The sequence below is a fragment of the Cupressus sempervirens genome, chromosome 10 (genome assembly GCF_028749045.1).
Source record: "Cupressus sempervirens isolate cs-2001-9-10 chromosome 10, ASM2874904v1, whole genome shotgun sequence".
In the NCBI taxonomy this organism is placed as follows: Eukaryota; Viridiplantae; Streptophyta; class Pinopsida; order Cupressales; family Cupressaceae; genus Cupressus; species Cupressus sempervirens.
This window is the reverse complement of record NC_143127.1, coordinates 209,045,548-209,189,726: the sequence shown is the minus strand read 5'-3', so window position 1 is coordinate 209,189,726 and position 144,179 is coordinate 209,045,548. Positions and strand designations below refer to the sequence as shown.

Sequence of the window (144,179 nt, the reverse complement as noted above, 5' to 3'; positions counted from 1 at the left end):
CTTGGATCAATAAGTGATTATGAACAAACTTCAATTGGAATAGAACATGTAGATCCAGCTGGGCCTCTTGCTATAGATGATTTGAGCAAAAGGAAGGAGCACAATCAGGTAATGTTGGAGATTGCCTCTGCACTCAGTTATGCCGAATTTGATGACATCAAAGGATGTGACACTACATTCAAAATATGGAAAGTACTAATAGATATCTATGGAGGAGATCAAAATGTTTAGAGAACAAAGAGAGAAAGCCTCAGAGGAAAGTTTGATGACATGAAAATGGAGGAAGGTGAAAATGTTGCTAAATATGTTGTTAGAATGAAAGAAGTGGTAAGTGCAATAAGAAGTCTAGGTGGTCAATTGGAAGAAGAGACTATCAATAGAAAATACCTGAGAACCCTACTCCCCATCTATGCTATTAGAGTTTCAGCCATCCAAAAGCTAAGGTGTGTACAAGGAAACACACTAACCTTTGAAGTAATTGTGGGAAGACTTACTATACTTGAACTATCAAATTTTGATAACTATAGACCTGAGAACCTTGAATCTACTTTCAACCCAAGCTGACATTGAAAGAAACTGAGGAGGTGACATCAAGGAAGAAGAGTAGAAAAGAAAAACATGCATCTAGTGATAGTTGCACAGGTGAGGAAGATGTGGAACTGTTGGAAGCACTACTAGCTAGAAGATTACATAATGACAAAGGTAAATTCAAAGGTAAGCCACCTATCATTTGTTTTAATTGCAATGAGGTAGGTCATATTGCTACAAGGTGTATACAGAAGAAGAACTTCAAGGAAGGAAATAAGTAAGAGAACAAGAGAGAAGATGATAGTAGAGATGACAAGGACAAAGGAAAAAGATGCTACATTGTTGAAAAAGATTCTAATGAGAATGATGATGAAGTAGTCTATGTGGCCATGAAGGAAGAATTAGATGAAGATGAAGCAACAACATTGGTAACCTGTTTGAACAAGAATGACAAGTGGATCATAGACAATGGGTGCTCACATCACATGACAGGATATAAAAGTAAGTTCATTACCTTTACTCAATATGATGGAAATAGTGTTAAATTTGGTAATGATGCTCCATGTCAAATCAAAGGAAAAGGCTCTATTAAACTTATAGAGAAAATTTCATGTGATAATGCATACTATGTTGAAGGACTAAACTACAACTTGTTGAGTGTATCACAATTAGGCAATGTAGGTTGCAAAGTGGAATTTGGAAACAAATCTACCAAGATCTATGACACTGATGGGAATCTAATAGGAAAAGGTGAACAAACTAGGAGCAACTTGCTTTACCTAGATATGGAAGATGCAACTTATCTTTTTATTAGACTTGATGATGTGTGGTTATGGCATAAAAGGTTGTGTCATGTTAACTTTGACAATCTAATTAGCATTAGTAAGAAGAAGAAAGTCAGAGTTTTGCCCAAACTGAAGAAGCCTAAAAATACAATGTGCAAACAATGTCAATTAGGAAAGGTGACTAAATCTAGTTTCAAAAGCAAAACATATACTTTCAAAGAAGTACTAGAACTAGTTCACACAGACGTATGTGGTCCAATGGAAGCATAAAGCTACCTAGGAGACAAATAGATAATGTTATTTGTAGATGAATATTCTAGGATGATGACTGCTATGTTTTTGAAGCAAAAATCTGATGCATTTCAAATGTTCAAGTGGTATTTGGCTAGAGTTGACAAAGAAATAGGAAAGAGTTTAAAATGCCTAAGGTCAGATAGAGGAGGAGATTTTACATCAAAAGAATTTGAGATATTCTGCAATGAAAAAGGTATCAAAAGGAAAACATCAGCACCTAGAACTTCACCACAAAATGGCATTGTTGAAAGAAGGAATAGATCAGTAATAGACTATGCAAGAACATTGATGATGGAGAAAAATTATGCTCTAAAGTACTAGAGAGAAGCTGTAAGTACTATTGTTTACACCTTGAATAGAGTCCAAGTCAAGAAAGGTACAAATGCAACACCTTTTGAATTGTGGTATGGTCACTCACCTAATGTAAAACATTTCAAAGCATCTGGTTGTAAATGCTATATTCTTAAAGATACTAGAAATGGCAAGTTTTATGCAAAGAGTGATGAAGGCATATTCCTTGGATACTCCACTAGAAGTAAAGCATATAAATGTTTGAATACTAACACTAACAAGATAGTGGAAAATGAAAATGTGAATTTTGATGAGCATGCAGAAGTCCAAGCAACCAGAGGATTATAGATCTTTTGTATACTTATATGAAGGAATGATTGTTGAAGACAATTCTACCAATCAAGTTGGGAATCAGCAACAAATTTTAGTATCAGCCGAGTCACAACTAGTGAATGTCGAGTTGCATTCAGAAGTCAAGTCGTAGAATGAGGAAAATGTATGTTCTAACTCCAAAAATAGTTCACATGAAAGAAATGATGAAGTACTAGATGGAGAAGAGAAAAATTATTCTGAAGTTGAAGGATCAAACAATGAAAGAAGGATAGAACCAAGGTTAGCCAAGTATGTAAGAAGACATCACCTTTTAGATCAAATCATTGGTGACAAGGATGCAAGACCAATGACAAGGAATAGACTAAGAAATGAATCATGCTTACTGAGCAAGGTTGAGCCCAAAATAGTAAAAGATGCACTACAAGATGATGACTGGTATAAAACTATGGAAGAAGAGATAGAACAAATTGAGAAGAACAAAACTTGGACCCTAGTTCCTAGACCAGTGGATAAGAATGTAATAGGTACCAAATGGGTTTTTAGGAACAAACTTGATGAAAATGGTGAGATAACTAGAAAAAAATCCATATTAGTTTGCAAAGGCTATGCACAAGAAGAAGGACCAGATTATGGAGAAACATTTGCCCCTGTTGCAAGAATAGAAGGAGTAAGAATATTACTTGCATATGTTGCTTACAAAGGTTTCAAAGTCTACCAAATGGATGTAAAGTCTACTTTTCTGAATGGTATACTAGTAGAGGAAGTCTATATAGAACAACCTGAGGGAATTGTTGATGACAACAAAGATATGGTTTGCAAACTACATAAGACACTTTATGGTTTGAAGCAAGCACCTAGAGCATGGTATGAGAGATTGCACAAATATCTTGTGAAGATAGGATTTGAGAGAATAGTTGACAACAGCAACCTGTATATCAAGGCAGAAAAAGGTAAAGACATTTTGATATCAGAAATCTTTGTTGATGATATAATATTTGGAGGAAAAGATGTTCTATGCAAAGACTTTGCTGATCAAATGAAACATGAGTTTGAAATGTAAATTTTTGGAGGAATCAAATTCTTTGTTGGATTGCAAGTACATCAATTGAAGCATGGCATATTTGTGACCCAATTAAAATACATCAAGGAGATACTCAAGACATTTGGATTAGAAGACTCAAAACTAGTCAGCACACCAATGGTAACAAGACATAAGTTATCCAAGAATGTGTAAGGAAACTCAGGTGCGGAAACAGCTTCCTACACTAATCTCTTAAGAGAAGTAAGGTGCAAATCCTATTAAAAATCTTTTGCACTTACAGATTCAATATCATGTAAACAACAATATTTCAGCCAAGCAAGCATAAAGAAAATAGACAAAGAAAGAAACACATAACACAATGATTTGTCAGTGGGGAAAAACCTTTTGGTAAAACAACCCCACCCTTCCAGAACCTGCACAATGTATTATCTTCAACACAAGTTTACAATACACTTGCAATGCAAGCTCAACAGCGACAATAGAAGACTCCAATAGCAACTTACAGTACCAACAATACACTCTCACGCATCACCTCTCTTCACAACCCTAAAAATGCTTATAACATGTGCTTCACTTTGGGGTAGTGTACAATACTCAAATATCTTAGTTGCCACATGTCTTCACCTGTCATTGAATCTTCCTAACATAGCTCCTACGTGTCATAGGAATCTATCATAACTGTTTTAGCCATGATTCTCCTTACACACAATTCAAGATGTCGACACATCAACATTATTTGCAAGAAATACATTTTACAAAACAAATAATAAGAATAGGAATTATACAAGGTTGAGACACCTTACTCAACCTTGTATAGATCAATGATTGGAAAGTTGTAGTATGTTTTACATAGTAGACCATACATTGCATTAGCTATTGGAATAGTAGCAAGATTCTCTGCAAATCCAAGAGAAAATCATTTGATGGTAGTGAAAATAATAATGAGGTATCTAAAAGGAACTAATGACTTTGGTCTGTACTATAAGAGAAGTGAAAAGTTTGAGCTAAGAGCCTACACTAATATAGATTGGGGAGCTAATATTGATAATAGAAAAAGCACTAGTGGAGGAGCACTCTTCTTGGGAAAAGGATTGGTTACTTGGACTAGTGAAAAGAAAAGTTGTACCTCATAGTCTACTGTAGAAGTTGAATGTGTTGCAGCAGCTATCAATTGCACCAATATTGTATGGATCAAACATTTTTTGCAAGGTATGAAGAAAGAGGTAAATGAGCCTATGATACTTTATTGTGATAATACAAGTGCTATCAACATATCAAAGAACATTGTAATGTATGCCAAAACCAAGCATATTGCAATCAAGTATCACTATGTAAGAGAGTTGGTGGAAGACAAACAAGTGGAGATGGAATATGTTAGCTCAAAGGAATAGATTCCTGAGATCTTCACAAAAGCACTAACTAAAGATGCTTTTGAGTATCTTAAAGGTAAGTTAGGGGTGATACCCCTAACCCAGGCTACTTAAGAAAAAGGCAAGACTACCCTACATCAAAGGAATTGATTGTTGAAATATTACACATTGATATAGAGGATACTTACTTTAGGATTACTCCTAAAGTAATTATAGTGCTAAAGTTCCAAATCAGTCACAAGCAAGGTGATAGAGGGATAAAGTGAGAGAAATTGCAAATGCTACACTTGCATGATAAGATGCTGAAATAATATGTCTTTGGCATTATTGTCAAAGAGGGAGAAATGTCAAGAAATTGATCAACAGCATTTGATCAACAACATTTGATCAATAGCCAAGGGAGAAGATGAAGAAGCTGATCAAAATAAAGAAATAGTAGAAGATGAGCAATGCATACAAAGGGAGAGAATGTAAGAAAAAGAATACAGTAGCGAAGAGGGAGAAGCAGAAATGAAGCAATCAGGATAGTAAATCAAAAGAGGGAGATGTGTAAAACTGATGGTAACACAATTATTATTTTTTGGCATTTGACTTTCTATTCTAACCTAGTTAGCATTTGGTTAAATAGTTTAGTCTAATAGTTGATTAGTTTGGTTTTCCATCAATGCCAACGAGGGAGATTGTTGGAAATCTGATTGAAAAAGATCATTGATGAAGAAGATTGATCAAAGAGGGATATTTTTGTTAAAAGAATGTTTTCAATCATTGTTTTGTCATTGATGTCAAACCTGTTATTTGTAGGAATGACATTTTCTTATGAGATCCAAGTACTATCTCTTAGTTGATTGATGAAGAGGATTTGATCAACAAGATGTAACAAGAGCACCTAAGGGAAAGTTTGAGTTATAGTTTTGTAATAAAGTGCAAGGATCAGTTAAGACAATGGTTAAATGATGTATTGATAACATATTCAAAGATACAAAGGTTGGTCACACTTAGAAACATTAGAAGTATAAGTTGTAACAAGGTTGACTGCAAAGCTTAAACTAAGTTCATCAATGGGTGCCGAGCAAGCTAGTTGGAGCCAAGCAAATTCTCAGTTGGAGCCAAGAAAATGAAAAATCTAGTGTATGCTGAGTGAACTTCAGGTGCCAAGTGAAGTTCAAGTTTCGAGAAAAGTAATAGGTGCCCAACATCAAAACATCTTAATAGGTGCCGAGTGAACTTCAGGTGCCAAGCATCAAAAAATCGTAGTTGGTGTCGAGTAACATAATATGTGTCGAGCACCAAAATTTCAATAGTGTCGAGCTAGTATATTATTTTAAAAGTCAAACATTTGCCAAATTTGAGCTGACAAAGTTGTTACCTTGAATTTTTTGAACCAGTTGGAGGATAAGGATGATGAGCTGGTGGCACAAAATCCTATGTAAACTATTTTTGAGTGAATTCAAGAGGATTCTTCATGATGTTTCTAAAAGAAACATGATATGGGTTAGATTCAATGAATCCTACCTAATCCATATGAATTGAAATTAAAGGAGGGAAGAATTGAGCAAGAAAAGGAAGTTCTAGACTTCTATTTAAGAAGCCACAGACAAAAAAGCAAGAGCTATTGGAGTGCCAAATTGTGAAGTGGTTAGAAGGGTGTCAAGGAGAAGACATCTAGGAGAAGGAAGAATAGAGTATAGAAACTTTTCTTTGACAAGTGGTCAAAAAGAGATGATTGCATTCGTACATTGAGCATGGAGACTCAAGGAGACTAAGCTTGAGAGGAAGGCAAGTTGTCAAGAGTAGCATAGACTAAAAACTAGGCAATGTCATGAGCTAAGAAGTGATCTAAGATCTACAAGTTGAGTTGTATTTTGTAATCAAGTCAAAACCCTTTATTGTTACTCTCTAGCAATTGTATCAGTTAGGGTAGAAAAAAATCTTATGGACTTAGGTTGGTTTAATATCCATTTTTAAATCCTTTAATAGGGTGGCATTCCAAGTGAAAGTTCTAAAGTCCTCTAACTAGGCCAACTTCTAATAGCGTGGTTAAATCCTTTAACCAGATCACATTTAATAGTGTGTTGTAGCCTTTAATAGGGTAGGCCTTTCATAGGACATCACTTCAAAAGAGTGAGAATTGAGTAGCATGTTACTAGTGGTTTTTTCCAAATTTGATTTCTACATAAATCATTGTGTTATGTGTTGAATCTTTTTATGTGTTATGTTTGCATGTTGATTTACAGTAACTTGCTGAATAGGAATGTTTAAGCTTGGATGAATGAATGGTTGAATGAGCTCACTACACTTAGGTAAAAAGTTTGAATAGGACATTTGGACCTTGAATAACTGATTCACCCCCCCTCTCAGTTATTCTAAAGCATTTCTAATAGAAGACATTCTAGAAAAGAAAAGGGTAAAAATGGAAAAGTCCAAGTTGAAGGGAGCAACCCTAACTTGTTGGAACTTCATCCAGATTGAAAGAGTAAAGAAAGGGAGAATTATGATTTGGTCTTGGAACAAGATGGTGGCACTGGTCAGAAAAATTTATGTGTTTGAAGACTATGGGGTACAACTCCATAGAAGGAAGTAAAGCCTCAAACAAAAAGACTTGGATGTAAGATCCTATACAAAAGAGTTCCTGAAACTTTGCATGAAGACAAATATAGTAGAGATGAGGAAGAAAAACTTACTAGATACATGAAAGGTCTCAAGGTGCTCATTCAAGAGGAACTGAGCCTACATTCCCCTACTTCTATGAAAAAATGCTATCAGCTAGCAATAAAATTAGAGGAGAAGTGGAAGAGGAAACAAGAACAAGGAAAAGGTAAAGGTAAAGAAAACAACAAGAAATTTAAAGGAAATAGTAATTCCAAAAATAAGGGACAATATAGTGGAAACAAAATTTCTAATCAAAATCAAGGAGACAAAAGCAGGGTGAATCAACTTTTAGAGGAAACTATAGGGGAAGAAAACCCTTTAATAAAGGAAGAGGAAGAGGTAATGGCCCTATAAAATGTTATAATTGTAACTAGTTGAGTCACCATGTAGGTAGATGCCATGAGAAGAGGAACAACAAAAATCAAGGGGAGAGAAGAGCCCAACTCATTGAAGAAGACAGCATGATGATAGAGACCTAGAACCTAAAGAAGGGGCATGCTTGATGATGGGGCCAGCTTTCTTATAAGTGCCTCAAACTCAAGAACCACCTCAAAGGAAAAACCTCTTTAGGACTAAAATCAAATGCCAAGGCAAGGTATGTAACTTTTTAATTGATTCTGGTTCAACTAGGAATCTAGTGTCTTATGAAATGGTTCAAAAATTGAAGCTACCTAAGAAGTCTCACCCTTTTCCTTATCATGTCTCTTGGTTAACCAAACGTCAACAAACTCTAGTGACTGAATAGGCTTGGGTAGAATTTTCCATAGCAGACTTTAAAGATAAATTTCTTTGTGATGTTATTGAAATGGATGCTTCCCACATCCTCCTTGGTAGACCTTGGAAATATGATGTGGATTCCACACATCACTGTAGGAAGAATACCCACTTCATAACAAAAAATGGACTGACCTTCACCATCAAGTCATTGCCTAATGCGAAAGTAGAGAAACAACCTATTGTAATCATCATAGGGGAAAAGGAAGTTTTGTAGGCCTTGAAGGAACCTAAGACTAGAGGCTTCATATTGATTTCTAAACCAAAGAATAGCATAAGATCTTATGATATTGATCCCATACAAGTCAAGAAACTATTAAACAAATATAGTGATGATTTCACTGCTAGTGACTTGCCCACAACCCTCCCTCCCTTAAGTGAAATTAGTCATCAAATAGACCTAATACTTGGTTCATCCTTGCCTAATAAGGCCCCATATAGTATGACACATGCTCAGGATACAGATATTACAAAATAGGTCACTGAATTTTTAGAAAAAGGATTAATACAAAGAAGTCTTAGCCCATGTGTGATCTCATCTATTCTTTTTCCTAAAAAGGATGGTAAATGGAGATTATGTATAGATTGTAGAGCCATCAATAAAATTACCATAAGGTACAGGTTCCCTATGCCAAGAATGGAGAATTTGTGCTATCAATTGGGTAATGCATGTTATTTCACAAAAATTTATTTAAAATCAGGATACCACCAAATAAGGATAAAGTCAAGAGATGAATGGAAAAAAATTGAAGGCCTTTTTGAGAGGTTAGTGATTCCATTTGGGTTGAGAAATGCACCTAGTACATTAATGAGACTCATGAATGAAATATTCATTGATTTTATAGGCAAATTTGTTGTTATATGTCTTGATGATATCCTAATCTTTAGTCATAGCAGGGAAGAGCATCTTGACCATGTTGAACATGTTTTGAGGAGACTTAATCAGCACAAGTTAGTGATTGACTTGGAGAAATGTATGTTTATGAAGAAGGAAATTATGTTCCTAAAAGGTTGAAGAAATTGTCAACTGGCTTCCACCAAAGAACCAAGGTGATGTTAGAAATTTTCATGGTGATGCCACTTTTTATAGGAAATTTATTAAGAAATTTAGTCATGTGTGTGCTCCTATGTTAGACAATATCAAGGTGGTAAGAAGACTAGATTTGTATGGACTAAAGAGGTTGTAGATGAATTCCAATACCTAAAGAACATAGTGTCCCAATATCCAATCCTAGTGCTTCCTAACTTCAATAAGGTATTCACTATTGAAACTGATGCAAGTAACTTGGCAATAGGTGCAATCTTGAGCCAAGAAGGTAGGTTGTAGCATTCTATTCTAAAAAGTTTAATGATGTCAAGAAAAACTACTCTAAATATGATTTAGAACTATATGCAATGGTACAAGAACTAAAAAAATGGAGGCATTACTTACTCCCAAAAGAGTATATTATTTATATTGATAACCATGCATTGATATTCTTAAACACTCAGGAAAAACTTGGAGTCAAATACATCAAATGGATGGAACAACTATAGGCATATAAATTCAATATTAAGCACAAAAATGGGGTATCAAAAGGGCTGTTTTAGTTGAAGAAGTACAACTTCAAAGTGTGGGGATTGACTCACTAAAAAATTTGTATGCAAATGATCCAGATTTTGGGAAAATTTTTGAGGTATGCACCAAGATGATAGGCAAACATCATACTGATTTTTTCTTATTTTCTAATTTAGAATGGACTCTTGTTCAAAGAGGTTCAACTATGCATACCTAGGTGTTCCAGGAGAAAAAATATCATAATAGAAAAGCATTGTGGTGGCTTGCGTGGTCATTTTGGGATAGACAAGACAATAGACCTAATAAAAAGGAGTTACTTTTGGCCAAAAATGGGAAATGAAGTCAAAAGGTTCATAGAAATTTGTACCATCTATCAACAAGCCAAAATTGTATCTACTAACCAAGGAATATACTAGCCTTTATTATTTTCCAATAGTCCATGGGAATCAATTTCAATGGATTTTGTAATGGGTTTGCTAGAAACAAGCAAGGATTTGATAGTGTGTTTGTCATAGAGGATAGATTTAGCAAGATTGTCTACTTTGTTCTTTGTAAAAGAAAAAATGATGCATCTCACATAGCACATCTCTTCTTTAAGGTAGTAGTCATAATTCATGGCCTACCTCAAACAATAGTTTTAGACAGAGATGTTAAATTTCAAGGACACTTTTGGATGACTCTTTTCAAAAAGCTTGGAAAAACTCTGACCTATAGCTCTGCCTATCACCCACAAACTGATGGGAAGACTGAAGTGGTCAATAGGTCACTTGGAAACCTCCCAAGATGTCTTACTAAAAAACATTCCAAAAGTTTGGACATGATCTTTCCTCAAGCAGAGTTTACGTTCAATGAGTCAATGAACAAATCTATTGGAAAAACACCTTTTCAAATTATTTATGGACTTCATCCAAAAGGTCCATTAGATTTGGGGGAATTAACTTATGATTTCAAAGTTAGTGCACAAGGTGAAGAATTGGAAAAATTGGTCATCAAAGTGTAGGAAGAAGTGAAAGGAACATTACAAAAATCCACCATGAAATACAAGGAATGGGAAGATAAGAGAAGGAGAGAAGTTCATTTTTAGGTTGGACACAATCTATGGGCATACATGAGGAAGGAGAGACTACCTAAGCATAGATACACAAAGTTGTGAATAAGTTGGACCATGCTCCATCCATAACAAAATGGGTGAAAATGCCTATGAAATCTATCTTCCCCCTAGTTTAATGATTTCTCCTATATTTAATGTTGTAGAACTCACCCCTTAAAAAGGTTATACAAGGATAACAAATGCTAAAGAAAATGAAGACTATGTCACGAATCTAATTCCCCAAAGAAAACCTATTGAGTTGGAAGGAATTATTGAGACCAAGTTGCTTAAACAAATTAGATAGAGGAAATACATGCAGTACTTGGTGAAGTGGAAAGGACTCCCTAATATAGATGTTACTTGGATGATAGAGGATTAGATCAAACAACATGGCATCCATGTTGAACAATTATTCTCAAGTAGGAACTTGAGTTCAAAAACTCAAGGAGAGTATGGTGTAGGAGAATCCTCATAAAACTAAGTGTTTCTATACACTTTAAGAACCTCTTAAAGGTACTAGAAACTACTATGATAGGTAGGAATGAAGGTTATTTATTTGGACTCAATTCTACAACCTAGTTCCAAGATTGGCACATTATAAGCCCTTGGTCAACTATTGGTTAAAGGTGTCAAATAAAATTTGATCTTAGTATGTTTCCATATTTACATGTTTTTGACATGTTTGGATCCATGTTGAATCATTTATATAAGTCTTGACCATGATTTGGTCAATTATTGCAAAAGTTTCTAATTATTGCAAAGTTGCTAAAAAGTTATCAAGCAACTTTTAGCAAGAAGTTTAAAATTTTGTATTTTCACTTCCCAAAAAAAAATTTAGTTTTGAAAGGTTGTTATAACTATTTTTGATACCTAAATATCCCTTTTAGGCAAGTGGTAGAATCGTCATGTTGTAATTTTTTCTATGAATAACTATTTTCATGTAAATTTGATGTTGTAACTGGTTGTACAGACAAGTCGGGTTGATTAGGCCACATTTTGTGGATTCCTTGATGAACCATATTTCCAATACTTTTTATTTGAGGTTCTAAATTGATCTCTAACTCTAGATATCTAGGTTTTTGTAAATAATGTCACAGATTCTTGCCTAGACCTAGGGTTTCATACTATATTGGTTATAACATGGGATTACACCATGGGAATCTAATAATCTCTAGTGAAATCCAAGTATTGACCTTGTACATTAAGATGAATTTTTTCTTAAGTGCTAACTTGCAGGAGGTAGGAAGAAAACTGATGTCCTAGGCATGCAAGACCCATGTGCATGTTTACACCATTTAGTAGCAACTCCCATAACTCGCTACAGAGAGGTCATTGGGAATTTAAATCTCATTTATATGGTTCATTTATGTTCCCCTTCATGTTCCAATCACTAAGTTGGGGTTTTTTCAAGGATAAATTTCACTTCCTTTGTAAATGGAGGCCTAATTGGGCTAATTGCCTAGGAGAAAAGGTGAATAATACTTAGTCGGTTTCTACCTTCAAGTCTTGGAGCTCTAGTATTTTTTGTGAACCCCAAAAGGGTATCCAAATCCATGACTCATTGTAGCATTTGTGTGGATTTTGTTCACTTTAGTCTTGTTTTGTAATATTGAAGGGCTACAAGCCTAGGATTGGGATTGTAAAGCAACCTTTGGAATAAAATTTCATAGTAGGGATTTATCCATCGTCCATTTTTTTAGGACCTAAATAGACTAGGTTTTCACCATAGATTCATCCCTGGTCCTAAATTGTGTTTTGAGGAGTTTATGTCAAAAGTTGTCATTGTGCATATTAAGCAACTAGTGATTAGTTGTCTTGGGAACTTGGGTTGTCCTAGTGATTAGGATTTCCTTGTTTAGGTTGGGTTGTGAGAACCTTGAACCATCCCATTTTAACACTTGTGATGAGTGTTTGAGCACTTTGTCCTAAAATAGACACCTTTCTTGTTCAATACTTCAATGAAGAGGATCTTGAGGACTAATTTCAATCTTTAAAGACTTTTATGGTTGGCTCCATTGCATCAATAAGGGTCTAGATGTCTCAACCTCTAAAACTTTAGCTTGTTTACTAGTTCATTAGAAGCCAAATTGTGATGTAGGAACATCCTAGGTGTCAGAGAAATCTTGCGTCAACCAAAAATATTTCATTTTAGTTTTTTGAATAAGGGTTGTCTTAATGCAGAGTTGTTGTCTATAGAGGCTTGTTACTTAGCAAGTCAGCCATATCAGCTCATAATGTCCTCATTTTATAAGTGGATATTCATCTTGGATATATTAGTCTACTCATTTAGGCTCAATGCAATATCATGAGTATTCATGGATATATTGCAGATTATTGGTGTGCAATTTTGGTATAAAAACTTTAGGCTCACCATTACAAGCCTAAATGTGCCCAGTTGAGGCTGAAAAACTCACAAATGGTTACTTGTATGGATTCGAGCCTATAGATCATGAGCTAAGGATTCCAAAAAGTGGTTATAATATGCAATTAGAGAAAAAGTTCAAAATTTATGGCCTTCTAAAGTTGGGCCAACCAAAACTTCCAAAATAAATGTAAAAAATGTATTTGGATGAATCTATATGTATGGTTAGGATCTTTCATCCCTATGTATTAAATTTGAGTGTTTAGAACCTTCTTAGGTGGCATACAATTTCCTATTTAAGAAATTCTCGTACATTGTCTAGGAAAGCTTTGGGTTATAGTTCACAGCTTTGTCTTGTAGATTACTATAATGAAGGAACCCATGTGGGTTAGCATATTGTAATTCTAAATTTTGTAATTCCATATTTGCGGTGATAATAATAAACTCATATTTTGATCTTAAAAATTGTTGTTATTTCTTTCATTCTATTATGTGGTTAAGGTATTAAGGGGAGCACCCTTCATCAAGTGGTATCAGAGCTAGAGTTCCTAAGTGTGTTGACAGATTGTTGACTGTGAGGCAATTTGCACCAGGACTATGGTTTGGGTTGTGTATGTAGACAGATAGCCTATTGTGAGGCAGTTTACAATAGGGATTTAACAAAAGTGTGAAGATCCCTCCACGAAGAGAACATGGTGGGAGAGTCATAGGTGTTACACCTGAGGGTTTTAGAGCCCTCCAGAGGAGAATGCAAGCATTGTAGGAATAAATGTGCAAAGGAATGAATCTTGTTTTAGGAGATGATGAAAGTGAGGATGAAAGGGAAGAAAAAGGAAATGTTAATCCAGTGGTAGTAGATGAAGTTCTTAACCTAAAGGAGGAAAATATTTTTAAGGCTATTTCCAAGATTGGAAAAAGACCTAAATTTGATGTTCCCGCATTTTTGGGAAATCTTAACCCAAAGGAATTGATCTATTGGATTAATGAATTGGAAGAGTAATTCAAATATAAAGATATTGAAAATCCATATAGGGTCAAGTTTGTGAAGGCCATGCAAAGATCTGGTGGCAGGAAATCTAATTGAAGAAAAATAAAAGAGGAAAAGAAAAAATCACCAGATGGGATCGAATGATAGCTAAAATGAAGTGAATGTTCATTCCTATAAATTATCAGTTTGATCTACTGAAGAAGATGCAAGGGTTAAATTAGGAAGGAAGATATGTTCAGGAGTATACCAAGGAGTTCTACCAAGTTCTCATCAAAATCATTTGTGCTAAAGATGACAAGGAGAAAGTTGCATGTTGTCTTAATGTGTTAAGGCCAAGTATTCTAGATGAGCTGAGTTTAGTTTGAAAGATTAGTATTGAGGGTCTTACCATTTTTCCATAAGAGTTGAGGAGAAGCTAAAAAAAGTTTGATAACAAGAATAGTGGAAGAGGTCACGGTAGAAGATCTGGCAGACAGTCTTATGGAGGCTGAAATGATGATCAAAAGAACAAGGATGAAGCAAGAAATAGTAGTCAAAACTAGAGAGGAAAAAATTCAAATCCTTTCCATGATCAAAATAATAGAGATCAAAGAGGAAGAGGAAGAGGGTGAGAATTTGGAAGAGGAGGCTTCTGTGGGAAATTTTTTCACTATGGAGATGAAGGGCATAAAGCATTTGAATGTTCCTAGCACCAAGGAAGCATAGATCAGAGAACGAAGTCCAGGGAATAGTTGCACATGTTGATGAAGATTTCAAATCATACCACTCTAAAGATGTTGAAAGAGAAGTCCTAGCTAATAAGAGAGTCTTGTGGAGTAGAAAGAATGAACTTGATCAAAGGAGGAGTTTGTTTCACACCAAGTGCAAATGTGAAGATAAGTGTTGTGATGTGATCATTAATTGTGGAAGTACTGACAAACTAGTATTAGAAAAGATGGTCACAAAGACAAATCTCAAGAGGCAGAAACACCTAATCCATATTGTATTGCCTAGGTGCAGGATGACCATAAGGTCATGGTCATTGAGTAGTGCATAGTGAAGTTCAAGATTGGAAGCTACTAGGCTAAGGTTCTTTGTGATATCATACCTATGGACATATGTCATATGTTCTGGGTATGCCATGGTAATTTGATAGGCATGTCATACATGATGAGTGACCAAATACCTACACTCTGATAAAGGATGGAGTGAAACATAAGTTGAAACCATTGAAGGAGAAAGAAGAAAATGTATGTAGTACTACTAGAATATGTTTTTTTGATGGAAAGGAGTTTCTCAAAGGCATGAAGCATGAGCATATGTGTTTTGATGTAATCCCAAAAGATGGTAAAGAATAATTAGAGGAGGTACCTTAAAAAGTTACAAATTTTTTGGGAGAGTTTCCTAATATTTTGCTTGATAATGTACCTGATGGATTACCCCTAGTGAGGAAGATCAATCACTAGATGGATTTGATTCTAGGAGCCAATTTTTCAAACAAAGTAGTGCACAAAAAGACACCAATAGAAAGTGAATAGTTGAATAGACAAGTTCATGACTTGTTGCAAAAGGGGTTGATTCAAGAGAGTCTAATTTGATGTGTTGTACTAGTAGTATTGACACCAAAGAAGAATGAAGAATGGAGGATGTGGACAAATTCATGGGCTATCAACAAGATCACAATCAAATATAGGTTTCCATTGCCAAGGATGGATGATATTATGGATTGTTTGAGTGGAGCTGTGTATTTTACAAAGATGGATCTGAAGAGTGGGTGCCATCAGATTTGCATCAGAGAAGGAAAGAGTGGAAGATTGCCTTCAAGAGAAGGGAAGGATTATACGAGTGGTTAGTCATACCTTTTGGGATAAAAAAATGCACCAAGAACTTCTATGGGACTCATGAATGAGGTACTAAAGGAGTTTCTAGATAAGTTTGTCATTATTTACCTAGATGATATATTGATCTTTACTAAGACATTGGAGGAGCATTTTATGCATATTTGAAAGGTGTTTGATAAATTGAGGGAAGAAAAGTTGTCAATAAACCTAAAGAAATGTAGTTTTGTGAAGGAGTTGGAGTACCTGGGATTTGTAGTCTTAGTAGAAGGTCTAAAAATGGACCCAAAGAAAGTGAAGGCTATCCTTGAATCCTACTCTAAAGAGTGCTATAGAGATAAGATTTTTTCATGGACTGGCTAATTTTTATAGAAAATTCAAAAGAGATTTTTAGCAATTATTTGTGGACCCTTGGCTGAAACAATGGGAGGGGATAGGAGAGAATTCAAGTGGACTATAGGAGAAGATAAGTGTTTTAATTTGTTGAAACACAAAGTTATAGAGCAGCCTATTTTAGCACTTCCAAATTTTAACAAGGTCTTTCAAGTAGACTATAATGTTAGTGGTACTACAAATAGGAGTTGTTTTGAGTCAAGAAGGTAGACATGTTGCTTATTTTAGTGAGAATTTGAATGATGCCAAAAGAAAATTTTATGTTTATGATAAATAATTTTATGCTATAGTTCAAGCATTGAAGAAATGGAGATGTTATCTTCTTCTTAAGGAGTTTTTTTTGTATATCGATCATCAAGATTTACAATATTTGAATAGTCAAGGAAAATTAAACCAAAGGCATTTGAATTGGGTTGATATTTTGAACAGTTATACATTTTTTTTGAGACACGAGAGTTGGATGTCTAATAGAGTTATAGATGCTCTTAGTAGAAGACAAGTTTTGTTGACAGAAATGCATATTGAGATGGTTGGGTTCAAGGAACTCAGTAATTTGTATCTAGAGTATCTTGATTTTGGTGAAGCATGGAAGGCTTTTACAGAACCATTTACACTTAACAAGATGAAGTGGTTAGATATCATAATCCAAGATGGCATGTTGTTCAAAGGAAGTCAGTTGTGCATTCCAATAAGTTCAATGAGAGAGAATCTCAAGGAGAAGCATAGTGGATGATTGGATGGACACTTTGGTAGAGATAAATCATTGCTTTGGTTGTTGAGAATTATTACTAGCCACAGTTACAGCAAGATGTGAAAAATTTTGTGTAGAGTATGTTAGAGGGCAAAAGGAGTGAAGTGGAATATGGGGTTGTATCAACTATTACCTATACCAGAGAAGTTGTGGGAGGATGTTAGCATAGATTTTTTTTTTGGATTACCAAGAACTCAATGAGGGCATGATTCAATTTTTGTGGTAGTAGATAGGTTTTCAAAGATGGCACATTTCATTCCCTGCAAGAAGACTACTGATGTTGTTCATGTGGCACAGTTGTTTTTTAGAGAAGTGGTGAGACTACATGGTTTTCCAAAGAGTATAGTTTCAGATCGAGATACCAAATTTGTTGGGTATTTTTGGCATACATTGTGGAATAATTGAAGACAAATTTAAAGTTTATTTCATCACATCATCTATAGACTGATGGATAGATAGAAGTTATGAATTACAACTTGGGAAACTTGTTGAGATGTTTGGTTGGAGATAAACCAAAAGGACGGGATCTAATTTTACCACACATAGAATTTACATATAATAATTTTGTCAATAGGAGAACTAGTAAATCACCATTCCAAATTGTACATGGGAGTAGTCCCAAAAATGCTTCTAAATTGATGTAGTTGGATAAAGGAGAGATAAGTAGTGCTAAAGCAAAAGAATTTGCTAAACATTTGAAGAATATCCATGAGGAGGTGAGGAAGCATATTACAAAGATAAATACATAGTACAAAGCTAAAGGAAATATGAAAAGGAGGTATATGGACTTTTAGATTGGAGATGAAGTCATGGTTCATTTGAGAAAGGAGCATTTTCTAGTGGGTACATATAATAAGATGAAAAAGAAGAAGTTTGGACCATGCAAGATAGTGAAAAGGCATGATTCTAGAAATGTCTATGAAGTGAAGTTGCCTAATGAATTAAATATTTCACCAGTATTTAATATTTCATATTTGACAGAGTATTATGAAGGAGGTAATGGAGATGAAGTTGCAGAAGTGCAGTGGAGTATTCCAACAACTAGTTAGGCTACAAAGGAGATTAAGGAGATATTGGATAGTCATGTTAGAAAAAGTACAAGGAATAGAACTTATGAAGAATAACTATTCAAATGGAATGGGAGGCTAGTAGAAGATTCATCATGGCTAGCAAGGGAGGAGGTTGACCATCTTAGTTTTCCTCTAAATACTTGAGATGTGACGGGGTCACTTCTCAAATTACCTCGGGTGTCTAATGTAAGATCGTTCTAGGTGTAAGAGAAATCTTACATCAACCAAAAATATTTCATTTCAATTTTTTTAATAAGGGTTGTCTTAATGAAGAGTTGTTGTCTATGGAGGCTTTCTACTTAGTAAGTCAGTCATACGAGCTTGGAATGTCCTAATTTTAGAGGTGGATATTCATCTTTGATATATTAGTCTATCAGTTGAGGCTCAGTGCCATATCATGAGTATTCATGGATTTATTGTAGACTTTTGGTGTACAATTTTGGTATAAAAAATTTAGGCTCACCATTGGAGGCCTAAACATTCCTAGATGAGGCTTAAAAAATTGATGCATGGGCACTTGTGCGGATCCGAGTCTGTAGATTAGGAGCTGGGGATTATAAAAATTAGTTATAATAGCCAAATGGAGCAATGGTTTGAAAGTTATGGCCTTCCAAAGTTGGGCTGACCAAAACTTCCAAAATAAATGTCAAAAATGTATTTCATCAATTCTATATGTATGGTTAGGGTCTGTTAATGGTAGGTATTAAGTTTGAGTGTCTAGAACCTTCCTAGGCCGCGTAAAATTTCCTATTTAAGAAATTCCCATACATTGTCTATGACAGCTCTGGGTGATAGTTCATAGCTTTATCTTGCAAATTAGTGTAATGAAGGCACCCATGTGGGTTAGCATATTGTAGTTCATAATTCTATGATTTTGCATTTGCGGAGATAATAAGAATGAAATGTCCCTTTACTGATTTTTTTATGATATTTCCAGCCTCAAATCAGAACTTTAAAATCAAACAACCAATATTACAAAGATCTGCCAATTTTCCAATAAAACTCAAATCGGGTATGTCCAAATTAGTGCCAAAAACTTCACAACTTCACAAATTATTAATAAATCTGAAAATGGACATTTTTACAGAGATTTCAGCAGCATAACAGCCTAAAAAATGACATTTCCAGATTTGTATAGCCCTTACACAACAGATCACAAATGTAGGGCAAAACTATGCTCAATCGGGCTCCCGAAATTAACACAAAAATGCCCGGAAACACCACAAAACACTCATAAATTATCTCAGAAGTTTAATCACGACCCAATACATATATTCAGCTCTATTTTAACATCATAAAGTCTGAAATACAACAGCAAACCAAATTGATATGAAACACTCAACTGAAAACCCAAATTCAAACCAAAAACAACCCCAAAAACACCCAAATCGGCACTATTCAGCACAAGGGCAAACTCTGTATGAGCATGCACATGGAATGGCTTCAAAATCCCGTCCTTAGCCTTCCTAGAAACCTACAAACTCCCGTTCTTGGGTCTCCTTCTCCACAGGTTTGGCAGCCTCTGAAGAACAACAAGAAAATTATCAAGAATCAAGATGTAGAATGAGCCCAAAATGCCTCCAAACCCCTTTTAAAGAGGGCATAACCCTAACTCACGTCCAAGAGGGGTTAATAAAATATAATTTAATAATAATTTTTATTTATTAGTCCATTGGTTTTCAAAGATTAACCTTTTTTTCCGAAATTTCACCTTTTTGGAGCCTGCCTGCCTTAACAAAGTTTTATTTTTTTTAATTATTTGAATAGGGGACATGACAAGTCCTCCCCTTCCAAATATTGCTTGTCCTCAAGCAATGAAGGTTGGAATTCTCAAGAATATGTTCTCCTTCCCAAGTTGCATCCTCTAGTGGTAATCCTTTCCATTTGACCAAATGCTCTGTGATGCTCCTATTTCTCAACCTTTTCTCTCTTGTATCCAAAATCTCTTCTGGTATCAAAACTAATTTCCCTTCATCATCAAGAGGTGGTAATTCTGTAGATACTATGGTTTGCTGGCCTAGAACCTTCTTTAAGCAAGATACATGAAAAATATTATGTATTTTGCTGTTTGGTGGGAGCTCCAATTCATAAGCTACCTCTCCTACCTTCTTGATGATTTTATAAGGCCCATAGAACCTTGGCTTGAGTTTCTCTGCCCAACTTCTCTTCAAGGTGCTTTGCTTATATGGTTGCAACCTAACAAATACCAAATCTCCCACTTCAAAAGATCTTTCAATCCTTTTCCTGTCAGCATATATCTTTTGTTGGTTTTGTGCATGTTGTAGATTATCCTTGAGGGACCTTATTATGTCTTGGCTTTGCTTGATGAAATCACTTGCTGCGGGTACTCTGCTATCGGAAAGTATTAGATCAACAAAGGAAAGGGCATCATAACCATAAAGAGCATGAAAAGGAGGCATACCAATAGACATGTGATGAGATGTATTGTAACAATACTCCCCTAGGTGTAACCATTTCACCCAAGCATGTTGTTGATTTGAAACATAGTTCCTCAAATATCCTTCTATCCATTTATTAACTATCTCTGTTTGTCCATCTGTTTGAGGGTGATAGCTAGTACTGGGAGTGAGTTCAGTTCCTACCAAATGAAAGAGCTCCTTCCAAAAAGAGCTGAGGAATCTACTGTCCCGGTCACTAACAATGTTTCTAGGCAAACCATGTAATCTAAAAATTTCCTTGAAGAACAATTCGGCCACTTGTGATGCCTTGAAATCAGATGTGATAGGAAAGAAATGTGCATAATTAGTTAGTCTATCTACCACCACATATATGCAATCCTTACCTTGAACCTTGGGCAACCCAGTGATGAAATCCATGGAAATACTTTCCCATTTTTGTTCAGGAATAGGAAGTGGCTGCAACAACCCTGCAGGAAAATTTTGCTCACTCTTGCTTTGTTGGCATACCATACATTCCTTAATGTGTTTAAGGACATCCTCCTTCATACCCTTCCATGAAAACCGCTCTTGAATTTGCCTGTATGTCTTGAAGTATCCCTGGTGACCAGCCAAAGGTGTGTCATGAAAGGCCCTCAATATCCTCTCCTTAGTTTTTGACCCTGGCACTAAGAAGATCATGTTCTTGTAATAAATCAATTCATCAACAACCTTGTACCTATTATCATCCACTAAATTATCCAAAATCTTGGTGGCAAATGAATCTTTAGCATACTCTAAAATTAGGGAGACTTTCCAATCAGCAGAGATAGATGATGAGGAACACAAAGTGGGCTTTCTTGAGAGAGCATCAGCAACCACATTATTCTTTCCTTTCATGTATTCAATATCAAAATCATAAGCTTGCAATTTTCTTACCCATTTTTGTTGATGATCATTCAAATCCCTTTGGTTCAAGAAGAACCTGAGGCTATTATGGTCTGTCTTTACAATGAAACTCCCACATACCAAATATTGTCTAAACTTATGAAGTGCATGCATGATTGCCAACATTTCCTTATCATAGATGGAGTACCCTTTCTCTGATTGATTTAATTTTTGACTCTCAAATGCTATTGGATGTCCCCTTTGAGTTAGGACAGCCCCTATACCTTCTCCCGAAGCATCACATTCAACAACAAAAGGTAAAGAGAAATCTGGAATTGCAAGCACAGGGCATGAACTCATTACCTCCTTAAGCTTATCAAATGTTTTTTGTGCCTCTTCTATCCAAAAAAAAGCTCCTTTCTTTGTCAAATCAGTCAAGGGGGCAGCAAGCTGAGAAAATCCCTTGAAAAATCTCCTATAGTAGCTACACAACCCGAAGAAACCTCTCAACTGTGTAAGATTAGTGGGTGGAGGCCAATCCAAAATTGCCTGGATTTTTTGTTGATCAACCTGTACTCCTTTAGAGCTTATAATATGTCCCAAATATAGGATCTCTGTCAAACCAAACTCACATTTAGATAGCTTAGCATAGAAGGATTGCTGCTCCAAGATTCCCAAAACAGTGTCTATGTGCTTTAGATGCTCTTCCCATGTTTTACTGTATATCAAGATATCATCAAAAAATACCAAAACAAATTTTCGAAGATGCTGACTGAATACCTTATTCATACAAGATTGGAATGTTGCTAGTGCATTAGTGAGTCCAAATGGCATAACAAGAAATTCAAAGTGCCCATAGTGACATCTGAAAGCAGTCTTTTCCACATCTTCACTCCTCATTCGGATTTGATGGTAGCCTGATCTTAAGTCAATTTTTGAGAAGTATACAGCACCATGTAACTCATCAATGAGTTCATCTATGCGTGGTATGGGATACCTATTTTTTATGGTCTTCTTGTTTAGAGCCCTATAGTCTATACACATTCTCATTGTACCATCCTTTTTCTTGACAAGTACCACAGATGATGCAAATGGACTAGAGCTAGGCCTTATGAATCCCATGTCCAGGAGTTCTTTAATAGTTTTTTCAATTTCTTGCTTATAACCTCTTGGATGGCGGTATGGGGTTGTTATAACTGGTTTGGCACCCTGTTCTAACTCTATAACATGCTCAAAACCTCTATCTGGTGGTAATCCTGGAGGCAAGTCATTGAAAACTATACTATGCTTATCAAGAATATTTTGAATTTCAAAATGGAAATTACCTTGATTCTTGGGAGAGCTTGTTGGTTGGATTATGACTCCTGTTGCCCATGTTACTTGTCCTCTTCGAAAATTCCTCTCCATCCTCTTTGCAGAGACTGCCTTAGGTGCTCCATTCGATAACCCTCTCAATATGACTTCTTTCCCATTGGAATGAAATTTAAACTCCATAGTTTGATGGTTCATGTAATAGCCTCCGATAGAGTGCAACCATTGAACACCCAATACAAGATCTGTCTCCCCAATACTAACCACATAGAAGTCATCACATAACTCATAATCTCCTAAGGTCATCTTGAGTTGTTTCACCACCCGTGTGCAAGGCATAGTGAATCCATCAGCTACAGTAACATTGAATCCCTCAAAATCTTCTGCTTTAAGCCCTCTTTTCATGACAAATCCCTCATCAATAAAATTGTGAGTTACCCCACTATCAAGAAGAACAGTCAACCTTTGCCTTGCTAGTACCCCTCGAATTAGGAAGGGATGGTATCTTGGGACTCCTAATAATGCTGCTAAAGTGCCATCCTTGCTGATTTCTTTTACTTTCTCTTCTTCTACCTCCTCCTTAGTATCATGAAATTCCTCATGCTCATCTGAATCAGATTCTGAAGCAACTTCAATATAGTGCACTTGACCTTTCCCCAAACATCTGTTTCCTGGAACCCATGGTTCTCTACAAGTAAAACAAAGCTTTTTCCTTCGTAATTCACTCCTAGTCTCTTCATCTACCTTCTTTTTTGCCACATTTGTCACATCTTTTGGTGGTAGTGTTGGGAAAGTCTTTTTCTGAAAATTTCCCTTATGTTGCCAAAGATTTGGGGGTTTTTGATTAGTGATTGATTTCATAGGCACGCAAGTTTCAAGTTGCAAGCTTCTTTTGATAGCTTCCTGTAAGGTTGAGGGTGAGAAAGCCTTAACCAAACCCTTAACAGAATCTTCTAAACCATCAAGGAAAAGATAATCCTCTTTTCACTCATATCAGGTACCATAACAGCCACTTTTTGAAATTCTTCTATATACTCATTAACTGATTTGGTTTGCTTCAACTTTGACAATTCTTTAAAGTACTCTTCATCATCCTTGAGGTCAAATCTATCTATCACCCTTTGACTGAAATCTTCAAATGTAGTTACCTGATCGTGACCTTGAGTAGTCATTCCATGATACCACCAATCATAGGCTGCATCTTCCAAGTGTAGACTTGCAAATTGAATAGCATCACTCTCTTTCATGGGGTTAAGTGTGAAGAAAGTTTGTAATTTTTGTAGCCATGCTCTAGCTGAAATTTTATTTGTTCCATCAAAAGTAGGCGATGTAAACTTGCTTATTTTATTTTTAAGCTCTCTTCCACTTGTGTCATGCTCCCTCCTATTCTCTTTCTTGGGCATCAAAGCGTTCATCATATCCACATATTCTCTAAAAGGAACTGAACTACGAAAGTCATCATCTAAGCCATTGTAAGTAGCTCTTAATGTAATCAAATTACCTGTAACCTCTTCCACTGGATTAATGGCTGGATTTGGTTCTGGTGGCTCATCTGCAGGCAAGAAAATGGATTTGGTTGATTTAGATGGTGTGGATCTCCCATTTCTCGGCTCCTCTGAAGTGCTCCCTTTCTCATTAATAGATGCAATTCCTTGTAATTTTTCTGTCAATATCCGCAAAGCCTCTCTAGTTTCTGCCAAACCATCCACTGTTTGCTTCTGAGTATTTTGGATGTCTTGGAAGAATTTCTTTGCCATCTCATCTGGATCAGCCATACTTTTTTCTTCCTTGGATTTTGTACTTTTGCTTTCAACTGGGGGTTTAATCAAAATTTCTTTATTCTTTTCTCGCTGCAAATATTTTTTTTCTCTTTCACTTAGTTGCATGCAATCATAAAATATGACATGCAAGATCTGGGTAGTTATCAAAACTTGACATGCAAGATCTGGGTAGTTGTTAAAACTGACATGCAACTTCTACAAACCCTCAAGCTGGCAAGATCATGGCTCTGATACCACTGAAATGTCCCTTTACTGATTTTTTTATGATATTTCTAGCCTCAAATCAGAACTTTAAAATCAAACAACCAATATTACAAAGATCTGCCAATTTTCCAATAAAACCCAAATCGGGTATGTCCAAATTAGTGCCAAAAACTTCACAACTTCACAAATTATTAATAAATCTGAAAATGGACATTTTTACAGAGATTTCAGCAGCATAACAGCCTAAAAAATGACATTTCCAGATTTGTATAGCCCTTACACAACAGATCACAAATGTAGGGCAAAACTATGCTCAATCGGGCTCCCAAAATTAACACAAAAATGCCCGGAAACACCACAAAACACTCATAAATTATCTCAGAAGTTTAATCACGACCCAATACATATATTCAGCTCTATTTTAACATCATAAAGTCTGAAATACAACAGCAAACCAAACTGATATGAAACACTCAACTGAAAACCCAAATTCAAACCAAAAACAACCCCGAAAACACCCAAATCGGCACTATTCAGCACAAGGGCAAACTCTGTATGAGCATGCACATGGAATGGCTTCAAACTCCTATCCTTAGCCTTCTTGGAAACCTGCAAACTCCCATTCTTGGGTCTCCTTCTCCACAGGTTTGGCAGCCTCTGAAGAACAACAAGAAAATTATCAAGAATCAAGATGTAGAATGAGCCCAAAATGCCTCCAAACCCCTTTTAAAGAGGGCATAACCCTAACTCACGTCCAAGAGGGGTTAATAAAATATAATTTAATAATAATTTTTATTTATTAGTCCATTGGTTTCCAAAGATTAACCCTTTTTTCCGAAATTTCACCTTTTTGGAGCCTGCCTGCCTTAACAAAGTTTTTTTTTTTTTAATTATTTGAATAGGGGACTCCCGTTCTTGGGTCTCCTTCTCCATAGGTTTGGTAGCCTCTGAAGAACAACAAGAAAATTATCAAGAATCAAGATGTAGAATGAGCCCAAAATGCCTCCAAACCCCTTTTAAAGAGGGCATAACCCCAACTCACGTCCAAGAGGGGTTAATAAAATATAATTTAATAATAATTTTTATTTATTAGTCCATTGGTTTCCAAAGATTAACCCTTTTTTCCGAAATTTCACCTTTTTGGAGCCTGCCTGCCTTAACAAAGTTTATTTTTTTTTAATTATTTGAATAGGGGACATGACAAAGAAGCCCATATTTTATTCTCACAAATTATTGTTATTTCTTTGTTTATGTTTTATGGTTAAGGTATTAAGGGGAGTACCCTTCATTAGATTTTCTGAGCTTTTGTTGTTAATGATCACCTTAAAAAATTTACCATCAATTTTATATCTAGATTTAAATAGACTTCTCCTCAAAATAGGTCCTTAATCTAAATTTTCATTCCACAAGACCCTCCTTATCATTTTGTTCTCACCTTTCTCAAGTTCATTAGGTGTCTCAGTAACTTCTTCACAAGATAAATCATTTATGCTACTCCCTCCAACCTTTTTACCAAAATTATTACATTCAAAAGCTCTATGTCCTTCTTCACCATATTTATAACATTTATCCTTAAACCAATATCCATCATCCCTTTTACCATTATTATTGTTCCTAGAGTAAGTATTAGAAATAAGAAATATGAATCAGTATTTTATAAACTTTAGCCTGCATATGAAAGTAAACTAATAATGTTGAATAGTAAACATAACCATGCAATAAGAGAACTCATAACACCATATTTTGTTAATTAGGGAAACCTTGGTGGGGATGGTACCCATAAAATGATCCATTGATCAAAAGTATCTTGTGAAATATATTGACCCTATTAAGAGTCTATTACATTCATATAGTGTCACAGTCCTTGTTAGAGAACTTAGTCCTTTTTAGAATCTTGGACCCTATTAGAAATTGTTATATACAAACATAAAATATATGCAAGATGAGTCCACTATCCAAACATTCACTATATAATGTACATCCTTAATACAAAGAAATAGATACAAGAACCTCTTTTACACTGTTGCTAATATCTTCAATATTTGATATTGCCTTTGATTCTCAACACAAAATTTTATCTCGGTTTGCATTCCTCTAATCATACATCAAAATTTTCATATCACACATCACATATATATTTCTTCACAAAACTTTGTATTCTCAGTTTTTCATTTATGCCTTTATAATTACAATATTATTGCCTAATTGACATGCATGATTTTACACACTTTACAAAATACATTATTGTCTTTTGTTGACTTAGGGTTAACATCTAGGATTTCATCCCTAATTAGTTAAGTAATTATTTTATTAAAAAAAAATTCCTTAACCCATAATATCTAATTCTCTGTTATGCTATGTTTTTCCTGTATATTGTCTTAACTGGTAAATTGTTCATAACTCTTGGTGTATTGTTTGTACTAACATGTGAAGTTTCTTGTAGACTCATCACCCTTTGTACTACCTTTTCTCAAGTGTTCACATGAAAATATGGCTTACATGAACTACATTAACTAAAACTCAAGATGTTCTGCCAAATGAACTGAGTGATACTTAGACAATTTTCTAAGTATAAATACCATAACTCATCGTCAAGGTCTTACCTCTTCATACAAAAGATATGTTTCCATAAATGAAAACATCAAAATTCTACCTTAACCAAATTGTTAAGAGTAACCAGTATGGCTACCTCTAGTGTAGCTACCTATTTTCCCAATACTATCATCTTTCCCATCAGATTTTCCTTTCTTTGGCACTTCAAATCTACTACTTTTGCCAAAGGTTCTACCTCTATTTCTTAAAATCCTCCACCTCTTCCTCTTTGTCTTTGATCATGTTTCTTTGTCAATCTTTCTTTAGCCTTTAGATCTATAGACACTTAAAATTGTCTTAAATAATATATTAATTGATTTAATATTTCCCTTGACACTATAATTGATTATTTATTAATTAATTAAATTTTTCATATTTTTCTACTTATTTAATTAAATAGGTTCATTTCCTTAATGTATTTAAATTTAATTTAAATGCATCCCCTCTAATGTATTAAATTTATTTAATGCATAGTGCTCCATAAATTCCCTTTTAAATAAATCTCAATTTATTTAATTTCCTCCACTTTATTAAATTATTTAATCCTATGATTAAGTTAAATCCTATTTGATTTAATCTTAATCCCATCCTAAAACTTAGTCTACACCCACCATTCTCATCCTTCTAAGCCTACCCATTAATTAATCTCACTTAATTAACTCTAGACATATTTCTAAACACATCTTAGTCCCTAAGTATTTCCTCACACATGTGTGACCAACTCAAGATCCAATAAAGCTTCCATTTCATTATTTTATCCAAAATTCTTACACTCTTACATACTTGTCCCCATTTCCTTTATCAAAGGTTTCTCACATGTGTGAAAAAACCTTGAGCCATCTCTTTCACCAAAAAGGCTTATGTTGACCTTTGCATGACTTGTCTCCTTAGCCCATGTGTCTCCTTTGTGGCACCTATGTGGATGCCACATAAATGCCACCTCCCCAAGGCCTCTAGAGCCCTTGCCTCAAGCATTTCTCATCTCCCTCATTTGCATTTGATGCAGGAGCATCTAGAGGTATAAGGGCAATCCTGTGTCACCCAAAAAAATGTACTTAGACTTAGTTTCTGTTTCATGTGTTTTCATTTTTGGACACCCATTTGGGTCAAATAAAGGATCCAACTCTCACAGTTTCACTATCAGTGTGGTAGAAAATTCCAAAAAATATAGGAGCATGTAATTGGGCCATCATTTTGGTAAACTAGAAGGTGTGAATTGGCTAGATGAATGTAATTGTGATTTAGAACATTCCAAAAAAAGAATCAAGTCAAAAGGCCCAACGGTTTGAAAGTTATTGCAGTTTTTCAAGTTTTGGAGACCTCCTAAGAATGCTTCAAAGTCAAGTTAGGGACATTAAATGACCTCAAAAAGGGCCAAAAAATGGTGGACGAGTGAAGCTGGTCCATAGGGCTATAGAGCGCTTCGAGAGCTTTCCAAAAATGTAAACGGTTCGTCAATCGGAGCTACGATTCAAAAGTTATGCCTCCCGAAAGTTCAGTTATCATTTCTGGATTCTTCTAGATTTGCGTCGACTTCTAACGCAGATTCTGGAGCCTTCTATTTGATTGGTGGATGCCTACTAGCACTTTCTAGAATGTATTCCTAGTCCTTAACCCTCCGGGGTCTATTTAAGGAGATTCCTGGCATTGTAAAAGGCAGTTCGGAGTGGAGTTTGAGAGGAGGTACTAAAAGGAGAAATTATCTCCACATTTATGCTATTGTAAGACCTTAGGGCATGTTTTGAAGTTTATTTTCTCTGTACTGAATGTACTAGCTTATTTTTTAGTTAATACAATTTCCCTTTTCTGTTGTGTCCATTCTGTTCTTGGGTTGTGTCCCCATCAAGTGGTATCAGAGATGGTTTTCATGAGTGTGTAGACAGAGCGCCGACTGTGAGGCAGTTTGGACCAGGACTGTGTGGTTGTGGGATTGAGTTAGAAGATGTCTCCATGAAGAGAGCATGGTGGAAGGGCCAGAGCTATTAATCCTGAGGAAGTTAGAGCCCTCCAAAAGTAGGTACAGGCATTGCAAGAGGAGCTCCGTAGAGGAGAAAATGTTGCCGCAGGTGACAACAATGAGGATGACAATGAAGAAGAAGAAATGGGACTAGAAGGGGAATTTGACGGGGAAGTTCTGAATCATGCTAAGGAAAGGCTTTTTAGGGCCATTACTAAGTTTTAAAAAAGACCTACAATTGAAGTGGGTGTATTTTCAGGAAATCTGAAACCAGATGAGTTGATCGATTGGATCAATGAACTGGAAGAATACTTTGAGTATGAGGATATCAGGAACCCAGACAGGGTTAAGTTTGCAAAGGCCAAACTGAAAGGCCATGCCAAAATTTGGTGGGAAGAGGTTCAATTGGAAAGAAACAGAAGAGGAAAGGAAAAGATCACAAGATGGGATCGCATGGTGGACAAATTGAAGAAGCAGTTCATTCCTGTGGACTACGAGCTTGATTTGTTTAAGAAGATGCATGGGTTAAAGCAAGCAGGAAGATAAGTCCAAGAATACACAGAGGAATTTTATCAACTTTTGATTAGAGCGGGGCATGCAGAAGCAAATAAGGAGAAGGTTGCTCATTATATTAGTGGGTTGCGACCTAGCATCCAAGAGGAATTAATTCTGGTAAGAATGACCAGCGTTGAAGAGGTATACCAGTTTGCCCTATGAGTTGATGAGAAGCTGAATAAAAGGTTTGAAGGAAGACAAAGAGGGCATGGTCAAGGAGGAAGGGGAAGACATAGATCATCTGGAGGCTGCAATGAAACCCAAAAGAAAAATGAAGATGTGGGTACTAGCAAGAACCAGAGGAATGGGGGTTTCAACCGCTCCCATGATCAAGACTTTGGAAATCAGAGAGGAAGAGGTAGAGGACATGGACAAGGAAGAGGAGGCTTCTGTGGTACCTATTTCCATTGCAATGAAGAAGGTCATCGTGCCTTTGAATGCCCTCAATGACAAGGAAGGACAGATAGGAGAGCTAAGGGCCAAGCTAGGGTTGCTCATGTGGATGAGGATACAAAATCATCACATTCAGAGGATGCAAAAAGAGGAGAGACCTTGGTAAATGAAAGAGCCCTACTAAGTGGTGAGATTGAACCAGGACAACAGAGGAGTTTGTTCCATACCAGATGCAAGTGTGAGGATAAATGTTGTGACGTGATCATTAATGGTGGTAGCACTGATAACTTGGTATTAGAAGAGATGGTCTCTAAGCTAAAGCTCAAGAGGGAGAAACATCCCCAGCCCTATCAAATTGCTTGGGTAAGAGATGATCATAAGGTCCTGGTAAGTGAACAATGTTTAGTGAAATTCAAAATTGGGAGTTACCATGATGAAGTTCTCTGTGATGTTATTCTGATGGATGTTTGCCATCTATTATTGGGTAGACCATGGCAGTTTGATAGACATGCAGTACATGATGGGCATGCAAACACATACTCTCTAACAAAGGATGGAGTTCGCCACAAATTGAAGCCCATGAAAAAGGAAGGTGAAAAGTTATGTAGCAGTGTTAGGATTTGTCTTTTTGATGGAAGGAAGTTTTTAGATGGCATGAAACATCAACATATGTGCTATGCTTTGATTACTAGGAAAGATAAAGAAGGTAGTAGTGAAATACCACTTGAAGTTTCAGATTTACTAGGGGAATTTGGAGATATTATCTCTGATAATGTTCCAGATGGATTACCACCAATAAGGCAAATCAGTCATCAGATAGATCTGATTCCAGGAGCTAGTTTTCCTAACAAGGCTGCTCACAGGATGACTCCTACTGAAACAGAGGAGCTAAATAGACAGGTTTAGGAGCTATTGAGGAAGGGCTTGATTCGAGAGAGCCTAAGTCCATGTGCAGTACCTGCAGTACTTGCACCAAAGAAGGAAGGAGAGTGGAGGATGTGTACAGATTCTCGAGCTATAAGTAGGATAACCATCAAGTACTGATTTCCTTTACCAAGGATGGATGATCTTATGGACTGCTTGAGTGGAGCTCAGCACTTCACAAAGATAGATCTCAAGAGTGGCTATCATCAGATAAAAATTTGAGAAGGAGATGAGTGGAAAATAGCCTTCAAGACCAAGGAGGGTCTTTATGAGTGGTTAGTCATGCCCTTTGGATTGACGAACGCCCCAAGCACCTTCATACGGCTCATGAATGAGGTACTTAAGAAGTTCTTGGGAAATTTTGTCATTGTCTATTTGGATGATATTTTAATTTTCAGCAAGACTTTGGAAGAACATTTACTGCATATTCATAGTGTCCTTGAAAGGCTAAGGGAAGAGAAACTGTTAATTAATCTGAAGAAGTGTATCTTTGCAAAAAGGGAGTTAGTTTATTTGGGGTTTGTTATATCACCCAAAGGTCTCAAAATGGATCTAGAGAAGGTAAAAGCCATCTTGGAATGGCCTATTCCAAGGTCTGCTCCTGAGGTAAGATCATTTCATGGTATGGTTAGTTTTTACAGGAAGTTTATTAAGAATTTCAGTGGCATATGTGCACCCCTAACTGATACAATAAGAGGGAATAGAAAAGAGTTCAAATGGATTGTAGCAGCTGTGAGAAGTTTTGAATTGTTAAAGAAGAAGGTAATAAAACAATCTGTGTTGGCACTTCCAGATTTTAGAAAGGTTTTCCAGGTGGATTGTGATGCCAGTGGCAGCGCTATTGGGGCTGTATTAAGCCAAGAAGGTAAGCCTATTGCATATTTTAATGAAAAATTGAATGAGGCAAAGAAGAAGTATTATGTTTATGATCAAGAGTTCTATGCAATAGTTCAGGCCTTAAAGAAATGGAGGCATTATTTATTGCCAAAGGAATTTGTTTTGTATACTGATCATCAGGCATTACAGTACCTAAATAGCCAAGGTAAATTGAATCAGAGGCATATGAAGTGGGTAGAGTTCTTGCAGAGTTATACATTTGTGTTGAAGCATAGAAGTGGAAAATCTAACAGGGTTGCAGATGCACTAAGTAGGAGACAGTTGTTGCTTATAGTAATGCAGGTTGAAGTAGTTGGCTTTGATGAACTCAATAATTTGTACCCCGAGGATCCTGATTTTGCTGAAGCATGGAAAGCTTGTAAAGAACCTGTTGTTGTAGATAGAACAAAGTGGTTAGACTATTTGATTCGGGATGGCATGTTGTTCAAGGGTAGTCAATTGTGCATTCCAAGGAGTTCCATGAGGGAAAATCTGATTAAGGAGAAACACTGTGGAGGGATGGCAGGACATTTTGGTCAAGATAAGACCATTGCCATTCTTAGAGAACATTATTTTTGGCCTCAAATTTCATAGGATGTGAAGAAGTTTGTACAGAGCTGCCAGGTTTGTCAAGTTGCCAAGGGGTTTAGTCAGAATGTTGGCCTATATCAGCCATTGCCTGTTTCGTCAAGGCCATGGGAGGACATAAGTATGGATTTTGTTCTTGGATTGCCAAGGACACAAAGGGGTAATGACTTAGTATTCATGGTGGTTGATAGGTTCTCCAAAATGGCACATTTCATTCCATGCCACAAAACTCATGATGTTGTCCATATTGCAGACTTGTTTTTCAAAGAGGTGGTAAGACTACATGGTCTTCCAAGGAGTATAGTTTCTGACAGAGATACTAAATTTGTGGGGTATTTCTAGAGGACATTGTGGAAAAAGTTGAGAACAGACTTGAAATTCAGTTCCACACATCACCCACAAACTGACGGCCAAACAAAAGTGGTAAATAGAATTCTAGGCAATTTGGTGAGATTTTTAGTTGGGGATAAGCCCAAGGGATGGGATTTGATTCTACCACAAGCAGAGTTTGCTTACATTAACTCTATAAATAGGAGTACTGGAAAATCACCATTCCAAATTGTATATGGGAATAGCCCAAGGACTGCACCAGAATTGAGGAAGATAGAGCAAGGGGAGAGGACAAGTGCTGAAGTAGAAGAATTTGTTGAACATATCAAGCATCTACATGAGGAGGTTCAGGCACACGTTACCAAGATGAATCAAGAGTATAAAGCTAGGGCTGATCAAAGGAGAAGACATAAGGAATTCCAAGTAGGGGATCTAGTCATGGTGCACTTACAAAAAGAAATATTTCCAACCGGTACTTACAACAAGCTGAAAATGAAGAAATTTGGCCCCTGCAAAATTTTGAAGAAACATGACTCAGGAAATGCATATGAAGTGTAGCTGCCAGATGGTATTCACATTTCTCACATTTTCAACATTGCATATTTAACAGAGTATCATGATGATGGTGCAAATGAGGAGCTAGTGTTAGAGCCATGTCCAATTCTTGTTTCTAAGAAGGAGGAGATAGAAGACATTCTAGATCATCGTGTGGGTAGGAGTACCAGAAATAGGCAGTATGAAGAGTATTTGGTCAAATGGAAAGGATGACCGATCGAGGACTCAACTTGGATTTCAGAAGCTGAGGTTTCCCATTTGGGATTCCCTCTACCATTCATAAAGTGACAGGGTCACTTTTCAATCTACCCTGGGTGTCTGATGCAGGAGCATCCAGAGGTATAAGGGCAATCCTGTGTCACCCAAAAAATTGTACTTAGACTTAGTTTCTATTTCATGTGTTTTCATTTTTGGACACCCATTTGGGTCAAATAAAGGTTCCAACTCTCACAGTTCCACTATCAATGTGCTAGAAAATCTTGAAAAAATAGGAGCATGTAATTGGGCCATCATTTTGGTAAACTAAAAGGTGTTAATTGGCTAGATGAATGTAATTGTGATTTAGAACATTCCAGAAAAAAAATCAGGTCAAAAGGCCCCACGGTTTGAAAGTTATTATAGTTTTTTGAGTTTTGGAGACCTCTTAAGAATGCTTCAAAGTCAAGTTAGGGGCATTAAATGACCTCAAAAAGGGCAAAAAATGGGGTAAAATCAAAGCTAGTCCATTGGGCTATAGAGAACTTTGAGAGCTTTCCAAAAATGTAAACGGTTCGTCAATTGGAGCTACGGTTCAAAAGTTATGCCTCCCGAAAGTTCGGTTATCGTTTCTAGATTCTTCTAGATTTACACCGACTTCTAACGCAGCTTCTAGAGCCTTCTATTTGGTCATTGGATGCCTACTAGCACTTTCTAGAATGTATTCCTAGTCCTTAACCCTCCGAGGTCTATTTAAGGAGATTCCTAGCATTGTAAAAGGCAGTTCGGAGTGGAGTTTGAGAGGAGGTACTGAAAAGAGAAATTATCTCCACATTTATGCTATTGTAAGCCCTTAGGGCATGTTTTGAAGTTTATTTTCTCTGTACTGAATGTACTAGCTTATTTTTCAGTTAATACAATTTCCCTTTTCTGTTGTGTCCGTTCTATTCTTGGGTTGTGTCCCCATCAGCATTATTATCATGCTAGTATATAGTTAGAGCTTTCTTATAGATTTGCATGTTTATTACTAACCCTTTAGTAGATGTTATATTTATTTCATTTATGCTTGCACATTTCATGATAGCTTACTATTGATAGTTTACTTCATTGCATACAATTTCATATTCAAATATTTAGAATCCTTTGAGATTGGCTTACTCATTGCCATTTCTTGAAGGTATTCTACACATCTTATTTTAGATTCATATTTCATATTCCATTTTTATCTATCATTGTGAGATTCAAATAGTTCTGTTTGGGAGAGCACATCCACATCCCACCAATCTAAAGCACACTAACAACACCTCTTATGGGTGTCCTTTTTGAGTTTCTTTGAGGTTGCATGAGGACTCTAATATTTTTGGTTGTATAGTTTTAAAACTCAAGTAAAATTAGTAGTTTTCTAAATCTTATTTGAATCTTTGATATGCACATGCTACTAATATTTTATTGTTTACGCATGCTCCCAATAGGTTAGGTTTTCTTGCATACAAGATCATACTAATATGTATCTTCTACATTATCCATCTTCACATAACTAATATCATCCTTGATTGAATTTTGCAATCCATTAAGGTATCTAACGACTTTCACAACTTCATCATCCACATGTCCAAATCTAATATCCAATCTGTATAATTACTCAGTATAATCCTTCACAATTGTGTCCTTTTGCCTTGATTTTGCATTTTCCTAAATAAATTCACCTAGTAATTAGTAGGGAGAAACTTTTTCATCTTTCCAATCATCTTCATCTATGTCTTAATCTTTTCTTTTCCTCTTTCGTGTCTTTTAGTTTGCAAATTATCCACCAAAGTTAAGCATGACCCTTTAGCTTTATGACTTCTATCTTAACCTTCTTATTATCAAGAGTACCTTCATACTCAAAGTATTTATTCATCTCATAGATCCAATCAAATACAACATTTGTCTCAAGTCTTCCATCATAGCAAGTAATTTCAATAGTGGGTCTAGCGTTCTCCCTAGACAAAACTCTTAGAAGCCCTTCCTTCATCTTTATCAACCTTAGATTTAGGATTAGGATTAGATGATTCCTCTTCATTATCACTAACATCTTTAAGATGTACACCTCTTCTCTACAATGTCTCAACAACCTCGAGTCTCATTACAATCTTCCTTAGTATGTACATAATAGCATTATCAACATTTCCTCTGCCATAAACCATCTTGACAATATTTCTTGCAAGATTATAACCTTCTGCAAGTTATAGGTCAAATTTTAGATCTTTCAACCTACAACCAAATTCAACAAGGTTCTCTATTCTCCAAGCCTCAAGAAAGAAACAACTTTGATACCACTTGACGTTGGGAGCAAGGGAAGGGCATGAAATATGTGGAATGAACTCGACATGAGCTTTTTGATATCCCCTGCTTAGAGTCACACATGAAAGCTTCATACAGATTTAAAATAGTTAATAGAGAAACATAGGGTTAGATGTAGCACATTTATGGGTGTAATTATTTACATTTTGCATACAAAAGAAAAACATGCCTAGCTGTGAGGCCTTCTGGATTGTGGCCTTGTACATAATCTGTAAAGAAACTTGCGATAAAGAATATAACCATTTCCACATAACCCATAATAGATCTAAAATAAATATGAAATTAAAATCTACGTGCAAGAGAATAAACAACATACCCACAAAATTGTGACACGAGATATACCCTAGGAAACCCTCATTAAGGGAAAAACCCAGCCTCAAAAAGCATCCATCACCATGTATTATTCAGCAAAAATACTATTGCAATACAATCATGGAAGCCTTCAAAGCCATAGCCACTACAAAGCAATCTATGTGAACAAGCATGAATCCACACATCCCATGACATGCTTCCAAACTTCACAAATTCTCCCTTGGCTAACCTGTCAAACCTTGTCCCACTCAACTCTTGCCTTTTGTCTTCTCCTTGTCACACCAACAACTACCCTTGTGGCTGCTTATATAGTAGCAAGTCCCACAAAACCACCAAGTGGTATTACATAAACTATGTGCTAAAACCATGTCCTACCTAACCCACTGACCCCACTTTTAATATTGAGAATTTAATTATTTTTTTCAATATTAAATAATTACATAAAATATTATCACAATGTTACAATACAACTCATCAAGAATATTCCATGGGAATCTTTACATATTGCACATCCATCTAAGTGCTCCTAGATACAACATTACATAATAAAATAAAATAATAAAATTTAAGCAATATTATGCAATGTGTACAACACCCATTGTCTCAACAATCTCCCACTTGTTGTATACATTGCATAGGGTCAATCCATAGTCACATAAATGAACAAGGGAACAATCCCTCCTAGCAAATCCACCATCATGGATCAAAGTACATGAAGTGCTCCATCCTGGTACTTGCAACAAAATCAAAGTATCCAACCTCTCAAACATGAATGGAGCCACCTCCTATTATGCCACTACCACTGGACATACATAGAAGCCATCCAAAGAGAAAACCACCCAACCTATCACATTAGAAGATCATAAAATCCTATACCAACTGTAATGCCAAGCACAAAAACCTAATCCAAAGGCAATCAAATGTATCTATAGTTCTCAAAATATCTATAGCTGAAATAGCACCCACAGCAAGTGTCAAACCCATCCAACTATCCATACCTCCAAAGGTATACCAAGTGAATCTCACATCACTGGCATATCCAATCTGTAACCTACAATCACAAGCCTCAAGAGAAAAACTTGTCACATATATACCAAGAAGCTCCCATTGCAAAAGATAATGTCAAATCTATATACTATCCACTCACAACATCTCAAAGAAGTGAATCCATGTAGTCTCAAGAAAATCCACAACACATAAATTGATATCTTGCAAGATCAACTCTCATAACAAGTCTCCAACACTCTACCAAGTTCTCCACAACCAAGAGAGGAAAGAGATAAAGGAATAACCATAGCATCTCTCACATGACATACATGAGCACAAACCAGTGATCACAATCTCTAGCCAATCTCAAATCCAATGTAAGCAAAATTGAACATCCAGGAAGATAACCAAGACCAAAGAGAAACCATGCAAATCATAACCTCTATCATGTCTTTCTACACACACCTCTAGATGTAAAATGTGCAAGTATGATCTCCTCCATAAAACCTCAACAAGAGGCCACAATAACACCCAAACCATATGACCAATCATGAATGTAAGCCTCTCACAAGAAGATCAAACTCATAAACCATTCCCAAATCAAGGAATAACCATTCCTAATCCAAGGAATATTCCTAATATAAAACCATCTCCCAAACTCAACCAATATAACAACATATTCACATGGAGATAACCAATGCTAAACCATCTCTCAAATGAACCCTCCATAACTAACTCATTTACCATAGCTCAAGATCCATATCCATGAAAGACAAGCATAAATATAATGCAATTGAAAAAAATAATGAGATATACCTCTCAAGTAGCAAACCATTGAGTAGACCAAGAGTGAGGAATGAGAATGCTCACTAAGATATCCAAGTCTCCAACCAAAACTCATCTAAGAAAAACCTCCTCTCAAGTCCATATTAGGTGACTGCCCCTCGGACTTCTTGCTAAAACCATCAACTATCCCAACAACTACTTCTCTAATCCAAGAGAAATCAGCATCACCACTGTCTCTAAGTATCCATGACCACTTGTAACCAATCAATCCATGCCAACTCCAAATGCAACATAGAAATATCATGAAGTATCCAACTTCTGATCTATGTACTCAATACCAAGAAACTAAACCAAGATCAATGTCAAAGTTCAACCATGGCCTCATGGACATAAACATGAAAACATGATCTTACCATCTCAACCAAAGAGATAACATGCTCCATATGAACATACTATAACATGTCACAACTCTAAACGTGTATCAAGAGTATATCATGACATAAAAATGAAACCATCCTAACACTAAGGATAACATACCAAATGAAAGCATAAAACACACCTTTACCAAGAACCTCACTAGTTCTTAAGATGCAACCATCTCCACGCACCATGAAGAAAACCATCTCCACATACCATGAAGATATCAAGTACACCATGCAAATGTCAAAGATGTTTTTTGTAGCAAAAGCATCTAAGCCAAACCTCCAACATCTACAAACACTCAATAAATATAGTAATACCAACAACTCCCACTCAACCATGGTACTAATTCAACTATGGCATCATAAAATCCATCAATACCTACATGAAGATCCTCTAAGTCTACACTCACACAACCAAAGTGTGAATACCAAGTGAAACCAAGATCTCCAAACCAAGAAGATACAAACCAAATCAGGAACAAATCCTACACTATCACTTCATCAAACCCTGTATCCAAGCTATCCATGACATCATGATGAAAAACCATCCTCCAACCATGAGAATCAACCAAGGCATCAAACCATCAAAGAACTCAAGGTGCACATCATGAGCTCTTCAAAAGAAACCAAATAACCATGATCTTCAACCAAGAAGGTATACCACCATAACTAAATTAGGAATCCAAACCAATGAATATCAAGGATGTACCTATTTATCCACTCGTCATGCCAAAATCCATAGCACCATGATCACATCCATGAATCGAGCTTCTAACTCTTAATATGTCCAACCTATCAGCATAAAATAATCGACCATAATCCTCCACCATGACTATACCTGGTAACATCTCATCCCTTTTACATGAAGAAAAAATAAATCAACAAATCTTGTGACCTAGGTTATAGACAACCCAAATCCAAGCCACCAACATCAATATGCATCAATAATGAAAGATCAATGGGCAAGGCAACCCATATCCAAGCCATAAATGCAACCTATAAGTATAGACCACTTACAACATTGCACAACTTGTAGAGCCAACAAGTCATTATACATATCCAAACCAAATACTAATAACCATATCATCGTGAGACCAATCTAAAATATGAACTGAGTATGCAATGACATCAAATCTTAAATCTCCAATGCCATAAATTCACAATGTTACCATAGTCAAAATATAGTATAAACTATTTAGATTAATATATCACCAAATAAATCATTCCAAACCTACAAAAAATCTGAACCAATGTGTAGAACTCTCCAAGAGCTTTCTATTGACTACTCGAAGTTCAAAATTTGACTTTGTATGCCCAAGTTATGCCCTAATCTATGCTCCAGATAAATAACATCTAAATTTTGTGCTCTTAAAACTTGACAAAACATTAAAATCATAAAACCAAACTTTCACCAAGTTATAGTGCTGTGAATTAGCTTTCCAAGGCCTATAAGAACTCTAAAATCTGATATCCTGAGACAAAGTTATGGTCGTTTTACTAAAACAATCTTTTTGCCATTTTCACTATGATTTTTCCCTTTTTTGTGACAAAAATTCTGACCGGATTAAATTTGATGGCCATCACAAGCTGAAACTAAAAAACTCTTTCATTTCCTCTAAATATGGCAAAACTAGGGCATATTATATATCAAAATTTATGGAAATGTTGACCCGGATCCAATGGTGAGGTCAGTTTTTATCCAGGAGGTCATTACAACAAATGACCCCCTAAAAACTTCACTTAAATAAAACATCTAAAAAATCCTTTTGTCCAAAAATTTCACATGCCCAAAATCTACCAACATCCCATCATAACAACAAACCCAAAATTCATAGATCTGCAATAAAAACTCAAATATCTTGCCCTTTCTTTTATCCTCTCATGCATTCCCATGGATTCAATCTAGGGTTACAATAACAAAACCATAGCTCTGATACCACTTGTAAGAAAACTTGCAATAAAGAAAATAATTGTTACCACATAACCCATAATAGATCTAAAATAAATATGGAATTAAAATCCACTTGCAAGAGAATAGACAACATACCCACAAAATTGTGACACAAGATATACCTTGAAAAACCCTCATTGAGGGAAAAACCCAACCTCCAAAAACATCCATCACCATGTATTATTCAAAAAAAGTACCATTGCAATACAACCATGGAATCTTTCAAATCCATAGCCACTACCAAGCAATCTATGTGAACAAGCATGAATTAGCACATACCATGTCATGCTTTCAACCTTCACAAATGCTCCCTTGGCTAACTTGTCAAGACTTGTCTCGCTCAACTCTTACCTTTTGTCTTCTCCATGTCACACTAACAACTACCCTTATGGCTTCTTATATAGTAGCAAGTCTCACAAAACCACCAAGTGGTATTACATAAACCATGTGCTACCTAACCCACTGACCCCACATTTAATATTGGGTATTTAATTCTTTTCCCCAATATTAAATAATTATATAAAATATTATCACAATGTTACAATACAACTCATCAAGAATATTTCATGAAAATCTTTACATGTTGCACATCCATCTAGGTGCTCCTAGATACAACATTACATAATAAAATAAAATAATAAAATTTAAGCAATATTATGCAATGTGTATAACACCCATTATATCGACATAATCAAAAATTATAATTTTGATTCCAAGCTCGCATCTTCTATCTTCTATCCTTCTAAGAATCTTTCTCTTCCTACATCTAACCAAGCTTCTCTTATAGCTGGCTAAGCCACAAGTTGGCTAGTCAAGCATTTAGTTACAATATAGGTTCAGTCTTGGAAGGGTAAACCAAGATCCAAGAAAATGAAAAATATTAAACCATGTGCACAGAGAGATAGGTCCACACCAGTGTTAGAAGTCATCTCCCAACTGCACAAGATGCCACATAGTGATAGGAAACCATGTCAATCAAAACAAGATGCCTCATTGGATGAAGATAGAAGGAAACCAGGGACTGCAAATAATGGCATAGAATTTGAGAACTATTAAATGTCAAAACTTGCGCACATAGGAAAAAGATCTAGGATAGGTCCTAAACATGATATCAAGTGTGCACAAAGAGAACTCTTATGGGTGCCCTTGTTGAGCTATTTTGAGGTTGCATGAGGACTCTAATATTTTTGGTTGCATAGTTTTAAAACTCAATTAGATTTAGTAGTCTTCCAAATCTTATTTGAATCTTTGATATGTACATGCTACTGTTGTTTGTTTTTTTACGCATGCTCTTGATAGGTTAGGTTTTCTTGCATACATTTTGGCATGCTTGGTGGGACCCACATCCCATTTACATTATCAGAATCGGTCAAAAACTTGGCATTTTATGTTAAAAAATTGGGCATTGTCATCTCTATTAGGATGTAGTGTCATCTGCAAAGACACATCATCATCTTCACAGATCATCATCTCTATGGTTTGGCATCTCTGCTAGAAGTAGAATTCAAAACTACAAAAAACTTCTATTTTTCATCTCTGTGTCTTTTTTATGTCCCTGCATTTTAAATTGTCATCTTTTTTGTTTTCCCTTCTCTCATTTGCATTGTGGGCAGCCAAAAAATTTGTGATATTTTTAAACTGTTGTCTTCAAATTTTACCTATTCTGTCATCTATGTTGTGGGCAGCCAAATACCTGCAATATTTTTTAAACTATCATCTTGGCAGTAAGTGATTTGTCATCTACATTGTGGGCACCTGAAAGTCTACATTTTTAGTTTATTGTCATCTGTGATTATTTTGACGTCTGTGATTTTTGGTGTCAATGATCCTATCCTGTCATCTGTGATTGTGAGTGTAAGTAAATGGTATATCATACTTGATTTTGTTCTATCATCTTCTATTAGGAATAAGGTGTCTCAAACTTGGATAATTCCTAGTCTTATTATTTGTTTTGTAAATGTATTTTTTGAAAATAATGTAATTAAGTGTGAGTGTACATGTCTAGTTGGCATGTTGATGTGTAACTCCACTTGCATGTGTTGGCATCTTGAATAGTGTGTAAGGAGATCATGACTAAAATGGTTATGATAGATTCCTATGACACGTAAGAGTTATCTTTGGAAGATATGATGATGGGTGAAGATGTGAAGACATGTGGCAACTCATCATTAAGTACTGTACACTCGAGTCTCCATCTAGCACGCGGGGTTTAGGGCATCATCCCAAAAAAATTTGTGGGTTCCTAATTTTCCAAAGAATAGTAAAACCCTAATATGGTTCTTCTTTGGAAGTTGCCCTAAAAAAATAGAAAGCGCGTGATATAAGCAACTTTACAGTTTCAAATAGGAGAGAGTGAAAGTATATTGTTGGTTGCTATTGGATTAGTCTTTCGTGTCCTGAGAGAACTTGCATTGCAAGTGTGTTGTAACCTTTGTGTTGAAGATAATACATTGTGTAGGTTTTGGAGGGGTAGGGTTGTTTTACCGAAAGGTTTTTCCCCACTAGCATATCTTTGTGTTTGTGTTTTCTTTCTCTATCTAGTTTTTGTATTCATGGTTGACTGCAATATTGTTTTTTACATAATATCGAATCTAAAATTGTAAGGATTAAAATAGAATTTGCACAATACTTTCCTTAAGGGATTAGTGTAGTAAGTTGTTTATGCACCCAAGTTTCCTTTCAAGTGCTATCAGAGCTTGATCAACTTTTGATCCTAGTTGTTAGGTAGGGTTTTTTGAGCTAATTTCAAGTTGAGTGGGAGTTTTTATGCAGAGCATTTTGAATCTTATTTGCAGATTGAGATGCCTAGTTCATCATACAGAAAAATGGAGGTGGAGAAATTTAATGGAAGTAATTTCAAATTCTGAAAACTCAAGATGGAAGACTTTCTTGAAGATCATGATTATGGGAGGCAGCTTCACTTGATGTGAGACCTATAGCAATATCTCAAGCAGATCAGGATCTCAAGGATTAGAAAGCTAAGGGTCTCATTAGACTCTATCTAGTAGATTTAGTTCTCCTAAATTTTCTTGATGAGAAGACTACAAATAGTTTTTGGACATGGCTTAGGTCTATGTATCAGGTCAAATCCATGGTGAACAAATTGTTCCTGAGAAAGAAGTTGTATTCTCTAAGAATGAAGGAAGGAGGATCTGTTATAGATCATCTAAATGCTTTTAATTTTTTGATTATATAGTTGACATCATCTAGTGTCAAGATAGAGGAGGAGGATCGATGTATGACCCTATTATGTTCCTTGTCAGATTCTTGGGACCATCTTGTGATGGCTCTTGGAAGTACTTTAGTCACTTTTAGAATGGATGATGTAGTGTCTTCATTGTTATTTGAGGAGATGCAAAGAAAGTCTTCAAATTTGACTAAGGAAGCTCTTACCGTTTGCGGTAGAGGAGACGCAAAGAAAGTCTTTAGATTTGACTAAGGAAGCTCTTATTGTTTGTGGTAGATCCAATGAAAGAGGGAAGAAAAAAGACAATAAGTCTAGAAAGGGTAGATCCAAATCCTATGGAAAATCAAAGACTCTTGGAAAGTCCAAGGCAAAATGCTGGAACTATTATAAGATTGGGTACTTCCATTAAGACTATAAATAGCCAAAGAAAAAGAAGAAGGCCTTAGATTTAGGTTTAGAAAAATCTCAACAAGATGGTGATGCTTTCATTATGGCCTTGGTAGTGCATGCATCTGATGATGTTTGTTTGATAGACTCGGGTGCTTCTTTCGGGATGACCTCTCATCAAAATTGGTTCTCAAAATATGAAGTTTTCAATCATGGAAAGGTGTACTTGGGTGATGATTCTCACCTAAACATAGATGAGGATGGGTCACTATTAGATTCCCTAATGGATGAGTAAAGGGGATCAACGAGGTAACCTATTATCTATAAGTATGTTGAATGATGTAGGTGTGCAAGTTGTTTCTTTTCTAAAGATGGATGCAAGATGATGAGAGGAGTTATGGTACTTGCTAAGGGTATTAGGAGAGGTATTCTATTTTAGCTTGATGCATGCATTTCTTAATGAAATAGTTCTTCTATTTCAAAGAAGAGAGTAGCTATCACTTCATCCCCACCCTCTGAATGAGCAAAAAAAATATTCTGTGGTTATTGGTTCCGATGGCAATGTAGCATGTGTACCTAAGGGGAGTTTGGAAGGAAAGCTTCCTGTAGAAAAGACAATGTTGTGGCATATGAGATTTTTCCATATTGGTGAGAAGGATCTTAGAACCCTAAAAAATAAGAACCTTGTTGAGGGGTTAAATGATTGTAATCTCGAGTTTGACTTTCGTGAACATTGTGTATATGGTAAACAAAATTGTGTTCAATTTTACTCTAGTTCTCACAAATCTTCTGATGTTTTGGATCTTATTCATTGTGATGTATTTGGTCCTATAAAAGTTCCTTCAATCTCCAAATCTGTATTTTTTGTATCTTTTATATGTGATTACAATAGAAGGACATGGATATATTTCCAGAAAAGTAAGACACAAGTCTTCAGTTAGTTCAAGGAATTTAAAGCTCTTGTAGAGAATTAGACTACTAAGATGACTAAGTGTCTGAGAATTGACAATGGTGGTGAGTTTTTCTCAACAGAGTTTGAACAATTCTGTAAAGAATGGGGTATCAAGAGGCATAACACAACTCCTTATACCCCATAGAAAAAAAGAGTTGCAAAAATATTGAATAGGACACTGATGGAGAAGGCTAGGAGTATGCTTAATGGAGTTGGTCTTGAACAAAGGTTTTGGGTTGAAGTTGTGGCCACTGCTTGCTATCTGGTTAACAAATCTCCTACATTAGCCCTTGTTGGTACACCCATGGAGGTGCGGTCTAGTAAGAAGCCTTCAATTAGACATCTTCATGTTTTTGGTTGTGAAGCTTATGCACATGTTCCAAAGGAGAAAAGATCTAAGTTGGAAAATAAAGTTGTCAAATGTATTTTCATTGGATATGGTGTTGGTGTGAAAGGATACAAGTTTTGGGACCCTGTAACTAGTAAGGTGTTGTATAGAAGAAATATTATTTTTAGAGAGCTAACATCTCCTATTGTGCTAGAACCAGATGAAAAAGAAAACAAGGAATATATTATTCAGTTGCCTCCTACCCCTGAGAAGACTGAACAAAAAGACCATGTTGGGTCTAATGATGGGGATAACTCTATTAGCTCTAATAGTTCAGAAGAAGAGGAAGAACAACCTCAACCTCAACCCTTGAGGAGATCCACAAGAGTAAGAAAGTAGCTAGAAAGGTTTGGTTATTCTATGTTCCATTCTAGTTGTGCCTTCACTTTGATTACTAACACTAATGAGCCTACACCTATGAAAGAGGCTTTGGATATGGAAGATGCAGGCTCCTAGATTGAGGCCATGGATGATGAGATGGTTTCATTGGATAAAAGCAAACTTGGGACCTTGTACCTTTTCCTAAAGGATAGAAACCTATTGGTAGAAAATGGGTGTTCAAGAAGAAATTTTGTGTAGATGGCAGTGCTGAAAGGTACAAAGCTAGATTGGTTGCAAAGGGGTACTCATAGGTAGAGGGAATAGATTATGGTGAAATATTCTCTCCTGTTGCAAAGTTGACATCTATTAGATTTCTTTTATCACTTGCTACATCATATTATTTAGAGATAGAATAGATGAATGTGAAGATAGCTTTCCTTCATGGTGATTTGGAGGAAGAGATTTATATGTCACAACCTGAGCACTACATTATTAAAGGTAAAGAACCTTTGGTTTGCATATTAAAGAAGTCTTTGTATGGTTTGAAACAGTCTCTTAGGATGTGGTACCTTAAGTTTGATGCCTTTGTGTTGTCAATTGGATTTGTAAGATCAAAATTAGATCATTGTGTTTATTTTAGAGTTGAAATGATCACCTTCTTATTGTTACATTATATGTTGATGATATGTTGTTGTTTGGGAAGGTTAAGGGTATGATTTCTTATTTTAAATCTCAGTTATTAGCATAGTTTGAGATGAAAGATCTTGAGGTAGCAAGGTACATCTTGGGTATGGAAATTAGTAGAGATAGGTCTACCAAAAAACTTTGGTTGAGTCAGAGTAAGTATGTGAAGTCTGTGTTGGACAAGTTCAACATGGTAGATTATAGACCATTGTCTATTCCTATTTCTATGGGAACAAAGTTATCTTTAGATGATTCTCCAAAATCTCCTAATGAGCTGGAGAGCATGAGTAGAGTACCTTATGCTAGTGCAGTTGATCATCATATGTATGCTATGGTTTGTACTAGACCAGACATTTCCCAAGCAATGGGGAGTTCTGAGCTAGTTTATGGCTAATCCTGGATGGGTACATTGGGATGTAGTTAAGCGAGTATTCAGACATTTGAGGGGTACATTAGATTACTCCATTTTTTATCATGGTAACTCTTCTAGAGCTCTACATTTAGTTTGTATTCATGGATTTGTGGATTCAGATTGGGCAGGTGATATTGATAGTAGGAGATCCACTAGTGCCTATGTGTTCACTATGTTTAGCAGTGCCATCAGTTGGATGAGTAAGTGACAACCTATGGTTTCTTTTTCCACTACAAAAGTTGAGTACATGGCTACTACTCATTCTTGTAAGGAATCCATTACTTAGGAGATTGTGTTCTGATATTGGTATTGATGCAAGATAGATTACTATTTAGTGTGACAGTCAGAGTGTTATTTGCCTTACAAAGAATCAAACTTTCCATGCCAAAATAAAGCACATTGATGTGTAGTTTCACTTTGTGAGAGATATGGTGGAAGATGGAAAGATAAATTTGGAGAAGGTAGATATTATAAAGAATTTTGCAGATGCATTGACGAAATCAGTGGGCATAGAGAAGTTTAGATGGTGTTCAGAGTCTATGGGCCTTTCGGCCTATAGTAGTTAGTTCTTGTTATGTTCCTATTGCTCTTACAAGGTGTTCAACAAGTGGGAGAATGTTAGGAATAAAGTGTCTTTCACATTCTTTTTTTTTTTTTTGTAAATGTATTTTTTGCAAATAATGTAATAAAGATTGAGTGTACATGTCTACTTAGCATGTTGATGTGTCACTCCACTTGCGTGTGTCAGCATCTTGAATCGTGTGTAAGGAGATCATGATTGAAATGGTTATGATAGATTCCTATGATGCATAAGAGCTATCTTTGGAAGATATGATGATGGGTGAAGATGTGAAGACATGTGGCAATTGATCATTGAGTATTGTACACTTTAGTCTCCAACTAGCGCATAGGGTTTGAGGCATCACCCCAAAAAAAAAATTGGGTTCCTACTATTTTGGAGAATGGTAAAACCCTAATACAGTTCTTCTTCAGAAGTTGCCCTAAAAAAATGGAAATCGCATGATATAAGTGACTTTAGGGTTGCAAATAGGAGAGAGTGAAAGTGTATTGTTGGTTGCTATTGGATTAGTCTTTCGTGTCCTAAAAAAACTTTCATTGCAAGTGTTTTGTAACCTTTGTGTTGAAGATAATATAGTGTGTAGGTTTTAGAGGGGTGGGGTTGTTTTATCGAAAGGTTTTTCACCACCAGCATATATTTGTGTTTGTGTTTTCTTTCTCTATTTGTTTTTTGTATTCATGGTTGACTACAATATTGTTGTTTACATGATATCGAATCTAAAATTATAAGGATTTAAATAGAATTTGCACAATAATTTCCTTAAGGGATTAGTGTAGGCTGCACCTAAGTTTCCTTATATCTTCATTCTATCGTCTCTGAAATTTTTTCATTTGCGCCTGCATTCTCACATCTATGTTTTCTTTTTTCTTTTTTCTTTTTTTAGTATAAAACAAAAATTGACTTTTAGTGGTTCCGTAGGATATGGGCTATTCTAAGTTGATTTGCACATATGAAAAATAATTTAAAAAGTTAAAATAAATTCTCTCATGATTTTTTGTGAGGCTAATCAAGTTGTTTATTACAGCTTTTGTAGATTGGAGCATCTTAGAAACAACTAAAGATGTTTCTTGCAAGTTTTCCGTAATATTTTATTGCTCTTGGGAATAAACTTGAATGGTTAAACACTTTTCTTTAAGTTCATGTTGCACTTAATTGGATAAATCAAACACACTCTTGAATAATTTAACTTAAAATAAGCAAATCCAATCTTGAATGCATAATCAATTGAATAAAAAATTTCATTTGGATGAATATTGTTACAACACCATCTTGAATGCCATAAGGAAATTGAAATATTTCATTGGAATGAATATTAACACACAATCTTGAATGCTTAAAGGTTCAAAGATCATTGCAATGAACATTTGAATTTGATGCTTAAAATGAACATACTCAATCTTGAATGACTTAAGGGAATTTGTTCTAGCTTTATCAATTTTCTTATGTTCATGACAGTCGATTTATTTTTGTTGACAAATCCTCAATTTTATTATGTTGATGATGTTGTCAAGTTGGAAAGAACATCGTATCCTATAAACACAAGTGTCTTCAAAGATAGATTACAAAACCTAAAGCTCCATTATGAAAGGACATTGTCTTTTAAACCCAAGACCACTTATGCATTCACTCCTCCCATGCATTTGGGTGATCTTGAGTGCACAACAATAAGTAGTCTTATTTTCATTTTTAGGAGGTCTGCTTGGGATTTCATCACCCCTTGGGATGACCTCAACTCTAGTGTTCTAGCAGAGTATAAATATTGGGAGGTGAATCAAAAGACACCTCTCTTGGAAGTAAAATCTTGTCACTCTTGGCTAAGCCCCAAAGAACTTTATACCTTTGGGAAGTGAAGGTGGAGATTTGGGTTATCGTCTCCTCCCATATGTGTGGAATTATTTTCTTTCATCTATAGATTTGGGCCTCACATACCTTGCTTATATCAAGGACACCCATAGTTGAGCTTGTATATCCTAGTCAAAACCTTATAGGATTGTTGATGTGTTTGACTTTATTGAGTGTTTGAAACCCTCCTCTTTTGAATAGGACACACCATCTAATTTTTTCTTGTATATATTTCATTGTATGCTTTACATGTTATGTTTCAAAGAAATCCAAAAACATCATAAAAGTTCAAAATCCAAAATCCAAAAACATTTCAAAAAAATAAAAAAAATAAAAGAAGTTTTTGTTTTCCACATAATTTCCAAATCACTTCTTCTATCCAATCATCACATCATCATCATGCATCTCTTGTCTTAACCACCTTCTCAATCATTCAAGTCATTCCTCAAAATCTTAATCATCTCTAATCATCCTAATCATTACTTCATCTTCTTAATCATTCAATCAAATCCCTAATCTTCATCCTAGTCATGATTCATAAGCCACATCAAGATCCAATTCCCTCATTCAATCATTCATCCTCCTGATTCTTAATCCAATCCCTTGCTGAATTCATTCCTTTCTAATCAATTCCTAATTCAATGCATTTACATCTTCATCCAAAATCCATCTTTCAAACTTGATCTATTCAAATTCTCCTCTAATTCATGTTTTCATAAAAAAATCTTCCACTTTGGATATAGGAGCACCATCATAAACCTTGGAATTTAATCATAGCTATCTTGATTGACTCAAATAAATATCATCAATCATATTTCTCCTTCATCAAGATTCAATCCAATCTTTAGGAAGAAATATTTATACAACATGTGATATTAGACCTTCATCATTAAGAAAACTTATCATAGTTGTACTTTCTCACTTGAGGTTATTTGTCCATCGCCAAGCATTGAGTCATCTATTGTATACCCTATTCCAACTTGGGATCATTTGTCCATCTCCAAGTGGAAGAAGATATCACCATCCAACATCCAATTGTTTGAAATATCATAAGGTCTTTATCTACATCAAGGTTATCTCAAACCTTCATCCTATATCAAATCAAGTCAAATCCAATGCAAATAAAATCAAACACAAAGTCCAAAATTGTTCCTAGTCCCAAGTTCATATTTCATTTGTTATTGAATCTTTCACCACTTCTCATCTAAGTTCATGGATAAGAATTGGCTTAACCAAATGGTTGAAGATTTTCAAAGGCAATCTGGAGTTATACCTCCCATTCAACCTACATACCAAATCAATCTTCAAATTTACATGTCCAATCCTAATCCATCTCACATTCCTTATTCTTCTACCTTTGACAACGGAGATACACCTCATTATCCTTCATCCACATATGATTTTCCTCATAGCCCATATAATTCCTCAAACATAAATGCCATTGCCAAAGAAATTTGAGGAACTCAAGAATTCTATCTTGATCCTAGAAAATCAAAAGCAAAAAATCTACCTTCCATGACATATTTCCTCTTCTCCCATGTTTCAAAGACCATAATCCTCATTTCCCATCCAACCCAAATCCTCCATGCAATTAATTCCCTCTATTTTGAGGTTAATGTCCAAAACCATCATCATAATCCCTTACTCATGCCCAATCGCCACATAATCCAAATCCTCAAAAATCAGCATCATCCCCACCTTGTAATAGGTTTATCTCACTTGAAACCTTGTCTAAATACAAAGAAAAAAAATATAGTGATCCAATCACCCAAATTCATACACCCAATTCCATCTCAAGACCTTTCAACAAAGCATGTCATTATAGATTCCTCTTCTCATCTAGATCCAAGCATTTCTCCATCCCATTATTCTCATATCCCTCAAGATCGATTTATTCCTCTTAATCCATCTCATAATCCCCTTACTAATAAAGATCAAGACATTCCATGTACTGCACACATTATTGATTCCATTCTGTCTCAAGAATTAGCATCCATAGATTCTCCACCTCATGAAGATATTCCTTCTACAGAATCCACTAGCTCTGTTCCCTGTCAAGATCAAAAATTTCCATCTCATAATTCTATTCCATCCAGTTCATTATATGATTTTATTCCACTAGATGATCCAATCATTTCTTCCATCCCACTACATGATGCTCTTATAATTCAAGATCAAAATACCCCTTCATTTGCATTTCATGATCCCAATCCATCTGAAGATGCTATTATCCCTCATAATCCCCCTCGTGATCCTAATCCTCCACATGATCCTATCTCACCTATCCAATCTACTCATTAACCCCATATACACAGACTTGCATCTTGTATTGAACATGATAAGTATCCCATTGAAGAAATACAGTCTCAAGATGTTGGTACACCTTTTACTCCTTCCAAATCCAAAATCCCTTCATCCAAACATAAATGTTCCAATAATCCATATTCCAAGTCCATTTTGGGCCTTTATATCCATATTCCCATTCCTTCCTCATTTCCATCCATTTTGGGTCCTTATATTCCAAAGAAAAACCCTTCATCCCTTCCATCCATTTTGGGTCCTTACATACATCCATCCATCATATACATGTTTTCTACTTCATCCCCTCATGCTCCTAGTAAAGATCAACAAAGGCACACATCCTTGAATTCCTTCCAATGTTCACCCTCCATAATTTTATCCATAAACTCTCGATACCCTCATGCACCCATACCATGGCCAATGGAAGCAAATTGGATGCCAAAAATAAAGTGAATGAAGCCAAAAATCTACAAAAATCCAAGGATCAACATGTCCTCTGTAAACGAAATGTTCAAGAAAAAAAATATATGATCAAAAAGAAAGAACAAATCAAAAGGCCAAAAAGGCTCAAAAAGAAACATTCAAAAATTATGTGGATTCCAAAGGTACTTAATGAAGTAATGAATCTGAAAGAAAATTTTAAAATGGCATCCAATTCCACTAATCAAAAGGCTTCCTTCATCCATAAATCCTCAAAACTTCCATTTTCCAAATCCATTTTGGGTTCTTATGTACCCAAATCCACCATCCTAAATCCATCATCCCTTTCATCCATTTTGGGTCCCTATATCCCAAAATTCAAACTTTCTCCTACATATCCTCCAAAATTTCCTCCTTTCCTCCACCCTTAAAGGTGTGTGTCAATGATGATCTTTACACCCCCCTTGCCCACTCATTCACAAGTCTTCCAACCTAGCATCCATCAACTATGTCTTCCTCCCAACTAGTCCACCCCCTTAATCCAAACTTTTTCATAAGTCACTACCCTCCATTTCCCAACCCATTTCATCCTTCTTTTCACTAAACTACCAACATATATGAGAAAATAGTAAAAATTCCTTGAAAATAACAAAAAAAGAGAAATAAATATCAAGGGATACCATCCATGTATCTAGATTCCTGAGTCCTCCTTTTGTTTCCCTATCTATATCAACCATCTTTCCAAATCCATTTATCTAGCCATTCACTTATCCTTCCACTTGCACTCCACACCAGGGACAAGCCCCATCTATACTACATTTCCTTACATATCTTCCATATTTCCATCTATTGTCCACCATCCTTTCCATATTTGATCTTGACTATCCTATTCCTTTCCATCTTTGATCTTGACTATCCTATTCCTTTCCATATTTTATCTTTACTATCCTATTCCTTCCATACATTCATGCTCACTTGACATATCCCTTGCACATTATCCATACACTATACTATTTGATCTTGACATCATATCCATACACTATACTACATAGTCCCACCGTCCATTCACATATTTGATCTTGACATCATATCCATATCTAGCATCCCATAGTTCTTGGCATTTGTGTTTCCTCTATCCTCCATCTATACTCCTACATACTTCCATCCTTCTTTCATATGTCCTTGGTCTTGGTTATCCCATCCATTTCATGTCCTACATCTCATCCATACTCTTCATATCAATATCCCTATTTCATACCCTCTCTCCCATATCCCTTATTCATTCCACTTTCAGGTCTATGCTCATGATCAATACTAGAGGCACAACAACAAAATGTTCATACATGCTTTGGAAATACACATGCCTTACATTCCTCCATATAATAGCCTTCGCACCACCTTTCCACGTTCATGCATCCTTTTCCACCATATTTCCTTCTATTTTCCTATCCTTGGTATGGGGCATTTTAACTCCTTTAAAACATGGTCCTTGGCTCCCTATTTTTTGATATCATATTCTTTGGTCCCCTATATTCTTTCACCTTTCATTTCATCCCTATATCATCCCATCCATAAAAGTCTCTCCACCTTTCATTTCATCCATTTACCATTCCTTGGATCTCCCTTGTTAGTAGTCTCAATATAGTCTTCTTGTCAATTCAATAAATTCATTTATCCTCCAATCTAATCAAATTCCCTTCTTCCAATCATTTCCTACAAATCAATTTACATCCTATATAACTATCTTTTTCTTCTAATCCAATCTTATCAATATCACTCGGCTCATTCAATCAAGTTCTTCCATCATCTAATCACATCTTGTCCAAATTATTCTATTCATCATCTAATCTCATGACACCAAGCTTCAACCCATCAAAGTGAGCTTATCAAAATATTGATTGCAAACAAAACTTACACAAATTCACACTAAGACTAAATGATTTGAGAACCTTGTTTCTTTCACACAATTGTCAGTGAACAATCAAAAACATTTCAATATAATTCAATCAAACAATCAATTCTCCCCTTATAGGATGAATCCTTCCTACACGGGCTTAACAAATTCACCATCTAAATAAAGTTCATGGCAAGAACTGTGGACTGAATGACTAGATGGTCATGGGGTTTTTTTGTTGATTTTATCTTTGTGTATTAGTGATAGCCTTCTCAAGTGTGCCTCGATCTTCAATATCTTGGTATCATTTGAATGGCTTAACCTAATTACACGTGTCATTTTTCAATATGATCTATTTTCATGATTCTTTAACATGCCTATGACAGTTTCAAGTTATGGTTATGCATTTCTCACTAAGGGCAATGTGTTAGCACACTTTCCACCAAGATCCCTAAAAAGAATTTGGGTGTGCCCAGACCTCTCTAGTGTGTATCTATCATTTGTTCCATAGTAGCTACGAAATCTACATTATGTTTTAAGAGTCTAGTCCATGCCAATGAACCTTCCCATCTATGCTACTACGACATTTGATGCATTACTCCTCTTGCAATATCAAACTACAGTGTGCTCTCCCATATGAACACAATTGAATCCCATGAACTCATGTAGTTAAGATGAATTTAGATTAATCATTATCCAATTCACCCTACCTCATCCTGATCCTACCAACAAGTAATGCAAGTTCTTCTTTTAAGCCTTTTTATTTCCCTTTTCCTTCTCGTGTCTATTTTTGAGAAAATGGGGAAAAATATATTCCTTTTTCACCCCATTTCCTCGAGGGGGCACCATCCTCCTCTATCGTCACTACCATGCAACTCCTAGGACTCCTATCCTCTCTGGGGCAAGCTATATTTTATTTTCTTTAATATAATGTCATCCTAACATCACATCAAAGAGATGCAAAATGTAGACACTTAAAATTATCCTAAACACTATATTAATTGATTTAATATTTTCCTTGACACTATAATTGAATATTTATTAATTAATTATATTTTTCATATTCTTCTACTTATTTAATTAAATTTATTTAATTAAATTTATTTAATTAAAAAGGTTCATTTCCTTAATGTATTTAAATTTAATTTAAATGCATCCCCTCTAATGTATTAAATTTATTTAATGCATATAGCTCCATAAATCCCCTTTTAAATAAATCTCAATTTATTTAATTCCCTGCACTTTATTAAATTCTTTAATCTTATGATTAAGTTAAATCCTATTTAATTTAATCCTAATCCCATCCCAAAACCTAGTCTACACCCATCACTATCATCCTTCTAAGCCTACCCATTAATTAATCCCACTTAATTAATTCTAAACATCTTTCTAAATACATCTTAATCCCTAAGTATTTCCTCACACGTGTGAGCAACTCAAGATCCAATAAAGCTTCCATTTCATTAATTTATCCAAAAAGTATTGCACTCTTACACACTTGTCACCCTTTCCTTTCCCCAAGGTTGCTCACACATGTGTGTGCAAACCTTGAGCCATCCCCTTCACCAAAAAGGCTTATGTTGACCTTTGCATGACTTGTTTCCTTAGCCCATGTGTCTCCCTTGTGGCACCTATGTGGATGCCACATAGATGCCACCTCCCCAAGGCCTCTCTCAATCCTATAAATAGAGCCCTTCTCTCAAGCATTTCTCATCTCCCTCATTTGTATTATTATCATGTTAGTATAGAGTTAGAGCTTTCTTATAGATCTGCATGTTTATTACTAACCCTTTGGTAGATGTTAGATTTCTTGCATTTATGCTTGCATATTTCATGATAGCTTACTATTTATAGGTTACTTCATTGCATACCATTTCATATTCACATCTTTAGAATCCTTTGAGGTTGGCTTACTCATAGCCATTTCTTGAAGGTACTCTACACTCATCTTAATTTAGATTCATATTTCATATTGCATTTTCATCTATCATTGTGGGATTCAAGTAGTTGTTTTTTAGGAGAGCATATCCACATCCCTCCAATCTAAAGCACATCAATAAGGCCTCTTATGGGCACCCTTGTTGAGTTGCTTTTAGGTTGTATGAGGACTCTAATATTTTTGGTTGCATAGTTTTAAAACTCAAGTAGAATTAGTAGTTTTGAAAATCTTATTTGACTCTTTGATATATACATGCTACTAATGTTTGCTTGTTTATGTGTGCTCCCAACAGGTTAGGTTTTCTTGCATACAAGATCATACTAATATTTTTCTTCTATATTATCCATCTTCACATAACTGATATCATCCCTAATTAAATTTTGTAAGCCATTAAGGTATCTAGCCACTTTCTCAACTTCATCATCCCCATGTCCAGATTTGATATCTAACCAGTATAATTCCTTAGTATATTTGTTCACACTCGTGTCCTTTTGCCTCAATTTTGCATTTTCCTAAATAAATTCACCTAGTAATTAATAGGGAGAAACTTCTTCATCTTTCCAATCATCTTCATCTATTTTTTGATCTTTTCTTTTCCTCTTTTGTATCTTCCAGTTTGCAAATGATCCCATAAAAGTTAAGCATGACCCTTCAGCATTATGACTTCTATATTAACCTTCTTATTATCAAGAGTATCTTCATACTCAAATTATTTTTTCATCTCAGAGATCCAATCCAATGCAAAATTTGTCTCAGGTCTTCCATCATAGCAAGTAATTTCAACAGTGGGTCTAGCATTCTCCCTAGACAAAACTCTTAGAAGCCTTTCCTCATCTTTCTCAACCTTAGATTTAGGATTTGGGTTAGGTGATTCCTCTTCATCATCACTAACATCTTTAAGATGTACACCTCTTCTCTGCAATATCTCAACAACCTCAAGTTTTATTGCAATCTTCCTCAATATGTACATAATAGCATTATCAGTATTTCCTCTACCACTAACCATCTTGACAATATTTCTTGCAAGATTGTAACCTCCTACAAGTAATAGGTCAAATTTCAAATCTTCAAAACTACAACCAAATTCAACAAGGTTCTCCATGATCCAAGCCTCAAGAAAGAAAGAAATGTGATACCACTTGATGCAGGGAGAAAGGGAAGGGCATGAAACATGTGGAATGAACTCAACTAAAGATTTCCAATATCCCCTGCTTAGAGTCACACGTGAAAGCTTCATACAAATTTACAAGAATCAATAGAGAAACTCAGGGTTAGATGTAGCACATTTATAGGTACAATTATTTAACTTCGCATACGAAAGAGAAACATGCCCAGCTGTGAGGCCTTCCAAGTTGCGGCCTTGTACATAATCAAGAATTACAATTTGGAGTCCAAGCTTGCATCTTTTATCTTCTATACTTCTAAGAATCTGTGTCTTCCTACATCTAACCAAGCTTCTTTTATAGCTAGCTAAGCCACAAGTTGGCTAGTCAAGAATTTAGTTACAATATAGGTCCATTCTTAGAAGAGTAAACCAAGATCCAAGAAAGGGAAAAATATTAAACCATGTGCATGAAGAGATAGGTCACGATTGTTAGAAGTCATCTCCCAACTGCACAAGATGCCACATAATCATAGGAAACCATGTCAATCAAAACAAGATGCCTCATTGGATGAAATTAGAAGGAAACCAGGGACTGCAAATAATGGCATAGAATTTGAGAACTATGAAATGTCAAAACTTGTGCACATAGGACAAGGATCTAGGATAGGCTCTAAACATGATATAAAGTGTGCAAAAAGAGAAACCAAAAGAAGCAAAATCTAGTTCACGAACAACATATTGGAACATAAAATAAGAAATATTTTTGGTGGATGCAAGATTTCTTAAGACACTAGAAGCTCCTGTATTAATGTCAATGTGTTTGAGGTGTTATTCCTTTGCCTTTCTCAAAATCAATATTTCATCCAAATATACTATGATAACCTTAGCATTAAATTCTTTGATCACTATATTTATAAGTCTCATGAAGGTACTAGGTGAATTAGAGAGCCCAAATTGAATTACCTTCTACTCATACAATTCATCATTAGTTTTGAACATTTTCTTCTACTTGTCTCTAGCCCTTATCCTTTTTCAATGGTAGCCACTCTTCAAGTCAATCTTGGAGAAATACTTTGCACCACCTAAGAAATTAAGAAAATCATCAATTCTTGGCATAGGAAACCTATATCTAATTGTAATCTTGTTAATGGCTCTTGAATTAGTGCATAACCTTCATGTCCCTTCCTTCTTTGGTGCCAAAATAGAAAGTATAACACATGGACTTAATTTGTTGGAAATTATACCACAATCAAATAACTCCTTTAGTTTTTTAGCATTCTCCTCATTTTGTTGAGGGTTCATCTTGTATGCATCTGATGCATGAGCATCTTGGGTTTTCTCGATGACTACTTTGGAGTTCATGGGAGGAGGCTTAGTGGTTGTTGTAGAGCGGTGCTCAGTCGCAATTGAGTTTAGTGATGGTTGATGTGCTCAATCTTTGAAGGGAGCTCGGCATGGTCTTGGAGATCAAAAATGCTTGTGGGAGCTCGGCGATGCTTGGGAGTTTGTTGGCACTCGGCAGTTTGTTGGTGCTGATTAGAGTTCATGGTGCATTTAATGCATGTAGTGTGTGATCATGATGTGGATCGATATGGGAGTTTGTGTGGACCTATTTGTGGTCTTAGTTATCTCTCCTATGTGCATTTAATCCTGGTTGTAAACTTGGGGCTTTTCCTAAGTATTTTTGTGTGGTTATCACATGTTAACTGTGGGTTAACATGAGGGTTAACATTATGTATTTAATGTTTTTTGTGAGCCACTTATGGCTTAAATATGCATTTAATGCAAGGGGTTCATTTAATTTTGTAATTTCTAGGCCAACTTGTGGCTTAGTTGGGTATAGGTAAGGGGTTTTGTGGATTCTTACTTCATTCATTCATGGAGTGATTCGCTCGTCGGAGGAGGAGTGAGTCTAGAGAGTGGTTGAAGAGCAAGTTTTTCTGAGTCTGTGGACAGAGCACCAAATGTGAGGTAGTTCACAGTAGGATTGTGGTGGATTTGCAAGTTTGGAGAAGAGCTAGTGGTTGCAGTTTGGAAACAAGGAGGTTTCTTTGTGCCTTATGAGCACAAGTTGAGATCTTGGAGGTTTCTACCAGATTGTTGTTATGTTACAGATCTAGGCTAGCTAGGATTGAGTTGGATCTTGAAGGATCTTGTAGAATTGTTTTTGTAATTTTCGTTGTATTTAATCGTAACTCGGAAGGCCTTATAGTCAGGCAGATTACATGTAAATAGTTGTTTTATAAATAAAGAGTTGCATTTGGTATTAGATCTTGAATTATTGTTGTGTTTCCACTATGTCATTTTTTGGGGGCTAGGACATCTCCTTTAGGGATTCTCCTACCTTGCACTGCGTTAGCATCCTTATTTGGAAAGATAGCCCCAAGAATGAAGTCAATGCAATGACTAATATCTCTTATAGGTAGTAAAGACTTGGGCATACCTTTTGAAATCAAACCTTCATACTTATCCAAAAGTCCTTTCACTCACTGGGAATTTCCTTCTTTATTTCATTCATATTCTTGTTATCTTTAGTTGATCCTTGTGATTGTGGTTTAGGTATCGAAGTTTTTTTTAAAAAGGTTTTAGTTTTTCCTTCATGTCTTTTAAGAACCCCTTCCTATCAACCATCATGATTTTGGCTTCCCTCTCTTTGTTCTCTTCCACTTCTTAATGATCAACAAGTGGAATCAATCTAATCAAAGTTCCATCCTTCTTGATGGTGTATACATTTAGCTTTCCATATTGTTGTGCCTATAAGTCATATTTTCCCCAAGGCCTACCAAAAAATAGGTGGCATGCATTCATATCAATTATATCAAACAAAACCATTTCCTTATACTTTCCAATCTGAAAATCAACCCATGCTTGCTCGTTTACAAATAGTTTTTGAACCTTTGTTAGCCATAAAACCCTATAGGGAAAAAGGTGGGTACTCTCTAAGTTTTAACTTATGAACCATCTCAAGAGAAGAAAAAAAAATTAAGATCTTGAGTCAATAATGACTTTGCATACCTTGCCTCCTAATTCGCAAGCAATCCTAAAGATGGTCTTCCTTTGTGGTGGCTCCATGGTAGTAGGTACCTTCTAAAGAGTTCTTCTCATCATTGAATTTTCTCCTCTTTTAGGAAAGCTATCTAAATCAGGTATATCCTTATCTTGGCATTCATCTTCATGTACTAAATATGCTCTTCTTTCACCTTTTGATCTTGTACTAGTTCTATCCAGGCACCTAGATGCATAGCTTTTTTTTTGTTGCAGTTGAAGCCATTTATTGGTCTTGCCCTTCTATTGCCAAATCTAACTCTTGAATTGCTTCTTCTACCTTTGAAATTAATATTTCCTTCATTTTGACTAGTTTCTTTCCTTATCTTATAATGCTCTTCATAGTTTTGTCCTCTCCCTTGGAAGTTTCTTCTTCCCTTTTAGTTTATGCCTCTTCCTCTATTGTTTTTCTCTTGTCTTCTCTCCAATTTGGCTTCCACCTTCAATGCTAATAGATAAAATTTTTGAATCATATCAAGACACAAAAAAAATTAAGTTCTTGAATGTTCAAATATACGTCAACTTATACTTAAATGATATATTTTAAACCCCGAAGGACTACAACAGAAACCCAAAAATTGAATTTCAAAAGAAACCTCCCCAATTCAATATGCAACAACATAGGCTCGAAGAACGCCCAAATTTTACTAAGGGAGGGCGACACTTCTCCCTTACTGCGTGCGACACTTCTCAAGAAGGCGCGCGATACTGGAAAAGTATCTCGTGACATTTCTCATAAAGTTGTGTGACACTCTTCCAGTGTCGTACGACACTTCTCTAGTAATGTGTGCGACACTTTATAGTATCGTATGACATTCTTTCTATGGGCGTGCGATACTTTATCAGTGTCGCACAATGCTGAACAAATGTCACCCATAGAAAGTAAAAACACTTCTAGAACTCAAAAACGGGGAAAAACCAACAAAAGAACCTCCACACCGGGGAGTACCGGATCCACAAAGGCTCGAGGAATGAGCACTCAAGTGCAAGAACAACACAGAAAGAAGAACACCAAACCATCTAAACTACAGCAGCAAAGAACACACTGAATATAAATATCGCAGAGAACAAAAGCAACATCACAATGTACATAAATACATCTCAGGAACAAAACAACCAAACTAAGTACGCGGTTCCTCCCAACCGTCAATAGCATCATAAGACCATCGTGGGTCCTAGCCATCCCCCGCGCTTAACATCCCAAGCCACCAACCAAATTGTCGGTACTATTGTAATAGGGACGTCACTACTAAAACATGCATAATAACAGCATAAAAAAATCTAACATGCTAGTGATAACGCATAAGATAATCCTACAGCAAACAACATCACCTATCACATGCTAAACAGTAGTAAGCAACAAATATACTACTAAAGCAAATCACATCATCTAATCATATGCTAAACATCATAATAAGGGAATGCGCCAAATAAAATAACATCATCTAAACATGATATACAAGCATCCCAATGAAAGCATAAATCACAAGAAAGCATACTCCAGAACCCGAAGTACCAAGTGAAAACATCCAGCAACAGTCACACTAGGAAAAAAAGATCGTCTCTGTACACCAATCCCTAGCAGTGGTGAAGGTAGCTACGCCTCCCAACCACGTGGCACCCATAGGTCCACACCCACCATGCTGATGGAGATAATGATCCAACCACAAACACACAAAAGCACAAAATCCAAGGCTAACACTCACGCCAGACAGTATGATGGTTGAACCAAGAACCTAAGACAATGCAAGGAGTACAGGTCCTGGTCAGACACTCAAAAGGCTACTAAGTAGGGGCTGACATCATGGAGAGTCACTTGGCATCGAAAAGCCCAAGCTCGGATCTGTGTAGCTAAACTCCCTCAATGGAAGGCCAATACACTGTGTAGCTCAACTCCATCAACGGAAGGCCAATACACAAAAGTACCATTTTATTATCTTAAGTTTTATTACCAATCACACATTTTATTTAGTTATCACTTATATAAAACTTCCTCTGCCAACCGGGAAGTAGTCACCAGGTTACAGGATAGAAGCCCCCTCCATATGCTACCCTACCCTACCCATGCTCATCCTACGACAAGTGCCCGTGGGCATGCATACTCCCATCCCAACCCCAATGATCATAACTTCCAAAAAATCCATGGAAGATCGAGCCTCACAAGTCACCCAACAAATGTACGCGCACGTACTCGTGTGTGGCACACCACCATCACGAAGATCATAACACAAGGACAGGAATGAGAACATAATGCAAAAAAAACACCCAACTGAAAGCAACACGGGAAGGACGAATTCTACACGAATCCCAATGCCAATAAAATCATACATCATGAAATCACTCAACCGGCCTCAATCCGAGAGTATGGATTCTACACGAATCCCAATGATGTAACAAGACCAAACATCATGAACTCACTCAATCGGCCTCAATCCGAGAGTATGGATTCTACACGAATCCTAGCGTTCATGAAACAAAAGCAAAGGTCTAAAAGAAACAATAACAAGTATAAAATCACTCAACTGAACACAATGTCGGTAGTACGGACGCAACATGCATCCCAATGCAACATAAAAGTGCAAAAGTGGTCTGACTGATACCCAAACATATCATCCAAGTCCACGACCCACAATGTGCCAAGAAAACCTGAGAAAACAGGGCGGCACGCAAAACGAGGTAAAAATCTCAATTTTTGAAAAAATTTCAAAATTAAAACCCATTTGGCCTTTGGGTTCAAAATCCCCAAAAATCCAAAAATAAATGGAATTGGACATCGTATGCAAAAACGGCCAGCATAACGGTGCAAAACTCCAAACCCTCATCCCGAAAAACAAGGAAATGTTCATACCCACCCAACCGGGTAGAACTAACATACAGAAACGGAGGGGAACACTAGTTCTCAACCTCCAAACAAACGGCTACCAAAAACAGGAGCAGAAACGGAGCAGAAACAATAAAACAGGAAAGCCCTACCTCACAGCCAAAAGGGCAAAACGGGAATCCGAACCATAAAATAAATATCTCGTAGAAGTAGCTGAAAATTGCGGCAATCCAAGGTTTCCTTGAGCTGGATCCAACGAGCCCAACCTCGTGACGATCCCATGCCCGTAGCTCCCACAACGAAAAAAACAGTAAATCCTCATGAAGAGGATTTTGGGTTTTACTCTCCAACTTTCCAATTTGAAGTGAGAAGTGAGGAATTAAATTCGTTTTTGGAAACTTATTCACTTTTCGGGTGAATAATCGATTAGGGAAAATAACCAGCCAACCTAGTTAAATCCCAAATTGACCCGAACGAAAATAGGCTATTCCTATAAATAGGAATTCATTTATGGCAAAGCTGCCAGAAATTAAAATAAATTAATTTAAAAGCCCGAAAACCCAAAAACAGATAAATCTCCTAAACAACTTTTGCGACAAAGCGAAACTCTAAATGCACAGACACGCTTATTGGTCTAATCACATAATGCAAATGAGTTTGGATTTAATAATCACTGAAAGGTTTAAATTAAACATTTAATTAAGGATACGTTGACCATACAAAGGCGACATTGGTAAAATATGAACGGCTAAATCACTAACTCCAAGTGCCACTGCCAGGGATATAAATCCTGCACACTAAACAACATGATCAAGTGCAATTGCATATAATAATATAGCCGAAGCAATAAATGTATTAAATCACCTAATTTAACCATTTATTTAATTATATTAAAATAATCTATTTACATCACTCACATTCGTAAAAGGCATAGCAACACAGGAATGAAGTAAATAACCATAGCATTAAATCCATCACATAACAAAATCAGAGGTATGTCCAAATACCAGATAACCAGATATCAACATAAAACACACTGTCATCTCAAAATGGCATCATCATGCAATATGATTAACTGAACAGCATAGTAATCTAATATCTATGATACTGGAATCAAAGAGTAACATTTGACCCTCAGGTCATCTCAAATGTAAACATAACATGAGAACAGATATCTCTCAGATCAAAATAAAACAAGGTAAATGTCCGCAGCACATAAACAAATAATCCAACAAGAACAATCTGTTCTAATTACTTAAGCATTTAATAATGATTGATTACTTTGCATTAAAAAGGCATTTAAAACACATAAGCAAACACAGTCAAAAACATGACTAACCACTGCTCCAGGAACCTAGTCTCGTGTAGCATGGTAAAAAGTACACAGTGCAATCTCTGCACACATCTCAAGGTAATCACGGAACAACCTCATGATACCACATCGATCCTGGTAACCACTAGCACAAACCTCAGTGAACCAAAAATCACATCATAATCTCAAAGATTAGCCAAAAGCATAAACAAAGCAACAGATACACAAATATAAATCCAAACACCTCGACGGTGTAGACCACTTAGGGTCACAATCATGATCCATCACCACAAAAGATCAGTAAGGTTGCATCCATCAGGACGACTTACAAAAGTCAAATGGGAGAGGCACTACAGGGTTGAACTTCATTGAAATATTTTTTGTTTTGTAAAAGGGTTTCAGGCTCCCTTCAAAACCTATTTTCCTTAATCAAAAACTTATAATGTTAAATATATTGCAAAATAAATCCAAATCAATCATCTATATGTGCATGGTGGTTTCAGACTTCAATCAATCTGTAAATTTTTGTACCAAGGCTAGGAACAACATAAAACATGGAAAAAATAAGTATTTTATTTCAGGCCATTGTTCAATGATTTTCACTTTTCTCACACATCCTATTGTTTCAAAACCTAAAACTACGTTCATTTTAAAGCTATCTCAACCCTGTAAATGTACATGTTGGTTTCAGATCTTTACTATTCTATACAAAGATGTACCAAGTCTAGGAACAACATAAAATATGGAAATTTTAGTATTTTCTCAATAGTTCACATGCACCACTAATCCAAAAACTTTCAAATCAATCCAAAAAATTACGATTCTTATCTCATTTGACCATATTTGGCCTAAATACATGTGTCTCATGGATTTTCATAATAGTGTAAAGATTCTTACTGTTCCTTTGTTGCCAAAAAAATGCATAGTTGCAAAAGTGCAACTTTTGTAATATGCATTATTGTTTGTGTGACCCCTCTAAGACATTTCAATGACCCTAATAATGAAATAAATGAACTAACAACATGCTTATAGGCCACTTTGACAATTTGAACATGATGGTTTATAGGTGTACCAAGTCATGTCAATGCCTTACAAAATAGGCTTGTATTACAACTTAATGAAATCAAAAGACTTGAGCACATGAAATAACCTATACTAATATGCATGATGGAGTTATTTACATATGAAAGTGATAGGTAAATAAAGGTTCTTCATGTAGGTTCCCATGCACTAGTATGCCACCCTCAATCTTTGATGTTGTATCTCATCTCACTCCACCTCTACCTCTACCTTCCTCCTTAGCTATGTGCTATCAACTTAGCTCACATCTATAATAGCCATGTGGATCTGCAGATCTACCACCTACATTGGGAGGTATGCAATATGTGCCTCAACCCCTTGATCACCTATTGATCCTAGATGATAGGCTCTCCTCCAGAGGCCTAATCCTGTGGGCCCTGATCGAGCATATCCTCATCTCCTCCTCTGACATTTGGCTACACCTTTCCCTATTGCTACTCTTCTCTAATATCTATCCCCTACCTATGGCATGACAAATAGCCTAATCTTCTAATGAGACGCTAGCACCAAAATCATCTCCGTCTCCTCCTCCAAATACTCACATTGATCCCAGTCTACCCCCTCTCCAAGAGACCTCAACTGCAATGGCCTTGGCACATGTCAACTACTCCTTGCACTTGGATCCAACCTTGTTGGTTAAGGTGGGATGAGGATCACAATTACTCTCTCACACAGTACCTATTGTGGTTGTTGCGTAGGAGGTTCTATTGGTTGTATGGCTGCCCAAGTTGTACTTGTGCTCCCTAGCCACTTGGATCTATGAACTTGGGAAGGGGTGTGTGGCCATATTTTCTCTATATCCCTTTGTGATATTTGCATCTATAACATCTAAAAGATAGTCCCATCTTTGTGCTATCATCCCTCTCACCTTGTCTTCTAATTATCTTGCATCTAAACTATGACCCCAACCCTTCCTTGCCTCATTGGAAAAGTAGGAATGTGTGGTGTACTCCTTAGATACATCTTGCATATGACCAAATTATCTTCATACCCGTGCCAGAGGAAACTAATCTAGATTTTGTGATCAGCCAATAAAGGGTCGTGAAACCAACATGTATGGCAACTTAGGTCTGGTATCTCCCCATGGCTTTCTTCCTCTCCAAGGCTTCCACATATTTGATGTCAGGTCATCCAACCATATCCTCTAGTGACTAGTCTTATCCAACCAAGGTTGGGTAATCATGTTGGAATATTTGCCAAAGTAACTTTGACTTGACTATCTCTGGTTATCAAAAATTGGCCTTGCAATGGAAAAGTTCTCCCATGCCCAAATCTGAAGAATTGTGACCCCGACTGCCATGCTCTTTGCACCATGATACACTACCTCATACATCTTGTGGCACATATTTGTGAGCATGCACTATCCCCATCCAAAAATTGTAGGCATAATCATCAACTCCTCTAGATTCCTACCCCATCCACACAATAGGCCATGTTGTCCTATGTTTAGCATAATGACACAACAAATGAATGATGCTACGAGGCATGACCAGGGAGAAATATGACCATATTTTTGCATAAGCATATCCCAACTGAGCGACCTATCCTAAATTGTGTTATCCAGGAAGACTAGTTGCAATGCCTCAATACCCAACCTTGGTTATGAATCATACTTAACTCGACCCTGTGCACTGGAATTCACAGTAGCCAATAGATGTCCTCTGACATCACTGTCATCTCACCAATAGGTAGGTGGATGGTGTTCATCTCACTATGGAAATTCTCCACCAAATCAGTCAAGAGTTTGTGATTAAATTAAATTTTTGGTATATCATGCAAGTTAGAGAATCCTAGAATTTCCAAATGTGTCACCTCTGTCTTTGATAATTGTTGAATGAGACCCTGGGTAGGTGGGTAGGTAGACTGAAACTCGACATTTGGCAAGTCAACCTATGAGATTCCTGCTTCTGGGTAAGATTGTGTGAGAGTTTTTTGCATCAACATTTCGGATCATACTCAATGATCCATCATAAGGATGAGAGTGCTAAAAATGTGTCAAAATATGTTGCAAACCCAGACTAAATAAAGAGAGAGGGGCAGAGGTAAGCACGCAAACCTAAGGAGAAAGATAAACTATAAAAATAGGAGAAAAACCAAGGGGCATGGAGAAAGAAAACAAGAGCAGGGGAGACGAAACATGCAAGATAAAAGAGAACGAAACAAGCCCCAAATATGTAAACATATAAATATTTATAAATAAGTGGAAAATAAATTATATATAAAATACTATAAATAATAATAACAATAATAATCACAAAAAGGAAAGATACAACACCCATCAAACATAAACACAATACAAGACCAAAATAAAAAGAAGGATAAATAGACACAAAAAAATAAAATTAAATAAATGAATACTCAACAATAATAATAAAAAGTATATATATATATATATATATATATATATATATATATATACCATTAAAAATATAAATATAAATAGAAATAATAATAATAATAAAATACAACTCACACCAAACAAAAACACAATACAAGCCAAAATAAAATGAAGGATAAATAGACGCAAAAAAATAATAATAATAATAATAATAATAAGATAAAATAAAATAAAATCATAATAATAATAAATAAATAATTTTAAACTAAGAAAACAAAATAAAAATATAAAGACAAATACAATAATAATTATATATATACAGCTATCTATATACGCCCACACATCTATGTAAATATATATATTGCAATATATATATATATAATAAAATAAAATAAAATAAATAAAATAAAATAAAATCATAATAATAAATAAATAAATAAATAATTTAAGAAAATGAAATAAAAATATAAAGACAAATATAATAATAATATATATACAGTTATCTATATATACATGCCCACACATATAAGAAAATATATATATTGCTAAATCGATTTGCATATATGTATATATGTAAATACATATATGTATATATGTAAATACATATATGTATATGTATATGCATATGTATATGCATATATATATATATATATATATATATATATATATATATATATATATATATATATATATATATATATATATATATATATATATATATATATATATATATATTAATATATATATATATATATATTTTTTTTTTTTTTAATATATATATATATATATATATATATATATACATGTATGGATGTATATATATGTATGTATGTATGTATATATGTATGTATGTATGTATGTACATGTGTATATGTATATGTATATTTCAAGGGGGGGTAACGGGACTCTTGATGGAGGATAATAATGGATGCCAAGAAATACTAAGAGCCCAACCTTCATCTCAATTGAGATTGGAGGGATGATTAAATATTTCAATAGCCTCCTTCATCTTCCTCTTATAATAATTGTCCTCTTTTACAAGGATCTGAGTGTTTTCCAAACATATGTGATATTTGGTAGAAGATGAGTGCTTGGCTAAGGCAGATTTGACCACCCTCTCATGCTTGATGTCAGCACTATGTTCTCTGATTCTTGTGGCAAAAGATCTACCCGTTTCACCAATGTAAGGCATACCACATGAGCACAACACCTTATAGACCCTTGAATTAGATAGGGTGTCTCTAGAGTCCTTAAGAGAAGGCATTCGATGCCTAATAGTGGAGAGCGGTCTAAAGGCACATCGAACGCCTTTATTGAGAAGAATTTTGGAAATTTTGTGCGAGATGCCTTCAATAAAAGGAAGGACATCAATGGGAGGAGACACACACTGGGACTGCAACATATTTTGACACATTCTTAGCACTCTCATCCTGATGATGGATCATTGAGTATGATTCGAAACGTTGATGCAAAAAACTCACACAATCTTACCCAGAAGCATGAATCTCATTATCATGGATTGTGAAAATCTGCTATCTTTAAGTCAACCTATACGAAGATAAAATAAAGATGACTATAAGTAATTGTTTGATATATATGCTCAAAACATACTAGAAACTACAAAACAAACATATAAAAAGGTGTTAAACAAAATGAGAAATCTATCTGCAAAGTCACAGTTCAAAAATTCTATGTCTAAGCATCGAAAAATGCTCACTATATTTGATACAAGAAAACAAGGAATCAAAAGAGGTACTAAGGCTCAGCGTACGAGCCAAAATTGAGTCTTAGAAGAGGGTATGTCCTCATTTGAGGATTCTTGTCAGACAAGATGAGAAAACTATCTATCTAGGGCACCTCGGATGAGAGGTGGTTAGTCCCCAGACAACCTAGGAATGACTTCTATAGGAATAAATACAAGTGATGCCATGTCGTGTATGAGGTTTTCCACTATACGAGATGAGGAAACGGAGTGGCCATATGAGGAAATGATAAATTAAAAACAAAGAGTGCAAAAAAAAAAAAAAATCAACTAAAATGAATTTTTTTTGTCACTTACAAGTGGCGGGTAGTCTATTGAACAGTTGTGTCGCCTCTGAAGCTCAAAGTGTTGCATGTGAAATGAATTGAAAAAAACCTTTTGACCCCTTATATATTTTTTGACCTAATTTTCAAAAGTTCTCAAATTGGCACAAAAATTGCTCCCTACTATATCTGATGGTCATGAGTCCATTTTTTGGATCAAAATCAATATTGATATCTGATACCCTTAAACAACTCAAAATTGCAAATTAATTTTTTTGGGACCAACACAATTGAACGCTTATACGGTTGCTCATCCTAACATTATATTCATCCTAAAACATAATCAAATCAACAATTTCTCAAATTTCTCAACTTTTGCAATGAAAGTCAACTTTGGTACCAAGGTCAAACTTGGTCATAAAGGGCCTAAAACCTTACAAAATAAATAATATCTATGTTAGGGCAAGTTCACCCAGTTAATGGTCAATCATAGTCTTCTTAGAAGAAAATCTTTCACGTATAAGGAAAAGCTAACTACTTGTGTTATTGATTTATGAAGAAAAATGTCACTTAATACACAGACAGTGATAGAATATAAAGCATGTTCGATAGAATACTGTAGAACTTGACGAATGTGATAATGATGTTTGCCTAAGAACAAACGAGTATTATCTTAATATCAACCAATGAGGAATCTACAAAAACAATGAAGAGAATCACTAGTCTTTACGCTCGAAAACATTCAGAGACAAGGAAAAATAATAGAATCAACTCCATAGACAAATTTGTGTTGGCCAACTTGTAGGAGCTCATATGTATGTGGTATGATATCTATCAAATCTATTTTGTGAAGGTTATAATTATAATGGGACAAACAAATAAATTTAATGACAAAGGAATAGCACTAAAATAAACAAAAGAATGTTTGATTGATAGATTGATGATCCATCTTACCTATAGCAATTTCATATTGGAGTGAGCTAGGTTTGTATTAAAACAACAATTTTATGATCTAGCTCTTTATTAGATATATGGGACATCATGAATCTATTGGAGCCGAAAGTAATCATTATGTAGTTGCAATAATAAGTATGATGAAAATTTGACAACTGATGAATGTTATAAAGATCCCTTTGAGATGAGTCTTATTTAGGTTCATGATTAAGGCTTAGCATTACAACCAAGTAAGAAGTCAAAATAAAGATAAACTTCCATAGATCATACCCTATATGATGAAGGTATTGAAACACTTGTTATTAAACAAAATTGTGGGAAACAACTACATGCAGGAAAAGTCATGTTTAAATTATGAGACATAATTTGAAAGTTGAAGCAAAACAACTCAGTAATACATGGTAGATTATTAATTCTAAAGCATTGAGAATTGACGGTGCACCTCACATCCATGAACTCTTATGAGAATGAATAAAAAGAAGTTTTCCATATTTCACATGATGTAAAAATTGTTCAAATGATATAAGAACAAGAATTTTACATTGTGGGGGAAATAATAAAAAATGTTCTATTCCCATTTGAACCATTTTAGAGAAGTGATGTTTCATTCTCAAATGCCTATGGACCCTCATGTGCGGATAAGTATTCTTATCCTTGAGTATTGCATTTATCCACTCATTGTAGTCTCTCTCTTATTTGTAATTATGTACATACTATAAGAGTTATTTGCCTTGATATTTTCCTTTATGTCTAAGGATGTTCTTGTAGGAAAATGTAGGAAAAGAAGTTTGGTACTTTACACATGCTACTAAATATTGTGTAGGTTCAATCTTATGACAGTACCTCCAAAGATGTTATGATCTAGAATTAATTAGTCATCTAATGATCGGGCTAGATAAAGTGAGGCTATTGAAGCGAATATCATTGATAATTGGAATTATGAATATCCTTCTATATAAAGAGGGAGTCTGACACCTCATTAGAGGTAACCTTGTATGGAGAGGTCAAAAGGTTGATATCAGATTCAAAGGGAATCTAGCATTCCATCAAAAAAAACCTTGGACAAAAAATAGATTTGATAGGGAGAAGTTCAAAGTGAAATTCCTTGTAATGCATTCTTCTCTGGGGGAGAGAAGTTTGAGGTGAAAGCCCTCGTTTCACCCTCTAGGAGCAACTACGGTAGACCCACCCTCTGATATGGTCATGGTGGATATCATGTGAGATACTACATGATTAGGGAGAAGTTCGAAGTGAAATTCCTTGTAATGCATTCTTCTCTGGGGGAGAGAACTTTGAGGTGAAAGCCCTTTTTTCACCCTCTAGGAGCAACTACGGTAGACCCACCCTCTGATATGGTCATGGTGGATATCATGTGAGATACTACATGATTATGTTGGAAAACATCATGAGAGGTGGCAAACTTTCATCGATGTTTGGTTATGCTCGCTATTGTAAGGTGACGATCTTAACAATGGCTTGACTTCTTGTTACGATGGACTAAATTAAGTTATTGTCTAGGAGGTCATGACAACCTATCAAATAATAATGATGGACTACATTAAGTTGTTGTTTTGGAGATCATGATAGTTTACTTGTTATTCTGATGGACTACATTCGGTTGATGTCCTAGAGATCAAATAATACATATTCCACTAGGATATGATGTGGTGTTTACACCACATGCGAATATTCTCTTTGGCAGGTATCATTGACTTGATGCTAGTGCGCATACCAAGAAAATATAAGTATGATGAATATCATATGGTTAATATTCCTTCCTAAATCATATTTTTTATGAAATCAAAATTTGGTGGATATGATTTGATATCATTAATATGTCATTTCCAATAATATCATATTGAGATGATATTTCTCTATATGCTTGAGAGCATAATTGTTATATGACAATCCTCCCTAGCTAAGGAGTGTTAATCTTGTAGCTTCACTTGGATTGAATTGATCTAGAGACAATCCATGTATGCTTATTTGTTAAACAATATTTCTCTATATGCTTGAGAGCATAATGTGTTCTATAACAATCCTCCCTAGCTAAGAGGAAGTGTTAATTTTGTAGCTTCAGTCGGATTGAATTGATCTAGAGACAAACCTTCTATAGTCATTTAGCTTCGGATTGTGCTCTTTTGTGCCGCAAAGGTGTTGCTACTTGGTGGAAGGTTTCTTGTTCCGACCATTTGACTGTTCATGTTGATGACTCCCTCTCGGAGTCCTCCTCTGATGTCTCCCATACTACTAATGATGTTGTTGCCCCTGCGGATATTCTTGATGTGGCACCTGATGTTGTTCATAATCTGGCAGCTACAGTTGCTTCAACCACTCTTCCAAGCCTTCTTACTATTGCCACTGACTCTGCTTGTGCTCGACCCTCTGGCTTGGTAGGCACTTATGCTCCCTCTTCTTCGGTGGCCTTGCACCATGGTTCTAATGTAGCTCAATTTTTTCAGCACTCGCGCTATTGTGTTGTCAACTGCCCTTCCGATGTCTCCTTTGTTGGGGATCCAAAGGATGGTGTCACTTGGACAGTTGTTCAAAAGCGAGAGAGGAACTCACGCCCTCCTTCTCTTGTGGTGTGAGTTTGGCCCTTATTTGTGGGTTTCCCCTTTGTGTCCTCACCTACCTTGACTTGTGGTGTGAGTTTGTTTTCTGTCAACACCCATTGTGTTGACTCTATATGCTCTTTATGTTGTTGTTGGCATGTTTGTCAGGCCTTGTATTTGTATGTGTTTTGTACCACGGGCCAGGACCCTCTTGTTGCTTTTTCATTCAAAAATATTATTACAATTGCTTAATCATCAATTAGACACACACACACAGTTGTTAATATATTGTTCTTATGGTGATTAACATGCAATTTACCATAGAGACATGTCAATTCATGAGAAATGCCTCCTCTACTCATATTTATATACATTCAAATATGCACTTGGAACACACAAAAATAAGAGAAGTGTTATCACATTTGCAACGATCCTTTTCCCTCAACAGGATTTGGTGTCGATTTTGGAGAATCAAATGGAAAAGGTTTCGAAGGCAATGTTCAAGATGGATAAATTTAATGGCAATAATAGCTTTGAGTTGTGGAAGCTCAAGATTCATGAATTGTTAGTCCAACAAGGATTGCACAATGCATTGGTAGGAAAGTTAAAGAACTCTACAAATATGTCTAATGGGCACAAGAAAGATTTGGATATGAGAGCTCTTAGCACAATTCGATTGTGTTTGGTGCATGAGGTTCTTTTCAATATTTTGAGAAAGCAAACAACAACAATGAGAAGGTTTTCATATTGGATGGGTGTTGATATCCACAATTTGAGCTTCAATATGGATTGTTTATGTCGGGTTTACAGTTTCACTCCGTTGAAAGCATTGGAGGTTAAGTCGTTGATTGTTTATGAGCTATGTAGTTGATTGTTCTATGATCCAAATGCTCCTAGACAACTTGATATATTTTACAATTTTCCAACTTCTAAAGGTTGTGTTCCTTGGTTTAGAAGAAAGTTTTGTGTCATGCCACAATGGACTTTTGTTCACACATCGAAGTTTTGGCATGTCAAGTGCTTTTGGTAGTGTGATATGTTCATTGGAGCATATGATATTCATTTGAGGATATAGATCACAAACGTCATGAGGATATTTCTGATTCTACAATAGGAACTTTGACGATTGATCTTGTTTGGTTAGTTCTTTTGTTGTTGAGTACATTGGTCAATTAATTGGGAGCTTCCTGAGAGTACAATGTTGCATTTGGAACATGGATTGATCAGTTATTAGTACTCATTGACGCTTGTTGATTTAGCTGAGGCTTGAAATCTCTTGCTATTAGAGACGTGTGTTTAGATGACTACTCCTGATGAAATTTCAAGAAAGGTCCAAGGAGCTAAAAGAAGCTAATATAGGAGGTACCAAGAAAATTATGGTCAAGGTGAAGATTGTAGGATTGTGACAACAATAAAAAAATTCATATTTTTTTTAGAAAGGCTTTTTTTTTCCTTTAACAAGAAATTGCTTATTTATTTTAAAGGAATAAAAGAGAGCTTTTGTATGTTTAGTGATGGTTGTTATCTTGGATATATATATATATATTTGTTGTCTTTGAGGCCAAAAAAAATTGAGAATTATAAATTGGAAAAGCAAATTGATGAAGTTGTTAATTGTAAATTGCAAGAGTAGTTGAATTGCAAATTGCAATAGCAATTATGGTAGCAGCAATTCTGGGGATTGTATTGCTTTTGCTTTCTCTCAGCAATAAGACGACTGATACCTTGTCCTGAGGATGTTTCCTTGGTGCTTTGTCAAGGTTTTACCAAGATGTGTTATTCTATTATTAGCGAACTAATTGTACTGCAATACTTTATTATTTGAATTTATGCTTCCCCGTCCACAACATTTAGAGTGCCCGATGCCCACACCGATTACATGCACACGTACCAGACCTAATCACTGAATATGAAAGATGCTCATTTAAAGAACCACTCTTTATTTTAATCATGGGATCATTGAAAGCCCCCTGTATCATTCCTAGAAAAACAATTAATCCATAAGAGGAAACCAGATTGTAACTTCGATTTACAGACAGGGTACTTCCTATTTAGGCCTGATTTTCACTGAAAAGGAAGTCACTTAAATTGCTTTGGCAGCTGAGGTCTTCGAAAATTAAGTTATACAAAGTTTGTTAGCTGGTGGGGTAAAAATCCTCATTTGGGTACAATAGGTTCAACTTAATTAAAATTAAAACTGTGAAGAATGGACTGGTGTGATGATTTAACATCAAACCCAATCACCAGTTGATGGTATTAACTGGTTATCCAGGCTGGTTGAATTTTCTATTGAAATTTTCATATGAGAAAAGCAACGTCATAAGAAAGATTAGCCAGGCATAAGCATATAATTATATTAAGTTTGCTCACCTAGTTTTAGATACCTTCCTTCACCACTCTATACAAAACAAGACCTAATGTATTTGTGGTTAATAGAGGGAAAGGGGGAGTGGATATTGTCCAAATAGCCTTCGTTTAAAAAGACATTTAATTTTACAAGATCCAGTTAGAGAAATTGGCACTCTAGGACAGAGGCCATTGGCCCTTAAGGGTCAGCATTATATACAACAGCAGGACATGTCTTCTATTCGACAGTCCTACATTTTCACCAGGTATCATTGACTATATATCATTTCTTCTTCTGGACAAAGAAAGTCCGAGCCCCATCTGCAATTCACACATTTGCTGCTTATCTGTTGAATCGACATCTATTTGATCGACCATCCACTCTTTATCACACCTGCTGTGCTTTGCACTTGGCATTTCAACATCTGTTGCTTGGTTGATTGTATATCTGTTGACGCATAGACCTATATTCTCCCTTGGAAGTGCTTCTGGGAAATCAAATCCTGAACTAAGAGAAGGAGAAAAACAATGAAAATCCTGATTTGATTCAGAACCGGAACCAAAAGAATCATTCACCTTTAAATTTTCTAGAGCCTGATCTTCTACTTGACCCTTTGCTCTAGAATTACTTGATTCTAAATCTTCAACATCGTAGCTTCCAGTGGTTGCAATGTGAAAGCATGGATCTGATGATGGGCCCAATCTTAAATCTAGATCACACGCATCTTCGGATGCTGTTTTGCGACCCAGATCTGCAGATGAATCTCTTTCTGCATTGCTTTGAAAGCTTTTGTATGTACCATGTGTGCCATCAAAAGAGTGCAATTCTGTTGTGTATTTTGCAGAATTGGACCCTGTGTGGATGCTATTTTTTGACACTACTGGATGCATTTGAATTTGCAGTTCAGAATTCAAGCAAGGAGTCGGTAATTCAGCAACTACAGGAGTCAATATCGCATGAGAAGGGAAACTAATTGAAGGCCTGTTTGAGACATCTAATTGGAATGGTGGTGTTACACGCCAGGGTGTTGACATTGCATTGCATGTGGATGCAGAAGACAGAGACCATGGAACAGGCATGCAAAGAAGCCTTGTATCAAACCTGTTTTGAAGCTCATGAGGATGCACAATTGCTCCTCTTTCATTTGTACGCAAAAATGGCTGCTGTTGAGATGGTCCATTCCATGCCGAAGGAGTTCCTTGGTTAAAATTTATGTTGCCAGTTGAACGTGGATTTAGAAGAGAGAAGAGTGCATCATTGGTGGAAGGTATTGTGTCAACTCTAGGGGTGCAGACAACTGAACTTGGATGGCCAGGTGTAGCGTGGATGGGCATTACAGGATACTGCTCACAACCTAAAGAAGATGAAACTCCAGCACAATATTCTGCATTGATAAATCTAGTCTCCTGTGTATTTCCTTGACTAACCAATGAAGAACCCTCATAATCATTGCACTTGCCTATGAAAGGGGTGACGGAGGATGTAGCCAATGATTGGCTACTACCTACACAACTTCTTGAAATGTGCCTCTGGCTCCTGGGTGCTTTCTTTGGTGGGCATCCAACATATAGAGCCGCTGCAAAAAATAAAGCAACAAAAAATTATGTTCTGTTAGGGAAATGATCATTGCAGACATCATAAAACTTAATGCTCTGTACTATCAAAATTACTAAAAAACTTTATCCACTAATGCTCAGTAATATAAGTAACATTCCAGAATTATTACTACACTTCTTTTTCCAGTCTGGTGTCAGAATTATTTTCTAATGAGTCATAGTATTAAAGATAGGATATTCATCACAGCAAAATATAGCTGACAAGAGATGCAACACCACTATGGCAGGGGCACAATATCGAATATACCTTCCACACAAGGTTCCAAATATTGACCATCATTCTCAGTGCTTTCATCTCTTCTAATCATAATATTTACAGCATCCTCTATTCGGGCCCGCAACGTTTTCAAGTCCATATATTCTGCCTGCAATCACTTGTACACATTAAAATGATATTTGATGAACTAAAAAAATTCAATAATTTATAACAATTCACTAAAGTTCAACTAGTTCTTTAGGTATGACATAATGAAAAGCTACTGCCAACACAGTATCCTATTGCATGCTGAACAAACAGAGATGATAGAAATTTAGGTACTTCTGAATTTGCTTTGGAGTATAATATCTCCTCTGCACGCAAGACCACCAAAGGCAGCTTCTTTTGCCATTCTTTATTTCTTCTAGTAGTTGGACTGTGAATCTCATCTGCAATTCTGAAGGCAAAAAACAACTCAAATCTTGTAACCAACTGAAGAACACAACTTTAGAGAAGATTAAAAAAAAGTTGGATATAAATCTTTGTCAAGTCTGTCCTGATGCATAGCAGGAGTTCAAAATATAAAAATGACATTCTAAAATTCCTTGTCTATATAGCCATTTTTGTCAATGCAATCTCAGTTTCACATTCAATATCACTGCAGTACTGTAAATGGAAATTGCCCTATTCTAGCTATCAGAGTGAGTTAAATAAATTGCATAATTGAATCAAATCTACAATCGCGAAAGGAAATGCAGTGAATACCTAGTTAATTGAGATACACGTACCAGGCACACTCACAAGTTTTGTATGACAACCAAAAACATCACTTTTGATAAAGAAAAATGTGATAATGCACAGACACAAATTAAATAGCATGCACATCAGTCCCATGTCTGAACATTTATTGATTTTCACAGGCCATAATTTCAAGGCATAGTTGAAAGGCATAGTCACAAGGCATATAGGCATAGCAAAATATAAGTATAAATAAACATTGCAAATTTGATATTATCAAAATATATAAATATAGATCCTGAGAATCCAGTCAAAAACCTACTGGACCATGGGGGTCATGGTGTTCTATGACAGTGTGCTTTGTGGGGTTAAGAGAGAGAATTGATAATTAGGAGATATTTTCCACAAACCAAATTATAATATCACTATCAGGATTCAACTGTGTTGTTTTTGTCCAAGGTGTTTAGCCTAGTTGGCTGAAACTGTAATGTCCCCTTTTTGGGACATTGGGAAATTTAAAGAAATTCATATAATATTAAAATTGACTATGAGAGCATAATTTAAATTTATAAAAGGTCAATTTGATATTATAAGTAAGCTAAAAGTGACAAGGAGGTATAAGACAAAAAGACAAGAATACAGAAGCTGAAGAGTCACAAGTTGGGTCTTTAAAAGGCGGAGAAGAAGCTCATTTCTACATGTTTGGATATTTGCTTGGTTTTTTATCTGATTAATTGATCTCTCTTGGAGAGTCAATTGGAAGCTTCAGCTTCAGCCCGATTGGAGGATGAAAGCCCACAAGGTGGAAGACAGTGGACGAAAACCCATAGTGGTGGAGGCGTCATTTCAAGTGTCTCACTTGTGCTTATATTGTATTTCTGGTCTAATATTTCCAATCTGACTGTAATACTGTTTTTAAGAATGGATTGTGGTGACAATAATAGTTATTGTATTGCTGATGTATAATACAATAACATTCTAAGGTATTTAATGAGCATTTATCGATTTGTTTGCTGAGTTATCTACTGGTGCTGGAATCTGTTTTGTGAGCAAAATTAGTGGAATATTCATTCGGAATATTACAGAAACAATGAGCTCATTGTGGAGACCCTAGTTCAAATCCCACGAGAGGCATCTTTGTGGAATTCTAAGTTGTGACTCTTGGTTGTATTTCTCTCATTGTAAAAAGTGGATTCTAAGTTGTGAATCTTGGTCTTCCAATTGTTGTTTCTAGTGTCGTTGCTCGTAAGGAGCTTGAACAACTTAAGCTTGTAAGTCTCATGTTGTTGCTTGAATGAGCACAAGGTTTGCAAACGATCTTCAATATAAAAAATCTGTTTTGTTTTTTAGTTAAACTCATTGACCCATGTTTCATGAGTAGTGGTTCACAAGAACCCATATCTCATGCAGCTGAATGGTACGCTTAGCACTCATTACATCTAGGCAATACTCACAAAGGTGAAGCATTGGGCCTTCCTCAAAAGTCACCCATCCGAAAACTAATCCAGCTCAAGCGCATTTAACCATGGATCTTCCCCAAAACTAAGCCCAAGTAACTTGCTACTCCATTTTCAAAACCTTAAACAAATGTTGTCTCATATGAACCATTCAATATAGAGTCCCTTTAGTTCATCAATTGATTAGTAGGAGATATTTTCCACAAGTCGAATTATGATATTGCTATTTGGATTCAACAATGTAGTTTTCAAGTCAAACTCATTGACCCATATTTCATGAGAGTGACTCACAAGAACCCCTCTCTCATGAGACTGAATGGTAATCTTAGCACTCATTGCATCTACGTGATGCTCACAAAGGTGAAGCATTGGACCTTCCCAAAAAGTTACCCATTCCATTAGTACAACTCAAGCAAGCCTAACCATGGAGTTTCCCCCAAGCTTAAGCCCTTTTAGCTTGCTAGCCCATTTGCAAAACCTTCAGCAATGTTGTGCCTTCTGAATCATTCATTATAGAGCTCCTTTAGCTCCCCAATTGATAAGTAGGAAATATTTTCCACAAGTCAAATTATTAGATTGCAATCAAGATTCAACCATGTAGTTTGAGTCAAACTCATTGATCCATGTTTCATTAGTCGTCTTTCACAAGAACCCATCTTTCATGAGAACGAATGGTTCACTTAGCACTCATTGCATCATAGTGATGGTCACAGAGGTGAAGCATTCAGCTTTCCAAGAAGTCATGCATCCTAGTACAACTCCAACTAAATGTAACAACCAGTTTTCTTCTAACTAACTTCAGCATTAAACTAACTAATTTCTATTTCATATTCACGTAACATAGTATTCAATAATGGATTTAAAACTGAAATTAAATCTACATTGCTTTTCAATTCCATCTAGAATATCATTTATCTAATAATTTACATGATCAGATGAAAATAAATACTTAACAATTTATAGTTCAACTGAAATGGAAATGCAAAGCTAAATACGCATGATCATCTAACTAATTTAAAGAAAATATCTAATTTTAAAATAAATGATCTTAAAGCTTGAAAGGGAAATACTATTCTTACAAGTTAAAAAGAACATACAGTTTTATTTGTGAGACTTTCTTAATTGGTTGTCCAAGCTTTGGCTTTGGTGAGAGGAGAAGCATTAACATAGGCTTAACCTCCCAACCGCGAACCTTTTTACTTATCCCCACAGGTTCTAATTTAATAGAATGGCCCTCCCTACCCCGAGGTCGGGCTTGGGATGTTCATTGATCCAGCCATCAGAGTAATCAAGTGGGTTGAGGTCCCAGCAGTTATCCAACAAAATAACTGAAGTGTCTGGACAATAACAAGATCAATTTGTTCTGGCAAGCTGCCTAATTCCACACTGGCCAAGGATTTCGAAATGTGGGTTTATAACCCGATCTCCACCACTCAGCTTGACAACTAATTTCAAAAGTAGAACTTGCATGAACTAAATGCATTATTTTATTTTTGTATTTATTGGTTACTAATTTCATTCTTGTCTATTTCCATTACAGGTTCATCTACACCTCCTCACCATAAACAGGCCATCTAGCCGGTGATTCCTCGGCGCCATCAATATATCTTGTACCCTTTTCACTATATTCTGGCTCTTTAGCCTGTGAATTTCTTTGGTACTTGGATTTGTTACTCATCTCAGATTTGATCATTATTCCATATTGTATAACATCTTTTAAGAAAGAAAATCATTCAAGAAAGTTTGGCAGAGTAACACATGTTCAAATATTATGATTATGACATTCTTTATATTTAAATCAATGTTGTGGCAGTCGATTAAAATTGAAGATTTATTAAACTAGAATATTGACTGCAAACGACTTCATCAATGTACATTAACATTTTAAATGGATGGCTGAATGAAATACGTTGGACTATAATACAGTGGTACTCTCTTTCAAATCAAGAAAACAACAGTTTTGCAATGATTACTTGGAAACAACGAATTTTAAATTGGCTTTACATAAAGTCGACTCAGCGTAACAAGAAGGTAATAAATGGAAAGGAAAGATCACTTCTTACGTGACACACACTGTCACCGTAGTCAGAGGAGACTCCCGCTTGGCTCAATTCGTCTCTTTGTTCTGTATGTAGTGTAACTTGGTATCAATAAACAGGAATGCAATACTATAAGGCTTTGGTGCTATGTTCAATATTTTGAAGGCAATGATAAATTCGAGCAAGGGTAAAATGATTCATCAATCATTCCCGAAACACGAAAAAGGATGAATAAATAAGTCTGAACTGACCTTATGGCTACCCAACAGTTACAAAAGATCATGCTCGATTCTTTATTCAATCGGCTAGAAAGAAAATAAAGAGGGAAAAATTAAAAAGAAAGAAGATGACGAGTTTAAATATTAAATATTATTTATATTATCTTATTTTCTTGATTATGTTTATAAGTACATAGTTGTAAGGTGGTATGATTAATGATTTTAATATAATGATGCCACTTTATAATTATTTATCTATGATCTTAATTGAGAGAATAAAATAATATTAAAATGATATTATTATTTAATAATTTCTTAAAGGTAAGAACTTTGTTTTTTTTTTTTAATATTTATATTGTTTTTACTTTTAGCTCATATAGTTCCACCATGAAATAAATTGCCCAGGCGGTTTTTAGGTCAAACTTGTAATTCCTGATGACTGAACCCTATGACCATCCCCTTCCAATGACCTCGTTTCGTAATGCTTCCCCTCTCTCTCCGATCTTAATCATGTGAACATTTAAACAACATTCTTGCCAAAACATCAATTCAAGTATCATAGTTTGTTAAATAAAATCATCAAGTGATCATTAGGAATTTCATCATAATGACTGACTTATTCATCATGTATATACAACGGCTAGAATTATTTGACTCCATTTCACATGATCATAAATAAATAAACAAAATGGCTAGATTTAACTGACTCAATTTCATATGAACATGAAGGAAACGGCTATAACTTAACATATTAAAACAACGGCTATAATTAACTGATTCGATTTCACATGAACATGAAGGAAATGGCTATAACTTAACATATTAAAACAATGGATATAATTAACTGATTCAAATTCACATGAAGAAATAAATCGGGTTCAACGGCTATAATCAGCTAAAAAAATTATAGGGCAAAAATTGGAATGTAACATATTCACCCCCTTAGATTTTTCATCGTCCACGATAAAATAGTATCAATTTGTTATTTAATACATAAAAGAAATGAAATATTCAATTTTCACTTTCTGTGAAAAGATAGGGATATTTCTAATAAATATCATGATAATCTTCCCATGTGGCATTATCTTCTGTATACTGGTCCCACTGGACCTTGCACTGAGTTACCTCTTGATTCTGTAAGCCCAGCTTACGTACCTCTCGAGTATTCTGAACGATTTTACCTCTACCACTCCTGGCCCTCACACCTGCAACAATTTCCAATCAATCATGTGCTCATGGTGACTAACAAACTTCATAAGGTAAGACACATGGAAGACATTATGCATCCTGGCAAGCGCTGGTGGTAAAGCAATTCTGTAGGCCACTGGGTTAACAACCTCCAAAACTTCGAAAGGTCCTACATATCTGGGGGCCAATTTAGCATTCTTACCAAACTTAATAGTACTCTTTTGAGGCTTAACTCTCAGTAACACCTTGTCCCCTACTATAAATTCTCTGGGTGTTCTTTTAGAATCAGCATAAGTTTTCTGCCTGTCATTTGCTTCCTTCAACCTCTGGCGAATCTAAAGTACTTGCTCTTCCATCTCTTGAAGCATTTATGGTCCGATAATGACCCTATCTTCTAATCGATTCCAACTTACTAGGGCTCTGCATTTACGACCATACAAGGCCTCAAAAGGAGCCATCTTAATCGAAGACTGTTATGAGTTATTATATGCAAATTCAACCAAAAGTAAGTACATTTCCCATTGATACTGTCAATCCATGCGACAAACCCTTGGAAGGTCCTCTAATACCTGATTCACTCACTCTATCTGACCATCTGTTTCAGGATGATAAGCTGAACTTATATTTAGTTTAGTGCCCAAGGCTGAAAATAGTGTTTACCAAAATCTGGATGTTATCCTAGTATCCCTATCTGAAATAATTTTCTCTGGAATCCAGTGTAATCTGAAAATCTTTTTTATAAACTTATGGGCTCTCTCAAGTGCTCCATTGGATAAATTCCCTAGAATAAAGTGTGCAACCTTAATCAACCTATCAACTACGACCAAAATAGTGTTATGTCAATTTCAGGTCATGGGCAACCCTTGTACAAAGTCCATGGATATTACTTGCCACTTCCATTTAGGTACCTCATTTGGGTGCAACAATCTTGTTGGGTATCGATGTTCCGCTTTCACTCTTTGACACTCTAAACAACTTGCTACAAACTCAATTATCTCTCTTTTCATTCCCTTCCAAAAGTATAAGGGTTTTATGTCAAATAATATTTTCGTTACTCTCGGGTGTCTTGAATATGAGGTTGAGTGATACTCACCTAAAATTAATCTTTGTAGCTCAGGATGATTGGGTACATAAATTCTGTGGCGATATCTCAACAATCCATCTTCTTCTAAGTTAAAATCTGAGTACTCGAGGTCCTGCGGATCTCTAATAAGTGTCATGCTGATTTCTACATAAAACTCGTCATGCTCCAAATCTTGTAAAATTTGGTCCCTCAATTGGAAGTTTACCTTGGTCATTGCTGAAATATTCCTTCTCCAACTTAAGGCATCAGCCACCTTATTTTCTTTCCCTTTAATGTAGCTTATGTCAAATTCATAATCCACTAAAAATTCTAACCATCTTCTCTGTCTAGCATTCCAATTTTGCTGAGTGAAAATATATTTTAAACTTTGATGATCAGATCAGAGTTCAAAAGGTTTTCCAATTAGATAATGCCTCTAAAACTATAAAGCATGTACTATGGCTGCTAATTCCAGAGCATGAGGTGCATAATTTTGTTTCTAATTTTTCAGCTTCCTAGACTCATAAGCAATGACTTGTTCTTCTTGCATTAATACACCCCCTAATCTTTCACCTGAAGCATCGGTAATTACCACAAACGGTTTATGCAGATCGAGTACCCTTAAGATAGGTGCAATAGTCAATTCTTCTTTTAGAAACTTAAAAGCTGACTGACATTTTTCTGTCCAAACAAATTTCTTTCCCTTCCTCTGAAGCGATGTGATCGGATAGGCTATCCTAGAGAAGTTCTTGACAAATATTCTATAAAATCCGACTAATCCCATAAAGCTCCTGACTTCAGATACGTTTCTAGGTATGGGCCATTCCTTAATTGCTTTAATCTTAGATGGATCTACTGCTATGCCCTGTGCCGAAATTATATGCCCCAGATACTGAATTTCTTTCTGGTAAAAAGCACACTTTGATAATTTCCCATATAACTTATGTTCTCTAAGTCTTTGCAATACTATCTCTAAGTGTCTCTGATGTTCTTCTTCATTTTTGGAATATATTAGAATATCATCTATAAAAACCAACACAAATTTGTCCAGACAATCCTAAAATATGTTGTTCATTAAGTTCATAAAGGTCGCAGGAGCATTAATTAATCCAAACGGCAGCACCGTAAACTCATAATGTCCATATCTAGTTCTGAAAGCAATTTTGTGTATGTCATCTTCTTTAATTCACAGTTGATGGTATCCTAATCTTAAGTCAATTTTTGAAAACACAGTCGCACCCTTCATTTGATCGAAGAAATCATCTATTCTGGGTAATGGCTATCAATTTTTGATGGTGACTTTATTAAGCATCCTGTAATCTATACATAGCCTCATGGTTTCATCCTTTCTTACAAATAACACAAGGGCTCCCCACGGTGAGACACTAGGTCGAATCATCTTCTTATCCAACATATCCTGCAGTTGAATCTGCAATTCCATAAGTTCCATGGTGGTCATCTTATATGGGGCTCTGGATACAGGTTCTGTTCCTGGTATCAAGTCTATGGTAAAATCAAATTTCCGGGAAGGGGGTAAGCCAGGGAGTTCCTTAGGAAATACATCTTGATAGTTTTTCAAATAGGGATATTTTTCTTCGAATGATTCTTTTAATTTTTTGCTTAATTGCTCCATCTTCATAAATATAATCATCCCCATAAGTGGTTTCTCTTGTATCTTCAACCCTTACTACGAATATTTCACAACCTTTCCTTCCATATCTCTTAAGTTGCATTGCTGAAATCTGTTGGGCTCTAATTTCATGTTTGATCCCTAAAATACTTGTGGGTCTACCTCTATCATCTACACAATTGATGATTTTGGCAAGGCAATCTACCTTAGCCTTATGTTCACTAAGCCAATTTATTCCAATGATAATGTCATAAGATCCTAGCGGAGCTATATATAAATTCAATTCTGTAAAGAAGTCCGGAAAATCAACCTGAGCTTCAAACAGGAATTGCTCTACCTTGGCCCTTGACTGGTTTGCATATTTGACTGTCCATGGTTTTGCCATAAAACTAGTTCTTTTTGGTAATCTACTTAACAGTCTAGGTGAAATAAAACATTCAGTTGCTCCAGTATCAATGAGTATAGTCACAAGGTTTCCGTAAATCTTACTCGGTGTTTCAATGGGACCTATCTATTGCTCCGCCTATCTATTATCCAAGGTTACGTGAATTCTTTGCTGAAAAACCTATTGTTGTGGCAAAGATGGGCGTTGTGGATGAATGAAGTTAGGGCATTGCTTCTTATAATGGTTCCCTCAGCAAATATAACAACCCCTCGGTGGTCCTCCTTTCTCATTATTCCTATCACTTTTGTTCGCATGAAAATTTCCTTTTATGTCATTAGTTCCATTGCTTTTATTCTCAAGTTTGTTGTTCTTATAATCCCTAAACTGTTTTCTTGGTGGTCTAGATTCAATGCCTTTTGATTTCCAGATGGTCGTTCTCTTATTGTCCCGAATAGAATCATCCTTTTTAACCTTATATTGAGCGTTTTCCAAAGCCTCCTCCATGGTTCGTGGTGCAAGTACATCTACGGCTCCCCCTATCCTATTATTCAGCCCCATAATAAACTTTCTTACCTTCAGGTTGGTATCTTGTTGATATGGTGGTATGTATTTAAGCAATCTGGTGAATTTCTCCCAGTATTTGTGAACCAACAAATCTCCCTATTTCAAGTTCTGAAATTCCATGAGTTTCTGGTCATAGAAGGTTTGAGGCAGCCATCATGTCCTAAATATATCTACGAACTTTTCCCATGTAATGTCAGTAGATCTAATGTTTAGTTCCACCTTGGTGTTTCCCCACCAAGTTGTTGCTTCCCTGGTGAATTGGTATATGCCCCAAACTGCCTTTGAGGTCTCTATAAAGTTTCAGATCTTGAAGTATTGTTCCATCTCTATCAGCGATGCTTCGGCTTCTTCTCTGGACTCAGTACCAAAGAACTTAGGGGGTTTAATTTTCTTAATATCTGCTGATAAATCAGCCACAATTTCCTTCTTTCTTTGTTTATCCACTTGTTTAGCGGAGGGGGTTTTATTATGTCCTGAGACTTTTGTCTCGACCCTGGGTGTGTCTTGCATTTCCTCACGATGTTCCCCCGTCTAGGCTGCCATCTCGCTCATTCTTCTTTCCATAGTTTCTAGTTTTAGTTGTGTTTCTTGTAAAATTTGAAGTAACAGTTCATTGGAGGATAGATGGTTCTCACGAAATATCTCTTGGTTTTCTGTATTCTCATTGTTACTCATGTTGTATTTCAAGTGTTTCACCTGTTAGTTTACACAGTTAAATTTATAGTTTAGTTTTCATTGCTCAAAAAGAAATTTTCATTTCTATTGTTCAAAATTTCTCATTGTTTGCCAAAAAATATTTCCAATATCAAGATTTATTTTCATTGCTCAACTAAGCAATCCTTAATTACAAATTCATATTGCTCAACAAAGCAATCAAAATTATATCCATTGCTCAACAAAGCAAAATTCATTTTCATTGCTCAACAAAGCAATCAAAATTATATCCATTGCTTAACAAAGCAAAATTCATTTCTATTGCTCAACAAAGCAATCAAAATTATATCCATTGCTCAACAAAGCAAAATTCATTTCCATTGCTTAACAAAGCAAAATTTATTTGCAAAATTCCTCTATTGAGGTAGTCTACATCCATAGAATATCTTTATTCTGGTTTTACAGCTTCTGGTTCTGTCTGGTACATGTCTCGTACCATCCATGATCTATTAAAATGGAGGAGGGAGCTGCTCTGCCGAGCGTTCCAGTTTTGAATCAGTTTATTCCTGTATGCTGCCTTCTTGGCAGGTGTCCATCGAATTCTCTCCTTTTTCATTCATTGAATAGCTTGGCTCAGTGTTTCATTACCTTGTGGTTCAGAACAGCAAGAGTAATCATACTTAGTCATATTCTTAATGAGGTATGGAAAAATAGGATGTCGAGTTTTCTTGCGAGGTGTTCTACATACTAACATCCTATATTTAGTTTTAAATTTTATTAGATCTAAAGAAGGTGATGTGCCCTAGGTTCAGTGTTGAACCCAGCTCTCTGATACCATATGTAACAACCGGTTTTCTTCTAACTAACTTCATCATTAAACCAACTAATTTCTATTTCATATTCACATGACGTAGTATTCAATAACGGATTTAAAACTGAAATTAAATCTACATTGCTTTTCAATTCCATCTAGAATATCATTTATCTAATAATTTACATGATCAGATGAAAATAAATACTTAACAATTTATAGTTCAACTAAAATGGAAATGCAAAGCTAAATATGCATGATCATCTAACTAATTTAAAGAAAATATCTAATTTTAAAATAAATGACCTTCAAGCTTGAAAGGGATATACTATTCTTATAGGTTAAAAAGAACATAAAGTTTTATTTGTGAGACTTTCTTAATTGGTTGTCCAAGCTCTGGCTTTGGTGAGAGGAGAAGCATTAACATAGGCTTAACCTCCCAACCACGGACCTTTTAACTTATGCCCACAAGTTCTAATTTAATAGAACGGCCCTCCCTACCCCAAGGTCGGGCTTGGGATGTTCGTTGATCCAGCCATCAAAGTAATCAGGTGGGTTGAGGTCCCAGCAGTTATCCGACAGAATAACTGAAACGTCTAGACAACAACAAGATCAATTTGTTCTGGCAAGTTTGCCTGATTCCACCCTAGCCAAGGATTTCGAAATGTGGGTTTATAGCCTGATCTCCACCACTTAGCTTGACAACTAATTTCAAAAGTGGAACTTGCATGAGCTAAATGCATTATTTTATTTTTGTATTTATTGGTTACTAATTTCATTCTTGTATATTTCCATTACAGGTTCATCTACACCTCCTCACCATAAACAGGCCATCTAGTCGGTGATTCCTCAACGCCATCAATATATCTTGTACCTTTTTCACAATATTTTAGCTCTTTAGCCTGTGAATTTCTTTGGTACTTGAATTTGTTACTCATCTTAGATTTGATCATTATTCCATATTGTATAACATCTTTTAAGAAAGAAAATCATTCAACAAAGCTTGGCAGAGTAACACATGTTTAGATATTATGATTATGACGTTCTTTATATTTAAATCAATGCTGTGGCAGTCGATTAAACTTGAAGATTTATTAAACTAGAATATTGACTGCAGACAACTTCATCTATGTACATTAACATTTTACATAGATGGCTGAATGAAATACGTTTGACTATAATACAGTTGTATTCTCTTTCAAATCAGGAAAACAACAGTTTTGCAATGATTACTTGGAAACAACGAATTTTAAATTGGCTTTACATAAAGTCGACTCAACGTAACAAGAAGGAAATAAATGGAAAGGAAAGATCACTTCTTACATGACACAAACTGTCACCGTAGTCAGAGGAGACTCCCGCTTGGCTCAATTTGTCTCTATGTTTTGTATGCAGCGTAACTTGGTATCAATAAACAGGAATGCGATACTATAAGGCTTCGGTGCTATGTTCAGTATTCTGAAAGCAGTGATAAATTCGAGCAAGGGTAAAATGATTCATCAGTCATTCCCGAAACACGAAAAAGGATGAATAGATAAGTCTGAGCCGACCTTCATGCTCAATTCTTTATTCAATTGGTTAGAAAGAAAATAAAGAGGGAAAAATTAAAAAGAAAGAAGATGAAGAGTTTAAATATTAAATATTATTTATATTATCTTATTTTCTTGATTATGTTTATAGGTACGTAGTTGTAAGGTGGTATGATTAATGATTTTAATATAATGATATCACTTTATAATTATTTATCTATGATCTTAATTAAGATAATAAAATAATATTAAAATGATATTATTATTTGATAATTTCTTAAAGGTAAGAACTTTGTTTTCTTTTTTAATATTTATATTGTTTTTACTTTTAGCTCATGCAGTTCCACCATGAAATAAATTGCCAAATTTTAATAACCTTGCCAGGGCAGTTTTTAGGTCAAGCCTATCATTCCTAATGACTGAACCCTATGACCATCCCCTTCTGATGACCTTGTTTCGTAATGCTTCCCCTCTCTCTCCGATCTCCATCTTGTGAACATTTAAACAACATTCTCACCAAAACATCAATTCAAGTATCATAGTTTGTTAAATATAATCATCAAGTGATCATTAGAAATTTCATCATAATAACTGACTTATTCATCATGTATATACAATGGCTAGAATTATCTGACTCCATTTCACATGATCATAAATAAATTAACACAATGGCTAGATTTAACTGACTCAATTTCATATGAACATGAAGGAAACAGCTATAACTTAACATATTAAAACAACGACTATAATTAACTAATTCGATTTCACATGAACATGAAGGAAATGGCTATAACTTGACATATTAAAACAATGGCTATAATTAACTGATTCAAATTCACATGAAGAAATAAATTGGGTTCAATGGCTATAATCAGCTAAAAAAAAATTAGGGTAAAAATTGGGATGTAACACTAAAGCACACATAACCTTGGACTTTCCTTCAAGATTAAACCCACTTAGCTTCTACTAAATTCACAAAACCTTTAGCAAGTGTTTTGCCTTATGACCCATTCATTATAGAGCTTCTTTAGCTTATCAACTGATAAATAGAAGATATTTTCACAAAAAAAGTCAACTAATAATATTGCTATTTGGATTCATTTTTTTAATTTCGACTCAAAATCATCGACCCATGTTTCATGAGTAGTGATTCACAAGAACCCATCTCTCATGAGAATGAATAGTACACTTAGCACTCATTGCATCTAACTGGTGATCACAAAGCTGAAGCATTTGACCTTTCTAGAAGTCACCCATCTTGATACTATAACTCAAGCACACTTAATAGACTACAAAGGAAGGATTGGATGATGTCATGGAGATGACAACATAGATACAAGGCAAAGTGCTCATTACAGGTTTTATACCTTCAAAATGAAGGGAAACACATTTATGATCAAGATTCAAATTACCACTTCGCATGTATGATATATGGAAATTTTGAAATTTGCTTTCTACCATGGCAAATGAGAGTATGACATGGTGAATGCACAATCAATCCCTGCTGGGACTCGCAATTTCACCAAAATATAGACAAAGTTTGGAATACAAAGAACTTTTGCCATTTGGTTTTCTAATTTGTTATTTTATCTACTATTTTTCATCAATAATAGGCTGGAGGAATGCCATAATTGCTGCACAAAGTTTAAAAAGTTGACTCTTATATCCATCTTGTAGCTGTAACAAGTACAAGCATATTTAAGAGAGGTTTCTAAGCTGACAGTTGTATTAAAGGTGTTCAGACAGCTTACTATTGATTGTCAGTGCTCAAATTGACCTTGGTGGCATTGTATGTATCCGTAAACTACTGTTTATGACTTTATAGTGATTTTAGTTGCTTTCAAGTTTGCTCTTGCTGGAATTTTTCTAATTTGAAGGGTTTTTTCCAGGGAAAAGTTGTCTTTACATATTTGTGTGGCACTAACTATATGTTTTGCACATTTTATGATGTTTACATAGAAACATACACTATTTTTTAAGCTCTGCAAATTTTGTGTTCATGAGATCAGTTACAAAAAAATTAAATTCAGCTTGTGATAAAAGTTTAAGCACACCTACCTATTGCTGTAAATCTTATTTTCTCCGGCTTTGGAGACAAAGCTTCTCAATGAGACCAAAAGAGACTGTTGTGTACCTTGCACACAACATACCATGTAATATAATAAGCCATATCAACAAGGTCATAGTTGTAAATTTGCAATGTCAAGTTATTATCCTAGGTCTTCAAGGGGTGATCCAGATTTGATGAGCAACCCTGTGGGCAATGTGCCCTAGACTGCAGAAATTTAATGTTTTGTAAACAAGGGCTATGAATCAAACTGAAGGCAAATGAATCCAATATATACAATTGATTCTACAATGTGAACTGTAGCTTTGCTGAAATGGAAAGTCATTTTCAAATAGATAGCAATCTCTTTGTTGAGATATTTCGCTTAAATTTTAAAAATACTATTCTTCTTCCATTTCTTGTTAAGCATGCTATCATACATAGCCAGGTACTCCAAGAAATGAAGAGACAAATAGGGGAAGATGAAGTGTTCTACCCAAAAAATCCCAAGAGTTGCTAATCGTGAATAGAAAAGGACAAACTGAGCTGCTGAATGAGGAAAAACAAAACTGTGGTGGTATCAGCCAAATTTGGGTCAGAGTAGGATCTTGTGATTTCCACACCTAACAATATGATCCTTCAGATTAAACTTTGCCAAACTGATTTTAACACCGTCATCACATTTGAAGGTTCTATGGTATGTGACACATTTCAACAGCTTGTGATCCTAGGCTACTAGCAATCTACTCCAATTCTCAGCCAAGTGGATCAAGATTCTTTCCAAATCTGACATCCAGTTCAGAGGGTAATATTTTGTGTAAGTGGAATGCATCCATTTCTTGGAAAATACTTTGTTATCAAAAAGAATTCGTCAAATGAACATTTTGTTTTGCAATGCAACACCTATGACAGAGTCCTTCCCCTTTTATCCAGGTAATTTCCCTTTATTGAATACTTTCTAGGAAAATAAGAATATTTACACCATTCATTTAAATTGATTGGACAGAAAGTTTGACAATTTTGGAGTTTATGCTTAAATTTGCATGTCTTTCAAAGTAAAAAAAGCAGGCTTTGAGCAATCAACCAAAGCTAGTTGAGGTTTGGGAGCAAAAACTTGAGAGATTAAGAATGACAAAAAAATGCTTAAAAGTGAGAGAATTCTTTATACAAATTTTATTATCTTCAATATACCTCACGTTTGTGCATGCAACTATTATAAAACTAAAATTCAGATCTCTAAGAAAATCTTATATCCTTCACCTGAGGACCTATTTGTAAAATTTGAAAATATCAGGCAGTGACCACTACCTTAAAAACCTGTTAATTAAATGAAGCCACTAAATGTTAGATTTGGTTGTGAAGTCACCCAAGCTCAAAATGACCGAAGGAAAGCAAGACTGAATCCAGAGATGAACAAAATTCAGCACCCCCTTAGCACTAAACTAGCATTCATGAATAGGTGAGCTGGTGAACTTAGCATTGGGAGAAGTGAGAGCTGTTTTTATAGCAAAATATGAGCATATACTTCTAAGAGAACAATAACTCCCATCTGCCCAAAATAGGTGGAAGTTTTATTTAATTTGTAAAAGCCAAAAACATGGTTATGCCAACTCAGGTAAAGACAAACAAATGGTTATGGGAGATTGCAAATAACTTAGTAAGTCCAAAAGAAGGTGTGGGATTCAACTAACCAAAGGTGGGTGTGGATATAAGTGAAGGATTGTACCGTGTGCCCTCATTCTAAACATTCTAATCTAACCTAAGCAAGCTTAATAATATGTGTAGGAAAAATAAATCAGTGTTCCGGGACTCTATGAGTCCAAGGCAGAGGCGGCCTTTCCGAGGCAAATGGCTTCTGGACTCGGACTCGGCCGAGTCCACGTGGACTCACTGAGTCCCGAGCCCAAAACTCCCAAATTTTTTCTTTTTCTTTTTTTAAATTTATATTTCAAAAGATAGAGATTTCTGGAAGGTGTTTTTTTCACTGGTATTAAAATTGTTATTAAAAGACTTTTACTGTTAAAGGTTGTGTTTCACCACACAAATTGATAGACATACTTGAGACTGAGAGCCCTGTTGTCTACAATGCGAACATAAGTTGAAACAAACATATTTCTCAATATTTGAGTCTTCCATGACTCATCTTAGGTGTATTTGTAGGAGGGCATAGGCTACTATGAACCTTAGTCTTCTACACTCTAGCTAATATTTTGATATATGTTTTCAACTTTTGATTCAATGGATTTCATATGTTGTAGACATTTGACAGTGACACTATGTTTAACTTTATATTATGTTATTCAATTTTTTCCCTTCAAAAATTTGATGTTATACTTATGTGATCTATGCAAAATTATGTATGAGTGTTAAGTAGCTTCTATTTATCTCAATTATTGTGTATTTGATGTTAATTGACTAAATGATGCATGAAAAAATCTTTAAATCCTTAAAAATCTTTGAATTTCATGGGTTTTTCGATTTTCCGAGTCCTTGCCAAGTCCCGTCGCAGAGTCTGAGTCCAAGTCGGATTTTGATTTTCCGAGTTAGAGGCGAGTCCGAGTCCCATAACTATGAAATAAATATCCCCTAGCATAAGGAAAATAAACACCTACACTAACATTAAAGTTCTACATTCCATGATATTATAATTGTATGTTTCTCGATTTGACTGTGTAAAGATTTTTATCGTTAAAGTTTTTATTCATAATCCTTGATCCATCATCATGATGCAGATATCAAAAGAAGAAAAGTCATTAAGTGGACATTTCTAGATTTGACTATGTAAAGCTTTTTTCATCAAAATTTTGGTTCATACTCCACAATATATCATCAAGAAGCGGATGGCAAGAGAAGATAAGGCAAATAACTTATATTTGCATTTTGATGATGAATCATGCAGTATGATCTGAAATGTTGATATGAAAGAAAGCTTTACATAGTCAAATCTAGAAACATCCAATTACACTACCTATAATATGATATTAATGAATATTTCAAATTGCATTTTTTGAAATATGTAGGATCAATTCCTCATAAGCACAATGTGGTGGCAATGGAATACATTATCTCCACTCCTTCAACTCTATCAATTCAAGACACGTGAGCATCTCCAAGATACAAGTCAATGACCTCTTTGAATGTTTGATCCCTTTAACTTGTAATTTCTAAAATTTTACACTGCCTTTTGAACCTTACTGGTATCATCATATGTAATATCCCTAATCCAAGTCTCCACCCTTGTTTATTCTTTTGTGCAAGCTTCTAAGTGTAGATTTGCTTTGTTGTGGTATGAGATTACAGTTGAAATCAACAATCTTGCGCAGATTTTCAATTTTGTTTGATATGATTTTGAAATTTGGTTATGATAACTTTTAATGTGTTGGTTGCCATCTTCAATAAACAAGGGGCAATGCATCTCTTGGGTACATCATCAATCAAAAGCACTAGTTTATCGGATTCGTCAATGTCTTTGGTAAGTTAAGCACTAGTATTTTTTAAATCATCAAGATAAAGTTCAGTCTTGAACATCCACTCCATCATCATTCATAGAAACCAAATATTAGCTACTACAAGTTCCTTTAAAGCAATTTTGAAGATTTCAATTTTCAACTAAATCAGGAACAATCTTTCCCCAAATCTCCATTTTGTAGTATAGAGTTCTCATTAAAAATCATGTTTCCATATAAAAGTTGAAGTTTATGCCAACTCTTGATGAAATCTTCAGTCAAATTCAACCCATTGTTAGAAATTCGCTTGACCAACTGTTTAACAACTGAAAAGTATTGACAAATCACACACGTTTGAATGAAAGTTTCCTTGATCTGGTATATGCTTTGAAGAATTCGGTGGATGTCACTATTTTTTAAAACCAATATATTATCTGGCTCGAGAGATATTCAATGTATTCACCTATTTGGTTGAATTGATCTTTCAAATTGGCCTTGGAAATGCCATCTTTATTAATCTGATTCCTCGTAGTTTTATGGGCAGATGCACGTTGACTCCTCCCATGTTTGGCTTAATGATTAGTGTATAATATACTTTAAACGAAAGTCATTGACAAATAAATGACATCAAAATTTATGAAAGGTGAGCCAAACAAGAACAAGACATGGGTAGACTTTGGGGTTGCCCCTTGCTCCCTTGTCCATTTTTTAATAAATAGAACAGGTTGAAACAGTTAGACTAACTGCCATTCACACTGCCAAAACTAGGGCTCATATGAACATGACTTAAAACCTAACCAAGTCAACCAAGCCAGCAACATTGAGCGCTGATTATAATACTATGATCTGACCCATGGCCCATATGACTAACAAATAACAAAGCTGCAAATTCATTTAGGAAGGAATCTGATGTTTACAACAGCAGTTTGTTAAGAAGCTGACTGTGTGAAAGGCACCACTCTTAAAAAAGGGCTTTCGTTGGACTAATTGCCAACGTTTCCCTTCGGGATTTGCGACATGACTTACCTTCCTCATGTGTTCTATATGTCATGTGGTTGTATCGGGTGTTAACAAGTCAATCTTTTGGTTCAACAACAAACGTGACGGCTAACAAGTGGCTTTAGAGCTTGGTCACAAGTTCGATTCCTATCGGGTAACATTGAGGGGGGGATTGTTGAACTAACCGCCAACGTTCCCCTTAGGAATTCATGACGTGGCTTAACAGCCTCTTGTGTTCTATATTTCATATGGTTATATCGGGTGTTAACAAGTCGAACTTTTGGCACAACAGCGAACATGACGGCTAATAGCTTTGACCATAGGAAGGGACGTAATCATTCCTTACAAGGCAATAATCCCCTTCGGAATTCACAACGTAGCTTAACAGCCTCCTGTGTTCTATATGTCATGTGATTGTATCAAGTGTTAACAAGTCAAACTTTTGGCACAATGGCAGACGTGATGGCTAATAGCTTTTACCATAGGAAGGGACATAATCCTTCCTTACTGATTAAAGGCAATAAAAAGGAGAACTTTTGAAGGAAACAAGGAAGATTAAACAAGAAAAAGGAATTCAGAGCAAATCATCTCTATTATAAGAGCCTACTTCTCATTTAGCACTTAGGATGATATAGTCAATATTGTGGTATTACATTTAATACATATATTTTGTAGAGACAATAATATGAAATATTATTTCTTACTTTACTTACTTCCCCACAAGCAATCATGTCGAGGTGAGTAGGAAAATACAATGAGGGTATTGTAAGAAAACACATGGATGGATAACTTCCTGCCACATGTGGGTTAAGGGGGTTATTGTATCCTGCCCTTGTGCTTGGATAAGAGGAATGCCACTACACCCTATTGTGGATTCCTCTCCAACCTCTACAATGATTGATTATTGGAATTGAATTAAGCGAAGTCACAATCATAGGTGGGTCAATAAGGTGACATGAATTGGGAGGGAAAAGACAAGATCCCCCACTACATGTAAGCCAACAGGGGTGTCGTATCTACCCTTGGGCTTAGTATGAGGGGCACTTTGGGCACATTATTGTGCTCCCTCATCCAACCCCTATTATGGTTGAATTCTGAAAATAAAATATAGATTTTACATGATTTATCTAAATGGATTAAGAAGATTATTAATATGTATGCACATATATGTTGTATGATCCTCAACCTCTTAGAAATAATTGATCTTATGAGTTAGATTTGACATATTGTTTAGCATGGTTGCAGTGCCTAGCCCATGAATTATCTTGTTTATTAAAAAAAAATGTAAAGATATAGCACTAACTATACTACATTTCTTGCTTTAATTGAACTTGTGATTTTAGGGCAAGATTTAGGGCAATCTTTAAGGGGAGCATTACATTTCGTATCAAAGCATTGTTCCTGCCACACTCTGAAAGATAGTGGATGCAACTAAGTCAAAGAGCTCAAGGAACATTGTAAAGGGAAAGGAAACGAGTTGTAGCGAACAACTCTAGTGAAGGAAACAAGATGGGTGAATAGGTTGGAGATGAAATGAAGACTTTTAGGGAACACAATGCAAGGGCAACTCAAACACTCCTACAAAGCTTACAATATGTGAATGATACAATCAATATTCTCTGACCCAACCAAACAAACATAAAGGAAATAAAATCTAATCATTTAAAAAATAACAAGAGATCAACCCATAGGCTGACAAGACCTTCCTTCATAACTAGGGGAGAGCACACAATAAAGGAAGAAGAAAATAATCCAACCATTAACAATGTTAATGAAATTGCTGAATAATACTCAAGACTGGGTCTTGAAGTTGGGAGAAATGTCTACTTTAGGGATTTTCTATGATGTTAAAATGTGGAATGCCCCTAGCAGCGAAAGAGAACAACCTAACAAACATTTAAGATAAAGGATAAGTAAAATGACTCCACCTAACTTTGATGGATTCAAAGAGTCACAACACGTTCATGGGTCCATTAGATGAGCACCTAGCTCTCCCTTAGTTTGATGATAGAAGAGGATGCTTTTAAATTTGTAATTCTACATCTGTAAGGAACTACCCATGATGGGTGGCATCATGGCCCTATTACCCAAGGTAACCAACACATAACCACTTACGATCAAATGCACTCAAAGGCTTATTAAAAGATTCAATCAATAACATCTTGAATGGCACTTTAAGTTTAAAGAACTAACACATTTAAAACAACATAGAAGCATAGAAGATTATACCATTGAATTGCAGAAACTTTTAGTAATGGTGCCCAAAGTTTCTCAAAGAAGACTCACATACCTATTTGTAGAAGGGTTAAATGAATCAATCTGAGGTTTGGTAAGTGCTCTCAATCCTACAACACTTGAAGATGCAATTCAAAAAGCATCAAAGTTGGAAACCACATCATCAAGAGAGAAGCCTTACACAAAAAGTCCAATGTCATACGCACATAACAAACACCCCTATAAGAAAGATTGGCATAAAAGGGTGTACGGGAGTAAGATATCCTAGAGATGACCTCAAATAACTTCAAAAATGAAAATTGTGTTTCCAATGTAAGGAAAAAGGGGAGTATGAGAATTTTGGTAATTGTAAAAAACCTAAGGCAACCAAAAATCCTCAAAACAAAAGGTTTGCACTTCAAATGCAAGGAAGAATGGGGGCCAAAACACTCATGGAAAGAAAAGCCAAGCACACAACATAGAAAAGGGAGGCAAAGCTTAGAAAAAGAACATGGTGCAATGAAGAAGAGCATGCACCTCAAAGGCATCCACAACACCACCCCTTCCGACTTTGAATTGTTATATGAGGACAAAAGGTAATTACCCTTATGGATAGTGAGGCATCTCACAACTTTATTGATCAAAATCTAGCTACAATAATGTAATTGAAAACAAAGGATTTCAAGGACTTTACAGTAGCCTTGACTATTGGGACCACTACACCATGTACAAAAACAAATTGTGACTAAACATTAACTTGGGAAAGCATCCAATCAAAGAATATTTCGAAATTGTTAAATTAGGGGAAAGTGATGTAATCATGAGCACCCCTAGTTGTACTCTTTGGGATATTTCTTCCTATACTCCCCGAAATTGGAACTTTGTTTTACATGTAGTGAGCCAAAAGTCATTTTAGAAGGGTTGTCTAATGGATTCCCCAAGAGGATGGAAAGAATCTTTAGACATGGGCAAGGGGAATGGGTTGCACAATGCATGATCCTTGACAAATCTTCCTCCCAAGGCAAAGTCATACGCATTGGCATTCAATCTATCATAAAGAAACACAAGAAAGCATTTAGTAATATTCCACTAGACTTCCCCCAAGAGAGGTTTTGAACATACCATAGAACTTGAAGAAGGGGCTAAGCTTGTAATCACTACACAAGATAGGCACCCCTAAAAGTCCAAAGAAGATATAGACAACCATTAATGAACTTCTTGAAATGGGTCACATTCAACCTAGTCTAGTCCCTTAGTCTAGTGATAATCCATGGTACTAGTCAAAAAGGACGGCACTATGAGAATGTGTTTATATTATAGAGATTTGAGCAAGAAAGCCATAAAAAATGGTTATCCCATTCTTAGAGTTGATGAACTAATCGATGAACTTCATGGATAAGTACATTTCTCAAAAATTGTATACCATTAAATAAGGATAAGAAAAGAAAAGAAGTCCCCAACACAACTTTTAGATGCCAATTTGGACACGTCGAGTTTCGTGTCTTATAGTTTGGACTAACAAAAGCTCTTGCTACTTTCCAATCATGTATAAACCACTTTTTTAGGAAAGAACTAAGGAAATTCCTATTAGTCTTCTTTGAAGATATTTTGTTCTATAGCAAGACATGGGAGGAAGATTTAAGACACATTAACAAGATGATGGAAATACTTGAACACCAATCACTATTTTCCATGATACAGAAGTGTGAATTTTGGATTAAAGGAAATTATATACCTAGGACACATGATTAGTGCTCAAGGTCTTGATGTTCATTAGGAGAAAATAGAAACCATAGGAAGTTGGGTGAAACCATGAACTTTACCACACTTAAGGGGATTTATGGGACTCTGCAAATACTACTAAAAATGTGTTAGATGACTAACCTAATGAAGAAAAGTGCATTCTCTTGGAATCAAGAGAAAAAACAAGTTTTTGGGAAACTTGAGTAATGAGCTCCTATCCCTTTCTGGGGATTCCAAACTTTTCGTTACCATTTGAGTTGGAATGTGATAAATTGGGAGGTGTTGGAGCAATATTGATGCAAAACAAACATCCTATAGCCTTTAGAAGTAGAAAACTAAAGGAAATCGAAAGAAGCCATTCCGCTTATGATAAGGAGATGCTAGCAGTCACGCATTCTTTAGCTAAATTTATGCAATCCCTAGTCTGTGGGATATTCAATGTAAAATAGGATCTCAATAGCCTAAGATCCTTATTACAAAAGGATTTAAAAGATAGACCATAGAAATGGGTGAGCTTTATACAAAAATAAGATTTTAATATCAAATACATGAAAGGGAAACATAATATCAACATACATCCATAACAAGCATCTCCGTGGATTGGAAGAATTCAATTTTTTAGAAGTATGACAAAGATCCACAAGCCAGTGACATCATAGAAAGTAACACAAAATGAAGAATATAAGATGGTGAAAGAATTAATTCGATACAAATATAGGATATACCTTGTACCAAGTTCAAAGATGGAGAGGGTCATTATAGAATACCATGACAACCCCATAGTCAGCCACCAAGGATGCTATAAAACTTATAAACAAGGGGAAAATACTCATGGAAAGGCCTCGAGAAAATGATCATCAAACATGTTCAAGAATGTCTACCTTGGCACAGGAATAGAGACAAAAAAAACTCTCCAGTAAGCCTCCTATAACCACTACCCATTCCTAATCAAAAATAGGAAAGAGTTTCTATGGACTTCATAACCAAGCTTCCCAAAGCACAAGGCAAAGATTGTATATATGTGGTGGTGGATAACCTTACTAAATGTAACATCCACTTTTCCCGGGTCTTAATTAACAACTAACATATTAAAGAAATACAGTTATTACTTCATTTTCATAGGAAGACAATTATATCAGTTATGTTCATGTGAATGAGATTAACAGTTACAATCAGTTAAATGGAAATTTCATAACTAACAATTATAAACACCATCAATGAATTTACTATGGAAGTTAAAATCTACATAACATGGAATTCAAAACCGAAATCAATCTAGGGATGCTTCTGTAAACACCCAGGTTAGTCCACAAATATCACTTAGGATCAAATGGTGATTACCATCCAATGCCACTATATCAAAATCAATTGACAATTACCATCAAATATCACTATATCAATTAGGGCATCGATTACCATTGGATCATTTAGGGCATCACATACCATTGTGTTAATTAGGGTATCAATTACCATTGGACCATTTAGGGCATCAAATACCACTGCATCATTTGGGGCGTCAAATACCACTGTATCATTTAGAGCATCAGATACCACTGTATCATTTAGGACATCAGATACCGCTGTATCATTTGGGACGTCAAATACCTCTATTTCATTCATTTTCTTCTTATTGCTAATTGTGGCAATAACATAAGATTAGAAGATATGCTCATGATCATTATTCTTATAAATAAAAGACTAAAATAAAAATCCTATAGATATATTCCATATTTAGTTGGAAGGTCAACCAATCTAAATGGTTACCAATTACATTGACGAGAAAGGTTGCTTTCATCAAAAAAAATTAACCGAATTCAACGATATAAATTAATCCATCATATCTTCTACTTGTATAAATATCATAAAAATAAAAATACATGGTACCAATAAATGTTTGAATGCTCCACTTATCTTTATCTGATGCACATCCTGACATCTCGTGGAGAGGGGAAACATTGTCAGGGGCTTAACCACCCAACCACAGACCTTCAACTTATCCCCACATTTTCTCTAACTAGAAAGGCCCTCCCTACTCAGAATAGACATGGAACACCTTGTCAGCCACTGAGCATCCTAGTACTTAATCACACCACTCGACTTGACAACAGAGAATGAATTGGACATGCATGAGCTATTAAACGATTTCTCTTTTTAAATTAATATGTTATTGTTTTATCATTTTTGATTTTGTTTCCATGTTATTGCAGATTTCTTTATCACCTCTTCCTTGGCCATTCAGTCGGGTGAGTCCTAGGTGTTTAAATCTCAAAGTAAACCAACTCAATCTGCTGATCCTCAGCTAAAGTATGATTAATTACATATTCAATATATCTCAGCTTTTATGGCTTGAGGACACAATCTTGAGACTTGCAAAAGTACAATTCGATTCTGACTTACAGCAATACAAAAAAGATATTTGAACTCAACATGACAATTCGTCTTTACTCAATATGGAAAGATTAGTCTCTTTGATATTACAATGCAAACTTCTCATGGACATACTTCCTTCTGCTATAATTTCTAATGCAGAAATAGAAAGAATGAAGATGTATCACTCAAAAAAAAAGTGACAACTTAACCTGGTCTAACGTAACACAGAAACGTGAGCCTTGGCTTGATGTTTAATAGTCGGCTTCCTCACAAAAGCAATCCGTATGCAATATCAAAAGGTGTCCAATTTCTGCCTTCAACAAGGGTGTAGAAACAAGGAGTAAAACTGTGGAAAGGAATGCAAGAGTAAAATTGTGTGGACGCAAAATACATATCTAACTTCTCTCGGCTTCCAAATATATGTAAAGGCATTTGATTTCTCAAAGGCTTCCAAGAAGTTGTAACTCTTAAAGAAATGTTTCGCCTTCTTGGATGCCGATATAATATGCCAAGTGTACATTTCAGTTTCTAGTAAAGAAAATAAATAAATAAATATGGAAAAGAACTTGAAAGGTTACAAATCAAAAGAATAATATAAACATATTTATTTACTTGCACATAAATATATTTTATTAAGATGGCACATATTAAATGTTTATCCATAGTCGTACTTTTTAAATATGTATATCTAAATACATGTTTCATCTTGAAAGATTTATTTTATCTTCTTGTACATGCATTTAAATGTACGTATTAAATAGATAAAATCTTGTATAAAAATAATACTAGATGTCACCTTTAATTTATATCTATGTATGTACATAAATATGTATTATAACGATGTGGTGGAAAAGTCAACCAAAAGCCATTTGAGGTATGCATTAATTAAATTAAAAAGATAAATATTTTAAATATTTATTTAATAGCTCATACATGTCGATTAATTGTATCATGTTATGCAGTCGCTAGGTCCTCAACCATGGTGATTCACAATTCATACCCATTTGTCTAGTGATGGTGATGCTCCTATGCCCAATTCTTTTCTAACAATACTTCCACCCTTTTGATGTACTCCCTACAAGGAAATTCTCCGCGGTTAAATCATATTACCATAATAAGTATTAATCATAAAAATCATAATGGCTAACCGCCTTTTCAATTCCATGAATTCATGATAAATAATCAACTAGCATGTTATCTTCATATGAAATTATAACTAACCATCTTACCATTTCACAGGATTATAACAAATTTAACTGTCAACTGACTTCATTTGAACCTCAATGCCTATATGAACATTTTAAATTGGGTCGAAAATTGGGATGTAACACTAAATATGCACATTTTATAGCAATATTCATTGACTATAGAGCTCCTTAGGTAGTCGACGTTTTCTTCAAGTAAATTTCCAAATTACATTGTCTCCCTAAAAACTTTGTTAGTAATAGAGACAACCAATATCTTAGCCAATTTTGACAAGAACTCTTCTAATAGTAAGGGCGAAACTCATACAAGGCATGAGTTATCATCCCCAAACTTTTGGATAGATTGAGATTGTAAACAAATGGGTGGAAGGATATCTAAGGAACTATGTTATAGGACAATAAAATGTGTGTATCAAGTGATTACACTTAGGAGAACATTGTTATACTACCACCACCAACCATAAATCGATAAAGATGAGCCCCTTCAAGGCTTTACATGGGTACAAGTCAACCTTATTTGGAAGTTTGATACTCCAAGGAAATAATGAGCAGAGAAAAACTGCAACAAAACATGAATATTATAAATACTCTCCATGATAACCTACACCAAGCACAAAACCAACAAAAGTGATGGTGTAATTAAATATTCAGTAATTACACTTTACTTAAGCTAACTCAAGATAATGCATCGCATAGTAGTTTGCATATGAGATACCTAAGAGTTTACACCTGTATTAGCATATATTGTAGGAGAATTCCACTTTAGGTGGTGATAGTTGTTATCTAATTTCCCTTTGTGTGAGATCCACCTTTAATGCACATATCACATTATCATCCTCGTCATATGGCACACACTTCATTGCATAATGGAGGAGGATCCCTCTTGGGTGGACATGTGCTTCACCTTGTATGGGAAACAACTGATCTACTCTTTATCATTGTCTATTATTATCTTGTCTAATATAAGAAGCCCTATTATGTACATTTTCATTATGTCCATTATCAATAATATCATTCTTGCATCCTAATGCAATTGTGTTGTCATTCTCTTGTGGAAGTAAACTTGGTCTTTCATTTGATCTTTTGAGGTAGTTGTAGAGTCACCTAAAACTCTAACAAAAAGTTATGTCAATGGAAAAGGACTAGAAGGACATTTGAAGTTGGGGATTTGGTTTTTGTTGACCATTTTTGCCCCCCCCCCTTTTGTTTTCCAAAAATTGCCTTCCATTAATGAAATATTTATGTTTTACCTCTTCTTGCCATTCATTAATCTATGCATTTTATTGCCTTGTTTTGAATGCTTCTTTTCATCTTCTCAGATTTGTGTTGTGTCAAGTCTACTAGTGGTTGCTATATAGTGAAATCCCTTTCCTTTCAGCACCTCAACAAGTTCTAAACCTACATATGGTTTCTTTGAGGGTAGAATAGAGTTAAGATTAGTGTACTTGGGTGTTTCGTTGATGTGTAGTGCATCTACATGCAGAGTTGCAACCATTCAATCTAGGTGCATCACCCCCTTTAGATTAGATTAGATTAGGTACTTTGCTTTCCTACATCTCCTTCTCCCTTTCCCTTCAAAGTGTAGTTAGGTGCATCTTGATTGTAAGGAAGTCGGCCTTCTCTAGAGATTCGACCTCAAAGTGCAAGTCCCACATTTGGAGGTCGTTTCCATGTTACACGAGGTTGTTTGAGGGTCATACCTCAAGCAAGGGTGTAGGCTTTTGTGTCAACAATTTTTGGCACGCTCGGTAGGACAAGAAGATTCAGCTATATAAGTCCACTGGTTAGCCAGTTGATCTTTATTCACTGAGAAATTGGGTGTTTTTCTCGATGCCACTAGCCTTTGGAGGCATTCATTCAACACCACGGCGACTCTATGCATCTTTTGGTTTCAACAGACCAAGTGCTGGTATGATTTTCAATTTTTATGTTTCCTCAATATTTCTGTGAAGTTGTTTTCCTAAATGCTTTATCACGGTTCCCCTTCACAGAAATACCTTTCCCCCATATTATGGAGAGGCTATTATTCAGCCTGCCCAGTCTTCCTTAGAGCCCTATAGTGATCTCAGGCCAAAGGTAGGCGAGCTTTATGACCGCCTAAATTTTTTGGTCCAAGGATTTTTTGACATAAACAAGATTTTTGAATTCGTTCATAATCCTTATAAGGATACAGCCTGTGGAGATTCTACTTATGTTATTCTCATTATGTCCTCTTGGCTTAATGATTTACGTGGTGAGAGGGAGATGTGGGAGGATGATCCTCATGTTTGCACCATGGCATTTGAGGCATTCGATATTTTCAACAAGGCTCGGGAGGTTTTCTCTCAGTTGTTGCAATAGAGAAGACTAAAACAAAAGAAATGTGATGAGGCAAGACTCAAGCTTGCCCAAATGCAGAGAGCTGAAGCACAAGAGCCCCCAAAAGGAGGTTTACTAGCTTCAGACAAAGCAGTCCTCTCCAGATTCCCACTTCAAGCTGCCCTGAACCTCAACCTACAAAGACAACAAATGAGCAACCACCAATTGAAGAACATGTGTTGCAGTAGGAGGATGAAGAAAAAGAGCATCAGGAGGAAACCCCTGTCCTCAAGGAGGAACGCATCGATGTGTATGAGGCTGCTCCCTAGCCCGCATGCAATGTCACAACAGAGAAGACGATCCAGGAAGAAGATTTTCTCTCTTCTTCAAACCATCATAGACTGTTGTGACATGGGCACATCACAGTGGATGGGGAAGATTAATTTCTATGAACTTGAGGCCTCGTGCCTATCGAACAAGTCATCTTCCCCATATGAGGAAAATATGTTGCAGCAAACAACCCTTCATGATATGGAGGATGAAAAAGAGATCCTTAAGGACAGCTCTATCCTTGAGGAAGAACATGCTGACATGCAGGAGGTTGCCCCTCAACCTATGCGTGTTATTGCATCTATAATGGAGGAGATCGATGATGAGGATGACCTTTTCGATGAGTTTGATGCTATCTACTCTTCCATAGAGGTTGAGTCATCATCTCCTATATATGAAGAACATGCAACAACAAGTGGAGAGTCACACCATACCAATAGCTCCCAAGGAGGTGGCTCATGAGCATCATGAGCAAAAGGTGGAGATTGTTTATTCACAAAGGAAGGAGCCACTTCCAAACCAGTTGGATACTACCATTGCAGACAACATCAACACGGTCGAGGATGACTCCTTTGACCCAATGCCATCAAGAGGATGCCCTATAAGGCATCTAGCTCTGCAACAAATCAGCAAGTTACCCCCAGTCATGTTCATTCCAGAGCATGAGGGAGAAGTTTACATGGAAGAGCAAGCTTGTATTGCTCAGAATCAAGGTGCCCCAGTGCTAGGTCTTCAGCATTGGGAAAAAGGTGTTCCATGCAGCAGTATGCTTGTCATGTCTACTAATCTTTTTAGCTGCCCATGTGCATGGGAAAAGAAACCAACTTATGAGGAATGGCAGCTACTTCAACAAACCAGTCAATGGGTTTGTTTAGCTTTCACATTTATAAATTCCTATATATAGTAGATTAGGTTTTTTTTCAATTTTCAAAGAATTCCTATATATAGTAGATTAGGTTTTTTTTTAGTTTTCAAAGAAGTGCACTAGCATAGGCTTTTCTCTGTGAGATAGCCAAGTTTTGAAGTTTTGTAGTTGCACAGGTTGCAGTTTTTTCTGGTTTTGTAGAGCAGTCTCATTTTTTGTGACTCTATAGTAGATTAGGTTTTTTTTCAATTTTCAAAGAATTCCTATATATAGTAGATTAGGTTTTTTTTCAATTTTCAAAGAAGTGCACTAGCACAGGCTTTTCTCTATGAGATAGCCAAGTTTTGAAATTTTGTAATTGCACAGGTTGCAATTTTTTCTGGTTTTGCAGAGCAGTCTCATTTTTTGTGACTCTATAGCCCAATGGGTTGCTTAAGGCCACTAGTCCATGCTTAGCAGGCAAGCATCCCCTCTGAGTCGCCAGAAATGTTGACCATTTTTGCCCGCCCCACCCCCACCCCCCCCCCTTTTGTTTTCAAAATATTGCCTTCCATCAATGAAATATTTATGTTTATTCTTGTCATTCATTAATTTGTGCATGTTATTCCCTTGTTTTGAATGTTTCTTTTCATCTTCTCAAATCTCTATGTTGTGTCAAGTCTACTAGCAATTGTTGTATAGTGAAATCCCTTTCTTTTAAGCACCTCAGCCAGTTCTAAACCTACATATGGTTTCTTAGAGGGTAGAATAGAGTCAAGATTAGTGTAGTTGAGTGTTTCGTTGATGTGTAGTGCATCTACATGCAAAGTTGCAACCATTCAATCTAGGTGCATCACCCCCTTTAGATTAGATTAGGTAGTTTGCTTTCCTGCATCTCTTTCTCCCTTTTCCTTCAAAGTGTAGTTGGGTGCATCCTGATCTTAAGGAAGCCGACCTTCTCCAGAGATTCGACCTCAGAGCACAAGTCCCACTCTTGGAGGTTGTTTCCATGTTACACAAGGTCGCTTGAGGGTCATACCTCAAGCAAGGTTGCAGACTTTTGTGTCAACAGTTTCTTAAGAAAATAACTTTATAAGTAATCATCAAATCAAGGAAAGTTAAGTTTAGAACTAAAACCTAGATTCTATGAACCATTAAAATTTTGAGATGGATAGGGAGGTTGCCTACGAATCAAAACTACTGGAAAATAGTAGGATCCATGATATCTTTCATCTGTCTTAACTTAAAAAGATACTTGAACATGCTACTTCGTGCTTGGACTCTTTGGAATTATCTGCTCGATAATGAAAGAAAATTAATTTTGGAACCTGAAACCATAGACGAAAAACTCGTGGGACTTGCCACAAACTCAACAAGACTTGCAAGTAAAATGGAGGGCCAAGTCGACTTACCATGGACTCACAAACCAAGTCCTAACAAGTGCATTCAAGAGACTTGCAAGTTTTTTCAAGGGACTTGCAAGTCTTGATGGAGGTATCGTGATGCTTGTTGGAAGCATACAATCAAATTTTAAAACGCATTCTTTTTGGTCTTTTTGTCAATCTCTTTGTCACCGAGAAGGCCATATGTGAATGTAGTCAATTTATGAAAATGATGTGCATCATGGAGCTCAACGCGGTTCAAAAGGTCTTATTTTGGTCTTGGTGACGAGGGCTTTGCCCCTTAACCTCACCTTGTATTTCAACAAGGAAATTCCTTGGGGTGCTGCCCCAGGACCCTATAGGAGCACTACCCATAGACACCCGCAAGGGCCATGCCCCTTGATCTCACTAAGGGTGCTGCCCCTTAACCCCACTAGGGTGCAGTCCCCAGACCCCTGCAAACCCCCATTTGATTTTTGAAGTACACTACAACTTTGAGTTTGCACTCTTTCTTGATCTCACTAAGGGTGTTGCCCCTTAACCCCACTAGGGTGCAGTCCCCAACCCCCTGTAAACCCCCATTTGATTTTTGAAGTACACTACAACTTTGAGTTTACACTCTTTCCATTACCCTTTAATCATTGGGTGAATAAAAACGTAGTTTACTTCCATATCTGGTATGCATTGCCATCTTTATTATTATTCCATGTATGTAATTTATCATATATAGTAGTAAACAACGTAAGTTCTTCATAATGTTTTAATATGGCTCTTATATTCTCTAAATGCATTAATTTCTTTTGTCTTTTGTAGAACTACAATTTTTTTCTTTTGTAGAGTCATTTCTTGAGTTTTTGTCGAGTCTGAGTCCAAGTCTAACTTTTTGGTTTGTTAAGTCTAAGGCAAAGCTACGTTTACCAACTATGCCTAAAACCATTTTGGACATGCAAGAAAAAGGTTGATGAATAGGTCCCTTGATGAGTACTTGGTTAGATGGAAGGGTCTACCTATAGAACATACCACTTAGCAAGCAGTTGAGATCTTTGATCACCCAAATTTATAATTGCTCAAGGACAAGCAATCTCAAGGAGGGTGGACTATAATGGCCCCACCATGACAAAAAATGATCGCACCATTCTTAGTAAAAGAAAATTGTCTTGTTTCAAAGTCTTCACAAGTTTTGAGATCTAAATCAAACCCAAACAAACAAAAGAAAAAGTAACCAATCTGACCTCACATATTATTTATCGTTCAGTAGCTCATTAAGGAAGCAACTCCACTTGATTACCATAGAGATTCGTTAGTAGATATAGTTAAGAAGCGATTTCATTAAGGCAGCAATCTGATGTTTACAACAGCAATTGGTTAAGAAGCAAATGGAGGTGTGAGGAAGAACCACTCTTGAAAAGAGCTATGACTATAGGAAGGGGCATAAAAAGGAGAACTCCATTTAAATGAAGGCATCAAGGAGTATTGTTGACACAAAAGTATGCACCCTTGCTTGAGGTATGACCCTCAAGCGACCTCGTGTAACATGGAAACGAGCTCCAAGTGTGGGACTTGCACTCTGAGGTCGAATCTTCAGAGAAGGTCGGCTTCCTTACAATTAGGATGCACCTAACTACACTTTGAAGGAAAAGGGAGAAGGAGATGCAAGCAAGCAAACTACCTTGTCTAATCTAAAGGGGGTGATGCACCTAGATTGAATGGTTGCAACCTCTACACATCAACGAAACACCCAACTACACTAATCTTAACTCTATTCTACCTTCTAAGAAACCCTATGCAGATTAAGAACTAGTTGAAGTGCTGAAAGGAAAGGGATTTCACTATACAACAACTGCTAGCAGACTTGACAGAACACATAGATCTGAGAAGATGAAAAGAAACATTCAAAACAAGGCAATAACATGCACAAATTAATGAATGGTAAGAAGAGGTAAGAACAGAAATATTTCATCAATGGAAGGCAATATTGCAGAGCATAATGCTACTGCAAAGTACAGACAACTGCCTTTTATAAAGTTCGGGCATAACTCTAACATTGCATTGAGTTCAAACTCTAACACGGTAGAGTTGAAATTGCAAAATAGAAATAACTGCTAATCAGAAGAGATCATGATCAGATGTATGTCCCCATACAAGAAATCTAACCTTTTACATGCAAATCTAGCTTTGAGCAGACAGAAGCAGTGACCATTATCACTTGATTGGGCAAAAGGACAAGCATGGTGGTGATTGGAAGAAATCTGCATTAAACAGGCATGGAGAACACTCAGAAGTGGTTGCAGACGATCAAACGGATCTGATTGCCATTTATGAACTATTGGTTTCGTGTTCTCTATGCCAAATCAAATATATCATTAAATCAACTAGAGTCAATCCTTACACCACACCACATGGACCAATCTCCCTGAAATATTTTGCCACCTTGCTCAACCATCTAAATTTATGTTGACCACTGAATGCCCTTGTTCGCGGCTTCATAGCTTATTTCTTTCTTTACCTGTCTAACCCTACGAAACCACGATCATCTTTATGTTTCATGCTTATCGCTATGTCGTAGCTTGTTTCCAATTTATCCCTTTGACTGTTGCGACCCTACGACCAATATGAAATTGACCATTCGCATCATCGCCATGGTTTAGACATAATAGTCTTCTGTGCAATGATACGAAATCAGTTATCTCTGTCTTTGTCGCCCTATCGCAGCTTAATTCCTGGCTAGCATGAAATGTTCGCGACCCTATGATGATTGAGAATTTACCTATTTGCGTTGCCATTCGCGCCATCCCGGCCTAAAGCTTGATTGCATCGAAGATACCTGCGACCTTGCGAAGACAAGGTTTTGACTGTGATCACCTAGTCCCGATTGTCATTTGCTCGTTTTGTCTAACCACTATGACCCCGTGAAGCCATCACACTTGACTACTAGATGTTCCATCACAACATCGCAACTTAAAGTTTAACCTTGCGATGGTGCACTCCATGTGTATCGTTGTTTCGCAATCTTAACCCTAGGTTAGGACTAACCTCCTGCGACCAAGCAATGAAAGTATTTCGCGGCTCTAACCATGGTTTTCTCTTGACCACTTGCGATGATGCGATGAAGGAGCTTTAACTATGGCCTGTTTGACTTTCACATGGTCGCGACTTAAATCTCTGAAGCTCTTCGATGGAGTGTATCAATTCAACTAATCTGCTTTCATTCGATGAATAACTCCTTCGAATTTGACCCTTGCGACGCTTCAACTTTTTAAAACACGCCTAGCCCACCATGACATGCGGTGTCATGTCATTATGTCGCCATAATTAAAGATCGAGCAGTTCCCGCTAGCAACATAACGACAAACGTAGATCCTCTTTACATCTAACGGCTAGGAAGTTTGTGAGCCCTCTAAGGTCTTTCCTAAGGCAAAACTTGACCTGCTACCATGCGATCAAAGCTAATCGCTCCATCGCAACTTAACCATTAACTTTGATGTTTAACCCTGCGAGTGAGCAATCCAAGTAATTGTTGCATCGCAGGTTGAACTCTGATTAACCCTTAACTTCCTGCAACTATGCGATAATACATGAATCCTTACCGCTGGAGTTAATCTTTGCATGGTCGCAAGCTTGAGATCGCCTAAATTTGGAGTTAACTGTGATGCCGCGATTGGTTGTGAATTTGACTGCATCGCACTGTCACAGCCTCCCTGATGGTTAAATGCTAACTACCTGCGACCAAGCGATGAAAAGCAATTACAAGGTCACAACTTGAAATCTTCATAATGATATAGCATGCAAATATGAAAAGATTCAAGACTTGGGAATAAAAGAGAAAAGTCAAGGATTTTTGTCGTATTCCTATTAGGCTTGCATGGCAATTAATAATTAGTCAATGAACGTGGATCAAGGCCACCACCCTAGTTTTCATGAGATTGGCAATATTTGTGAAACCGGGGGGGGGGGAGCAAAATGGTCAGCAAGTATCAAACAAGAGAAAGGAATTCAAAGCAGATTACCTCAATTATAAGATCTTGCATTCTCATTCATAAATTCGAGTGATATAATAAATATTGTGGCATGCATTGTGGTAGTATATTTAATACATATAATTTATATAGGCACTTATATGAAATGCTATTCCTTATTTTACTTATTTCCCCACAAGAAATCATGTAAGGAAATACGAGGGAGAGCAAATATGAAATTCCCTTCTAGGCCACCCCATGATGGATGGATGGCGTCCTGCCACACGTAGGGCCAAGGGGGTATTGTATCCTGCCCTCGTGCTTAGACAAAAGGAGTATTTTGAATGCCCTTTTGCGATTTCCTTTCCAATCAATGTGATGTTTGATTGTTGGAATTGAATTAAGATAAGTCATAGTCATGCATGGCTCAATAAGGCAACATGAATGAGATGGAAAAGACACACTCCCCCACTAGGTAGACCACCCAATGTTGGATAGGTGGCATTTTGCCGCGTGGACCAAGGGGCTTAGTATGAGGGATGCCTTGTGCACCCTATTGTGCTTCCCTCATTCAACCCCTATTATGGTTGAGTTATACAAATGCACTATAAATATTACATGATTTATCTAAATGGATTAAGATGATTGTTGATATATACGCTGGTTATATGTTATTTGATCCTTAACCCTTGTAGAAATGATTGGTACTAAACATCATATTCTCGATATTGTTCAACACAATTGTAGGACCTGAACCAAGATTTATCTTCTTTAAAACATTTTTAATACAGTTGTAACTCAAACTATATTACATTTCTTTCTCTATTTGAACTTATGATTTTAGGGCAATATTAAAGGCAATCCCAGAAGGGGAAATTATAAAATTAAATTATAAGCTGAACTTCACACTATAACAATGGGAGGGCCTTTCATGAACATTAAAATATTTGACAAAAGGGTGTAGTCAACTTTTTAAGACTAGACTCTCCAAAAGAACAACGTAGGACTGATCTTGACTCTACTACAATGGGGCATTATGGAAAAAGGTTGATTGAACTCTTAATCCAAAACAAAAACATTTGGCAAGACAGTGAGTTGTTGGAACAAATGACTGTGGGGACAACTACATTAACGAATTTGAAAAATGATAGTTTTCCGAGTTGAGAACTATATTTGTCAATATACCTTGTGCCTGTAAGGTTTTGCTAACTAATGACAAAATTAGAGGCATAAAATCTAAATTTTTGTGCCTCGCCGTCCAATAAAACAAGAACATCAAAAGAATACCTTATGCATTGGTGTCCTTAGGTCTAGATGTTCCATTATTTTTCTTTGGGTCCTTTAGTGGAGATTCTCAACATGTTGCAACAACCACCCCGATAGGGAGAGTCCAAAACTTCTATTTTTTTACACTCGTCATCACCTCCTTCATTGCCTCCAATATTGCATCACCTCTACTACCTCTAATATTGCCAATGATGTTTGATTTTATTTCATTTTGTGAAGAATATATTTTGTGTTGAACCTCCTTTTGCAGGCTGTTCTTTGTAATGTCCCCTCTTGCACAGTAGCTGGTATTGTCTTCCAGGTCTGGTTCAGCACACTCAAAGGGGGTTTTTGATGTCGCCAATGAGCTCAAAGGATGTACTAGAGTTGAACAACACTTTTTGGAGTTATTTTGGACAAATTGTCTGATACTTACTGTTATTGTTTTTAGTGTCAGTTTTGAGATTATTTTTATCAATTGGGAGTCTATGCTGACATACTATTTTTATCAGTCACTATTCATGGTAACCAGTATTTCTAGCAGCTGGTCATAATTTGCTATCTCCTCTTCTTTAGCCTGCAGCATCTTCAATTTTGAGATTTGTATGGTCGGTGATTGTTTGAAATTTTGAATTGAAGATATATTGGTGACACATGATGTTTAGAGTTGTTATTTTAATTAACATTAAATATTAAAATAAATTAAATATTTAACTAACATTATTTAATAATAAATATAACATGAAGTTTTAATATTGGCATCATGGGAGTTATAAGTTATTGATTGAAAATATTAATGCAGTGAATAATTTTTAGGCACCAATATAGAGAGATATAAGATGAATATAAAAATTAATTAATAAAGTGACTTTATGTTAATTAAAAATTATATAAGGTGCCCCTTTATTGTTATTCCTAATTGCAAATAAATATGAAACGAAATGGTTTTTCCGAAAGGTTCCTTAGAGAATTATAAAAGGGCTCATTTGGAGTCCATTTGGATATACTTGGCTTATTCATTTTCTCTTTAGCAAGCTTGCGAGCTTTGAGTTGCAAACCCAATACGTCGGTGCATGAAAAATTTTGAGGGGTTTCAGTGCATGTGGGTACATGTGTGTATAATTATTTTATATATATGTATGTATGTATGTATATATGTATATGTATGCATGTGTATATATATATATGTGTGTGTGTGTGTGTATATGTATATGTATATGTATGTATGTATTATCTATACAAAAAAGTAAGAAATATACAGAATTGTAAAACTTTATTATTTCATAGCATAATACTTGATCATTGCAAATGCCACATACGAAATACTTGAACAGTCAGCAATGAACATTGAAGTTTTGAATATCAAATTACTAACAAGAAATTAGAATACTCAATACCCTTAAGAGTAGCAAATTTCTTAGTTTAGTGGGGTAATTGTCCCAAGTAGTCTTAAGTCATTGGTAATTGTCCAACGTAGTCTTAATTCACTGGTAATTGTCAAGTCTTTGAGTCTTAAAGATGAGTCTCAGCAACTTTGGCTTTCTACATAGTCAAGTCAGTTTGAGATATGAGTGAGATTTTGGCCAAGCTAGTCAAGGATGTGGAGCTAGAGTCAAGAGATGAATTAGAATCCTTGCTCCAACATCAAATTTATCTTGGAAAGTCAAGAAAAGTTGTGGAGAATAACACTGATGGAGGCATGTTGGTCCCTGAAATTTGGTTGTCTGGATTTTTTTAGAATCTCCCAAAATCGAAAATCTCCATTATAACTCCTACGAATCTGAAACCACTCTCAAACATCCTGACAGTAATGAAAATCAGTGGGTTGGATGAAAACGCAAGTCTACATCGAGAGGTGAATCTACCCAGATTTCATCATTAAGCATATTTGAAGGTTTTACATCATTTGGGAGCTTCAACCAGCTAGGGTTTTTAAGAGGGAAAATCCTCTCAAATAGGGTTAGAAGTTTATTTGCAGGTGGAAGACAATTTGCTTTAGATTTGGAGGTTTAATTGCCATATTTTCATAATACAATGGATGGCTAGGGCTGGGACATTAAATGAAGATTGGTGTCTAGACTTGAGAATACATCATTGTAGGTAAATTAGGGCTTGTTTGCCTTCCATTTGGCACTATCTTGTGAAGGAAAAGAAAGATTAAGGTGGCTGTTCAGATTTATGACTTGTAGGGTAGGTGTAAAAAGTCTATATTTAATTCAATTGGAAGCAGTTTGATGTTTATCTTATTACTGGAAAGTAATTGGTAGAATACTATGATGTGTTAACAAATGATTGAAGAGATCATTATTAAGAATTTACAAAGTTACAAGAATAGAAAGTTTCTAATAAGAAACTTAGGAAACAATCTTATCTACAAAGATTACAAGTATTACATAGATGACCATTAGAGTAATTATATAATATTCTAATATATCTTGCATTAAACGCCACTTGAGAGGGGTGATTTGGCAATCTTAAAGGTGGTTTCTTCATTGACTAGGCTTTCCTTTAACCCTAACTTGTAACAGCCCACGAGGCAGGTCTGAGCACCACATTTGGAGCAGTATTCTTGGTGGTTTGTGTTCAATTTGTATTAAGGTCTCATACCCTAAGCTTTGTGCCACTCCTAGGGGACAATTTCAACATCTGTTGTTCATTTGCGATGATTTGGTATGTATAATTCCTAGGGTATTAATCTGATTTTGGAACTGGGGCATTTATGGGCGTGATGGTCATGTTTTGCCTATGTTTGGATGTACTTTCAGACTTCTATATTCTGACTTATAACAGCAGAGTTATCATCCGTACCACAGAGTTGTGGTGTGCATTTATTGTTCATATATTGTGTATCTCATGTTATTTCATCTCTGATGTTGGGCGAACCGTTTGGTATAATAATATGATGTGTTTGATATTATTTACTGGCTGTTATAAGTGTCTGAACAGTCTGAAACATAAAAAAGTAAAAAGAAAATCAGGAAGTAGGGCAGGAATCAGAATTTTAGATAATATCCTCTTGGTAATATTATAGTGGTATTATGTTTTACAAAGTAAAGGAGTTGGTTGTGTAATTTGGGGTGGGATACTTCAAGTTTTGACCAAGTGGCTTTTAGAGCCAGAAAAACCAGCAACCATTTTTCACAAGCATGCATGTTTCATTTCATGCATTTTTTAATACAAATGTATAATCATCCTCCCCATTGACATCTTAATCCTCAATGGAATTATACATCTCCGTGAAGTTGAATCAAACTTTTTTACAGAAAAACACAGGTGATTCAATCAATTCATCATTTTCAAGACATAGACAGACCTTAACTTTAAGAGCTCTATATATTGTAACTTCTTCCATTGGAATCTTGCTCAGTTCTTTGTGCTTGACCTCAATCATATCATTGTAGTTCATCCAATAATCACCTAAAAGGGAGACAAGGGTATACTGTTTCCTCAAAATACATTCCATTTTTCCACTTCTGTCACGCAAAGATTGAGCATCATAAAATTTGGTATTGCAATTTGTTTACAGAAAATGCATCCTTAATCGTAAATACCAAATTTTATCAGATAAAGACTTGTACATGTAAGCAATTTGTCTTAAATATTCTGTCAGCAATACAAGGTCACCCAAATAGCTTCAAGCCATGTACGGCCTTCCTTGAGAACTAGAAACACAAATATTAGGGAAGGTGGGAAACTGAATGAACAAATCAAATCATTCACTTATTACTTCCTCTTAAGGGTTGAGTAATCAAAGCCCTCCTACTTCTTGAGTATTCACACCCCTTGAATATTTTTTCCCTTCTTGATTATCTCATGGTGATAAAATTCATCAATGAATTATCTTTAGGCTGTTGGTTAAACAAAATTCCCTCTCTATTAAGTACCAGAAAAATTGTACTTGGCAAAAATCCTAGAAATTCATTTAGAATTGTCTCTGTTTTCTCAAACTTTTTGGAGTTGTTGATGGAGTCATTCTCTGATAGCTCCCATCCATTCTATAAACTGTTTTACTTAATGAACAAGGAAAATATAATTGAACATCCATGAAAGAATTACTTGCATTCCTTTCCCTGAACAATCTTATTCAGCAGAGTACAAATGACATGATGGGCTCAAATTATTAGGAGTTGGACTTTAGCAGGGTCTTTAGATCTATCTGTACACTCCAATGTTTTTTCACTTTCCCGAAGTCAGTCATCATTGATATAGTTTAGAATCTTAGGTTGTAAATTCAAGATTTTGATCACTTCTACAACTTTCCTCAATAGATCACTTCTTAGCCACATTTCCAAATTCCAGGGATTGGTCTCAAAGTGGTTGAAGAAATTACTTTGTGTGTGGGAGGTTGCACTGTACTGCACCAACCAACACCAATTCGGACAGTGCAACCTAGATAGTCATTGAAGTCTAGGTAGTCAGTGATAGTAATTATTTACCAGCCAACACCTTCATTGAATTCAATAGTTGTCATAAAACTCAATAGTTGTCAAATTGTTGCTCTCTTCAGTTATGATGGTCAAGTATTGGTCCTTAACACCTTCATCACCACTATCTACTTATTCATGGTTTCTCCAAGAGTTGTCATTTTATAGACCACAACCTTGACTCTTACACAATAAGCTATTACAGCTTCAACTTCTTGTATTCTAAGATTCTCAGAATCTCTCTTGCAGGTCTGCAACTTGAACACTTTAACTCTGTCACTTCCTTGGTAAGTCTCTTGTAAATTCTTCCAGACATACTCGGCTGACTTTGCACCCCCCACTCTTGAAAATAAGCTCCTGCCTAGCAAATCTAACTGCAATACAATGCCGTAGTGTTCTTCTTTGTGGCATCCTACCCAGATTCCTTCTTAGTTTGTCTGTCATTGACTGGAACAATGGCCCAATCTGTTGTCTCTAGATAACCAGATTCAATAATCTCCTGTAATATTTTCCCTGTCAATAGAGTCGTCATCTGATACTTCAGTAATAGTCAATCCCATAAATCCAAAAATAGCTTAAGACAAAGTCTGCAATTTTTAAGTTGCTTCCAACATAATCCTAATTACATTTTAATACATTAGGTCAAAAAATTATTGACTTGCTTAACTGTCTGCGATAGACTTTACTTAGTACCCCGACTTTCTACACAAGCCTCACCCAGCACTATGATAAAAGAAAGGAAAACAAGAAAAGAGGTCAGTCTACAAAGTCTGACTAATTGCCATTTTAAAGTATATTCATCCCGGCAACAGCAATGTGCTTTGCTCGGCATAAATTTCAGTAAATCAATGTAAATAATGCATATTCTTAAAATATTCATCAAAATACTTTTGGGATCCTATTTTGATAAACTCTATCAATATACGCTATTGTAATTTATCTGCTGCACTAGTCATAAGTAAGTGGCTCAGTGCTAAGTCCAACTTTTATAAGTCTTCATCAAAGATATGTATATCCAACCTAAAATTAGAATAAGCCTATCTGAATCTGTACTAATTTCTATCAGGTTCTACACAGATAGCCTTATTCTTTAATGTCACAGACAAAAATGCAAGACAAAATAACTGCAAAGAGTTGACAACATTCTTCATATGGATGTCTCTGAAATGTGTTGTCAATGGAGTTGTGCTCAAATGGCAAGGTCGTAGGATTCTCAAATGGAGATCCATGTTCGAATACCCAAGGTGACATCTAATTCCAAGTGGTGGCTATTGGACTTCCATTGTGGCTTCTGAGCTGAATAAACTATAAATAAATTAAATTAAATTAAGTTAATTAAGTTGAAAATCTTGAAGGTGAGGAGGTCCCCTTGTGACCTCTGCTGGAGTGGGGCCAGTCTGAATAATCCTCCTTACTGATAAAAAAACCTGAAGTGTGTTAGAAGTATAATATCAGGCTTCTGTATGTTTTGTAAAAATATATTTTTGGCATATTTTATGGTCAAGGATAAAATTCTTCCTCTTGACAAATGTTTTGAAGCTTTAGTCAAACAACTAAAAGTCCTCCAAATAATCTGCAACACGTTTGGGCTGACGGTAAATAAAACCCAAATCATGCTGGTTGAGTCTTAAAAATCGCCTAACCTGCAATTTTCTTGAATAATCATGGACGAGAACCATTAGATTTTGCACTTTTGCACTAAGATCTATGGCTTAAATTCAAGCATAAATTGATTCGAACATTAGAATTGATCTCAAGAATAAACAACCATAGTAAGATTCAAAAGAAATTTATGCAGGTTTGGAGGCCTATTATAGTTTAGAAAACAACTGTAAGAATGCTGAGATATAGACAGAGATGAAAAGAAAGCATTATAACATGGCTATCCCCTACAACTACAAATTGTGGAACATGAGCATATCATCTAAATGATATCTTATTACATTAAAGAATTTAACCCCACTTCTAGTCATGATGAAAAGGCCTATATAAGAGCACCTATTAATTAGAGAGCAAAAATGCTGATAGCACAACTCAGAACTAATTCACACCAGCTGCGATGTGAAACTGGTAGATGGCAAGTTCCAAATGAAGAGTGGACAGACAGAACATGTCTATTCTGTAGTATGGGAGTGGTAGAGACGGAGCAGCACTTTGTCAAAGATTGCCTGGCTTACAGTGACATCAGATCTGGTTATACAGAGATATTACAGAACAGGGACTTGAACTACTTATTTGAGGAGGATCAAGTCAAGAGAACAGCGGCTTTGATTATCAAACTTCAGCCAAGGAGAGACAAGTTAACCAAAACTCTGCAGACAGATTAGTTCCGCTCCTACCTTGGGGGGTGATTGTGTGGGTCCCATAGGCTACTTTAGCCTTGTGGACGTCATTAAAATCTATCATATCATATCATATCAAGTATTATACATTATACAAACATTAATTGACAAAGGACAGGACAGTCTCCTCTTTATATAGGATCATATATATAATATTATACAAACATAAACTAAGGACAAGACAGATGGTTCTCTATTTCCCGTGTTCAACCAGTTTCTAACTGAAAAGAACGTTTAAAAAATTATTTCAATAATGATTTAAATTTGAGAAAGCGGGACATCTGGGTAGGTAAATCTGACTTTGACAGATTTCAACCAACTAAGATCAAACATTCAAACCAAAATAGTTCCCGGTATTTTAACATCAACAAAATTAAAGACAAGGAAGAACACCGATGTTAGTAAAATATCGCCAAACCTCAAGTAAAGCACTCCATCTACCAATATAAACTAACCAACCACGAAACTAAGAACCAAGTAACACATATCACATGTAGAAATAAATTAGTAGACGAATTCACCCAAAAATACATTGAGAGCGAAGCTTTCAAAAAGGTGTGCATTGCAAATGAAAGTGAAGATTGAAAAGCATTTACTATTAGCTTGCCACTTTATAATAATACTAAATAGAAATACCTGGTTATTTCTAGATAAAATCTTAATAAAAAACAAGCTAACAGACCATTCAGGAAACAGATGATCCTCTAAACAAGTAAATGCACTTTGATATCCTGTAAGCCATTCTGACCTAAACCACATTACAAATAGAGAGAGAGAATGTTAAATTACTGTCTCCTTCTTGATATCGGTAAAATATAAACAAATCGTTATATAATCATATGTGGACACATCACATTGATTTGACTCTCTACTTATGTTCAAAATTGTTAAAAAAATGATTTTCTCTAGAACCCAAGTGGAATCTACATCAACTAAACAAATTCCACGAAAATTCCCGGAAACAGGGAAATGGGTGCCCAAAGAACTCAGTAAATTGAAACCTCTCGGTGGCACAACAACGAAGGTAACAAACAATAAATACCTGAATATATCCTGTATCAACCTGCCCCGTAAGGGATGGTGTCTGTCACTGTGCCATGCCCTTCTAATGCATTCGTATGGCCTTGGCCCTGGTCTTGGCATTATTATCTATTCCCCCGCTTTCTCTGCCTGCAAGTTCCCCACTGCGCCAATAACCTCAGAGCAAACGTACCCAATACTCTAAGCCCAATGCAGAATCCCACATATGAGGCAGAATTGCATTTTTTTCTATATGTGGCAGTGCAATGCCAATTGGGTGCTGTCAGAGATGGAAATGAAGCGCCCCAAATCCCGAAACATAAGAACGTCTACTGAATTCACTGGTGCGGTATGCTGCTGGAGTGTACAACAACGGAAGAAAAAGATTAAAAAAGTGCTCAGGCTCTCGTCATTTCCACTCTCTCTCTCCGCCATACTGGCTCTATTATGAGTCAAATCACATTGATATGAGACGACAGCAAATCAGATTTCATGTGGAGGAGCTTCGCTTCATAATGAAGTACTCTTCCATCAAAACTCTTGGTCCCCCATATCCCGCATTCGCCCCTCACCCCATTTGCCTTTCAAGGTGGGACAACTTCAAGTTTTTCACTGTCAAAGGTGGGACAACTTGAAGTTTTTCACTGTCAAAGGTGTGGACCAATATTTTTTTTTCTACCTCGGCTTGTAATAGCAGCTACTGCAGCCTTTCTAGAGCTCATAACGATAACATATTTACCTTTGAATGCTAAATAAAGTAACTGTATCAATACTTTTTAGGTACATAAATTGTTTTTTAATACTTGTTTATTGTGTCTCTCTAAAGTGGATTTCTCCCATGCTTTTCGAATAGGAAACTGAACAGCTAGGAAGACTCGCCATTTCTCCCTAAAGTGACAAATATAGAGGCATATCACGCAAGTGGCATGTCTTATAATAGAGCTTGAAAGGCCTTGAGTACTTCAAGAATAGAAAGGGTCCCACTCTAATTCTCTTTTATCTCCAATTGCACTTGTGCCAACATATTTGTCCTTTCATGCATCCTATTTGGGATACATATTGATGCATTTGTGGCTCTCCATTCAAAGTACTTTTTTCCTAATTCAAACCATTGTGTGCTTATGCATAAAACATATTGTCTTTTAAATTAAAATAGATTATGTCTATTGGGATTATATTGCATACTATTTCTTTCTTTTTTCTAGCTTTTATGTCAAATAGATAAACAGCGTTAATCTATTTTACTTGAAAATGTTCTTTGATGTGTTAGTACAATTATAATTCTAATAATTGTACAATTTATTTCTCATGAAAAGAGATATCTAGATGTGTGGCTAGGATACATTGGAAGTTTATATTTAAGAAGGTGGTCAATAAAACTTTTTTTTTGATGGTAATCAAATTTCATAAAGATTTGACAAGATCAAAGAAAGAGATGCATTGGAATATATGTAAGTATAAATATTAGGCAAATTGAGTAATATCATAACAATTATAATTATTACTTATATAATATTTTCTAATGTGTATTACTTGTTAGTGTTGATAGTTGTGCATTGCAGCTCTCATTTGAAATTCTTGTTCTTATGGTCTTGTCATGCCCAAAAATATTTAGGACCAAGTGCACCAAAAAAGAAAAATTTAAAAGACTTAACTATGCAATTAAACTTGACATTGCAACTAGGGTTAACAGACTTAGTTAGGCTCAATGTTCATGACTAATTTTAATAATCTTAATTAGGTTTTTGCACTATAGCTTGTACGATTAGAATATAGTCAAAAACCAATATCAGATTTAGTAATAGTTTTAATAATGCTAATAATGTTCTTAGTTTTAATTAATAACCTTAAATTAATCCCCTAATAAACCACTATAACTTAAAGATCTATGTATTTACTTTAACATGAATTCCAATACTCCATTGCATCACCATAATAGCCATATACTTTAACAAAACAATGCATGTAATAATGTATTATAACATCGTCATTATCAATGTTGAAATCAACATAACAACAATATCAAGTCCCTATCAATTAGAGTCTAAATTTGTAATGTACCAACATAATATATCTAATATGAGGTTTATCATGAAAGTAAGTGAAATGTTATAATAACTCGAGATAGACCCTTACAATACATCTGCTAGAGGAAGGGAATTCAAAATGCCAAACATGAAAATATGAAACCTTAAATCCCCTATTAGCCACCATTTATAAGATACAATTTCATCAAATTATCAAAAGGAGAAAGATATGTGTGTGTGCATAGTTCCCATCAAATTTTGCAATGAAAACTATAACAGTGCTCCCATTCAAACGCCTCATCTCGCACCTTTAACCTTTCCAACCCTCTATACAACAGACATATTTGTAAAGTTAAGAATTTATAAAGTATGTGAGAGGAGGGGTCTTACATCTTCCCCCCTTTGTCTTTGATTTCCTCTTGTAAGTCAACTAGATTTAGGGACATATTCCTCATCCTACGACTTTACCTAATCTTAATAAAAATGAATCTTATTGATGAGCAATTTAAATTAGTAAGCACATGTACGTGCATAAATATGTTAGACCTGTGTACTTATTTCCCTTAACCTTGTGAAATACAGGGCTTGAGCCATAGCTCATGGTGAAGATATTTTTTCCCAAGATTTGGGCACTTCACAAAATTTATAAATAAGGTAGCATATAAAGGAACGATTTATTTTCAATAATCCTAAGGTATCTAGTATATGTATACTTTACATAATTCCTTTATTTTCAATACAGACATATATATCAATATTATCTCAAAGTACCAATGCCTGCAATATACTCACATACAAGCACACTTGATTTATGGAACTCTTTTTTTGTACAAGGCATAATTCAATTATACCATTAGCATCACTCAAGATGTTGATAGGTCCTAATCTTGTAATTTCATTGAGTAGTGGTTCTTGATCAAACCATTTAATATGTCTATCATATTTTTTTGTATTCATAATTTGTAGGTGCTCCCCATAATGTTCATTTATAACCTCACCTTGTTTATGCAATAATTTAGTAAATATTTATATAAGAGTTTCACAATACAGTTGTTAGCATGAATGTTGATGGTATTCCTTTGGGGGAGTATCGTAAGCATTAGTCAGCATGTGACATGATTGGCATGTTGCATTCATGATTGTGTTTATCATTGATGACAACATAGTGAGGTTTATGTGAAGACTAGTAAAGTAGTAGACAAAGATCGTGGTCATACGAATAGAGGTTTGGTGTTCAGGTGATGCATGGTTAAGGATGTGTTCTACATTGTGTCTTGATGACAAGGTTAAGTGTGCATCGAGTAAGTCAAAGATATGAAGAAAATATGTCTAATTTATAAAGAGCAGTATAGAGACAAAGTACCTAATAAGTGATTTCTAATGATGGGATTGTATCTCCTAATAGAGATGGAATCAAGATATGTGAAGTTATACAGTGACAGAGGATAGTCTGATGATGATGTTAGCAAGTGCATAAAGTTTGGAGTCGCATGTGTGAGGAGTTGCAAAGACTATGAGCCAACAGTGTTATGTGATTGTGAAATTATTAATTATCGTAATCAGGTCCTATTATAATTAATTGGGAAATCCTCAAGGCTAACTCAAGGAATTGTTTTGAGGACGTGGTATAAAGGAAAGTGTTTTCCTTGATTGTAAGATGTGATGTGATTCAATAATTGTGAACAAGTACATAATATTTGGTAAATGTGAGTAAGTGATCCAAGGGATTATTGGATGCAAAGTTGGTGATCTGGTATTGAGATCAGAAAGAGAAGAGGTTCAGTTGATAGGACAGAGGAAGAAGAAACAAAGTATAGTTCATTTCTATTATTTTGCAAGGAATAATAAAGAGATCATTTAGATAATGAGTTCATTGGTCTTGTGATGCAGGAGCATCTTAGGCTTGCCTACAATCATGCATGTTTAGAGGGATTTTGGTTAAGTATTGAGGAGCATCAACTTTGGATTTTGGTGGAGTTATGTTTTCATGGTTAGGGATGTGTTGGAGACACATTTGAGAACCTTTCCTCATGATTTAATAGAGATTGGATGGATTGAGTTGAAGTTTGAACTATTTTTACCTTGCTGTTGGAATTGTGTTTTTATGGTTTCTGGGTGCCTATTGCAAATTGTGTAACTAATTTTTCACAATGAATGAGAGGTTGCACACTTCAAGGATTGAAGAGGGACTAGAGTACTATCCATGTTCCAAGGCACAAGTTCTAATTCCTCATAAGTTGGGAGATATGGCAATTCTCCTAAAGTATCAATTTTTGGCAGTTTTGCACAACATTTTTTGTGCTTGACTTTCGGGATGGATGTGCACTTATCCTTGGTGAATCAGCCTTTGTGCATTTTAGGGGTTGTAGAGGACCTAAATTTCTACCTTTGGATTGAAGCATGAGTTCTAATTCAATTGAAGTTAGGAGATATCATGATTTTTCTCGTATATCAATTTGTAGACATTTAATTGATGTTACAGGCCAACTTGTGGCTCTTCAAGTATTTAATTTTAGTTTTAGCATTCTAGGCCGACTTGTGGCTTAGATTACTATAAATAGGGGTCTTGTGGAGTCTTTTAGTCATTCAGGAGGGAGTGATTCATTCAGTTTAGTGTGGGGAGTAGCTAAAGAGCGAGTTTTCCCCAAGTGTGTTGACAGGTCACCAAAGCTGAGGTAGTTCACACTAGGATTTGTAAAGAAGGTTGATCTTGTGGCTGATTGATCTTTTGGATTAGTGGATTTATTGCTTAGGGTTTGCTAAAATTTTGGAAGATGCCTCCAAGAAGATTGGACCCTAGGGAAATTGATGATCTTAGTGATGTTGTAGAAGAAAGGATCTCAAAGAAGATAAGAGCAGAGTTCAGATCTAAGATTGGATTGATGAAGAGTGACATGATTGCTGAAATTGTAAGTGCTTTAGGTGGTGTACCTAGGCACGTGGGTACTAAAGGAAGTTATGAGGAAGTTTTTGAAGACTTTGAAGCTACTAGATCTAGTGGTGAGGATAGAACTAATCATGTGGGGAGACCTATTGGAACTAGGGCTGGTCAATTTGCTAGACCTAGATCTCAGTTGAAGCTGAAGCATAAGATGAAGGTTTCTAATTTCTTGGGTACTTTGAATCTTGAAGACCTGATTGATTGGATTGGTGAATTGGAAGAATACTTTGAGCTTGAGTATATTGAGGATCCACTCAGAGTAAGGTTGGCACAAACTAAGTTCAAGGGACATGCTACTCTTTGGTGGAAAGAACTATAAAAAGATAGAGAAGAGGAAGGTGAAATGAAGATCACTAGATGGAGATTGATGGTGACTAAGTTGAAGGTTAAGTTCATTCCTATTGATTATGAACTTGAGTTGTTTAAGAGGTTGCAAAATTTGAAGCAGAAGGATATGACTATGAAAGATTATATAGAGGAGTTCTACAAGTTGACTATTTGGTTTGGGCATAGAGAATTGACAAAAGAGAAGGTAGCTCGATACATTAATGGTTTGAGATTCAACATTCAAGATGAGGTTGGTATGCTAAATATTTCTCCAGTTGAGGATGTTTATCAGTATGCTTTGAGAGTAGAGGAGAAGCTAAAGAGGAAGAATCAAGGTAGTTCCCAAGGGAAGGAGAAGCAGGATAGTTCGGCACAAGCTAAACCAAAAGAAGATGAACCAAAACCTGTTGAACAAAAATGAAGGACAAGTGGAGGTGGGTTTAGAGGTAATTGTTTCAAGTGTGGTCAAGAAGGGCATAGATCTTTTGAATGTCCAATTGGGAGGACAACTGCTACTGTCAATGAAGTTGTAGTCTAAGACAATCAACCTAAGCAAGGAGAGAGTTTGCAAGCTAGGTGAGTATTGGTTGGTGAGAGGACACTGGATTCCTATCAAAGAACTAGTTTATTCAGGAGTTGTTGTAAGTCTAGTGGTAAAATCTGCATGGTGATTGTAGTCGATGGTAGTATGGATAACCTTGTTACTAAGGAGATGCTTCAAAAACTTGGTTTGAAGAGAATGAGACATCCTTATCCTTATAGGATTAGCTGGTTGCAAGTTGAGCATGCTTTGGAAGTAAGGAAGCAATGCCTTGTTGATTTCCAGATTGGATAGTATAAGGATTAAGTGTTGTGTGATATCGTGGATATGAACAGTTGTCATGTGTTACTTGGCAGACCTTAGCAGTATGATTGCAGGGCTATGCATGACTGTGTTAGGAATGTGTCTACTATTGAGAAAGGTGGTAGGAAGTTTTCCCTAATTCCTTTGCAAAATGAAGAGCTCGGTAGGAATAACCTGAGTATTGGTAGCCGAGTTAAATTGGTAGATTCTGAGAAGGTTGGAGATTAGCATGGAAAGTAGACCTATGGAACACCTGTGGTGGACATGAAGAAGAAGAAGAAAAACAAGGGAAAGAGTGTGCAAGTTGAAGACTTGGAGGACATGTATGTGAAGAACTAGTTTGGGATTTATGCACTGAATCTCAGAAGATGTTCTTCCAGTTGCTAGAACATCTTTTCGAACCTAGGATGTTTGATGCAGGAGCATCCTAGGCTTGCCTACAATCCTGCATGTTTGGAGGGATTTTGGTTAAGTATTAAGGAGCATTGAGCTTAGATTTTGGTGGAGTTATGTTTTCATGGTTAGGGATGTGTTGGAGACACATTGGAGAACCTTTCCTCATGATTTCTTAGAGATTGGATGGATTGAATTGAAGTTTGAATTGTTTTTACCTTACTGCTGGAACTGTGTTTTTTCTAGTTTCTGGGTGCCTGTTGTAGATTGTGTAACTAATTTTGTGCATTGAATGAGAGGTTGTGCACTTAAGGGATTGAAGAGAGCCTAGGGAACTATCCATGGTCCAAGGTGTAAGTTCTAATTCCTCATAAGTTCAAAGATATGGCAATTCTCCCGAAGTATCAATTTTTGGCAGTTTTGCGTAATAGTTTTATGTATTTGACTTTCAGGATGGATGAACACTTATCCTTGGTGAATTAGCCTTTGCACATTTCAAGGGTTGTAGAAGACCTAAAGTTCTACCTTCATTTAGAAGCATGAGTTCTAATTCAATCAGAGTTAGGAAATACCACAATTTTTCTCAGATATCAATTTGAAGACATTTAATTGTTTTTGTAGGCCGATTTGTGGCTCTTCAAGTATTTAATTTTAGTTGTTAGCATTCTAGGCCAACTTGTGGCTTAGATTAGTATAATTAGGGGTCTTGTGGAGTCTTTTAGTCATTATAGAGGGAGTGATTCATTCAGTTGAGTGTAGGGAGCAACTGAAGAGCAAATTTTTCCTAAGTCTATGGATAGAGCACCGAATGTGAGGTAGTTTACAACAAGATTGTAATTCAATTGGGATGGAATGAAGGATAGATGTGAATTTGAAGAGCTAGAGTTGTGGCTAGAAACTAGAGGATCTCTTGGTAGACCTGAGGGTATAAGTGTGGATTCTTCTTGGTGTTCTTATCCAATTGTGTATCTGGACTAGTTGAGATTGGTTTGTAAGTTGGATCTTGTTGGATCTTGCAGAACTAATTTTGTAATTGTTTTTTGTATTTGGCCGTAACCCAAAAGGCCTTACGGCCAGGCATATTGCATGTAATCAATTATATTTTATGAACAATTATTGTAATTTGGTATCAGATCTTGTATTGTTGCTTCTTGATTTTGTGTTTCCGTTGTGTGGTTATATTGTTAGGGGCTAGGACATCTCCTTTGGGGATTCTCCTGCCTTGTCCATTTGCCTTCTACAACTCCTAACAAGGTTGGCACAACTCCTAACAGGGATTCAAAGCCTCCTAACAGGGACTAATATGTATTAAATATTTTTCATAGACTCCTAATAGGATCCATCCTCTAACAAAGAATATTTATATTAGTACATCATTTTGTTGGGTACCATCCCCATTGGGGTTTTCCCTCTAATCAAGGGTTTCCCTAGTTAACATATATGGTGTTATTGTGTATGAATATCTTGTTGTGGTTGTTGATTATATTACTCATATGGTTAAGGATTAATAAGGTTGATAATTGTGATAATAGTTGGATAACTGATTCACAACCCCCCCCCCCCCCACCTCTCAATTATATTGGTGGACTTTATATTCTAATAATTGGTATCAGAGCCTCAGGTCTTTGAAGAGAAATATTAACAACTTTGGGAGATCAATGATGAATCACTTTAGAAAAGATAGTCCTAAGTTTTATGGGGTTAACTATGATAGTTGGAAAGAAAAGTTGAAGACTCATTTTCTATGTATGGGTCCAGGATATTGGCTTTTGACAAAGAGTGACAAGGAAATTGTGAAAGAAGAGAAGCTTGAAGAATGTAGATCTATTCATGTGTAATATGCAAGCTAGAGAAGCCTTACTAACAACTCTTCCTGAAAATGAATACTGTCAGGTAAAATCTCTAGAAACATCTCATAAGATTTGGAAATCTTTCGAATCTACTTTTGAAGGGGATAAACATACAAAGATAATAAGATTACAGAATTGGATATGCTTGTTTCAAGATACTAAAATGTTAGAAGATGAATTAGTGAGAAGCTATGTTGGTAGGATATCTGAGACTATTGCAGGAATCAAATCATGTGGAGGATCCAAGGAAGAAGATGAGATTGTATCAAAGATTTTGAAAACTTTGACACCACCATTCAAGAAAGTAGCACAGATGATTGAGCTTTTGATACCCTATACTGAGAAAATTTCTAGGGAAACTTTGCTTGGAAGATTGGAAGTAGCAAAAGGAAGTTTGAGATAGTTTGGAGAACTAACAAGAGTGGAGACAATTTTTAGTGCCTTAAGTGTTCGTCCATGATTGTCTAGAAGTGCAAGCACCCATGGAGATTATGCTAGCAGCAATAGAACCAGATCTGAAGAGGACAAAAAGATTGAAGAAGGTATAGCCCTTATTGTAAGGAGAGAACCTAATGGTAAGAGAATCTTTAAATGTTGGACTTGCAATGAATTTGGTCATTATGCATCTAAGTGTCCTCAAAGAGAGAGAAAGTATAAGAGAAATTTTAAGCCTAGAAGACTTGGAGATTGTTTGTATGCAAATGAAGATAATGAATTTGAGGAAAGAGTTCAAAGTGAAAGTGATGATGAGCTAGGATTTGTAGCCATAAAAGAAGATGAGCTTGATAAAGAAATTAGAGAAGAAAAGGTTGTAGTTTTCCAAGTTGAAAATAAATATGATTGGATAATAGACAGTGGATTTTTACATCATATGACTAGTGATATGAACAAGTTTGTTAAATTTAGAAATCATGATGGATGTATTGTTATAGTTGGTAAAAATACGACCTATCACATCACAGGGAAATGATCTATTACTCTTGCTAGAAAGACTAACACCGAGGATGTTTACTTTGCTGATGATTTAAAGCATAACTTGCTGAGTGTTGGATAGTTAGTGGATAAAGGTTGGTAGTTTTAGTTCACAGAGAAGACCTATATTATCAAAGATAAGGATAGTAAGCTGATTGGAACAGGTACAAGATCCAGAAGTAATGTGTTTCAATTGAATCCTATTGAGATGACATGTTTGGTTGCAAAAGTGGATAACAGTTGGTTATGGCATAGAAGGTTTTTTCATATAAATTTTGATACTATTATAAAGGTTAGTAGTACATATGTAGTAAGAGATTTACCTAAGATCATGAAGCCTACTAATTTTGTTTGCAAAGAGTGTATCATGGCTAAGCAAAATAAGGTATCATTTCCCAGCAAGAATTTTACTACCACAGAGAAGCTGGAGATTGTTCATACATATTTGAGTGGTCCCACTAGAGCAAGAGGATTTTATGGAGAAAGGCACTTTATGATTTTTTGTTGATGATTTCACTAAAATGGTGTGGGTAGCATTTCTTAAAGAGAAATATGAAGCATTTGAAAAGTTCAAGATACTCAAGAATAGAGTTTAGAATGAATCTAGTGAAAATATTAAATGTTTGAGATCAGCTAGAGGTGGAGAATTTACTTCTAGAGATTTTAACATGTTTTGTGAAGAAAATGGAATTAAGAGACAATTATCATCACCCAAGACCCCTAAGTAGAATGGAATAGCAGAAAGGAGAAACACATCAGTATTAGAGGCAACAAGAGCAATGATGTTTGAAAATGATGTATCCAAAACTTTTTGGAGAGAAGTTGTCAATAGAATAGTATACACCATGAACAAAGTTCAAATTAGAAAAGGTACAAATAAGACCCCTTATGAATTGTGGTTTGTTCATACACCTTCAGTAAAGTATTTGTAACGCCCCACTAGGGAACCCAAAAGAAATTAACCTAATATGTCACTAAGTTTTCCAAACATTTTTTTTAAAGATTAAAACAACAAGAGATAATATAGGAAAAGCAATAACTCACATACATACAAACAATCCATAAATGGATTACATCTCTTAAGGGTTCCATGACGTTAAATCACGTACATATATTTTATAAAGATTAAAACTGATACATAACAAAACCCACATTATAGAATATCCATAACCACGAATCAAATGAAATAATATACAAATACATAAGATGCCACATGGAATAACCCAGATGCATAATCATCCATGTACAAGTAACAGGGTATGAAATGCTAAAAGAATATACATCATGAATAAATACATGTCATAAGTTCTTCACTAATCAAGTACAGTACAATAGAATATGACCATCGAACATAAACACAAGATCAGAAGAATAAAACAACCAAACAAGTACATCCAACAATGATATCTAATTATTGAATCTCAATGGTATAAGAAACACTACCACCCGACCTCATGGAACCTAAATGGACCACTCCCACCATGCTGAGGAGATAATCTCAAGTCCCATACGGATAATAATCCAAAAGTCATAACCATCATCTACATCAAGGAAATCCTTAAAGCAATCTATCTCAAAGGTACCAAGACACAAGTAACATCTAATCCCAGAGGCAACAAAGATACGTAGGAAATCTACTATGTAAGTGGGCAAGTTTCATCACATGAGACAACTCTAAGGTTACCCTGGCAGCCTCTTTGGACTTTGGTCTCGTAGTGACTCTATACGACATCAATATTGTTTCTTACAAACAATGCATACTAACGAGGCAAGGTCACAACCAAGCATCCTCTCTACTCCCATCCTAGCATGTACTGGCACTTGAGGCATGGGTGAGGTAATCCACTGACTTTGGTTAATTCATTTTAAACCCATTTAATGAAATATTATCACTTATTAATACAACCTACAATGGGTTACCTATGCAACCTCTTTAGGACTCTAACCTCCATTGCAAGCCACTTCCCAACATGCATAAAGGTAACTTACCCTAAGCTCATAACAAAAAGTCTCATTAAGTCACAATGAGCACAACAGTCCTATACAAGCAATTGGAAATCATAAAATATATACTGATCAAAACCTCAAAGGTCAAATCACATAACCACGACATCACATACAACATCATAAAACAATAACTCCTAGCCTCTGGTAAACATTCAAATTGGTTAACGTACTAAGTTAAAACCCAACCCCAACACAAAGTAAACCATACATCACATCAAGTATTTAACAAGTGTAGTTTTATAGTTCATTTGGTTTGAAATCATAAAAAGTTTAGTTTACAAATGGGTTCAAGTTTTCATTTTCAAAGTGTCACATTTGATACAGTTTTTGAGTTCATAAGTATTTCAAAATCCCTTAATATAAAAACTATTTCATATAAAATGAAACATTTAAACAAAATTCGAGTTTTATTAAAAATAATCAATTCCCTCGATTATAAATAGAGTTACAATTTCCAATTTTAAAAAAAAAATATATCTCTAATTAATAATTTCAAAATAAAACCTTTAATTGAATATTATTAAAATTTAATCACTATTAGATTATTATTAAATTATTAATAAATAATATTTATTAATTATTAATAATAATAATTACTAAACATAGGCAAGAGCCTACAACACATCGGTAAATTGCGAGCCTCTCATCGAGGAGGTCTTGGGTTCGAATCTACCCAAGATTAACATATAATAATAATTAATCTAACAATATTAATAAAATGAATAATAAATAATCTAGGCTTCAATTGATTACCTATCAAAACAAAATTTACTAATCATTTAAATAAATTAATAATTAATAATAAATTTTTAATTTAATAATAATTATTTAATAAATTAATTATTTATAAAAAACAAAACAAATCTTACCTTTTCTTTATAGCTTGTAGGCTTATACGATTGTCGCAGCAGCCCTGCTATAGCAACAACAGTACCTACTACTACAACAACAGGTTTGTCATGCGTAGACCTTTATAAAGGTTGTCGGCAATGAAGAGAGGGGGAGGGGGAGGTGGGCGGTGACGATCTCACCTCCCTTATATATATATATATATATATATATATATATATATATATATTCCCCTCCAATAGATACACAACATGAAATCTGAGAAAATTTTAGTATTACTTACCACAATAATAATTTTATTACTGTGGTATTAATACATTTTTTTTAAAAATATTTACAATAAAATCTGATAGGGACAATTAATTGAAACAATCAAAATTGTAAAATCAAAATCTGGTTTTCATTTTCATCCTTTCTCGATCTTAATTTTCTGTAAGGCCAATTTTCCAATAAGGGTTTTCGATTGATTTCTCTCACCGACGTTCCAATAATGAATAACAATAATTTCTCAAACAAGGGTTTCAACCAAAATCGATCTTTGAAAATAGATCCACAAACAAACATAGAGAAGACAGAGGAAAAATTCAAAGTAATCTACTGTGATAATTTCAACAAAGTTCCTACATCGATCTTATGCTAACCAGACGAACACTCAGAGATTGCAAGAATTCTCATCTCTCGAAACCCTTTCCCGAAAAGTTGCTCCTCCAACCCTTGTGTGTGGAGAAATGAACTCTAATTTCTTAATAAAGAGCTTTCTCCTTTAGGGTTTCCATTTTATGAACATGCAAAGCCTTTTCTTTTATTTATTTATTTATTTTAATTTCATGTGCAAACTTTTTGTATTTTAATTAAAATAAACTTTGTTTAATTTATTCTCTCTTTTGTTTATTAAATAATAAGATGTATTTAAAAGTATATTTATTAATTTGAATAATAATAATAGCTAGAGTTTATTATTTAAATGAAGCTCCTAAATTAATTATTATTAAACTAAATAAATGTAATTACACCAAATTTGAAACTTTAATTAAATCTTTTAAATTTAATTCTTCTATTTAATTAATTTCTCAATTAATTAAATATTATTAAAATTTGTTTTTTCTTTATAAAAATTTTGTTAAATTAAATCATTTAATATTCTCTTAATTTGATTTAATTATAACTGAAAATTACAACAAACCCAGAAACCTAAATAAGAAAACTCATTTTAAAGTCAAAGTACTAAATCAAGCTCAAGGGCCAAAATCTTGAATTCACGTCACTTGACAAATTCAAAAGGGTAAATAACTCAAATATTTGTCCTATTTTCTAGGACAATTGGCTTAGGGTTAGGATTTGGACTCAAGAACTATCTCCCCTCTTTACCATTGAGATATTGCGATAGGGCACGCTCATCCTAGCAATTCAAGAAAGTTGATGCCCAGTACCTGCAATTTGTATAAAAGCCAAAAATGTACATATAAATCTAAACTAAATAGGCAATTGTGGGGAGTGGTGCATCGTGTAGATATCAACTAGTAGGTGACTACGACTCCCTCCTCAACCACATTAGAAATGTCAAACATAAAGTAAAATATACATGTACACCACACACATGCAAGTATGGGGTAAGTGACCATAGAAAACCATATATAAATCATCCATCTAACTATCATCATGAAACAACTGAAATCACTATATGAATATACGAAGCCTCACCATCGAAAGAATAAATATGAACACATGAAATAACCGAGTATCAAGTATCTCATCAAATATATAAACTGAGCATGAAATAACATCCAATCAAATCAGGTAACCGAGTACTACTAAATCATAAAACATAACCATAAAGTTGGCCTAAAAGAATTTGACAATATAACATGAAAAGTAAACTAGGGGTAGGCACCACAATATTTCAAAAAATTTGGAAGCAAGTGTTACATAAAGAGAGATGACAGTGTTAGTAAGTTTGATCCAAGAAATGATGAAGGTATGCTCCTCGGTTATAGATGTTTTAATCATAAAACTAAGGCAATTGTTGAGTGTGAAAATGTAAAAGTTGATGAAAAGTTTGGAGTTAAAGAAAGGATGATGGATTATAACTTTGATGAAGAAGAAGAAAATCCTAGAATTGTTAGAGAGGATGTAGAAGTTTTCTTTGAGACTAACAATGACTTGTAGAATAATGTGCAAATTGTTGAGCAAAGAAGTGAACAGAGATTTGAAACAAGAGAAGAGGTGAGAGTTGAGATAACAACTCCTACACCTAACAAGAACCTGACAAAGAATCACCCTACTGAACAGATAATTGGAAGCAAAGATAAAGGAGTAATTACAAGAAATAGAGTAAATAATGAATTGTGTTTAATTTCTCAAGTTGAACCTAAGAGTACAGATGAGGCATGCAAAGATGATCATTGGATTCAAGCAATGAAAAAAGAACTAGATTAGATTATGAAGAATGATACATAGGAATTGGTTCCTAGACGTAAAGACAAAAACATTATAGGAGCTAAATAGGTATTTAGAAACAAGGTGAAGTTGTGAGAAACAAAGCTAGATTGGTATGCAAAGGTTATTCACAACAAGAAGGAATAGATTATGAAGAAACATATGCACCTATAGCCATAATGGAAGCAATAAGAATGTTTTTGGCTTATGTAGAAAATAAGAAATCCAAAGTGTATCAAATGGATGTCAAAACAACCTTTATAAATGGAGAACTTGAAGAAGAGGTATACATTGAGAAAATTGAAGGATTTCCTTTGACAGAAGACAAGGATATGGTGTGTATTACAAGATAGGATTATCGTTGCACCAAAAGATCGACCTATCAATGCCCAATACAACTACTAGACTTATAGAACATAGGAGGAAGTTAAGACATGTCATGAATCCTAAAGGGGGAAAGTTGGGAGTTAGTCCAACAATCTCGCCCCCCCCCCCCCCCCCCCCCCCAAATTTTACTTAAGGAGGTTCGAACCTGTAACCAAGCTCTAATACCACTTGTTACAAGCTAGGATTGTCATTGCACTAAAATATCAACCTATCAATGTCTGATACAACCACTGGACTTATAGAACACATGAGGTGGTTAAGCCATGTCACAAATCCTGAAGGGGAATGTTGGAAGTCATTCCAATAGTATGCAAATTGAAAAAAGCTCTATATGGTCTAAAGCAAGCACCTAGAACCTGGTATGCAAGGTTGGACAAGTTTTTTGGTAAAACTTGGATTTGCTAAAGGTACTACAGATAGTAACTTATATTTGAAAGAAATTGGGAATGGTTTGCTGATAATAGTGATATTTGTTGATGACATAATCTTTGGAGGAAATCACTAATACATTAGGGGTCAATTTGCGATGGCAGGCAAATGTAATGTGTTTTTGGCTTTTTTTTTTTCAATTATAGCCTGACGACATCGCAATTGCGATGCTAACGGGATATAAGAGAAAAAAAAAATTGTTGCTCATTTTTTATACAACATCACCTCATTTGATATTGAACCTGTTCCACTACTAGACACAATGTCGACGGATGGATGGATGATTTAAGGCAAGTTTGAGGCAAGGCCATTTTCGGACTGAGTTGGCTTTGGTTTTGTTGGTGAAGGGGAGCAATGGAGCTGCTAAAGAAGCAGACAGAGTGAAAAGCCTCCTAGGCCAACCCCCCGTAGGTTTTGCTCAATTTTGCTCCGTAGGTCTTGTATTATTTTGTGAGTATCCACACTTCCTTGTTTCATCTTTTGGCTTCTTTAAATGCCCTAGCAATTGACTTAGATTTGTATTGATTCTTTTCAAACACTTATCTTAGGTCAGACATCTTTGGTCAATTTGTACCTCAATGTAGACTTGAAATTCTCTTGTAGCATTAGTGTTTAGTAGAATTGTTTTTTGGGTAGCATGGTGATGATAAGATGTCTAAAGATAAAGGTAAATATGTTGTTTTTCGTGAACACTTGATAGAAATGGAACAATCAAGCTTTAGAAAATGAATAATATCAAGGAAGGGCTATTAAAGGCAATTTTCTATCACACTGCAACTCCATAAACTTATGTCAAAGGAAATCTCAAATGAGATCTAAAAAATATTAGAGGAAAAAGCATCAATATAATGCCTAATTCACTAGATGATTAGGAATGTGATCTTTGCTATGCAGGATTGGAGTCTAGAGAGAACCACTTGTGAATTTTCAATTTAGCTATCCATAGAATTGATTATTCATATGGTTCCCTTAATATTGGAGAAACTATCCACTTTATTGCTATTAGGAATAAAGAACATAATGCTGACATTACACATGAATACATAAACTAATATGCAAATTTAAGCATTGTTTCAATACAAAATACCACATTGATTTAGAAGAAACCAAGTTTCTCCATAAGGAAGAATATTATTGCAAGTGGAAATTAAGAGGTATTGTTGAAATTAATAGGCATTTGCATAATCCCAATAGAGACGAATGGTGAGGTTTAAGTTACTCCTAGCAACCTATTGTAAATGCTCACAAATAAAGTTGTACACATTCATTGGTTTCTTCTTCCTCCCAATTTATTGCAATTTTTTGGCTTTTTTTATGTAATTTTTTTGTACTTATTAATGCACCTGACCTTAAAAACATTGTATCACACACTTGTTTTTTCTTGCAATGAACTCTAGCATTAGCAATGTTAAAGATTTTAGCTGTGATAGAAATCTTTATCTCTGATTTTTCTCTATGTATTGAAATTGAGATAATACCTATGGATTCTATTTACAGTTGGATATTTGAGATAATATTATATGAAGTGACATGTGTCATGCATTTGGAAATATGAAGAGACTTGTATTTGGAAATTAAAGAGAACATTGGTTGTGATATGAAGAGTCTCTCAATTATATATATGTGATTGCTTTGTGTGTTGAGATAACGTATCAAGTTGAAAGAATTGTACTTGAACATTTTTATATCAATAAAATATATATTTTCCTAGTGTGGTTGGGTCTTTCCCTTCAAGCCGAAGTGTTCTCCCAGAATAAATGTCTTGTGTCTTTTGTACCTTTTTTGTGTTCTTTGTTGCTATTTATCCTTGCTTCTGGGAAAAACATTAACAATCAAGGGGAATGAGGAAATTTGTACCAAGATTATTTGGGAATGGAGAGATTTATGGTCCAAGCGTGAATGGGTAATGAAGGTCTAATACAACACACAATGTCTGAATCAACATTGGAATTAATTAATCTTACAAAATGATTGATATTAGTTCCCCATGTTGATTGTGTCCTAGGTATAGTTGGTTCTGGTATAAGTCTATAAAGATAATACAAAAGATAAAGCAACTTAAGATGTGTCAAGCAACTATTTTGTCAAGGGTCATAGTTATCCTTATTTAGGATTGCCATAAAATGATAAATAGAAAAACCCTTGATCTCTCCTTAGCAAATAAATCATATACCAATAATCTAAATGCATATCAATCCATTGAACAAAAGTCATCTTATGTAAACTGAACTTTTTTTTTGTTGCAAGATGTCCAAATAATTAATCGTATGCATATATGCAACAAATTGAATAAAAGATAATTGAGGTAAACTTTGAAAAAAGTAAATGAATGTAGAGCTCATAAGTATATTTCTAGTTAAAGATAGCAGGCTTCCACAATCCACATTGAATTATGTAGTATGTTTCTAGAATTTGATTATGTAACATTATTTTTATAATTAACGTTTCAAATCATACACCATGATCCAATTTTTGGTTCATTGAACTCTTTCATCCTAATGATGGATCATGGAGTATGATTCAGATGGTAGAAAGCATGTTTCAGAGCTAGAGGCTGCTATCTCAGCAGTATGAGTAGCAAAGCAGCTAGGAGCCAGAAAACTTCATGTTGAGGGTGATTCACAAATCATTTTAAATGCAATAATAAAAGGGACATGACGACTTAGCACTTGTAGAACTACATAGATCAAATTAATGCAGAATTAGCTTCTCTGGATGACTCCAAATTATCACATTTGAGAAGTCAAGGCAACAAAGAGGTCAACATCATGTCCTATTGGGCACTATCAACTTCATCCATTGTGATTATTTTTTTCCTTTCTTTTATTGGCCACCACCAACTTCATCCATTTAATGAGGTATGCAGGCAACGATAGTGATGTGATGGGAGTTCTTTGCGATCCTTTTTGGAAGTGCCATGTAAGTACCATCAATTAGGTTGATAATGATTGAGAATGTTTGTCTTGTGTGCCCCTAGAATTGAATCCTCGATACAAGCTGGATTTGGTAACCACATTGTTGTTTGAGAGGCTTTTTGCAATTGGAGTGATGGAAATTGCTTTCACTCTCACTTGCACCAAGCAACAAAATTCTTATCATGGGAAGAGTAAGAAGACTAAGGTTAATAAAATGTTCAATTTTATGGAAAATAAATTAATGGAGAGTGTTTTTCTTTTGCTGAGGGAGTTGTTCCACCAAGTGAATTTGGGCCAGGGCTCAAAATGCATGATTGTCATACTTTCATCAAGGTAAGTTATGTTCTTCTATATTTACAATATATTCATAAACTACATGTATTGTTCATTATGTTATGTTAGAAAACAATGAAATGATTGGTTTGTAATTACTGTAGTACGTGCTTCCTCTATCTCTCCCAGAGCACTTCAACAATAACATCAAACAAGTGATATACGATCTTGGAAAATACATGAGATAAGCAGTAATATCTGTTCAATTTGTTGTATATATTTATTATATTTGCAATTTTTTTTTCTTGCTATGTAATCTATTGTATATTATTTTGTAAAGTCTCGTATCTATATATTTTTTGTGACTTGAATCTCTTAATGTAGGTGGTTGTCATCTAAAGAAATCCATAAAGAAGATATAAACTATTGGAAGAGAAGAATTCCTCATTTACTGTGTGAAATGTAAAAGTGTCTACCTCCAACTTTTTTCAATGCACAGGAACACTACCTCATACACCTAGTTGAGGAGATTGAATTGTGTGGACCTATACACACTAGGTCAATGTGGATGGTTGAGAGGCACTTGAAATGTTTGAAGGCTTTGGTTCGACAAAGAGCACATCCTGAGGGTTCTATGGTAGAGGGATATATGGTATACTAGACTATGGTGTACATTACTAAATATCTTCCTAAGTTTGCATCAAATGTCCATGTAGATCGCAGTTGGGATCTCAAGCCTTTTAAAAAATTAGAAGGGGAGTACTTGATGGGGAAAGGTACATTGAAGAAAGTGAGAGGTAATAAATTATAAGATGTTATTGTAATAAATTATTTCTTAATCTTCAAAATAAATCGGTTGTAAGTTGTCTATTTTTTTTTTTTTGTACAGGTGCTCAAGAGTGGGATGCACTACATTTGTATATTGTAAACAATCTTGATTGATGACGATATGGATTGAACGATGTCAACATTCTAGTCGCACATTGACATGGGAAGGTGTATCTTCATTGGTTAAAGAAGCTCATCATAATGGAGATTCCAATGTTACGCAAAAGGAAATAGATTTAGCACGTGGTTCAAGAGGTTTCCAGGTATGTACAGATTTATTAATCACTCGTATGTTTATCAACTCACAATACAATAATTTTGACATGTTTCACATATTATTGCAGGTTAAATACCACAAGGCTATGTTCTATAATGGTCAAAAATTTTGCGTTAAAGTGTTGGATGACATGAAGAAAACTTGTGATTCAGGAATAACTACAGTATTTCAAGTGACTAATATTTCATCTAGAAATGACTTACATCCTCGAGAGTCTGAAAATCGATACTATGGAATTTTGGATGATATACTTGAGTGTGACTTTAGTTCCTTCAAATTAGTACTCTTCATTGTCAAATGGTACATGCTACGACTTAATCTAAATGATCCTGATAGAACTGTTATTGAACATGATAATGGATTTACAATGGTTAATACAAGGTCGTTTGAGCCAGTTGGGGATGAGCCCTATGTTCTTCCAAGCCAATGTGAGTAGGTATTTTACTTAGAGGTTCCACATAAACTGGGTTGGTCATTTGTTGTTAGACATGAACTGAGAGGAAGGCCAATAAAGTATAATGCGATGGAAGAAGAAGATACCGAAGAAGTAGAAGTTGATGTAGATGGTGATCACGATCGACAGTTATTGGATGATGTTCCTAACACAAATTTTCATGAAGAAGAAGAAGAAGATGATGATGATGATGTTGCTACTAATGATGATGAAGATGATGTTGATGTTGATAATGATGATGTTGATGATGACAACGATGACGACAATGACGACGACGACGATGACGATGATGGCAAGGATGATGATGATGATGACGATGACAATGATGATGATAAGGATGATGATGATGATGATGATGACGACGAGGATGAGGATGATGAAATTTAGAGGTATGCCATCAATCCTTAATCTATTTAATATTCATTTCTTGATAGAAATATATTTGTCTTTTATGGTTACATAGTTTATTCATTATCTATTTAAAAGCTACAAGTTTCAACTACAAATAGAATACTGCTAATCTAAATTAACTATTAATCTAAATTAATTAAATAAAACTATTTAAAACACATATCGATGCATGAATGTATTGAGCCTTATTTTCTTTTTGGTCAAAAGCATTTGTAAGTGTTTAGTTTAGAAAAGGGAGTTCATTAAATATCTATAAAAGGGAGTTGTAACTAGAATAAAATTCATAGGGAAAACATAATATAAGTGCTTACCCAATTTTTTGGTTAATAATTCTACCTCTATAGGTGATGTAGAGACCTTAGGTGGACTTGCAATCATTCATAACAAGAGGGACTTCCATAGTGTTCTCACAACACCAACCAAGTATCTTCATAAGATCCCTCTCCTTGATCCAAGCCAACTCCATAACCTATCAAAGTGCACACCAAATCCTTATGCCACCTTAGGTTCTACATCTTTGGAATAATCCCATGAGTGTCCCTCAATCCATCCAATGGATTCATCCAAGCAATCTAATCAACAAACTATCAAATGCTCACAATGCCTCAATAGGTGCTAAACTTGACTTCACCTTAACTAGGTGTTTCCTCCACCTCCACACACATCAAACAACTTCAAATAGCATGTCCCCAAGGTGACTAAGCCCTCAACTCATCAGCTGATACAAAAACCCAATTTTAGCCCTTCACTAGGCCTACTTCCCTAGTAGGCTTATAATGTGAGCCTGATTTAAGTGTTATATTGTGTACCTTTTAATGGTTTTAATTTTTATGTGATGCTTATGATGGATGTTATTATGCTTATGATGTAATTATGCTCACGATAATTGAATTACATTTGCAAGAAACTAAACCCCTTTCAGGAGCATCCCGCACAGTCTCATGGATCGACAGGTATAAGTCGATGCTCCTTATAGACAGTCTATTTAATACACTTATCAATAGTAAGATTGATGTCTTCTAAGATCTCTCCCATTTTCAGGTACCAGTGAATAGGTATTTGTCAGAAGTGTCTTCCTCTAGTGAGGGAAATATAGGAATAGAAGAGGAAAGTGACACATGCAGTTTATCTAGAATAGGGAGATTAACTAAAGGTCAAAGGACTAGAAGGAAATTCAATAACCACATGAAATTTTTGCTTGCTCAAGGGGGGTCATGTTCTTATGATGATGAGATGGAAGGTGACATCGAGGTGCCCTTGAGGTACCAACATCCACAGAAACATTGGGTACCCAAGGAACTTCCTCCAATAAACACTGATTTTTGTGTTAATGAGAGGATATATCGCATAGCACCATCATCATTACATGGTTTGGGCCTATTTTCTATGGACGGCATAAAGGTGTCTTACAACAAAGTTTTTGAATTGATGGAGTATGTTGGACCATGTTACAATTACAAAAGTTGGATGCATATTGTTCAATATAGAAAAAGTATGCGCAGGTATGCCCTATTGGCAAATTATATACAACAACAAGACAATAATCAAAGTAAAAGTGTGGCTATATACATTGATGGAAGGCCAAAAGCAATAGGGAATATTGTGGGTTTTATAAATAGTACACGACTTGGGTCAACTATAAAGCAACCCAATTACATATTTGAGGCTCGTGAGGGAAATCATGTATTCATCTGTGCGATAAAATCAATACGTGCAGGGGAAGAGCTTCTTATTTATTACAATTTGAACCGCATAGATACAAATGAGGATACTATCATGGGGGTTGGTACATACTATTAAACCAACTTCTAATCAATGACTCCAACATACCATTTAGTCAATAAATTTTTGGCTAACATTTTTATACTTGATCTTTGACACAGGGGCACAATATGGAGCAACTGCCCGAAGGGGATGCTGACGATGTTCCTAGCTCATCTACACATGAGCAGGTAAAACTCATTGTAATTGTGCAAACTAGATGGAAGCAAAATGTTATTTTTTTAATGTTGTTTTCTTCATTGTTTTGGAGTAATTTTGATAGTACTAATACTATTGTTGTCACAGAGGGCCAGTGGTCAGAGGGAGGGAAAGGAACCTGCAGTCCCTCAGCAGCCCCCCCCGAGGAGGACCTTTTCTATATTGATTTAGCAGAGACCGATGACCCGATCGGTTTGATTAAAAAGGTGCTAAAGAAAATTGGCAGAGAAATTATATGTTTAGCAACCATAAAGCCTACTACTTAGGAAATAAAA

The 144,179-nt window shown here is 35.5% G+C and overlaps 1 protein-coding gene across 1 annotated transcript; it reads right to left on the bottom strand.

Annotated features, from left to right (window-relative positions):
* Nucleotides 1-75,439: 75,439 nt before the first annotated feature.
* On the bottom strand, nt 75,440-122,036 carry LOC149533368 (uncharacterized). The gene is made up of 4 exons (XM_089805081.1): nt 121,327-122,036; nt 77,485-77,599; nt 77,194-77,311; nt 75,440-76,906 (listed from the first exon to the last, which is right to left on the bottom strand). The coding sequence occupies exons 1-4, from the start codon at nt 121,425-121,427 to the stop codon at nt 75,606-75,608; spliced, it is 1,635 nt and encodes a 544-aa protein (XP_089661207.1). The 5' UTR covers nt 121,428-122,036; the 3' UTR covers nt 75,440-75,605.
* Between the last annotated feature and the right edge of the window lie 22,143 nt (nt 122,037-144,179).

Coding starts and splice junctions, on each gene's coding strand:
- LOC149533368 (XM_089805081.1), bottom strand. CDS start 121,427: ATGCCAAGACCAGGGCCAAGGCCATACGAATGCATTAGAAGGGCATGG. Junction 77,312..77,484: donor ACTCCAAAGCAAATTCAGAA/GTACCTAAATTT, acceptor AAGTGATTGCAG/GCAGAATATATGGACTTGAA. Junction 76,907..77,193: donor TTTGGAACCTTGTGTGGAAG/GTATATTCGATA, acceptor TATTTTTTGCAG/CGGCTCTATATGTTGGATGC.